Raw genomic sequence first — 137,926 nt, forward strand, 5'->3', positions numbered from 1 at the left:
CTTCTTTTCGCCTTAACCAAGCCACAAGCTGATTTATGGCGACCCCACAGGTTTTCAAAGCAAGAACAGTGGTGGGATCCAAAAATTTTAGTAACAGGTTCCCATGGTGGTGGGATGCAAACAGTGGCATAGCGCCAAAGGGGCTGGGCGGGGCACGACGGGGGCGTGGCTGGGCATTCCGGGGGCGGGGCATTCATAATTTCTCTGTTACTGTAAAAAACTCTTACTGCAAAAAAAAAGTTCCTAATTTCCAGCTGGTATCTTTCTGTCCCTAATTTAAACTCATTATAGCAAGTCCTATCGTCTACTGCCAACAGAAACAACTACTTCTCCTCTAATTGACTGCCTGTCAAATACTTAATGCTTTCAAATGCTTACTTTTGTTTCTAGAAATCAAAAGAAGGATACTTTTCTTAAACCAGGAACTTTACCATATTTCTAAAACATGTTTTTAAAACAGCCCAACAGGGAGAATTATCCCGTTTTCTACCTTCGCTAACCAGCCACGTAGGAAACAACAGGACTTTATGATTTTTGGACCTAGTGGAATTTCTAACGGAAAAGCAGACCCAATTAGTAACCCCCTCTCGGTACACACAAATAATTAGTAACCTACTCTCCGGAACCTCTGGATCCCACCTCTGGGCAAGCAGTTGTTAGGTGGTTTGCCGTAGCCTGCCTCCATGTCACCCTGGTATTCCTTGGAGGTTTCCCATCCAAATACTAGCCAGGGTCAAGGTTGAGAGAGTGACTGGTCTACCCCCAACCTGCCCCCTTCCCACGTCATGCAAGAAAAGTGGGGGAAAGCAAAAGTAATCCCCTAGGCCCGGGGGTGGAAGATAGCCAGCCATCTGGCCGAGAGACCAGAGATGCCTCTGTTATCTAAGTACCAAGCAGACAGGAAGGAAAGGAAAATAGCATAGAGCTCAGAGGCCCCTGGCAGGTAACCAGCCCCCAGCACTGAGCACTCACAACCAACCTAACATTTCCCCCTCTTTTTTTTAATCATCCAACGCACAGGTGTCAAATTCGCGGCCCTCCAGATGTTATGGACTACAGTTCCCATCATCCCCTGCCAGCATGATGCTGGCAGGGGATGATGGGAACTGTAGTCCATAACATCTGGAGGGCCGCGAATTTGACACCTATGATCCAACGGGACAGAGAACTCTGAGAGCTTGCGTGACGCCGTGGGTTCTTTGAGGAAAAGGGATCGTGTGGCTTTGGGATTGACACTGGACCCCTGGGGTCCTTATTGCCCCTTCCCCACCAATCCTGCTCCCTGAAGTCACGGGCTCCCGTCTTCTCTCTTTCTCTTTGGAGAGAGAGTGAGCCAGAGAAAGCGAGACAGGAAGAAGGGAGGGGAGGGGGAGCTGCTATATAGGGGAAGGCTGTGGCCAGAGGCATCACTGAGAGCCTCACCCCAGCCAAAGATGCTACTGCCGGCGCTGCTCACATTTTTTCTCTTTCTCCGGAGCATCCCTCGGGCCAGAGCAGGACCATCCAATGCACACCAGATCACCAAGGGGGTGGTGAGTTCAGGATGCAACAGAAGTGTGGGGGTTTTTTGGGGGGGGGGTGAGCAATTGTGAATCCACTGTGGGTTAAAGGGATTTGGGAGGCAGGACCCCTGAGTTTTCTAGGAAGAGGAAAAGATCCAATTTTAGAAAAGGGGGGAGAGGAGGAGCTAGGTTAGCTGGATTCTTTGGGGGAGCCCCTAAGGGGGAAATGGGGCGCAAAGAGCTAGAATGGAGGAGCAGGGAAACTAAAGCAGCCAAAGGCTCATAAGAAGTCTTGAGGATGTAATAAGAGGGGTACAGAACTCCCGGGTTCTCCGGTGGTAGGGAGTTTGTAGCTATTGCCTTTTGTTTCTTGCCCCAAAAGAGAGGATGCCAGAGTGGGAAATTGATCTGTCTCCTTAGGGTTTCATGTTACAGACCGCCTGCAGCTGGGAAAGAATTGATCCCTTTAACACCCCTTTTCTTCCCCCCCTCCCCATCCTTCGCCTAGAGACAAATTGCCTCTTCCCACTTGTTTCTGCGATCAGATCCCGATTCATTCCTGGTTGCGATCCGTTCCTGCTTTTCCCTGCCCACAGGAGGAGAGTAAAGAGATCCGCTCCCTGTCGTTTATAATTGGATGGCTACTTTTTAGCCACCTTTTTAACCATCACGAGAGAAATCTGATTATTTGTGGACAGAAAAAGAGGAGAGCTTTCCGACTATGCAAAACAGGTTTCTGGTGAGGACGGAAATCCTTTTGCTTTGAGGTATATGCAAATCTGTGCTCTCTGCCTCTAAGAAACTTGGTTGGTCACTAAAACTTGGTTAGTTGGTTAGTCACTAAAAAACTTTTTTTTAATGTAGCATTAATAATCTCAGACCCTTGATTCTATAGAAATCCAATTAATAAAGGCAAGGAGGATCCATGGCTGCAATAGAGCATCATTTTTCTTTGCAACAGTTCCGCAGAGGCATAACTAGGGGAAATGAAGCTTGGTGCAAAATCTGAGTTTTGCTGCCCCCCCCCCCCATGTTAGTTGGTGTTTTTGTATTTTTTTGTGTTTTTCAGTTTTTGGGCTGCAGGGGGCGCAGTTTTTAGGTTAACAGCATCAAAATTTCAGGGTATCTTTAGGAGACTATCCTGATGATACCAGCCAGGCTTGGTGAAGTTTGGCTCAGGGGGTCCAAAGTTATTGACTCTCAAAGGTGTAGCCCCCATTGGAAAAAATGGGGGATGGGGCACCCCCTTTGGGAGTCCATAATTTTGGACTCCCTGAACCAAACCTCACTTAACTTGGGTGGCATTATCAGGAGAGTCCCCTGAAAACTTCCTGAAATTTTGGTGCTGCTAGCCTAAAACCTGCACCCCCTGCGGGCCAAAAACTGAAAAACACTACAAAATACAAAAAACACCTGAAATTTTTGCTGCCCCCCAGGTGCGCGCCCGGTGCAACGCACCACCACCACCCAGCCCCCTTGTAGCTTTGCCTCTGAGTTCCCGCTCCCAAAGGTTGGACAGTCTGGGGTCCATCTAGCCCAGGGGTCTGCAACCTGCGGCTCTTCAGGTGTTCATGGACTACAAATCTAGCCCAGCATCCTGTTTCACACAGTGAGCAAGTAGGTGCCCTACAAGGCCAACAGATGGGGCCCAGAACCTGAGAGTTTCCCCAGATGTCACACACACACACCCCATCTCACATTTGTATTCAGAGGTCTACCCTTTTAATGCCTGTTAGGTTCACTTGCTTACATCTGTTACTGTTCAGTAAAGAACTCGATTTTGCCACTCACCTGCTTGACTCTTGCGGTCAGGATTAATGGATGGGAATAAATGGCGTCGTGTTGGGCAGCGGCCCGAACTAGATGGCCTCGGCCTCCTCCGGCTTCATGGCTCCCTTTCTCCTCCCGCATCAATTCCCCCTCTCCAGAAACAGACCCGACCCGCTCCTTCAAAGTTATTTTCAGTGAGACAAAACGCAATGAATATTTCAGGATGGTTTTTGGCATGTTTCAAAAGTGCTTTATTATAAATGATTGATAAAGTACTGGCAGGAAACTACACCTTCCTCCCAACATCTGGTTTCCTGTGCTCACCTAGCTATTCTTGAGCGGAAAAGAGGGTTCCACTCATCAATTAGATATCAGGATCTAGCCTGGCAAATCTTTCAGAGTAATGTTCCATTTACAACTTTTTTCCCGACGTTTCCCCTGGAAAATAATTTCCACCAGCATCTTTTGGCCTTTCTAAAATAGATCGGCACCCACCCTGTCCATCTGGAAACTGCAGGGGTGTGTGAGCATGCATAATATATACAGATAGATAGATATATATAGGACTGAGAGAGAATGGCCAGCCCGGAAATGGAGGCAAAAAGGGTTGTTGTGGGGAGGTCATGGGGGTCCAGAGAAACCAGGGGGCGGCTCTTGGATTCCTCTGATGCCTCCATGGGCTGAAACAAAGGAGTCTTTGAACAGAGTTAGGGGCTGTGATGAATTGGGAATTCCTGAACCTCGGAGAAGTAAACCCTCCACTAGAGAGGATGTTGTTGAGAAGTTCCCTCTTCTAACCAACACTCCTGCTATGGCCTATATCCGTGGTGGCGAACCTTTGGCACTCCAGATGTTATGGACTACAATTCCCATCACCCAATTGGCCATGCTGGCAGGGGCTGATGGGAATTGTAGTCCATAACATCTGGAGTGCCAAAGGTTCGCCAACACTGGCCTATATTGTAGACTCACCAGGACATACCCGGTATGAGGTGGAATAACGAATACTGAGAGTCAGACCACCTGATCCAATATTGCCTGTTCTGACTGGCCGCAGTTCAAACAGAAGTCTTCCTCACCATCTCTAATTCCATTTTTTTTTTACCTCATGAACTTCTGCCTGTCATGAAGCTGCTCAGGGTAGAAGGAGTTGGAAAAGGGGGGGGAACCCTTTCATTTCAGTGGCAAGGGTGAGGATGCCTGAGGCTACGACCCGGTTGCCACTCCTTGTTGCCCAGTACAATAAGAAGAGTTTGGATTTATACCCCACCTTTCTCTCCTGTGAGAAGACTCAAGGTGGCTTACAAGCTCCTTTTCCCTTCCTCTCCCCACAACAGAGTTCTGAGAGAACTGTGACTCACCCAGCAGTAATGTAGGCGTGCGGAAACACATCTGGTTCACCAGATAAGCCTTTGCCACTCAGGTGGAGGAGTGGGGAATCAAACCCGGTTCTCCAGGTTAGAGTGCACCTGCTCTTAACCACTACACCCCGCTGGCTCTCCACCACTAATCCTACTGGCTCTCATCCTCGCTGTGCAGAGGCAGCCAATGGCAGACCGCCTCTGTTAGTCTCTTGCTTTGAAAACGTACCGGGTTGCCATAAACCAAGCTGTGACTTGACAGCTCTTCATCTCCTATTGATAGGCCCTCTCAGAAATTACTAACAAAGAGCCTAAGAGGCAAATGTTATAGATAAATAAATGTTATGAGAATTTGTATTATCGAAGGCTTTCGTGCCTGCAATCAATGGGCTGTTGTGAGCAGTGGTGGGATCCAACAATTTCAGTAACAGGTTCCCATGATGGTGGGATTCAAACTGTGGCGTAGCGCCAATGGGGCTGGGCGGGGCACGACGGGGGTGTGGCCAGGCATTCCAGGGCAGGGCATTCCTGGGCAGGGCTGTGGCAAGGACGCAGCTGCTGTGCCAGTCCTTGGGCGGGAAACGAATGCACGCAGGCGCAGGCTGCCACGCACGCCGGTGCACCTCCTGCTAGACTGCTTCAAGTTCTGCACGCTACTGCTAAAAGGAGGGGCGTAACGAAGGCAAAAATCACGTGGCAAAATCACCAATTAGTAACCCCCCCTCGGCACACACAAATAATTAGTAACCTACTCTCGGGAACCTGTGAGAACCTGCTGGATCCCACCTCTGGTTGTGGGTCTTCCAGACAGCATGGCCAAGGTCTGATTGCTTTTGCTCCTAATGTTTCGCCCACATCTATGACTGGAATCTTCAAAAACACATCTCACTGTGACATACCTCTGAAGATGCCAGCCATAGATGTGGGCAAAACATTGGGAGCAAAAACTATGGCCACAAAAAAATCCACAACAGCCAGTTCTAAGAAGAGCTGTGGCTTCGCCTCCCAGTGGCTTCTTGATGGTGATTCTTGCAATATGGCGTTTCCTGTATAATTTTTCGCCTTCCTCTCAGAAAGGCAGATGATTTTGAGCTCCCTATCTTTGTGGCTTTGGCATTTGTTAGGCTTTGCCAGCCCCGGTGGTTCACACTTCTTCTCTTTTGTGGTTTCTTTTTGGGGAAAACATTCTTGTAAATATGGTGTCCTACCACGGAAGCCAACTCTCAGAGTCCTGCTTTAGGCCTAGATTTTTCAGCCTTTGCAAAGGGCCCTCTTAGTTATACTTTCATGATCCTTTTCCCCCCCATGCATCACTGGGAAATAGTTGAACAATTCACAGAAGCTGAAAGGGAAGTTGGCAATCCCCTCTTTACGAGTCCAACAAATAAATTCGGAGCACCCCATCTGCACCGCCTCCCCCATATTTTCGGTTCTCTTTGGTGGTGATTATGAAAGTAATATATATGGCATATATGAAAGTAATATATGTGCATTTTTACAGCTGACTCGACAAGGATAATGAGTTGGGGCCATCAAGTGATAGACAGGAGGGTCTGATCATATGCCCCTTCTCAGAGGTGGGATCCAGCAGGTTCTCACCAGTTCCCGAGAGGGGATTACTCATTATTTGTGTGTGCCGAGAGGGGGTTACTAATTGGGTCTGCTTTTCCGTTAGAAATTCCATTAGGTCCAAAAATCATAAAGTTCTGTTGTTTCCTATGTGGCTGGTTAGCGAAGGTAGAAAACGGGATAATTCTCCCTGTTGGGCTGTTTTAAAAACATGTTTTAGAAATATGGTAAAGTTCCTGGTTTAAGGAAAGTATCCTTCTTTTGATTTCTAGAAACAAAATTAAGTATTTGAAAGTATTACGTATTTGACAGGCAGTCAATTAGAGGAGAAGTCGTTGTTTCTGTTGGCAGTGGACGATAGGACTTGCTATAATGAGTTTAAATTATGGACAGAAAGATACCAGCTAGAAATTAGGAACTTTTTTTTACAGTAACAGAGAAATTATTAATGCCCCGCCCCCGTCATGACTGGCCACACACCCCGTCATGCCCCGCCCAGCCCCATTGGCGCTACGCCACTGTTTGAATCCCACCACCATGGGAACCTGTTACTAAATTTTTTGGATCCCACCACTGCCCCTTCTGCTGTCTCCTCTATCAGTCCACCTTGCACTCAGAAACTGCAGCATTTAAAGCGTCTTTCTTTTCCGTGGTATCTTCAAACACAGTATGGCAAGCCACAGGTGTTAGGAAGCAGGATTGCACCTTTTTGAGTCTGTGGAGACATTTGGAATTCTGACACTGGGTGGTGGCGGATTAAGGCACAACCACAAAATGGCCGCTGCAGGAGATGGAGGCTCACATACTGAGGAAGCCCAAGCACAGGGAAGAAGAGAGGCAGTTCAAAACTTCCTTCTGCCCTGAGCAGTTTCATGACAGGCAGAAGTTTGTGAGGTTAAATTATCCCCGTTTTCATACTGAGGAAAATGCCACCTCCTGATTTTCTCCTTATTTTCTCCTTGAAGGTATAGATTTTCTCCTTATTTTCTCCTTGAAGGTATAGATGTTTGAGCCCATCGTCTCACCCCTAAATTCGCCCTTGGTTATGTTTTGACAGGAATGGTTGACCCGTTACGGCTATCTTCCTCCGCCAGACCCCATGGCTGCCCGCCTTCAGACCCCAGAAGAACTGGCAAACGCAATCAGGACCATGCAAAGATTTGCAGGAGTGCCTATGACTGGAAAACTGGGTATGCTTGGCGTTAGGGGTATCTGGATATCTGTGTTCTCTGAGGGAAATGATGGCAGGGTTGAGGCATTTGGGTGTGGGAAGGCATATACTAAAATCACAATTTTTCTGGAAGTTTCCTGGGTCAGACCCAGATGTGGGATCCAGCAGGTTCTCACAGGTTCCCGAGAGTAGGTTACTAATTATTTGTATGTGCCGAGAGGGGGTGACTAATTGGTGATTTTGCCACGTGATTTTTGCCTTAGTTACGCCCCTCCTCTCAGCAGTAGCGCGCAGAACTAGAAGCAGTCTAGCAGGAGGTGCACCGGCATGTGTGGCAGCCTGCGCCTGCGTGCATTCGTTTCCCGCTCAAGGACCGGCGCAGCGGCTGCGTCCTTGCCACAGCCCTGCCCAGGAATGCCCCGCCCACGGAATACCCAGCCATGCCCCCGTCGTGCCCCGCCCAGCCCCATTGGTGCTACGCCACAGTTTGAATCCCACCACCATGGGGACCTGTTACTAAAATTTTTGGATCCCACCACTGGTCAGACCTCATCTTGGATACTTGTGAAACAGTAATAATGAAGTAGTTTCAAATTGCTGATCCTCAGAAACGAGTTGGGTCAGCCCTGGTTAGCACTTGAATGGGAGACCCCCAAAGAAATTTATTTTATTTTATTAAATTTCTAGACTGCCCCTCTCCTCTCAGACTTGAGGCGGTTTCCAACATCAGACACCAATGCAACAATAACCTCTAAAACAGTTAAAACTATTAAATCTATTAAAACTATAAATTTGTTTACAAATCAAGATGGCAGATTATCCCTATTATTGAGACCCCCTGGATCTCAAAGGAGGTCAAATTAAACAAACAATTTGCCTGGATAAAAGGGGATGAAAAGATAGAGGAATGGTGGGGGAGGCCAAGATAGTAATGGTTGCTATGCAGAGACAGGCAATGGCATAAGAACATAAGAACAAGCCAGCTGGATCAGACCAGAGTCCATCTAGTCCAGCTCTCTGCTACTCGCAGTGGCCCACCAGGTGCCTTTGGGAGCTCACATGCAGGATGTGAGAGCAATAGCCTTCTGCGGCTGTTGCTCCCGAGTACCTGGGCTGTTAAGGCATTTGCAATCTCAGATCAAAGAGGATCAAGATGGGTAGCCATAAATCGACTTCTCCTCCATAAATCTGTCCAAGCCCCTTTTAAAGCTATCCAGGTGAGTGGCCATCACCACCTCCTGTGGCAGCATATTCCAAACACCAATCACACTGATGCGTGAAGAAGCGTTTCCTTTTATTAGTCCTAATTCTTCCCCCCAGCATTTTTCAACGAATGCCCCCTGGTTCTAGTATTAACCACTCAATAGCGATTCCCACCAGAAAAAGGTCAAAGTAGGGAACGGTTTGGGAACTCAGCTGTCCAGAACCGTCTCTGAGATTATCTCCTTTGTAGACGCCCAGACAGTGGAGATGATGAACCGGCCCCGTTGTTCCCTTCCGGACATTATTGGCACTTCTGAGCTGATGCGTCGCCGGCGCAGGAGGAGACGTTACGCTCTCAGCGACACCGGCTGGAAAAAGAAGGACTTAACATGGCAGTAAGTCTGCCCCACCCACCTCTCTCATCCAGCGAGTAAGGTTCCGGGTGTAAAGCAGTAAGCTGTCTTGTTTTTCTGTGCATTTCCCAATCTACGCAGCTTTCCTAACATCTGCTTTTTTCTCTCAACATACGTTTAATTTGCTGTCACCCGTCCTCCTGTGGTTTATATTCACCTAATTGCATTTGAGTTACCTCAGCCTTCTCTTTTTTATTATCTGCTTCACTTGAATGCCTGTATGCTCCCATTCTACCACATTTCTGTTTTTCCCAGGTCCCGTGTTTTCCCTTGCTCTGTCCAAAATGTCCGTTTACAAGGCTGCCACTAATACGCTTCATTCCCCTTATTTCCATTTTCCCGCTGCAGCGTTCGCTCCTTCCCGCTCGACTCCACCCTGCCGCACGATCACATCCGAAACCTTTTTTTCTACGCTTTGAAGGCGTGGAGCAAGAGCTCGGCCTTGACCTTTCGCGAGGTCCACTCTGGAGATGCTGACATTCTGGTGGATTTCAGCCGTTCCTACCACGAAGACGGATACCCCTTCGATGGGCCCGGAGGCACCCTGGCCCACGCCTTTTTCCCCGGTGAATACCCAATTGCTGGCGATACCCATTTTGATGATGAAGAGACGTGGATCTATGACCCAGAGAACAAAGCACCAGGTTTGTTCAGAACTACGACGTTCTTTGGGGGAAGCCCTGGATTTGGACCCTAAGAACATAAGAACATAAGAACAAGCCAGCTGGATCAGACCAGAGTCCATCTAGTCCAGCTCTCTGCTACTCGCAGTGGCCCACCAGGTGCCTTTGGGAGCTCACGTGCAGGGTGTGAAAGCAATGGCCTTCTGCTGCTTCTGCTCCCGAGCACCTGGTCTGCTAAGGCATTTGCAATCTCAGATCAAGGAGGATCAAGATTGGTAGCCATAAATCGACTTCTCCTCCATAAATCTGCCCAAGCCCCTTTTAAAGCTATCCAGGTGAGTGGCCATCACCACCTCCTGTGGCAGCATATTCCAAACACCAATCACACGTTGTGTGAAGAAGTGTTTCCTTTTATTAGTCCTAATTCTTCCCCCCAGCATTTTCAATGAATGCCCCCTGGTTCTAGTATTGTGAGAAAGAGAGAAAAATTTCTCTCTGTCAACATTTTCTTTCCCATGCATAATTTTATAGACTTCAATCATATCCCCACTCAGACGTCTCCTCTCCAAACTAAAGAGTCCCAAACGCTGCAGCCTCTCCTCATAAGGAAGGTGCTCCAGTCCCTCAATCATCCTCGTTGCCCTTCTCTGCACTTTTTCTATCTCTTCAATATCCTTTTTGAGATGTGGCGACCAGAATTGAACACAGTACTCCAAGTGCGGTCGCACCACTGCTTTATACAAGGGCATGACAATCTTTGCAGTTTTATTATCAATTCCTCTCCTAATGATCCCCAGCATAGAGTTTGCCTTTTTCACAGCTGCCATGCATTGAGTTGACATTCCCATGGAACTATCAACTAAGACGCCCAAATCCCTTTCCTGGTCTGTGACTGATAGCACTGACCCCTCGATGATTGTGATCAGAAATCTTTATTGGCAGACAGCAGCATAGCCTAGAGAAGAAGCCAGTTCTAAACCCTGGCTCTTCTAACTCCCTTTTAATGCCCAAAAGGTGCCCCCCTCCCTTCTGTCCCCAGGGACATAAAAGCAATGCATTACAATGCAAGAAGGTGACAATCAGTCAACGACAGAGAGGGTTCTCAGCCCAACTGGCACTTGGGCACAATCTGCATACTACAGGTTACAAAGTGCAAAGGCGGCAGGAAGCCGCAAGTCCGGAAAGCACAGTATTATTGCAGAAGCCCTGTTTGATGTCAGGGGCGCTTTGATGCCAGGGGCGCTACCTGACAATGCAGTGGGCCTTTGAGAAGAAAGCTGCCACAGGTTAAAAAAAATTCTCTCTCTCTCTCTCTCCTCTTAGATCACGGCACAGATCTCTTTGCTGTCGCAGTGCATGAGTTTGGTCACGCTCTGGGGCTGGCTCACTCTTCGGCCAAGGAGTCCATCATGATCCCCTATTATCAAGGCCCCGTAGGACTGCCCCACGACTATCGGCTCCCTTTGGATGATGCCATGGGGATTGAACAAATCTACGGTGAGGGGCTCACGTGCTCTCAAAAAAAAAAATAGACCCTGCAGTAGCTTTCTTTCTGACTTAGCCTTTTATCTCACATTTGCTGCCTTGTTTTCTTTCTCTCTTTAATCAAATGAAGCGACCCAGACAGGTGACAAGTGGGGAACTCTATACAATGACAGTTGTCAACTTTGGGTTGGGAAATCCTTGGAGATTTAAGGGATGAAGGCTGAGAAAGGCAGAGTTTGGGGCACCCAGGATAATGCCCATCCTCCAAAGCAACCATTTTCTCAAGGGGCACTGTTCTTTGTCACCTATAGATCAGTTATAATTCCAGGAGATCTCTAGGCCCCACCAAGAGGCCGGCAAACTATAGAAATACAGTACAATGCAGTCAGTTAAAAGATGAAATGACCGCTTCAAGAACAGCAACAAGAAAAAAGAAGCGGCTCTTGGTGCATTTCAAAGGAGAGGGGAAATTGGCTCACTAACTCACCTGTCGTTTTAAAGCACACCAGAACATAGCGTCCTCTGGATGATTTAGTGGGGTATAAATATAACAAATAAAAGCTAATATGCCTGAGCAACAGGTCAGCTCCTTTACGGACTTCCCCTTTTTGCCCATCTGTCTTCCACTTTCCCTTTTAACTACTTAATTTGTTTATTATTTTTCTCTTCAGCTTTCAAAGCATTTCCTGTCGCTTCCAATCATAGAATCGGAAATGACAAAACACATTGCCCCACAAATGAGAAAGGCTCTTAATCTAAACTTCTTGGTTCTTTCAGTCTTCTATACAGACACATATTATTTCTCTTACTTATTTGTTTACTTTGGGCTTGGGTAGGAGTGGGCTCTTCTCTGCCTTTTGACATGTTCCTGAGAGCCAGCGTGGTATAGTGATTAAGAGCAGGTGGATTCTAATCTAGAGAACCAGGTTTGATTCCCCACTCTCCACCTGAGTGGCAGAGGCTTATCTGGTGAACCAGATGTGTTTCCGCACTTCTACATCCCTGCTGGGTGACCTTGGGCTAGTCACAGTTCTCTCAGAACTCTCTCAGCCCCACCTACCTCACAGGGTGTTTGTTGTGAGGGGGGAAGGGAAAGGAGCTTGTAAGCCACCTTGAGTCTCCTTACAGGAGAGAGAGGTGGGTATAAATCCAAACTCTTCTTCTTCTTCCTTGTAGGTAAACCCCACCCTGGTTCCCGTCCAGACGACGACACCCCAATGTTACCGGTCCCTACAGCACCCCCCATGCCTGACCTACCACCATTCAGACCTACACAACAGTAAGTGTGACTTTTCCTTCTGGCCCTGAGGAATCTGCTTTCTCTAACCTTCATTTTCCCATCTTGCTCCTCAGAGTATATTAGTGACTTAGCCAGAACTGACATCAGCATGCCCTCAGGTGGGGCCATTGCGAGGGTAACTGGTGGGGGCCACTGCCACTCACCTGTTGCCCAGGTCCCTGCCCTGCCACCTGCTTGTGTGACTTTCTCCCTGTTTTCAACTGGGTCTCCATTACCCAGGCTCCCTTCCGTATGGACAATCCAGGATTACTGGAGAGGAGCATGCAGGTGGTTCAAGAATGGGTGGTGTTTGGGCTGAGGCAGTACTGACTCAGCCCAACCCTGTGCTACCCAGTACAGTTGGAAAAGGGGCATGTAGGAAGACAGCAGAAAAAGGACTCTAGGGCAGGTGGGTGGGAGGGAAAGGAGATGTCAGTGGAATCTTGTAGAAGAAGAAGAAGAGTTTGGACTTATACCTCACCTTTCTCTGCCATAAGGAGACTCAAGATGGCTCACAAGCTCCTTTCCCTTCCTCTCCCCACAACAGACACCTGGTGAGGTAGGTGGTGCTTGCGAGAGTCCTGAGAGAACTGTGACTAGCCCAAGGTCACCCAGCAGGAATGTAGGAGTGCAGAAACACATCTGGTTCAACAGATAAGTCTCTGCCACTCAGGTGGAGGAGTGGGGAATCAAACCCGGTTCTCCAGATTAGAATCCACCTGCTCTTCACCACTACACCATGCTGTTGGGAAGAGGAGAGGGGGCCCAGGTACTGTCTGGCCAGGGCCCTCCAAACCCTTGAACTGGCTTCGGCTCTAGCTGTCGTTCTTCTGCTGACGAGCACTAGCCTTCTCCTGTTGTTGAGCCTCAAGAGTAGCTGCCAGCCCTACTGCGGCTAGAGGGACCCACAGGTAAGTCCACGGCTTCCAAGTGAGCAGAAACAAGCCCTCAAAGTTTCTCTCTTTCCCTTCCAGCACGCGCCCGCTATCACCTGAACGCTGCAAGGCCCATTTCGACGCCATCGCCAACATCCGTGGGGAAATGTTCTTCTTTAAACGTAAGGATGCTTTTCCCAAACCGTCAGGCATGGCGGAGGGGACAGGCTGAGCTTCGTGGCCTGCTGTTCACCCTACCGAGCAAACTAGCCTTCCATAGCATGAGAAGCAGGGACTCCACTACCTGTTTCTTCTCAAATATGTTGGCCACTTTGTGCCCTTGTTTACACATTTTTTACTGGTGCCTCAGCTGCGTACAAAGATGCTTTACGTGGAATCGGATCATGGGTCCGCCTGACTCAGAGCTGTCTGCTTAAAGAGCCAGCATGGTGTAGTGGTTAAGAGCAGGTGCACTCTGATCTGGAGAACCGGGTTTGATTCCCAGCTCTGCACTCCAACACGTGCCAGCTGAGTGACCTTGAGGTAGTCACAGTTTTTCGGAGCTCTCTTAGCCCCACCCACCTCACAGGTCTGGCTGGCTTCTATGGTGTAGTGGTTAAGAGCAGGTGCACTCTAATCTAGGGAACCAGGTTTGATTCCCCGCTTTGCCACTTGAGCTGTGGAGGCTGATCTGGTGAACCAGATTAGCTTGTGCACTCCAACACGTGCCAGCTGGGTGACCTTGAGCTAGTCACAGTTCTTTGGAGCTCTCTCAGCCCCACCCACCTCACAGGGTGTTTGTTGTGAGGGGGGAAAGGAAAAGAGTTTGTAAGCCCCTTTGAGTCTCCTAGCAGGAGAGAAAGGAAGAATATAAATCCAAACTCTTCTTCTTTTCTTCTTCTTTGACTGTGGCTCTTGAGCCCTTCAGGCAGCGAAGGGTCTTTCTCAGTATTATCTGCCCAAGATCCTTTAAACTGAAAATGCCAGGGATTGAAACCTGTAACCTTTTGTATGCCAATCAGATACTCTGTGAGTAAGCTACAGCCTGTCAACAGGGTGGCGAAACTCTTTGGTATCAGTTCTTCTCAACTACTTAGCACAACGATATTCCCGCTGAGGTGGGGAGCAAGAGGAATCCTCATCCAACTCCTTTCTAATTTGTACAATACATTTCCTAGAGCAGGGGTGTCGAACTCAATCGCACAGGGGGCCAAAACTCAAAGCACACTTTAGGTTGCGGGCCAAACAGGGAACCAGCAATTTCAGTAAACATACACTCATTTTCCCACTGGTTTGAAAAGCTCTATTTTCAGAATCAACTTTTATCTCGGCCATTCTTAGGGGCTAGCTTTGATTTGAAATTAGGGTTGTATACTTCAACAGGCCCTTGATCTGACGTAGGTAGCCTATAAGGCAGCTGCTGCGATGCATTATGGGATTTGAAGTGTGTGTTATTGGTTCTTCATATCACTGGGCCATTAAAAAAAGATATATAAAATGATCTTGCGGGCCGGATATAATCGTATGCTGGGCCGGATGTGGCCCACGGGCCTTGAGTTTGACACATGTGTCCTAGAGCAACATGACAACTCTCTGATCGGTGATGGTCCATCATCTTTGGCACGGCGCTCTTTCTGTTCAGAGTCTGTCTCTTTTGAAAGGCTTGAAAGTTGTGGGTTTAGAAGGGGTGGGGCAGATGTTTCGTTTCTGACCTCATTAACGGCAACGTCTGATCTTTCACAGAAAAACACTTCTGGAGGATGCAGCCCAGCCGTAACCTGGTTTCTCTGGAGCCGGCACAGACTCTAACACGGTGGTTCTGGGAACGGGTCTCCCCAAACGATTCTCAAAGTCTATATCGATCACGGTGTAATGTAACGCATGAACGAGCAGCTTCCAATCTGTATCTCTCTTTAATTGGTGGAGGTGAAGCAGTGGAGTGTTGAGTGGTAAAACTTGAGGCCTCTTCAAAAAAGCAAAACAGCTTAATGTTAAAAAAGAGTGAGGTGGGGGAGAATGAAGTACTACCATTCCAGAGAAAAGGGATTGGGGTGGGGGTGGAGGGAGCCATATTTTTCTGGCTTTTAATGCAACCATGAGCATCCAGGTGCGCTTAAAATCTTTAAAAACCCATCTGCAAAAGGCTGGTTGTACAATATGATTCAACTAGAGGAGGAGGAGGAGGAGGAGGAGGAGGAGGAGGAGGAGGAGGAGGAGGAGGAGGTGGTGGAGGAGGTGGAGGTGGAGGTGGTGGAGGAGGAGGTGGAGGTGGAGGTGGAGGTGGAGGAGGAGGAGGAGAAGGAGAAGGAGAAGGAGAAGGAGAAGGAGAAGAAGAAGAAGAAGAAGAAGAAGAAGAAGAAGAAGAAGAAGAAGAAGAAGAAGAAGAAGAAGAAGAAGAAGAAGAGTTGGGTTTATATCCTCCCCTTTCTCTCTCCTATAGGGGAGACTCATGTGGAGGGAGGAGGAGGAGGAGGGGAAGGAGGAGGAGGGAGGAGGAGGAGGAGGAGGGGGGGGGGGAGGAGGTGGTGGAGGAGGTGAGAGGAGAAGAGGAGAATGGGAGAAGGAGAAGGAGAAGGAGGAGAAGGAGAAGGGAGGAGAAGGAGAAGGAGAAGGAGAAGAGGAGAAGGAGAAGGAGAAGAAGAAGAAGAAGAAGAAGAAGAAGAAGAAGAAGAAGAAGAAGAAGAAGAAGAAGAAGAAGAAGAAGAAGAAGAAGAAGAAGAAGAAGAAGAAGAAGAGTTGGATTTATATCCTCCCCTTTCTCTCCTATAGGAGACTCATGGAGGAGGAGGAGGAGGAGGAGGAGGAGGAGGAGGTGGAGGTGGAGGTGGAGGAGAAGAAGAAGAAGAAGAAGAAGAAGAAGAAGAAGAGTTGGATTTATATCCTCCCCTTTCTCTCCTATAGGAGACTCAAAGGGGCTTACAAGCTCCTTTCCCTTCCTTTCCCCACAACAGACACATCATGAGGTAGGTGGGGCTCAGAGAGTTCAGAGAGAACCGTGACTAGCCCAAGGTCACCCAGCAGGGATGTAGGAGTGCGGAAACACATCTGATTCACCGGATAAGTCTCCGCCACTCAGGTGGAGGAGTGGGGAATCAAACCCGGTTCTCCAGATTAGAATCCACCTGCTCTTAACCACTACACCATGCTGGCTGTCCAACCTCAACATAGTGCAACCAACTGCATGCTCATGCTCACCAGAGCAATTGATGCATGTGTTAGCCAGTTTGGAAGTTACCGCACCATGTGAAGAACGTTTTATTTTTTTCAAATTATCTCTCATTGTACCTAATTAGAATAAATTAACTTGAATATTTAGAAGCATTAACTAACGCATTAGCTGTGCATCATTGATAGGTCATGATTTTAGTTGTTTTGTTGGTTGGGAGGGTGGCGTTGTTTAGTGTTTTACATATGAGCTTGCCGTATAGTAAACTAGAACAGGGGTCTGCAACCCGTGGCTCTGGAGCCGCATGCGGCTCTTTCAGCCTTATATTGTGGCTCCGTGTGGCCTGGAGGTCAGAGGTTAGCGTGGGCGTGTCCCTCCAGGAAAGGTGAGTGGAGGGGCCAAACTGGAGGCGGCTCCGTGTGGAGCTGCCTCTCTGGCTCAGTAGATCTTCGGGGCTGTGGAAAACAGGTCCAAATGGCTCTTTGGGTGGTAAAGGTTGCTGACCCCTGAACTAGACCAATGGTCCATCTGGGCCAGTACTATCTAATCAGATCGATGGTAGCTCTCCAAGGTGCTAGAAAGAGGTCTTTCACAACACATACCACCCAATCATTTTAACTGCCAATGCCAGGACTTGAACCCTTGACCTTATGTATGCCAAACAGATGTTCTACCGCTGAGCCACCTATTTACCTTCTATTATTTTAAGATTGATTTTTTATAATTCATACAATATCTCAGAAGCATCTAGATATAGAAGCCAATTTATTAAAAAATTACCCACTTTGGGGAAATCTGTAGTAGAGGGAAATGGGATGATTAAAAGAGTTTTTCAAAATTTTGAACACCAGCATGGGGTAGTGGTGAAGAGCAGGTGGATTCTAATCTGGAGAACCAGGTTTGATTCCCCACTCCTCCGCCTGAATGGCAGAGGCTTCTCTGGTGAACCAGATGTGTTTCCACACTCCTACATTCCTGCTGGGTGTCCTTGGGGCTAGTCACAGTTCTCTCAGGACTCTCTCAAGCCCCACCTGCCTCACCAGGTGTCTGTTGTGGGGAGAGGAAGGGAAAGGAGCTTGTAAGCCACCTTGAGTCTCCTTACAGGAGAGAAAGGTGGGGTATAAATCAAAACGCTTCTTCTTCATAGTAGTTGTTGTTTCTGCAACTCTGCTAACATTTTTTTCCAGCTCACCATACTTTCTTTCCCTGCCTTTTCAGGATCATACTACTGGGTCTTCCATGAGACGCGGGTCACTCCAGGCTACCCCCGGCCAATATCGGATCTCGGCCTTCCTGACAACACGGTTGTGGGAGCTGCATTTGTCTGGCCTCACAATGGCAAGACATACCTCTTAGAAAAGAATCAGTACTGGCGCTATGACGATCAGTTGGGACGCGTGGAATCGGGGTACCCGAAGTCTGTCAGTCTCTGGGAAGGGGTACCCACAGATCTGGATGACGTCACTCGCTGGAATGACGGTAGGTTTCGGGAGAAACGTACTCCCTACAGAGAAAGTGGAACTAGTTAGTTAGTTAGTTAGTTAGTTAGTTAGTTAGACAGACAGACAGACAGACAGACAGACAGACAGACAGACAGACAGACAGACAGACAGACAGACAGACAGACAATACATTGTTGTTTCACTTTTCAAATGAATTCATAAAAGATATGAGGCCACAAGATTCTCTTGTTGGCTTGTCTGACTCTAGCATTTACAGAATTTTTTAAAAAACCCTCAGAGCTCTCTCAGCCCCACCCACCTCACAGGGTGTTTGTTGTGAGGGGGGAAGGGCAAGGAGACTGTAAGCCCCTTTGAGTGTCCTGCAGGAGAGAAAGGGGGGATAAACATCCAAACTCCTCCTCCTCCTCCTCCTCTCCCTCTCCCTCTTCTTCTTCTTCTTCTCCTCCTCCTCCTCCTCCTCAAACATTTCAACTTCAGTTAATTCTGACTCACCACAGGTAAGTAGGAAAGTGACAACAGGCCTGCCGCTCAGTTTAAAAGCCCACCCAAGCAAAAAATCATGCATCGATGACTGAAACAACGGCAGCAGAAGGGGAATTTGACAACTAATGAGCAGACACATTAAAATTGATGCTGCTCAGGGAGATCTGCTTTGAAGGCCTTTGTTGGGGGAAAACTGCTTATTGTAAAGCAGGATGTCTTGACCTGGACAGCCCCGGCTAGCCCAATTTCATCCGATCTTGGAAACTAAGTGTAGTGTAGTGGTTAAGAGCGGGTAGACTCAAATTTGGAGAGCCGGGTTTGATTCCCCGCTCAGCCACTTGAGCTGTGGAGGCTTATCTGGTGAACCAGATAAGCTTGATCACTCCAACACACGCCAGCTGGGTGACCTTGGGCTAGTCACAGTTCTTCGGAGCTCTCTCAGCCCCACCCACCTCACAGGGTGTTTGTTGTGGAGGCGGGGGAAGGGAAAGGAGATCGTCAGCCCCTTTGAGTCTCCTTACAGGAGAGAAAGGAGGGATATAAATACTACTACTACTACTACTACTACTACTACTACTACTACTACTACTACTACTACTACTACTACTCCGTAGGATCAGCCTTTGTTAGTTCTTGGGTGGGAGACCACAAAGGAAGCCCATGGTTGCTATGTAGAGGCAGGAAATGGCAAACCACCTCTGACTGTCTCTTGCCTGCACGCCCTATGGAGTCTCCATAAATCAGCTTCCCACCCCAAGCAAGGAAGATCCTAAGTTCCCTGCAGCTGGTAGTTTCCCAGTTCGTGCAAAATGGATGCCCATAATAGATGGTTGAACGGGAGACATCCGCCAATGGCACTGCTGGCCACAGGCGACGTGACGTTTTCTCTCAAATCTTGCAGCAACACATTCCAACCCGAGTCCTCTCTGTCCTCCTTTGCAGGCAAGACGTATTTCTTCAAGGGGACCCAGTACTGGGGTTTTTCTGGAGGCAACGTGCAGTCGGACGCTGGCTACCCCCGCTCCGCCTCCCAAGACTGGATGTACTGCCAGGGGGCTCCTACTTTGTCCCCACCAGCCCCCAGGCACGGAACAGGCCAAGACAAGGGGATGTGCATCTGTCACGGGTCTGCAGGGAAGTTGGCACCCCTCTCGGCTTGGATCCTGGCCCTGATCTGGGTCTTATGCTGACTCTTCATCAGCCGCCAAAACAATGCACTTTGCACACTCACGGAGGAGATCAAACGGGGTGTGTGTGTGTGTGAAGGGGGCGCATCTCCTGAGAACATCTTCTCTCCCCTTTTGATGGTGCTCTCTTGAATCTCATCTTTGGTCTACCTGGATCCTGTGGACATTTTCTCCCTTAGCTCCACGGCTAGTTTCCTAAAGGGGAAGATGCGGGAGCATCAGCCTCCATGGCGGGCAAATATGGGCCATTGTTTTCCAAGGGTAAAAGAAGGGTTCTTTGCAGATGCTCAGAGGTGCTTTCATTTTTGTATTATTTTATGCATCACAAGCCTCCGTCCAAAGCCTGCTCGACCCAACTCGCCCACCTAATTCCAGTCCTTCTGCCAACTGTCCTTCCCCAGTGGCATAGTGGTTAAGAGCAGGTGCCCTCTAATCTGGAGAACCGGGTTTAATTCCCCACTCTGCCACTTGAGCTGTACAGGCTTATCTGGTGAACCAAATTCGCTTGTGCACTCCAGCACATTCCTGCTGGGTGACCTTGGGCTAGTCACAGTTCTTTGGAGCTCTCTCAGCCCCACCTACCTCACAGGGTGTTTGTTGTGCGGGGGAGGGAAAGGGAAAGGAGATTGTAAACCCCTTTGAGTCTCCTTACAGGACAGGAAGGGGAGATATAAATCCAACTTCTTCCAAACTCTTCTTCGTACTGTCATTTCAAGGCAGGGATGAAACTCAGAAGTCACTTTAGCCTGTTCACATCACCAACTGAGAGATTGTTTGTCAGACCCCACCCGCACCCCCGCCTGACACACAATTCTTCCTCATAAACAGATGAAGATTTCAGGAAGTTATTCTGCCCCAAAAGGACTCTGGCTAAGGAGGGACTTGCGTATCTCCCAGATACTAGGGATGTGCCCCTAAAAAATGTATGGTATGTTTAAAATTCAGATTTTGGGAAGAGCATAAATACTGGTATTCGGTGTTGTAATTGCAGGAGATCTCCAGCCGCCAACTGGAGGAAACAGAGGCCCTGGAAAAAGGCCCCACCCCCCTGGGTGGGAAGAAAAGAAAAGAAGAAGAGTTTGGATTTATATCCCCCCTTTCTCTCCTGTAAGGAGGCTGACAATCTCCTTTCCCTTCCCCCCCCCCCTCCACAACAAACACCCTAGCCAGGAGGTATGAACTGCAGAAGAGCTCAAAGAATTGTGAACAAACCGGAGGTCACCTAGGCTGGCATGTAACCAAGATGCACCAGGCTTATATCTGGTCTCACTCAGACTCCAGCCTCCACAGCTCAAGTGGCAGAGCGGAGAATCAAACCCGGTTCTCTAGATTAGAGTGCACCTGCTCTTAACCACGACACCAGGGGTCTTCAAACCATGGCCCTCCAGATGTTCATGGCCAAGTGGCAGGGCTGATGGGAATTGTAGTTCATGAACATCTGGGGGGGGGCATAGTTTGAAGACCCCTGGTGTAGTGGTTAAGAGCAGGTGCCCTCTAATCTAGAGAACCATAGAAGCCAGCCAGACCTGCAGCTCTGTTGGGCCAGGCAGAAGAAGAAGAAGAAGAAGAAGAGTTTGGATTTATATCCCCCCTTTCTCTCCTGCAGGAGACCCAAAGGGGCTGACAATCTCCTTGCCCTTCCCCCCTCACAACAAACACCCTGTGAGGTAGAAGAAGAAGAAGAGTTTGGATTTATATCCCCCCTTTCTCTCCAGGGAGACCAAGGGTGGCCCGACAACCTCCTTGCAGTTCCCCCCTCACAACAAACACCCTGTGAGGTAGAAGAAGAAGAAGAGTTTGGATTTATATCCCCCCTTTCTCTCCTGCAGGAGACCCAAAGGGGCTTACAATCTCCTTGCAGTTCCCCCCTCACTACACAAACACCCTGTTTGTTTTAGATTATTAAGATTATTAGCAGCTGTGAGCCTCCTTCTCTGGACTGGCCCAGGTTTTTGCAGCCATGAACTACCTTCCTGTTGCCCAGGAAATCTGTGAAGGGTAGGGGAAGCCCTGGCATCCTTAAAATGTTTGCCCTGGATATTTGAGACTGCAAATAAAATGTTTTTGGGGGAGGGAAACAATGCAGAAAACACCTCAGGGAAAATGTTTTATTTCCCGCCCAAAAACGTTTTAAAGTGTCTGTGTGGATAAGAGCCGGCGTCTGCTCAGATCGATAACGGCTCTCCAAGGTCTTAGGAGAGATCTTTCTCAATCACCCCATCACCTGACCTTTTTCTCTGGAGATGTCGGGGCTTGAGCTTGGGACCGTCCGGGTGCTAAGCAGATGCTCTGCCACTGAGCCACAGGCAACACAGACCGTTTGCCAGAAATGTCTGCCTGTTCAGGTCAAGGCCCGTGGCCAGAAATATTGGGGTGAGGGTGTACTAAGGACGGCAGGGGGAATCTCCATGCAGAACCTAAACCGGAGACCCTGTTATTTATTTGAATTAAATATGAATAAAATAGAATTGAATTTTATAACATTTGAATGTATCTGTCCATCCCACTGCCTTTGTATTTGTCAGACAGAAACCTGGGAGGCGGGAACAGATGTGCTTCATACTGATCAGATTGGATAGAATATAGGTGTCAAACTCGCGGCCCTCCAGATGTTATGGACTACAATTCCCATCATCCCCTGCCAGCATGATGCTGACAGGGGATGATGGGAACTGTAGTCCATAACATCTGGAGGGCCGCGAGTTTGACACCTGTGGGATAGAATACCACTTGTACCAGGTTCTGTATGTTCAGTACCAAAAATGTTACCTTTTTAATGAAAGCCAAAAATTAAAGGAATATTCCGGAGCGGGGGGCTCTATTTCCTCCTGTCCCCAAGGCTCACAGCCAAACAATAACCACACAGGAGGAGCTGCAGGCATGTTTGTGACTTTCTCTGTTTAAAGGTGCTGACAGAGCCAGCGTGGTGTCGTGGTTAAGAGCAGGTGGATTCTAATCTGGAGAACCAGGTTTGAGTCCCCACTCCTCCACCTGAGTGGCGGAGGCTTGTCCGGTGAACCAGATGTGTTTCTGCACTCCTACATTCCTCCTGGGTGACCTTGGGCTAGTCACAGTCCTCTCAGGACTCTCTCAGCCCCACCTGCCTCACAAGGTGTCTGTTGTGGGGAGAGGAAGGGAAAGGAGCTTGTCAGCCACCTTGAGTCTCCTCACAGGAGAGAAAGATGGGGTATAAATCCAAATTCCCCTTCTTCTTCTTAAAGAGGAGAACTGAGCAGTGGGCAAAAAACCTTCTGCAGCGTACTGGGCTCTGAGTCCCGGGGGGAAAATCCGTTCAGGGGAGAATCCTTTCAGGAAAAGGATGCTGGTCCTCTTGAACTTCTAAGTCAAAGAAGAAGAAGAAGAAGAAGACGAAGAAGAAGAAGAAGAAGAACAAGAAGAACAAGAAGAAGAAGAAGAAGAAGAACAAGAACAAGAAGAAGAAGAAGAAGAAGAAGAAGAACAAGAAGAAGAAGAACAAGAAGAAGAAGAAGAACAAGAACAAGAACAAGAACAAGAAGAGGAGGAGGAGGAGGAGGAGGAGGAGGAGGAGTTTGGATTTATATCCCCCCTTTCTCTCCTATAGGAGACTCAAAGGGGCTGACAATCTCCTTGCCCTTCCCCCCTCACAACAAACACTCTGTGAGGTAGGTGGGGCTGAGAGAGCTCCGAAAAGCTGTGACTAGCCCAAGGTCACCCAGCTGGTGTGTGTGGGAGTGCACAGGCTAATCTGAATTCCCCAGATAAGCCTCCACAGCTCAGATGGCAGAGCAGGGAATCAAACCCGGTTCCTTCAGATCAGAGTGCACCTGCTCTTAACCTCCTACGCCACTGCTGCTCCTGGATAGTGGTGGCGAACCTATGGCACAGGTGCCAGAGGTGGCACTCAGAGCCCTCTCTGTGGGCACGCGTGCACAGAGTTCGTCATGTGATAATAGTGTAATTATTTCAGGGAGATTATTAGCATTAAACCTAAGACCTGGTTTTGGGGAAGCAGTTTAGGTAACCCTGTTAAGCGCTGTTAAACCCCACTGATTTTCATGGGAAGAACAAAAGCATGTAAGCTTGGTTGCTGGCAGTGGGGTTTGCTTCTGAGTAAACCCTCCTAGGGTCATGATTCACCCGTTCGAAGCATTGCACAGTTGCTTCAAAGCAAAGCCACCGATTGCCACCAAACTTACTCCCGAGTGACGTGTGCCTTGGAGCCAACCGTTTTTTCTATACTAAAACCTCAGTATTCAGGTTAAATTGCCGGGTTGGCACTTTGTGATAAATAAGTGGGTATTGGGTTGCAGTTTGGGCACTCGGTCTCGAAAAGGTTCGCCATCACTGTTCTAAGTAAACCAAAGCTTGCAAAACCAAAGCTTGTGAAACAAGAGTCTTAAAAATGGCACTAAGAGAGCAACCGTGTTTTCAATTTACGGGAGACGGCTGCCGGATTCACTGTGGCACAACTTCCTCTGTTTTGAAACTGCATTGGCATAAAGAGATCGAACGGCTTCCAGACACTCGTGACTAATCAATTGTCTCCACCCCCTCCTTTTCCATTCTTGAGACAGAAAAGGCAGCTGGCCTGCCAGAAATCAATCAGCCTGATGTCTCTGGTCCTGCATGCATTCAGATAATCCATCCGCTAAAAGGCTATTAAAAAGGCTGACATTCTGCCTTCAATGGCTCAGGGCAAGATCGCTCTGCCTATTGTGAGGAATGAGCACCAAACACTGCTGTGATTTATCTTTTGCATTCAGCAAGGAATTCCACCGTGGCGCTTTATGGCATCGGGATGTGAAACTAGGTTTGGGTCAGGGCCCTGCAAATTGCTGACAAAAAGACAAAACAAAAAAACCCTGCAAGGATCCTCCAATCAATGCAGGCCTTACGAATTTAGCAAGCTGTAGCAAAATCCTACCAGCAAGGAGGGATTACAGCTAGTGAAACAGAACGGTAAAAGGTCTGGAATCCATGCCCTACGAAGAGAGGCTTAGGGAGCTGGGGATGTTTAGTCTGGAGAAGCAAAGGTTAAGGGGGGACACGATGGCTATGTTTAGATATTTGAAGGGATGCCATGTTGAAGAGGGAGCAAGCTTGTTTTCTGCTGCCTCAGAGACTAGGACACAGAGTAATGGATTCAAGATGCAGGAAAAGAGATTCCACCTAAACATCAGGAAGAACTTTCTGACTTGGGTGCTGTGTGGTTTCCGGGCTGTATGGCCGTGTTCCAGCAGCATTCTCTCCTGACGTTTCGCCTGCATCTGTGGCTGGCATCTTCAGAGGATCAACTTTCTGACTGTCAGGGCTGTCCGACAGTGGAATTCACTGCCTCAGAGAGTGGTGGAGTCTCCTTCTTTGGAGGTTTTTAAAGAGAGGCTGGATGAACATATGTTGGGAGTGCTTTGACTACGCATAGCAGAGGGTGAACTTGATGGCCCCTGTGGTCTCTTCCAACTCTATGATTCCATGGCTGTTTCTGTACGGGCGGAATACAGTGACCCAGAGACGCTAAAAACAGCATCCCTGAGGAGGGGTTCGCACGGCGCGGCGGCGGCGGCCTCGCAACCCCCGAGCGGCGTGAAGCCACTGTTTCCAAAGCCACTGGAAGGCGCCATTCCCCCCCTTTCCTGAATGCCTTACAGTCCCTCCAACCTTCCGGCGCGTCACCCCAGCCCGGGGACATGCCCCCCCCCCGTGACTCTAGAGCTGTCGCGCAAGGCAGGGGGGCGTGTCTCCTGTCCTGGGTGACGCGCCTGAAGGTCGGAGGGACAGTAAGGCGTTCGAGTGACGGCGCAGCCTCCGTGCAGGGCGACGGCACAGCCTACTGGGACCATTCGGACGGGGTGCCCACCGAGCGTGGCCATGCGGAAACGGCCCATGATAGAAAGGAGAAATTTGATTTTCAACCCAAGAATCGCTCTTTATTCAATTATTCTGTTGGCCTCTGGCCTCTTCCCCTCTTCTATTAACCCCTCCCCATCCTAGTCCTTTTGCACAAGTCTTTCTTCCCAGTCTGCCTGGCTCTTATCCAGTTTCTCCATCCTCGTCTCAAGAAACCCAACAGTCCTGGCTCTCGGGCCGCTCCCAACTCCATTGTCTCCTTCCCCACTCAGGAGTCAGCCGGTGCCTGGGGGGCTGGTGGGTCCGCTTGTTCCACAGGGGCAGCTGGTCCTGCTGCAGGGTTATCCTCTTGGGACATGCGCTTGCGCTTAAAGAATCCAAACTGGAGAGAGGAGGAGAAAAAGAAGAGTTTGGATTTATATCCCCCCTTTCTCTCCTGCAGGAGACTCAAAGGGGATCACAATCTCCTTGCCCTTCCCCCCTCACAACAAACACCCTGTGAGGTAGGTGGGGCTGAGAGAGCTCCGAGAAGCTGTGACTAGCCCAAGGTCACCCAGCTGGTGTGTGTGGGAGTGCACAGGCTAATCTGAATTCCCCAGATAAGCCTCCACAGCTCAGGCGGCAGAGCGAGGAATCAAACACGGTTCCTCCAGATCAGATACATGAGCTCTTAACCTCCTACGCCACTGCTGCTGAGAGAGGCAGCAGGCAGGGTTAAGGCAGAAAGGAATCCACAGGAGTCTGCCTGAGGGCAAAACTAAGAGGCCTGTACCTTAAACAAGATGACCACTAGAATGGCTAAGAGAACGAGGCCTCCAATGGTGCTGCCGACGATGACAGGAATGGGGTTGAACGGCGAGATTATCTCAACTTCTGTGGTGATCTGTAAGAAGAGAAGCGGGGGAAAAAGAAGTCATCTTTACCTCTCGGTTGCCACCTTCCCTAAACCCCATTCAGGATAAACCAGAATGTTAGGTTGTCCGTTGCATAAGAAGTAGATTACCACAGGATTCTATTTTTAACAATGGAGATGCTGGACCACAAGCTGGGCTGGATTTTCTACCATCAGTGACCCAGAAACTCATCTCCCTAATCCCAGATTTGGGGAAACTGATAACAGTAAGGAAATAGTACTCTGCATATACTCAGAGATACTCTTTAATACTATTTCAGGACATTAAAGTGGCCCTGATGAGGACAGAAAGGCAGAGGATAAATTTTGTAAATGAACTTTAAATTAAAATAGAAGAAGAGTTTGGATTTATACCCCACCTTTCTCTCCTGTAAGGAGACTCAAGGTGGCTCACAAGCTCCTTTCCCTTCCTCTCCCCACAACAGACACCGTGTGAGGTAGGTGGGGCAAGAACTGTGACTAGCCCAAGGTCACCCAGCAGGAATGTAGGAGTGTGGTTCACCAGATAAGCCTCTACCATTCAGGTGGGTGAGTGAGGAATCAAACCCGGTTCTCCAGATTAGAACCCACCTGCTCTTAACCACTACACCACAGGAAGACCAAATTCTGTGCTTGACTGCAATTTCTGTATTTCCCTGATGAGATTGGCACCATATTCCCTGGAGAAATTCTTCCCTTCAAGTTACCTGGCTGTAATGAAATTCCTCTGGCTGATTCTGGAAAAATCTAGACTCATCTATCATCACTGAGGCCTCACTGCGAAGAAGGAGAGTCTGGGACCAGAGCTGTAGGATTGACAAGAAAATTCAATAGATCGATACATTAGAGAACAAAAGGGATATCTACTGTTCAAATGTCTTCAGTGTGTCCTCAGGACAATTCAAAGGCAGGAAATGTTAAGGAAATGTGCCGAATCCAACGTACAACCCAACATTTACAAGATACTGATAGAAAAGGAAAGTGTTACAGGTTGTTTCCGCATGGCAAAATTATACTTATGTACCACCGGATTGTTTTTTTTAACCTAGTCTATTTTATCCCGTTTCTCCCTCCATGTGGCAGAGAAATAGAAGTCAGACTTCTGGAGAGGAGGATTTCTTTTGTTTGTTTATTTTTACTAAACATGAAGTCTGGTTAAGTGCTCACTCACTATTTTGTGGTATTTCAACTCAGCCTGTTGAAAGGTTAACCCCAACTATTGGTCAAGAATTTCACCACTTGTTTGCTGCACTATCTCTTGGTCACCTGAAGGGGGCGCCACCTACCTTGGAATCATTTTGAGGTCTGTAAAACTCCCCTGAAAAATTGAACCGGATGGACTCTTGAGAGAGATTGGCTATCAGGCACCGGATCCTGGCGCACACAGAAGATCCCAGGCACCCTTTCTGTCGAAAGGAAGTACAGTGGCATTTGTAGTTGTCTTTGCTGCCTCAGAGAAACAGCCACATCACTGTCCTTAGCATAAGAGAATCTACCCTGTTTCCCCGAATATAAGACATCCCCGGAAAATAAGACATAGTAGAGGTTTTGCTGAAGTGCGAAATATAAGGCATCCCCCAAAAGTAAGACGTAGCAAAGTTTTTGTTTGGAAGCATGTCCGACAAACAGAACACAGAATAATAAGACATCCCCTGAAAATAAGACATAGCGCATCTTTGGGAACAAAAATTAATATAAGACACTGTCTTATTTTCGGGGAAACACGGTAGTAGAAATGGGAACCTCTTGCCAGAAAGGTGGCTGTATTTTCTTACCGTAGTTGGTGCTTTGGAGTCCGCAGTGTTTGCCATTTGGAGGATGACCGGATGCCTGCACACGAACTGGTTCCTCTACAAGACAATATTTATTTTTTTTTATTTTTTTTCCAATTTATATACCGCCCGATCATTCTGCTTACCTGCAGAGCACGGGAATTCGGTCCTCCATCACACAAGGCCCCACCACCATCCACAATCTTTCTTTCTATTCACCCACAGAGCAAACAGAGAGAGAAGGTGGCATAGTCTAGATCAGTGGTTCCCAAACTTATTTGGCCTACCGCCCCCTTTCCAGAAAAAAATATTACTTAGCGCCCCCTGGAAATTAATTTTTTTTTAAATTTTAATAGCAATTAAACAGAAAGATATATGTATTAATGTTTCTACCTGTGGCCATCACCGCCCCCCTGGATCGCTGCAGCACCCACTAGGGGGCAGTGGCGCCCACTTTGGGAATCACTGGTCTAGATGGATCTCATCAGATCTTAGATGCTAGGCAGGGTCAATACGTGGATGGAAGGCCAGCCCCCCCACCCCTACTGGTGGCCACGGGGGGGGGGGGGCATGCAACCCTAGAACAGAGGTGTATCTAGGAAAAATGTAGCCTGATGCAAAATCTGAGTCCCTCCCCCCCACGGGCGGCTGCCCTCCCTCACCATGACCAAAACACGTTTTTTTTGCACCAGGTAATCTCAAAGTGTATGGACCTGGAAGGAAGGAGGATGGGTGTGGGGTGATTTTCCGCCCCCCACATGACTAAATGGCCACAGCCTGGGGACATTTGACCCCCCATATGTCCCCCTGGGCAGTACGTCCCTGCCCTAGAGACCACCAAGAAAGGCTCTGCAGAGGAAGGCTCCGCTTCCCACTTTCCTTGAATAGCTCTTTGCTGAAGTCACCGCTAAGTGGGTGACCTTGGGCTGAATCACATGCTTCAAATGGAGCTCTCAGCCCACCTACCTCACAGGGTCCAGTTTATTGTGGGGGGAAGAATTAGGACTAATAAAAGGAAACACTTCTTCACGCAACGTGTGATTGGTGTTTGGAATATGCTGCCACAGGAAGGGGGGAGGGCAGAGAAGATTGTCAGCCCTTTAAAAGAGTCTCCTGGACAGATTTATGGAGGGGATATAAATCATGGCTACCAAACTTGATCCTTCTTGACTTCTGATTGCAAAGGCCTTTACAAGTCAGCTGCTCGGGCACAATTGCCGCAGACGGCCATTGCTTTTACATCCTGTATATGCAGATCCAAATGGCACCTCTAAACCACTGCGAGTAGCAGAGAGCTGGACTAGATGGATTCTGGTCTGATCCAGCTGGCTTGTTCTTATGTTCTTGTAGGGCCTTCCAGCTACAGACTCCCCACCCCTCCTCTTCTACTCACCTACGGTTGCCAGCCTCCAGGTGGTGACTGGAGATCTCCCGCTATTACGACAGATCTCCAGGTGACAGAGATCAACCCCCCCTGGAGAAAATGGCTGCTCTGGAAAGCGATCTCTATGGTATTATACCATGCTGAGGTCCTTCCCCTCCCCAAATCCCATCCTCCCCAGACTCCACTCCCCCCAAAATCTCCTGGAATTTCCTAACCCAGAGATGGCGTGCAAATTTCAAGTGGGGATTTGACCTTGGTTTGCAAATAAGGTGTGTAGTAACAAGCCTTTATTGGCATAAAATAAACATACAAAATAAGCATACAAAAATTTGCCCATTATTGCTCACAGTTATAGACACTGGTACTAAAATATATACATGGTCATTCTGTAACTATAGGACATTCCTTCAGCTAGTTGACTCATGGCGTCGTGGGATACTAACAAGGAAGCTAGAAAATTACTGCTGTGTATATTATGTGGTCATAATACATAGACATTGATTGGTATTCATCTAGACTTACGTCTATTATCTTTAGCAGAAGTACATTACCATACACTGGCGGATCCATGTTGTTCAAAGCATGGGTATCTTAGAGCATCGGTTAGATTGTTATACAGAAATAGGATAAGTGCAGATTGCACGACATTCTGATTTTTACCAAACCTTACACAATGAAAGAGGGTATGATCGAGTGTCTCCACCTGACCCATATTGCATGGACATAGCCTCCTCTGTTTATCAATTTGTGGATCAACCCAGAGATGGCAACCCTCTACTTACCACTCCACTGTGGATCAAGGTTACATTCCACAAAAATCCCACTGTAGTTTGCATGGGAAAATGGAAGGTCACGTTGACCGGGGTGGAACGCTTGCCGAAATTCGTGACCTAGCGGAACAAAGGTGGATGGAGAGGAAGTGAGAGGTAGAGATTATGCTTGTGTCAGAGGTGGGATCCAGCAGGTTCTCACAGGTTCCCGAGAGTAGGTTACTAATTATTTGTGTGTGCCGAGAGGGGATTACTAATTGGTGATTTTGCCACGTGGTTTGTGCCTTAGTTACGCCGCCCCTCCTCTCAGCAGTAGCGCGCAGAACTTGAAGCAGTCTAGAAGGAGGTGCACCGGCGTGCGTGGCAGCCTGCACCTGCGTGCATTCGTTTCCTGCCCAAGGATCGGCGCAGTGGCTGCGTCCTTGCCACAGCCCCGCCCAGGAATGCCCGGCCACGCCCCCGTCATGCCCCGCCCAGCCCCACTGCCGCCCCCCCACAGTTTGCATCCCCCCCCCATGGGAACCTGTTACTAAATTTTTTGGATCCCACCACTGGCTTGTGCGTGTGGATATGGGCCAAAGGAGCCAATACGTTACCTCATGGATGTGTGTGACAATCTTTGTCTCTGGCATCTCAGCAGAGAGATTGAGGTATCTTGTAGATTCAAGTCTGGTGGAGAAGGTACAGGAAAGAAATTTATGTAGGTACAAGTGCCCGTTCCAGGTTACTTTCACACTGAGGTTTTCCCCCAAGTGCTCACGCCAATTGCGGTATTTATGATTTTAACTTGCACACCACTTTTTTCAACTATAAGGAGTCTCAAAGCGGCTTACAATCACCTTGTCCTCTGCACAACAGACACCTTGTGAGGTAGGTGGGGCTCTGAGAGAGTCCTGAGAAAACTGCAGGCTTTATATGTAGGAGAGAGGAAACAACTTGGTTTACCAGATTAGAGTCTGCTGCTCATGTGGAAGAGAAGGGAATCAAACCCAGTTCTCCAGGTTAGAGTTCACCGCTCCTAACCACTACACCACGCTGGGTCTCTGTAGATACCATGTTTCTCCAAAAATAAGACAGCGTCTTATAATAATTTTTGCTCCCAAAGATGCTCTATGTCTTATTATCAGGGGATGTCTTATTTTTCCGCTCCACAGCTGCATGCTCTGGTCAACGGGCATGCTTCCAAACAAAAACTTTGCTACATCTTACTTTTGGGGGATGTTTTATATTTAGCACTTCAGCAAAACCTCTACTACGTCTTATTCTCAGGGGATGTATTATTTTCGAAGAAACAGGGTAGCTCTAGGCCAGTGATGGTGAACCTATGGCATGGGTGCCAGAGGTGGCATTCAGAGCCCTCTCTGTGGGCACGCGCACACAGAGTTCGTCATGTGGAGGGCGAAAAATCACATACACCCTCCCCCCCCCCCCCCCACACACACACACATCTAGGCTGGCCTGGGCCACTGAGCACGACGTGCGCGCACCACAGTGAGAAAGGAGGACTCGGCTGGCGGGCCTGGTGCCTGTGCTCCGGGTGGCTGCTGCCTGGGGTGGGGGGGAAAGGAGGCAGAAATGCTAGAGAGGCACAGAGTGGTGCGCACGGGACTCGCTGGAGGCTAGAGCAGGCTGGCCCCTGCTCGAGCGGGTGGGGCAGAGGGAACCAACTGGTTTTTTCTAAACTAAAACCTCAGCATTCAGGTTAAATTGCCGGGTCGGCACTTAGCGATAAATAAGTGGGGTTTGGGTTGCAATTTGGGCACTCGGTCTCAAAAAGGTTTGCCATCACTGCTCTAGGCTATGGCACCTCTCCCAGAAAGGGATATACTCCACTGAGGCCTTCCATGACCACGCTGGGGAAACAGGCAGGGGAAAGTTAAGATTGCAGAAAAGAAAAGAAAAAAGAAACAGACCCCTTCACGATGACGTTGACTGGGTGAAGCACAGGTAGCCATTCTGTGGCCTCATTATCGTCCAGAGTGTCATTTTCATTCTTACTGGAAGGCAGAGGTAAACCAGAATTAGGGCTATGGAATCAGAAGACAGACAGACAGACAGACAGACAAACAGGAGAAAGGCCTTACCTCTGGGCACGGACAGTGAAGGAAACAAGCTTTCTGTCCCAGGAGTCATCTCCAGAAGAACGGAATGAAAGCCGGAGAAGGGCCTGGAGGGAGCATTTTATTGGGTTGTTCTTTTAATATATTGTATTTTACCGTATTTTACCGTCACCCCTTATGTCCCGCATAGACCGCTGCGTTCGGCAGTGGCAGAACTGCTGGAAACCCCTATCCCTGCAACGATGCGGCTGGCCTCGACCCGGGCCAGGGCCTTTACAGCTCTGGCCCCTGCCTGGTGGAACGCTCTCCCTCCAGCTGTCCGGGCCCTGCGGGACCTTGGTGAGTTCCGCAGGGCCTGTAAGACCGAGCTGTTCCACCGGGCCTTTGGTGAGGCTGGCCGCAGATCTACCGCCCCCCACTGAGGCTGCCAGTTTTCCATCTTGGCAGGGCCTTGATTCCATCTTGGGCCCTGCCTCTCCCCTCCCAGCCTTTTTGATCGGGCGCCTGTCTTTAATTTTGCTTGCTCTTAACTTTGTTATTTAAATTTTAAGAAATTGCTGCTGTGGAAATTTGTTTTAATGTGGTTAGTTTAGTTATGTATTTTATGTGCTGTTATTGGAACAGCTGTATTGTGAGCCGCCTCGAGCCCTTCGGGGGTGAGGCGGCCTATGAATCTAAATAATAATCATAATCATAATCATAATCATAATAATCATAATCATAATCATAATCATAATAATAGATAAATACTAATATTAATACTACTACTACTACTACTAATAATAATAATAATAATAATTGATAAATACTAATATTAATACTACTACTACTACTACTACTACTAATAATAATAATAATAATAATAATAATAATAATAATAATTGATAAATACTAATATTAATACTACTACTACTACAAATAATAATAATAATTGATAATTGATAATCGATAAATACTAATATTACTACTACTACTACTACTACTACTACTACTACTAATAATAATAATAATAATAATAATAATAATAATAATAATAATAATATTTATTGAATTTGCAGAGTGGACTCTATGCACCCCATTCAGTCCCCTGCCCTCCCCACACACAGTCCCCAAATCTCCACAGTTTCCAAATCTTGATCTGGCAATCCAATCCCCCCATCCTCAGCCAGTGGCTAAGAGGGACCTAGAAAATGGCAGATCACACCCCCCCATGGGGGGGTAGCAGGGAAAGGGTAGACTTGGTCCCAGAATCACCAAGACTGCTCCCCTGTATTCATTCTTTCATTCACAACCAAACTATTTAATTTCACTGACACGCTTGCTTTCCTGCCCCCTTGCTTCCGTTTGTTACCTGCGTGCCCTCCTTGAGATCCCGTGGGCTGAAACGGCAGGAGCTGTGGCGGACGACAGATGTGTTTCTTTGGGATCCGGATGCGTGCATTTTACAGGCAGGGGAGAGGCGCCAGTGAGACTGTACGAGGGAGAAGGGGATATGGAAGAATTGAAATAGATCAAACCAGCAAGTGGATTGCAGAGGATGAATGGAGATGTTTGTTTATCCTAAAGCAGCTAAAAGAGCACAGTAAAATCACCAGGCTGCAGGCTTAAAATAGATAATTCCTGCATCCCCTGGTAGAGAATCCCCTGGTAGAGAATGGTTGGTTGGTAAAGGAGCAGCAGTGGCGTAGGAGGTTAAGAGCTCATGTATCTAATCTGGAGGAACCGGGTTTGATTCCCCGCTCTGCTGCCTGAGCTGTGGAGGCTTATCTGGGGAATTCAGATTAGCCTGTACACTCCCACACACGCCAGCTGGGTGACCTTGGGCTAGTCACAGCTTCTCGGAGCTCTCTCAGCCCCACCCACCTCACAGGGTGTTTGTTGTGAGGGGGGAAGGGCGAGGAGATTGTAAGCCCCTTTGAGTCTCCTGCAGGAGAGAAAGGGGGGATATAAATCCAAACTCTTCTTCTTCTTCTTCTGGTTCCTCCAGATTAGATACATGAGCTCTTAACCTCCTACGCCACTGCTGCTCCCCATTGAGTTTCCTTGCAGGACAGAAAGGAGGTATAAATCCAAACTCCTCCTCCTCTCCATGCCCCTTCCACAGTGTCCCAAAGCCCCCTCCCAACTCACCTGAAGAACTGAAGCTCCTTGAAAAGACAAGATAGGAGGATAGTAGAAGGAAAGGTCTGCCTCGTAGGCCGTCTCGCCCACATTTTCTAGCTTCACGGTTAAGTTCAGAATGAAACGGGGAGTCAGTTTGAGACCGCTTGACCTGAAATTCAGCAACAGAAATATCTGCTCAGACCCAAGAAACAAATGTTAGGGGACTCGGGCAGTCCTTTTCTCTTCACTGCACTCCCCCGCTTTGTGAAATCAGGGATAGCCCCTATAAGTATTCCAGGAGTTGTGATAAATGGGTGCCAACACACCTGTCCTCCTTATGGACGTTATTTGGGCCAGGTTGTCCTTCCAACTAGTCCAACCAGGCCCGTGGAGAGCTGCCTGAGAGAAATGGATCGCATGACTTCCACACTTGTGAACAAACTGGGCTCAGGTTGACAGACCGCCCAGCCACAGACAAGAGATGGAGGAACGGGACTTCCAGACCCAGGTTGGCAAACTCCTAGAGATTATGGAGCTTGGGAATGACAGGGACCTCTGTGGGACACAATGCCATACAGTATGCTTCAAAAGCAGCCGTTCTCCCCAGGGAACTGATCTCTGTAGTCTGAGGATGAACTATAATTCCAGGGAATCTCCAGGTTTCCCCTGAAGGCTGGCATCCCTAAGGTGGGCCGAAGGAAGTGGTGGGAACCAAAGAGGTTGAACAATCTAATAGGTATTTATTAAAACTTATTAAATATACATTTTATTGCACTGTGATTTATTCTTAACAATCAAAAGTTATGTATAAATACATAAATGACTGTTCTATATCAGTGGTGGCGAACCTATGGCACGGGTGCCAGAGTTGGCACTCAGAGCCCTCTCTATGGGCACGCGCAGAGTGCCCCCCCCCCCCACACACATCTAGGTTAACTTGGGTTGCTGGGCTCTATTATTAGCATTAAACCTAAGACCTAGCTTTGTGGAAGCAGTGTAGGTAACCCTGTTAAGCGCTGTTAAACCCCACTGATTTTCATTTTGAAGAATTAAGCACGATCCTTTACCTGGGAGTAAGCTCGGATGCTGGAAATGGGGCTTGCTTCTGAGTAAACCCTCCTAGGGTTGTGATTCACCCGTTGGAAGAGCTGCATGGTTGCTTCAAAGCAAAGCCACTGACTACTACCAAGTTTACTCCTGAGTAACGCACGCCTTGGAGCCACCCGTTTTTCTAAACTAAAACCTCAGTATTCAGGTTAAATTGCCATGTTGGCACTTTGCTATAAATAAGTGGGTTTCGGGTTGCAATTTGGGCACTCGGTCTCGAAAAGGTTCGCCATCACTGTTCTATATTCTACAGCAGAAACACACAGTGGCTGCACCTCAACTGACTGAACTATCATCTTTTTGTCGGACAGAGTATAATTAGGGGGTTGTGGGTTTTCTGGGTTGTATGACCGTGTTTGTTTAATTGTCTGGAAGTATAATTGTCTGGAAAGGGGGGAAATCTCTTCCCTTTAATAGAGGTCTAATGCGATTGATGTCATTAACCAGGTGATATTATTTACCTCCATACCATCAAAAGCTCCAACTGAGCCTTTCTTTTTTCAAAGGGACAGGACATCTTTCTCCAAGTTTGCTGGCAACTCTACCCAGAGGGTTGCTGGGAAGATTAAAAAACGGAGGAAGGAAGATCAGCAAGATGCGTAGAAGATTGTTCTTACCCGGAAAAGTTAAAAGAGATCCGAAGATCAGACGTACAAATGTCATCCGAGCCACAGTTCCGACGGAAAGGAACCTGAAAGTAGGGGAGAGAAAAGACAGCATGGGACAAGAAATCTCTGGCACCGGTTCTTTTGCTAGCAATTAAAGAACAATTGATCTGATCGAAATCTGCATGATTGACACACGGAGAAAAACATGACATTTTAAGGAAATTTTAAATGTATTGTATAAGTTTAACATAAACAATTAATTAATTGATTGATTGATTGATTGATTGATTGATTGATTGATTGATTGATTGATTGATTGATTAATTGATTATTTGGATTTGTAGACCGCCCCATCCCCAAGGGGCTCTGGGCGGTGCACAACGACGTCAGCATATATACAATGTATAACAAAGGATCACAATAGTGACCACATAAACAATTGTTACATTTACTAAAATCCATTAAAATCCATTAAAACAGCGGTCAAAACAATAATAACCGGCGCCCCATAACCCAATTTATTAAAAATCCTCCCCAAAAAGAGGGAACGGACGGACTCCTCCCTAGGAGGGTAACGTAGATGTAAACAAAGATAGAATAGTAAAAATAAGTGAGTAGAGGGGCGCGCCCTACTCAGCGACTGGACACTCCAAAGGCCCGGCGGAACAACTCAGTCTTGCAGGCCCTGCGGAATTCACCAAGGTCCCGCAGGGCCCGGACAGCTGGAGGAAGAGTGTTCCACCAGGCCGGTGGAATTTATTTATTCGGTTAGCTGATTAACTGATGTTCACTTTATTAAGTTGTATTGGATCACATACTTATATTGTTGGGGACTGTTGTTATATTTGTTTCAACCGTTAATACATGTTCATTTTAAATTTCCTTAAAATTTCATGTTTTTCTCCGTGTGTCAATCATGCAGATTTCAACCAGATAGACTGTTCTTTTGTTGCTAGTGTTTTGTTCTGATCTTTTTCTTTTTGGTACTGGTTATTTTGCCCCAGAAATCACCCAAGGGAAGCAATTCTCAAGAGCCAATGTAGTGCTGTGGTTTGAGCTAGGATTCTGGAGAGACCAGTTTAAATCTCCACTAGTTGTGATCAGAGGTGGAGCTAGGGAAAATGTAGCCTGGTGATGAATCTATTTTCCACCCAACCCCCACCCCTGTATGGGCAGCCGCCCTCCCCCACCACAACCAAACAACAAGGAAGGAGGAGGGGTGTGGGGGGGTGATTTTCCGCCCCCCCCCCCACATGACTAAATGGCCACAGCCTGGGAATATTTGACCCCATAGGTCCTCCTGGGAGGTATGCCCCTGGTTGTGATAAACACTAGGTCTGTGGTGGTGAACCTTTGGCACTCCAGATGTTATGGACTACAATTCCCATCATCCCTTGCCAGCAATGTGCCAATTGGCCATGCTGGCAGGGGCTGATGGGAATTGTAGTCCATGTATCTGGAGAATATAGAGTTCGCCACTCCTACACTAAATTGACAACAGGAGTCAGTGTGAAGATAAAAGAGAGGCAGAAGAGAACCAGGAATATTGCCTTAAGCTCCTTGAAGAAAATGTGGAGTAAACATCAGATAGATACCTCAACAGTGATGGACAAGTTGGTCCCAGGTTCAAGAATGGGCTTTAGGTTCCTGGCAGAGGGATCTGGTTTTGCTGCAACTGAGAAATCTGTTTTCAGCACTAGTGGAGAGACGGTATCATCCAAGCAGAGCTGGCGGGACAGTAAAAAGCATTTTACGGAGCGCAGGTTTTTTGCCCAAATCCACATTTTCTCTCAACAGTCTGCTCCAGGGCCGGGAGCGACCACTTAGCGATGCTTCGAAATATTGTGAGCTTCCACAAAGCATCGGTTTATCTGACAGGTAAATTATTTTATCTACACTGCCAAATTACATTCATTTTGTATCACTTTAACTGTCACATATTTCCCCTAAGAAATGGGGAAATCTGAGGTTGCTGAAATGCTGATAATTCTCCGTTAAGGATTCCTAAAATTTCTTCCCACATAGAACTACAATTTCCAGAATTCCTCAGATGCAGGGATTCCTGCCTACCTGGGCCAGGAGTGTCTTGTTGACACAGATCGGCGTCATCCCCACGTGGATGGTTTCTGAGACATTGCGCTCCTCTTTCTCGAGAGTCAGGCGTGGTATAGACTGGTTGGCATCAACACGGAGGTCAAAGGAGATGGCAGCTCTGAGAGCACCTCCTTTTGAAAAAAGAAAAGATGGCTGACTCAAAAGGGGTAGACCAGTGATGGCGAACCTTTCTAGACCGAGTGCCCAAATTGCAACCCAAAACCCACTTATTTATCGCAAAGTGCCAACGTGGCAATGTAACCGGAATACTGAGCTTTTAGTTTAGAAAAAACAGTTGGCTCCGAGGCGTGCGTTCCTCGGGAGTAAGCTTGGCGGTAGTCGTTGGCTTTGCTTTGAAGCAACCGTGCAACTCTCCCAACTGGTGAATCACGACCCTAGGAGGGTTTACTCAGAAGCAAGCCCCATTTCCAGCATCCGAGCTTACTCCCAGGTAAAGGATCACACTTTAGTTATTTGCATGAAAGTCAGTGGGGTTTAACAGCGCTTAACAGAGTTACCTACACTACTTCCTCAAAACTAGGTCTCACGTTTAATGCTAATAATCAAGCCCAGCAGCCCAGGCCAGCCTAGATGTGTGTTGGGGGGGTGGGGGTGGACTCTGTTTGCACGTGCCCACAGAGAGGGCTCTGAGTGCCACCTCTGGCACCCGTGCCATAGGTTCGCCACCACTGGGGTAGACTATATTTGAATGCATTAAAACAAGAAGGGAATGAACAATCAAGGGCCAAAGTAGATATGAGAACATCCATGGGTTTGACCCATAAACTGCATTTCAAGGAATTTAAAAGTTTCAAGAGGGCCTGAGGATTGAGATCAGAGGTGGGATCCAGCAGGTTCTCACAGGTTCCCGAGAGTAGGTTACTAATTATTTGTGTGTGCCGAGAGGGGGTTACTAATTGGTGATTTTGCCACGTGATTTTTGCCTTCGTTACGCCCCTTTTCCGCTCCTCAGCAGTAGCATGCAGAACTTGAAGCAGTCTAGCAGGAGGTGCACCGGCGTGCGTGGCAGCCTGCGCCTGTGTGCATTCGTTTCCCGGGAAGCCCAAGGACCGGCGCAATGGCTGCGTCCTTGCCACAGCCCCGTCCAGGAATGCCCCGCCCCCGGAATGCCTGGTCACGCCCCCGTCGTGCCCCGCCCAGCCCCATTGGCACTACGCCACTGTTTGAATCCCACCACCATGGGAACCTGTTACTAAAATTTTTGGATCCCACCACTAATTGAGATACTCTTGTTTACTCTCTCCCTGTTGGGATGGATGGCACGACAAATGTAGTGGTTTAAAACGGGTGTCTCTACAGCTAATAATAGTTTACAGGCTGAGTTTGGACCTTTACCAGAACTCCATTTTGTGCTGATGAGTCTCAGGGTGAAACAAAGACTGAGGGTCCCACGTGGGCCGACTCCTGCCACTTTCCTGCTTGCACAGTTTGGATCATCTGGGGGTATCGAGTGAGGTGAGAAATTCAGCGAAGAAACGACAGTGAAAACAGGCTGGGATCTGAGAGGGACAGAAGACGCGATCCTGATTTTGTGGAGCGAAGTGCAGAGACCGCCCCACGCTTAACAACCCGCTCTTTTTTGCCCTCTTTCCACAATTGTCAACTGCCCCCAACCCACTTTTTATTTATTTAGGGGACTTCTACCCCACCTCTCCAGAATCTGCTCAAGAAAGATAGTGAAAGAGGAAAGACGAAACAATAATGCAGATTGGGTTAAAATAAAAAAATTCTTACCGAAGAAGCACAGCCTTTCCCAGCGCCCCAACGGCTAAGTCACCCAATCCATCTCTGGTCAGGTCTAATCCTCCCTGGATGGACTGCCCAAAGAACTTCAGCCCACGAGATTGAGAAGCTGCGGTGATCCTCTGTACAAGTCGAGAAGAAGGTAGAAAGAAGGTAGAATATTCCCAGTTCACTGGCAAGCAGTGCCAGTATCCAAAGCCTACTCAACTTACTGGACTAAACCGCCTCTCTCAAGCTTAAACAGAAAGCAAATCAGTGATGGGATCCAAAAATTTTAGTAACAGGTTCTCATGGTGGTGGGATTCAAACTGTGGCGTAGCGCCAATGGGGCTGGGCAGGGCATGACGGGGGCGTGGCCGGGCATTCTGGAGGCGGGGCATTCCTGGGCGGGGCTGTGGCAAGGATGCAGCCGGTGCGCCGGTCCTTAGGCAGGAAACGAATGCACGCAGGTGCAGGCTGCCATGCACGCTGGTGCACCTCCTGCTAGACTGCTTCAAGTTCTGCGTGCTATTGCTGAGAGGAGGGGCGTAACTAAGGCAAAAATCATGTGGCAAAATAACCAATTAGTAACCCCTTCTCAGCACACACAAATAATTAGTAGCCTACTCTCGGGAACCTGTGAGAACCTGCTGGATCCCACCTCCGAAGCAAATCCTCTTATGAATTAAATAAGTCCATATATTTGCTACTTGAACTTGAGTTAATTTGGCCTGCAGACCCACCTGACTGTACTGTTCCCTCAGCTTGTCTCTTTCTCCGAGGAAGATGTAAATGGCCCCACGGTTTTCATCTTCCATGGGGGCTCCAACAGCCACGTCTGTGAGGCCATCCCCACTCACATCTCCCAGGGGGGAGAGGGCAGACCCGAAACGGCCCAGACTGCTGCCAGAGATCCCACGAAGTGTCTGAAGGTAATTAGAGATACCCTGAAAAGGAGAAACATTCATTCATTCAATGTATTGTCGAAGGCTTTCACGGTTGGATTCGACTGGTTGTGGTGGGTTTTCCGGGCTGTGTGGCCGTGGTCTGGGGGATCTTGTCCCTAACGTTTCGCCTGCATCTGTGGTTGGCATCTTCAGAGGTGTATCACAGAGGGAAGTCTGTTACACACTGTGTCCAGTGAGAAGGGGATGTTTAGGGTATATATGTTTGGGGAGGTTAAGAGCTCGTGTATCTAATCTGGAGGAACCGGGTTTGATTCCCAGCTCTGCCGCCTGAGCTGTGGAGGCTTATCTGGGGAATTCAGATTAGCCTGTACACTCCCACACACGCCAGCTGGGTGACCTTGGGCTAGTCACAGTTCTTCGGAGCTCTCTCAGCCCCACCTACCTCACAGGGTGTTTGTTGTGAGGGGGGAAGGGCAAGGAGATTGTAAGCCCCTTTGAGTCTCCTGCAGGAGAGAAAGGGGAGATATAAATCCAAAACTCTTCTTCTTCTCTATATTGTCCATGTCCCAGAGTGGGGAACCAATCAGTAAGTGTTTGGGTAGAACTTGTTATGCAAAGATGTGGTTGATAGTATTGTATTGCGGGCGGGGCTCATTCATTCATTCATTCATTCATTCATTCATTCATTCATTCATTCATTCATTCATTCTACCTTTATTGGCATATTAGAAGAACAACAGAAGAGTGTAAACATGTAAAAAACAATAAAAGAAAAGGTAAAAGGTTCAAATGCAAAGTTTAAGAAATTAAATTTTTTCCTAAATAAGGTGGCTACCGCTGAGGTAATTTGTGAATTGCAATCACTTAGTAAAAAGCGGGTATCCTGGAAATTTGATTGGGTGGTCCTTGCTGCCAGCAAAGATTGAATCAGGGATACTACCTTGTAGTAAAGGCTGCATTTCAAGAGTATGTGAGATATAGTATCTGGAGATTTGCATCCGCAGCGGCATAATCTTTGTTGTTTGGGTAAACAAAGATAACTTCCAGAGGTGACGGCTGATGGAAAGCTATTAAAACGTGCTAGCATAAAAACTTGACGTTGTTTAATAGTTAAAAGGGTAGAAAAATATTTTACTCTGGATCTATAGTTTGGCTGTATTCCCAGAAAGCGAGGAGAACATATAGCTGTCTTTAATGGATAAAAGAAATTATGTTCATGAGGAACATATAGGCTCATTCCGCACATGAAGAATAATGCACTTTCAAACTGCTTTCAGTGCTCTTTGAAGCTGTGCAGAATGGCAAAATCCACTTGCAAACAGTTGTGAAAGTGGTTTGAAAACGCATTATTTTGCGTGTGCGGAAGGGGCCAAAGAGTCAGTCTAGGGAGCTGGCATAGCATTCTCTTATCTCCTCTGGCCGATGCCAGTTTTATGAAGGGAATGTACGTAGTTCCAGGGGTAAGTGCATTGCAGAAAGATACTCGCTGTGTAGAGGACAGATGTACTACTTCTTGCCCAGACTGAATGCAGGGAGAACCTGCTCTTCCAGTGTGGAGCAGAAGCTAGATTTGGGCAGTTTTGACTGGCTAGTTTTTGTGTCAGTCATAAAGCATTTCTCCTTTCTCACATGTACACAGACCATTCAAATCCCTTTGCTAAAAGTCTGGGTGGAAAGAAATGTTTTGGCCTGCAGCTTAAAGGGAAGGAACACAGGCACTGCCTCCCCATGGCTTCCCTACATCCTACCGTAGTTGATTGGCTGACCGTGACATTGATGGAGTGGACCTCGACAAGCCCTCCTCGTATCCCGTCGTAGAAAAGGGGAGCCCCGATCAGGAGGAGGTCCGTGTTCCCATCTGCATTCAGATCCACAGTGCCAAGTTCGGCACCAAAATAGGAACCCACCTGAACGAAAGAGGAAAACATGACTGTGGGTGCCTATGTTTAGGAGAAACGGGGATAAATTGAATTAGATTGTGGGAGTGTTATTCTGGCACCTGGCTATCTGGTTTAAAGGGAAATGTAGTCAACGGGGGCCCACAGTGAGCGATTTTTCTAACACCGAGAAAACTCCCTACCCCTTCCCTTATCACCACCTCTGGCTTTCCTGTGGGGGACAAAAACAAGTCTTTGCCACCTCCCCCCAGTCTCACATAAAGTCTGTTCCTAAACATCTGCTGATCTTCTGGCGGGAGATCCCACAGTAACCTCACTGTTGAGGTGACTGGCAGCTTGGTCGGGGAATTACGCCCCTCCCTCCCACCTGGCAAAGGTACGGCGTCCCAGTCAGTCAGCGTGATGTAGTGATTAAGAGCAAGCGGATTCTAATCTGGAGAACCGGGTTTGATTCCCCACTCCTCCACCTGAGTGGCAGAGGCTTATCTGGTGAACCAGATGTGTTTCCGCACTCCTACATTCCTGCTGGGTGATCTTGGGCTAGTCACAGTTCTCTCAGGACTCTTTCAACCCCACCTACCTCTCATAAGAACATAAGAACAAGCCAGCTGGATCAGACCAGAGTCCATCTAGTCCAGCTCTCTGCTACTCACAGTGGCCCACCAGGTGCCTTTGGGAGCTCACATGCAGGAGGTGAAAGCAAGGGCCTTCTGCTGCTGCTGCTCCTGAGCACCTGGACTGTTAAGGCATTTGCAATCTCAGATCAAAGAGGATCAAGATTGGTAGCCATAGATCGACTTCTCCTCCATAAATCTGTCCAAGCCCCTTTTAAAGCTATCCAGGTTAGTGGCCATCACCACCTCCTGTGGCAGCATATTCCAAACACCAATCACACGTTGCGTGAAGAAGTGTTTCCTTTTATTAGTCCTAATTCTTCCCCCCAGCATTTTCAATGTATGCCCCCTGGTTCTAGTATTGTGAGAAAGAGAGAAAAATTTCTCTCTGTCAACATTTTCTACCCCATGCATAATTTTATAGACTTCAATCATATCCTCCCTCAGACGTCTCCTCTCCAAACTAAAGAGTCCCAAACGCTGCAGCCTCTCCTCATAAGGAAGGTGCTCCAGTTCCTCAATCATCCTCATTGCCCTTCTCTGCACTTTTTCTATCTCCTCAATATCCTTTTTGAGATGTGGCTGTTGTGTCTCAAAGTGTCTGTTGTAGGGAGAGGAAGGGAAAGGAGCTTGTAAGCCACCTTGTCTACTTACAGGAGAAAAAGGTGGGATATAAACCCAAATTCCTCCTTCTCCTCCATCCTCTTCATCTTCTTTATCTTCTTCTTCAGCCCAATTCACCATACCCAAGGGATAATGCTGTCACCAGCTTTTTTCCATTACTGGTAGTGGTACAGGAAAGTGGTTTTATATTTGCCGGAAGGGCCAACCAAGTAGTGCCCCACACTGTTGGCCTGGAATAGAAAGAACCTCCGGCTTTTGGTCTCAACTCGGGTTGGATCTCTGTCTGCCCCAGAAGGGGTGAGTACAGGTTGACCAGGGACTTGTCATGCAAGCTTTGTTGTTCTGTCTTTGCTCCTAACATAACCTGCTTGCTCAGCATTAAAAGGACAGTGGGTTGACGCCAGTGGTGGGATCCAAAAATTTTAGTAACAGGTTCCAATGGTGGTGGGATTCAAACAGTGGCGTAGCACCAATGGGGCTGGACGGGGCATGGCCGGGCGTGGCCGGGCATTCCGGGGGCGGGGCATTAATAATTTCTCTGTTACTGTAAAAAACTCTTACTGTAAAAAAAAAGTTCCTCATTTCCAGCTGGTATCTTTCTGTCCATAATTTAAACTCATTATAGCAAGTCCTATCGTCTACTGCCAACAGAAACAACTACTTCTCCTCTAATTGACTGCCTGTCAAATACTTAATACTTTCAAATACTTGATTTTGTTTCTAGAAATCAAAAGAAGGGAGACTTTCCATAAACAGGGAACTTTACCATATTTCACAAACGTGTTTTTTAAAACAGCCCAACAGGGAGAATCATCCCGTTTTCTACCTTCGCTAACCAGCCACATAGGAAACAACAGGACTTCATGATTTTTGGACCTAGTAAGATTTCCTATTGGAAGAAACAGGGCCAATTAGTAACCCCCTCTCGGCACACACAAATAATTAGTAACCCACTCTCGGGAACTGGTGAGAACCTGCTGGATCCCACCTCTGGTTGACGCACATGACAGTTCTTCCTTCTTACCTGTCTGCCCTCAATGGAAGCCACTGGCTCTTTGTTCTGTCTTTCAAAAAGGATGACCATCCCAACATGTTGGTACCGCGGAGCCCCGGCTATGTAGAACTTCCTTGGGCCAAAATGAGCAAGTGCCATGGCGTAGCCTGTTGTTCACAGAAAGAAAAGTGGCTTTGACCATTGGGAATGGAACATCGTAGCCAGAGGGACAGAAAGGGGCAAAGAGAAAGGGGCATCTGCCTCACCTACCCAGATATGAGTCGTTGAAGTCCACCCTGGGAAGAGGCATGTTTATGAAATGGATTTCAGGAAGGTCTCCCAAGGACTGTTCTTCCAAACCCCCGGTCCAACCATAGGCACCAACAGCTCCTGACACCACGTGCTCCTATGCAGGAGGAGAGCACATAAATATTAGAGACAGAGGTGTACAAACACAGGACAGCCTGAATGCCTTCTCTTCCTGAACCCATGCGTGAAACAGGTAAAGGTGTCTAAATGAATGGACGGACATGCATATGTAACCCATGCCATTTTAGTATTTTTTGGTTTTGTTGGATCTTAGGGCCCAGGGGATCAGAGCTCACTGAGCATGTGCTTGCTTACTTATTACCAACTGCAAGAGCCCCACCCTCCTCAATTGGTCTGGCCTGCAGTAGGAGAAGGAAGGCCAAAGCTTAATTGAGGGAATGACTTATTGTTTTACAGGCCCAAATTGAGGAAAGACCTGCAGCAGCTACATCAGATGCAGAAGGCCTGTTGGAAGAAAGAAGCCCTGCTTGATTAATAGTTTGGACTTTATTGATATTCTTTCATTACTGGACACTGTTAGTGGTGGTAACTGTTCTGAGTGCTTTTTTCTTTAAAAGCACTGAAGATTTTGTTCAATTGAGTTGTGCTGCATATATATACATATATGTTCACTATATGTTCACTATTATTTATCCTTAAATGATAGAAAGTTGTGTTAAAGATTAAAGGTTTGTTGATTTGTTCCAGCAATTTCATATTTGTTTGTTAAGCCACAGGGTGCTGTCATATATTATTTCCTAGGTCTCCAATGGAGATTGATGTGGCCAAGGATAAGTAGGTTACACATACTCACTGGGGTAAGGAGTGTGCTGAATCCACCTTGTGAGAATTCTTGCTGAAATGAACTGCCAGAGGTCCCTTTTCAGGATAAAACACCAAAATAAAGAAAGGGAAGACCTCAAATAAGCCTTTCCAAATATAGAAGAAGAAGAGTTTGGATTTATATTCCCCCCCTCCTTTCTGTCCTGTAAGGAGACTCAAAGGGCCTTACAATCTTCTTTCCCTCCCTCCCCCTCCCCCAACAACAAACACCCTGTGAGGTGGGTGGGGTGCTCCAAAGAACTGTGACTAGCCCAAGGTCACCCAGCTGACATGGGTTGGAGTGCACAAGCTAATCTGGTTCATCAGATAAGCCTCCACAGTTCAAGTGGCAGAGCGAGAAATAAAACCCAGTTCTCCAGATTAGAGTGAACCTGCTCTTAACCACGACAGTACGCTGGTTCTCTGGGGAACAATGCTAGGGAACATCAATCCGAAGTGAAAATGAAGAAAACTTGTACCAACAGGCTACAATAATGACTTCAAAAAATTAGTTCTCCCACTGGAGTAGCAATTGACTTGTAAGTGTACTAACGTGGCTGTAGACTGGTTGGGGGTTAGTCTTAGGTCATTGGGTTTCCTGTAGTCTTAAGCTACAGAAGACTTATTCTGTCTATGTTGATCATGTATGCTGCTATGATTATTGTCGCCTTATAGCTTATGATGTTATGATTATTGATGTTCTTGTTGTTTATAATGCTATGTTTACAATGTGATGTTTATTGATGTTTTGTTGCTTGATATTATGATTACTGATGTTTGCCATTATGCTATTGTTGTTCACCGCCCTGAGCCCTTCGGGAGAGGGCGGTATACAAATCGAATATTACAATACAATACAATACAATAACTTTACAAACAGTAACAAGAGGCATAAGAATAAACTAATGTCGAGAGGCATAAGAATAAACCAATTGCAGAGCGTTGTCCTCCCTGATTGTAACCATTATTGTACTTCGAAAAACCCTGACCTGCCTTTAACAGCCGTAAAGATTAACGAGGCCAGTTAGTTAATTATCTAGAATCTGGCTAGCTGTTATGTTTAGATTTAGATTACGTTGCCGTGCCGTTCTGACTTGTGTTTATATATATTACTCCAATGGGAGAATGTAAACAATTTTTCCAAAACATTTTGTTACTGTTTGTCATGCCCTTATATAAGTTTGTCATGCCCTTATATAAAGCCGTGGTGCGACCGCACTTGGAGTACTGTGTTCAGTTCTGGTCGCCACATCTCAAAAAGGATATTGAAGAAGAAGAAGAAGAAGAAGAAGAAGAAGAAGAAGAAGAAGAAGAAGAAGAAGAAGAAGAAGAAGAAGAAGAAGAAGAAGAAGAAGAAGAGGAGGAGGAGGAGGAGGAGGAGGAGGAGGAGGAGGAGGAGGAGGAGGTTGGATTTATATCCCCCCTTTCTCTCCTGCAGGAGACTCAAAGGGGCTGACAATCTCCTTGCCCTTCCCCTTCACAACAAACACCACCCTGTAGTAAGTAGGTGGGGCTGAGAGGCTCCGGCTGTGACCTTGCCAAGGTCACCCAGCTGGCGTGTGTGGGAGTGTACAGGCTAATCTGAATTCCCCAAATAAGCCTCCACAGCTCAGGTGGCAGAGCTGGGAATCAAACCCGGTTCCCCCAGATTAGATACACGAGCTCTTAACCTCCTACGCCACTAGAAAAAGTGCAGAGAAGGGCAACGAGGATGATTGAGGGACTGGAGCACCTTCCTTATGAGGAGAGGCTGCAGCGTTTGGGACTCTTTAGTTTGGAGAGGAGACGTCTGAGGGGGGATATGATTGAAGTCTATAAAATTATGCATGGGGTAGAAAATATTTCTCACAATAGTAGAACCAGCGGGCATTCATTGAAAATGCTGGGGGGAAGAATTAGGACTAATAAAAGGAAACACTTCTTCACGCAACGTGTGATTGGTGTTTGGAATATGCTGCCACAGGAGGTGGTGATGGCCACTAACCTGGATAGCTTTAAAAGGGGCTTGGACAGATTTATGGAGGAGAAGTCGGTTATAGCTGCAATCTTGATCCTCCTTGATCTGAGATTGCAAATGCCTTAACAGTCCAGGTTAACAGGCGCAACCTTAGCCTTGAAAGGCCATTGCTTTCACATCCTGCATGTGAGCTCCCAAAGGCACCTGGTGGGCCACTGCAAGTAGCAGAGAGCTGGACTAGATGGACTCTGGTCTGATCCAGCTGGCTCTTCCTTATGTTCTTATGTTCTTATGTTTGTAAAAATATAAAATTATTTCGGTGACTTACAAGTAAATTGCTACTCCAGTGGGAGAACTAATTTTTTGAAGTCATTATTGTAGCCTGTTGGTACAAGTTTTCTTCATTTTCACTTTGGTGTGTACCTTCCCCTTTTGCATAGCATGAGGGAACATCAACCTGACATATTTTCTCTGGGCAACTTTAATGTCATGACGATATCAAAGCACTCAATCATACCAGGAGGAGCACACAGTTGCCTCCTTCCCCCCAGCTATTTTTCTTACTGCCATTTTTATTTCTTGGTAGAATATGGGTTGAGATTGAGACCGGGAAGGGAAGCCAAGAAGGAGCTAGAAAATATCCTTAAGTGTAGGGATGCGACGCTGGAAACAAAGATCAAGTTAATTCATACTATAGCACTCCCCATTACTATGTCCGGCCATGACAATTGGACAACGAAAACAACTGACAGGAAGAGAGTGGATTCGTTTGAAATGTGTTATTGGAACAGACTTGTACCGATTCTGTGGCCCTCCAAAAATACAAATAAGTGGATTCAAGATCGAATCAAGCCTGGACTGTCCCTAGAAGTTAAAATTGCTAAACTGAGGCTATCTTACGTTGGTCACATTATGAGAAGAGTCATTGGAAAAGCTAATAATGGCCCTTTCTCCACTTACCCTTGTCGGAGGGTTGCTGCGCGCAATTCCCAGCGCACGCAATTCCTGGCGTGCGCCCCGGCTTTCCCACGACCCTGCGCTCTGCGCGGGGTCATCAAAAGCACCATTTGAAAAAAGTAGCCAGGAATTATCTTCGCGGCGCTGAGAGAGTGCGAGAGAGGTAGCGTCGAGCGGCTCGCGTTCGCCATACGCCCTGAAATTAGGGGAGTGCAGCTGGACCCCGCGCTACTTTAGGAGAGTAGCGCGGGGCTTAAGGTAAGTGGGGAAAGGGCCAATGTTAGGAAAAACTGAAGGCAGCAGGAAAAGGGGAACACCCAACCTGAGATGGACTGATTCAAGCCTCAGTTTGCAAGACCTGAACAAGGCCATTAACAGTAGAAATTTTGGGAGGTAATTAACTCACAAGGTTGTCGTAAGTCAAAAATGACTCGATGGTACTTAATACACACACACAGAATGTGACTGAATAGATGTTCTAAGCCTCAGCAGCATGGCGTTAGTGATGTTACCAGTAGCGAGTACACAAAGTTCTTCAACACGAAGCAGCAAGTGTTATGTTCAACCATATCCTTACAGCAGTGCAACTTCTACTATCCTTTTCGCACAAGGCTCACACAGTGGATTAAAGTCAGCCCGACTGTACGGTTAAGGGATGCCCCTTGATTACTTTTAATATCTGAAAAAACATAAAGGACAGAGTCACTAGGAAAAGATTTTAGAGCTATTTGAAACCTTCAATAGCAAAGATCTTCTCCTTCAAATGCTTCTGAAGACTATCGAGTGCCTCAAAACTGCTCACGGAGAAGACATTCTCAGAGGACGAAGCAATCTTGCGCAGCTCATTTTGAGCATTTGATTTGTTAAACACTTCACCAACCTGGAATATACAGAACAGATGTTCAGTTTCCCCCAGTGGTGGGATCCAAACATTTTAGTAACAGGTTCCCATGGTGGTGGGATTCAAACTGTGGCGTAGTGCCAATGGGGCTGGGCGGGGCACGACGGGGGTGTGGCCGGGCATTCTGGAAATTTGAGGCATTAATAATTTCTCTGTTACTGTAAAAACAAGTTCTTTCAAATTTTCCTGGCTGGTATCTTTCTGTATCCATAATTTTAAAAGCTCATTATAGCAAGTCCTACATAAATTACCGCACCACCTTAGAAACAAACTACTTCTCCTCTAATTGACTGCTTACCCGTAAAATGCCCAATACTTTCAAATACTTAATTTGTTTCTAGAAATCAAAGAAGGATACTTTCCTTAAACAGGAACACCATATTACTAAAACATGTTTTAAAACAACAACAGAATCCCGTTTTCCTACCTTAAGCCCTGAAAAAGCAGCCACATATAGGAAACAACAGGACTTTATGATTTTTGGACCTAATGGAATTTCTGACGGAAAAGCAGACCCAATTAGTAACCCCCTCTCGGCACACACAAATAATTAGTAACCCACTCTCGGGAACTGGTGAGAACCTGCTGGATCCCACCTCTGGTTTCCCCCCAAGTGCAGGGAAATAAACCCCACTGCTCCTTTTGGAACCACCCACGCAGTTCTAGAATCTTCCATTTTCCTACTTTCTGTTGGTGTTCATTTTCCCTCAGGCTGGCCTTTTTCCTCACAATCTTCACCAGGAGTACCTTCATGTGGCTTAGCGTTGACCGAACAAGCTGCTCTCGCGAGGAGGGGCGTAACCATTGAGCACTTATGAAACACACGTGAGCAAAAGCTATGCCTGACAGGCCTGAATGGGGTCCTACACACAGCTGAGAATGTCCTTTAGCATATTAGTAACCCCCTCTCGGCACACACAAATAATTAGTAACCTACTCTCGGGAACCTGTGAGAACCTGCTGGATCCCACCTCTGGATTTGGTAGGCCATAACAGGCTGCATCAAAGAGGAAGCAGCTGAGAAGTTCCCTTCTGTGAGCACATCTACTCTGACGTAAACGGAACCAAGCCACCATCTCCACATACACCTTTGCCTCTTTTCACCATACCCCAATAGCATGGCGGACGATTCCTTTTTTGTCTGTGGCCATTATGGCTTCATCAAGTGAGACTGTATCACTGTATAACCCATCTGTCAGGACGATCAGCGATTTCTTTGAGTGTTGTCGCATCCCCTGCTCAAGAGTGAAGACCTCATTCCTGTAGAAGAGAAGAAGAGTTTGGATTTATATCCCCCCTTTCTCTCCTGCAGGAGACTCAAAGGGGCTGACAATCTCCTTGCCCTTCCCCCTTCACAACAAACACCCTGTGAGGTAGGTGGGGCTGAGAGAGCTCCGAGAAGCTGTGACTAGCCCAAGGTCACCCAGCTGGCGTGTGTGGGAGTGCACAGGCTAATCTGAATTCCCCAGATAAGCCTCCACTGCTCAGGCGGCAGAGCGGGGAATCAAACCCGGTTCCTCCAGATTAGATACACGAGCTCTTAACCTCCTACGCCACTGCTGCTGTAGAGATGAGAGTGGGTTTGAAGGAAGGGTGGTGAGTGAAGGAGAATAGCATCTTGACCCCACACTTGCATCCCTAATACTTACGCTACAAAGCGAATAGCAGCTGGGGTGTGGGTATTTCCTTTCCTGTGTTTGGCACGGCTGATCAGGTCTTCCACTCGGCCTTTAAGATGGGCGTACGAAGCAAAACTAACCACAATGTTGAAATCAGTAGAGAACTGGACAACAGCAAACTGAGGGGACGAAGGGGGGAGAAATGCCAATCAGAAGCTAAGGTCCCTCCCGCACAAGCAGAATAACGCCCTTTCAATCCACTTTGCAGCTGTACGGAATAGCAAAATCCACTTGCAAACAAGTGCGAAAGTGGATTGAAAGCGCATTACTCCGCATGTGCGGAAGGGGCCTAAAACGTTTCTGTGCAGTGCAATCAAGTGTGCTTTTGTCAACTCAACCTCCTGTGGAACAGAGAACATCGGAGCCTTATTGATTCCTTTGGATTCCAGGCCTCTAGTTCTTCTAGAACTACAACTGATCTCCACACTACAGAGATCTCTTCCCCTGTTAATATAGCAACTTTGGAGGGTAGATTATGGCAACACATCTTTGCTGAGACCTTCCATTCCCCAGGCTGCACCCCGAAATCCTCAAGAATTTCTTAACCCAGATTTGTCTACCCTACAACCAGCCTGTATACTTCTGGTGCCCTAGGAAATTGCCCTTGTGTGCCTAGTGGACAGGCCACCCCTGGATATGGGTGCGGCTTTAGCAGTTTGAACCAGCACAAACTGGCAAAGAATGTTTTGCATTCTCCAAAACAGAGGTAATTTCTCAATTTGCTAGTGGGAGTTCCGTAGAAAGCAAACAGGAAGTGCTGAATCCTGCTTTATTCAAAATGCACACAGATTTGAAAAACCAGTCTACTGGAAACGCACACACACACACACACAGAGTCCCTTTTCAACTTTTCTCACCTGGACATTTGGCCCAGCCACAGAAGATATAAGCTTCAGGATAAACTGCAACATGATGGGGAAATCAGAATCAACAATGCTGTGGGAGTCATCAAACAAGATTGCAGCATCCACACCAGAGAAGCATTCTGGGTAAACAAGAGACACGGGTTGTAAGCAGACACATAATAAATATTCCCCAACCCCACTCTCCGAAATCCTGGAGCGGAACAATATAGCAAGATTGTTCTTTATCCCCTGCATAATATTTTAGTGCTAAAATAATAGTTATACATGGACACACATGAGGAGTAGTAGTAGTAGTAGTAGTTTGGATTTATATCCCCCCTTTCTCTCCTGTAGGAGACTCAAAGGGGCTTAGAATCTCCTTTCCCTTCCCCCCTCACAACAAACACCCTGTGAGGTAGGTGGGGCTGAGAGAGCTCCGGAAAGCTGTGACTAGCCCAAGGTCACCCAGCTGGCATGTGTGGGAGTGCATCGGCTAATCTGAATTCCCCAGATAAGCCTCCACAGCTCAGGCAGCAGAGCTGTGAATCAAACTCGGTTCCTCCAGATTAGAATGCACCTGCTCTTAACCACTACGCCACTGCCGCTCCCTTGAAGCAGCCTTATATACTGATCCTTGGTCCATCGGGTGTCAGCATCTTTCACGTCATCTAGTACCTGATCTTTTTAACTGGAGATGCCGGGAACAGAACATGGGACCAAGCAGATGCGCTGTCACTGAGCTGCAGTCTCTCCCTCCTTGGTTGGGCAGAATATTGGGGAGATGGGCTGTGTCTCCTGACTCTCAGAGGCCCTGCCCCTGGAAGCCAGCCCTCCCTTAATAAAACCCCTCCCCTTTCCAACAGGAGAACACCAATCATGTAGAACCAGAGGCGTATCTAGGGAAAATGCAGCCTGGTGCAAAATCTGAGCCGCCACCCCTCCGGTATGGGCAACTGCCCTCCCCAACCACGACCGAACAACTTTTTTAGCACCAGGTCATCTCAAAGTCACCATCACATTAAGACAAGTCACTTGTTTTGAAGTCAGTGTATGGACTCAGGGGGAAGGAGGATGGGTGTGGGGGGGGCAATTTTCCATGCCCACGTGACCAAATGGCCGCAGCCCAGGGACATTTGACCCCATATGTCCCCCTGGGTGGTACACCCCTGCGTAGAACCGTCACCCCACCTAAATCACTAATTTCAACCATAAATGTATAGATGGGCAGGTGTTGATATTTTGTCAATTTGGGATTCCCACCCAACCTCCAATTCAGACATGGACAAGATTGCAACTTTTGCATGGAGAGGTACCAGAGGTGGGATCCAGCAGGTTCTCACAGGTTCCCGAGAGTAGGTTACTAATTATTTGGGTGTGCCGAGAAGGGGTTACTAATGGGTGATTTTGCCCCGTGATTTTTGCCTTAGTTACGCCCCTCCTCTCAGCAGTAGCGCGAAGAACTTGAAGCAGTCTAGCAGGAGGTGCACCGGCGTGCGTGGCAGCCTGCGCCTGCGTGCATTCGTTTCCCGCCCAAGGACTGGCGCAGCGGCTGCATCCTTGCCACAGCCCCGCCCAGGAACGCCCCGCCCCCGGAATGCCCAGCCATGCCCCCGTCGTGCTCCGTAGCCCCGGTGGCACTACATACAATTTTAGATCCCACCACCACTTAGGAGACCTGTTGCCAAATTTTTTGGATCCCACCACTTAGAGAGTACTCCATTAGCACATGTTGTGGCTAACGAGACAGAACCCATGGACTCTCAGATTATAAATTCTCTCTACAGAATTGCCAATCTCTGTTCCTTCATGTGTAGATTATTAGACAACTGTACTAGGAGGTACACAAAGGTGCTCTCCAAACCTGACCTTGGAAAGCTGGCCGGATCTCTTTCACGCTTTGATCAAAGTTGTTCAGAATATAACAAACGCCATTCAGGTAATCATTTTTCCCACACCGGCGCTTCCAAGTCGGACCACAAGCCTGTAACGAAAAGGGGACTCAATATACCTGAGTTTCAACTCACCCCAGTTTCATCCACACTTTGAGAAACTTCTCCTTTTTGAGCTACAGGCTCGGGGCTCACTGCAAACGCAGTTAGAGCTAAGGTTGCCAGCTCCCCCTTGGAAAATACTTGAAGATTTTGGGGGGTGGGACCAGAGGAGGCCAGGGTTTGGAGAGAGAAGGCTACAACGCCATAGAGTCCACTTTCTAATTACCAAACCTTCATTTTCTGTGCCTGTTTTCTTTTTTATTCTTTTTTAAAATTTTTAATTGATATGTTGGATCATTATTTTTACAAACATTTTGCATCCTTTTATTACATCCTTAATATCATTTTGCCCCTTTTATCCCCCCCTCTATCTGTGCCTGTTTTCTGACTTATGTAACCTTGCAGCGTTTGTTTAAATATGCACTATGTATGGTTGTTGTTTGTGATACACTATGTATTTTTGTAAATTGTTGTTATTGCAATGAAGCTATAGTAACTTGTCACATAGTGCACTGCTAATTTTTGCTTGCATGCGCCGGTACACACAATACACGCTGTATCACTTTGTTGTCGTAATTTGTACTGTGCACCTTTTTGTTTAGTGCTATCTGTGTTAGAGGCAATAACATTCTTGACTTACTATTAGTTTAGAATTGGATGCTTCGTCAACAGCCAGAGAGAGGCCCAGGGATATTTCAGAGGTGACTTTGTTGCAGAAAAAGATGGGAGAGAGAAAGAAAGATTCATCAGAGAATATTTACCTCAGAAGGTTCGTTCCTCCCAGGTAACACCGGCAGAGGTGGGATCCAGCAGGTTCTCACAGGTTCCCGAGAGTAGGTTACTAATTATTTGTGTGTGTGTGTGCGAGGGGGCTACTGAAGACAGGTGATTTGCCCGCGTGATTTTTGCCTTAGTTACGCCCCTCCTCTCAGCAGTAGCGCGCAGAACTTGAAGCAGTCTAGCAGGAGGTGCGCCGGCGTGCGTGGCAGCCTGTGCCTGCGTGCATTCGTTTCCCGCCCAAGGACTGGCGCAGCAGCTGTGTCCTTGCCACAGCCCTGCCCAGGAATGCCCCGCCCCCATCGTGCCCCGCCCAGCCCCATGGGCGCTACGCCACAGTTTGAATCCCACCACCATGGGAACCTGTTACTAAAATGTTTGGATCCCACCACTGATTTACACCGGGAATTTCTGTGAGAAAGACTGGACTGGAATTCCACCAGAAAATTCTTATTACTGTCATGAATTACTCCCAGGATTCTTTAGGGCAACTAGGACAGTGGTTACCAAAACAAGAATAAGTCGTAATAAAGTCCTGCCTTCTTCCCCACGGGAATTCTGAGATTAAACGATCAAACATACTGTTTTCTTCCCGCAGCAAAGGTACTTGCAGTGGCTGGCATCGCTCCGTATCACAGGAGCAGCGGAAAAGGGTCTCCGTCTGGTTGCGCGACAGGGGGGCACTCACTATTATCCTGTGTGGGGGGGGAAAAGGGAGTATTTAACTAATATTCATATGCAAGAGAAAAGGGATAGAAAGAGTTAGTATTGCCATAGGCATTTGGTTCTCACCAGGGTGTGCCGTTCACTCTCATCTGGGCTACACGATAGCCAAACTGGGCAACTGCATCACCTCCAAAAATCACCTGTGATTCTGTATCGATGCTGAAGGTCGAGGAGAGCGGGAAACCTAGAACTGGGGGGTTAGATTAGGGAAGAGGCATGAATAATGGGATAATGTTGTAACGAAACATCCACCTCACTGAGGCTCCATGAAGTACAGTTTTTTTTTAAGAGTTTGTAAGTTCGACCAGAACAGGAGCAGAGGGAAAGCTGTTTTAGAAAATGAGGTTAAAAGGAACACTTCCTAAAAGCAGAGACAAGGGGACGACTGCTGGGACGGTGATAGAGCCTTTTTTTGAGGACCAAGTGCCCAGGCACAGCCCAAAACCCCACTTATTTGCTCGCAAAGTGCCAACACGGCAATTTAATCTGAATACTGAGGTTTTAGTTTTGAAAAAATGGTTGGCTCCGAGGCGTGTGTTACTCGGGAGTAAGCTTGGTGGTAGTCAGTGGCTTTGCTTTGAAGCAACCGTGCATCTCTTCCAACGGGTGAATCACGACCCTAGGAGGGTTTACTCAGAAGCAAGCCCTATTGCCAGCAACCGAGCTTACTCCCAGGCAAAGGATTGCGCTTTTGTTCTTAGCATGAAAATCAGTGGGGCTTAACAGCGCTTAACAGGGTTACCTACGCTGCTTCCCCAAAACTTGGACTTAGGTTTAATGCTAATAATGGCCAGACCCAATGACCCAGGCCAGCCGAGATGTGGGGCGGGGGGGCACTCTGTTTGCGCGTGCCCACAGAGAGGGCTCTGAGTGCCACCTCTGGCACCCGTGCCATAGGTTTGCCACCACTGGCATAGGAAGTGTCTAAAATGCTCCAAAAGAAGACACAAGTCTGAAGTCCAGTGGATCAGGGCTGCAGGGTCAGATGAAATTGTAGTTCATTGCCTTGCTCCATTACATATTTCGTTGCCTGTGTGGGTTTACTTTTAACCCTCATTTCCGGCCGAGAGGAAATAAGCCATTTTCTTTTCCTCAGAAGAAGTTAACTGAGGTCCTCCGTGGCTTCTTTTCCACTCCCAGGGCAGGCAACAGCACCCACCGTGGAATTTGGCATGACTTAAAAGCAAGACCAAGGGGTTTTCCAGAATTATTTCCCTCACGGTATTGTGCGCATCATCAAAAAACGCCCAAGTGTGAACCAACGAAGAGGGCAAAGGGTCCATTCCTCTGAGGTGAACTTTCATTTCCTGGTCTGTTTCGTAGGGATTTCTGATAAATGCTGAGCAGAGACCGTGATCCACCCCAAAGACTCAGGTCATATTGGGTAACTCACATCCTTTTGTGAAATAAGACACTTTCCCCCCCATTAAGTGAAACATGGGTTTAAAGATTTTTTTAAAAAACTGTTCACTTCTTCTGGTTCTATGTTCTTTGTACAAGATACCGGGCTCATTGGCTCTAGGAACCTGAAGGGACTAAGCAGCACCACTATTATACCCCAGATTTGGAGAGCTCTTGGAAGATGGTTGGGGATTGGTGGGGCCTAGAGCTCTCCTGCTATTATAATTGATCTCCACAGATCTATTGCCCTGGAGAAAGTGGCTGACAGAACTTATGTCGAGGGCTTTGATCACAGGAGTGGATTAAAAGCAGTGGTGGGATCCAAACATTTTAGTAACAGGTTCCCATGGTGGTGGGATTCAAACTGTGGCGTAGCGCCAATGGGGCTGGGCGGGGCACAACGGGGGCGTGGCCGGGCATTCCGGGGCAGGGCATTCCTGGGCGGGGCTGTGGCAAGGATGCAGCCGCTGCGCCGGTCCTTGGGCAGGAATCAAATGCACGCAGGCGCAGGCTGCCACGCACGCCGGTGCACCTCCTGCTAGACTGCTTCTAGTTCTGCGCGCTACTGCTGAGAGGAGGGGCGTAACTAAGGCAAAAATCAAGTGGCAAAATCACCAATTAGTAACCCCCTCTCGGCACACACAAATAATTAGTAACCTACTCTCGGGAACCTGTGAGAACCTGCTGGATCCCACCTCTGATTAAAAGGGTTCTTCATGAATTTGAGATAACCATTGGCAAGCTGCAGGTTAAAGATATTTCCTTTTTTTAATTTTACCACCATTGTAATTTTTGTTTTCTCGGTGCTTTCTGCAGCTTTATAACAATTAGATACGAGAATCGTTATTGAACATAAATTACTAAAGCGAAGAAATGCAGTCTCTTGATAGTTACTGGGGAAGTCAACTCTGTTGGTATAAGACTGCATTTGTTTTAGGAATTTTGTTTGATGTTATTTTAAGTTCTCGTTTCTTATTTTGCAAACTGTTTTATAAGTCAAAAAACTTTTATTTTAAAAAAGTTCTCGTTCAGAAAGCATAAGTCACGCGCCACCATACAAAAGTATTTAAGAGTCTGATGTCAAAACAAATATAAACACACCCTCAATGGGTTGGGTCCCTCTGCAAAACTCCTTCCTTCATGTCTCTTCCCGTATTTTTCTGTCACGTCAAAATCCTGCCGTCTACCTCGTTAACCTAGATCCAGGTTACCTGAATCTAGTCTGCTTATCTTTATCCTTGACTACAGGCGATACATTTCTCAGCCCATCACTGCTCACACATGTTCAAAACTAGCTTGGTTTGGTTCTCTCCACGCTGTTACAGTTTTGATCTCTGCTAACTCAGCTACTGTATTAAGCAGAGGAGCGGAGCAATTCCTCTCATCACCACCCCCAAGCAGTTGGAAACTGTTCTCCTGTCCTTCCCAAAAGACCAAGTAGAGTTTTACCTACACCAGGCACTGTAGAGCAGGAACGCAGCTTTGCAAACCAGCTTCATGCTATGGGTGGGCTCCATTCGGCCGCTTCAACTCTCTAGGGATGTCTGCGGTCGGTTGCAAGGATTGGTGTCTCTACAAGTCATTTCCTATGATTGCCACATTCATGCCATTCTCCTCCTATCTTCTTTCACCCCTTTCAGTGCTTCTGCTTTCTTTGGTCAGTGGCCTCTTCAAATGAAATACACGCAACGCTAGAGAATGTTACGCTAGCAGCACTGGCAAAGTCGTAGGTCGCCGTCCCAATGCTTGCAAAAACAATCAGAGGCGTTAACAGTGAAGGAGTTTTGTTAACAGTGAAGGAGTTTCAGCTACTCCCCTCGATATTGACTGGCGCAGGCAAAAAGGAGAAGTCGGTCAGTGAAGTCTCACTTGTCATTGTACGTTTACGCTGGAAACATTTCTCGTGTTATGTACAAGACTAGCTGGGGGAAGATCTGTCCGTGGTGGATGGCCACAAAAACGAAATGGAACCTCCATGTTCAGAAATAGAATGTATCTGAATACTGAAAATGGGAAGGGGGCGGGGACAATAGATGCTCCCCCCCACACACACACGTTTGCACGAGACTGGCTTACAAACAGAGGTGGGATCCAACCAGTTCTCACCACTTCTCTAGAAGTGGTTACTAATTTTTTCTGAGTGCCGAGAAGGGGTTACTAAAGCAACCTCCCTGCCCAATAGGGACTGGAGGCGCGTGTGTGCGGCGTCGTCACTGTTTGAATCCCACCACCAACGGAACCTGTTATTAAAATTTTTGGATCCCACCACTGCTTACAAACTTCCCAGAGGCATCTGCCGGTTTAGTGTCACAGACGGAAAATTGAAACTGATTGAACTTTGGACTGATCCTGAAACCCCACAGGGGTGTACCTGTCGGAGGGACAGGAGGTATCCCGTCCCTGGGCGCCCCCCATCAGGTCACGTGGTGGGTGCAAAATCACCCCACTCACTGAAGCCTGCTGCGGGCCCGCTGGGCACCCCCCAACTCGGGGGGCACTTTGGCGGGCTCATAAGAACATAAGAACTAGCCTGCTGGATCAGACCAGAGTCCATCTAGTCCAGCACTCTGCTACTCGCAGTGGACCACCAGGTGCCTTTGGGAGCTCACATGCAGGAGGTGAAAGCAATGGCCTTCTGCTGCTGCTGCTCCTGAGCACCTGTTCTGCTAAGGCATTTGCAATCTGAGATCAAGGAGGATCAAGATGGGCAGATATAGATCGACTTCTCCTCCATAAATCTGTCCAAGCCCTTTTTAAAGGCTCATGACAAACTGCTGCCCCTCGGCCAGATTCTGCCGGCCTCCCCACCTCTATCGTAGGCCGGACTGTCAGCAGGGAGGCTGGGGAGTGCAGGAGCCAGAGTCAGGTGCCCACTGAGCCGCAAGACACCTCCCAAGGCCATGCCCCCCCCCCCACTTCCCTTGGTACCCACTGAGCTTATCAGAAAATGGGCAGGTCCAGTGTAGATTATTATTGGCTGCCCTCATTCAAATGAAAAAAAAAACACCCTGCAATAATAGACAGCCACTGGAGGACCAGGAGGTCTGATAAATACCTAGCTTTTCCTTAGCCGGTGTGTGGTTCCATTTCTTCTTCTGGATTTGCTTCTTCCCAAGAGATGTAAGGAGGGAGGGGGTTTTTTTGGCAGCCATTTTGGAGTGGCACTCACCACCCCCTTATAAGATTCCCAAGTTGCCCACGAATCAGAGGTGGGATCCAGCAGGTTCTCACCACTTCCCGAGAGTGGGTTACTAATTATTTGTGTGTGCCGAGAGGGGGTTACTAAATTAATTGGGTCTGCTTTTCCGTTAGAAATTCCATTAGGTCCAAAAATCATAAAGTCCTGTTGTTTCCTATGTGGCTGGTTAGCAAAGGTAGAAAACGGGATAATTCTCCCTGTTGGGCTGTTTTAAAAACTTGTTTAAGGAAAGTATCCTTCTTTTGATTTCTGGAAACAAAATTAAGTATTTGAAAGTATTAAGCATTTGACAGGCAGTCAATTAGAGGAGAAGTAGTTGCTTCTGTTGGCAGTAGACGATAGGACTTGCTATAATGAGTTTAAATTATGGACAGAAAGATACCAGCTGGAAATTAGGAACTTTTTTTTACGGTAAGAGTTTTCTTACAGTAACAGAGAAATTATTAATGCCTCGCCCCCGGAATGCCTGGCCACACCCCCGTCGTGCCCCGCCCAGCCCCATTGGCGCTACGCCACTGTTTGAATCCCACCACCATGGGAACCTGTTACTAAAATTTTTGGATCCCACCACTGCCACGAATTCCAAAAAACTAGAGACCTCTGGTAAACATGTTAGGGATTTTATTTTGTATGAGGACCACTATCTGGAGTCAGGGGTTTGGATAAAGCAGTGATTTCCAATAGCTGCATGGGTCTAACCTCCCATATCCTAGTGAAATGCTGCTCCAATGACAAATTAATTGGAGCTGTCCAACAGAAGACGGGAATTCGCAAAAATCAGTCCGTTCGTATTAATCTACCACTGGATCCAACTCTGAAATCATACAGACCTGGAATAGTTCAGCTCTTCCTTTGCTGCTAGATCTGTACCTTAGACACCAACAAGGTTTTGGGGGTATAAGCTTTGGGGGACAAAGCTCTCTTGCTTGCTGTTTTCCAAGCCTCGGTTTTCACTTCTACAGGAAGTACAAATCTTAGCAGCTGGATTTCCAGATTCTGTTCCTCTGTCCAGCGTGAGACTGCGGTTGCTTCCATACGGAACTGTCATTTCCAGTTCCTCTCCAAACAGCAGTGGTCTTGAAAGGGGCGTCCGCACACTGCTTTGTGGTCTTCCACTTTTTGGGTTTTCGTCGACTCTTTTCCTCTTTCCCAAACCGGCTTTGTTATGATTTCAGAAGCATGTTTGGGGAATAGTGCGTGGACTTGTGAACTACTCCATGTTTTTCTCATCTAGAGAAATGCCTGCCCATCTGTCATCTGAAGTTGCAGACAAAATCCTGTCAGCTGTAGAGCTAGCTTGTGATTTAGGCCAGCAGGTTTCAGGGGGACACAGAAGTAGTCCAGACAGGATGCAGTTTTCATGACAACAACAAAGAGTTTGCTCTCCCTCACGTCTACCAGCAAGTGATGAGCCATATCCTGACATCCTGTTACTAATCATCCATCAATGTTTGTTTTGTAACATGTATTTGAATATTAGAATTCATTCGAGACTTTACAGAATATCACGAATAGGCTAGTTGTCTAGTGTTCAGGACTGTGTGTTAGAAAAAGATCCCTTTTCTATTTTATTGTTTTACTTTTATTGTGTCGCCTTATTTTTTGTTATTATTGGGGGGGGAAATGCATAAAGTAGGTTTTCTAATGTCACGACATCAGACAGTGGGTGGCTACCAGATCATTACAGTGAGACAGATTAGCGGGTAGAGGGTTACAAATGCTTGGACTTGGCTTGGGACCCTGTCCACACGTGCTTCCCGCATCTGGGACCAGCATTTTATAGTGAAAAGGAACAGAATAGGACTCTTTTGGGGTACAGCCTATAGGAAAATGCACTGGAGAAACTGTATCTGTGCAAATGGGGGTGACGACAGCCACCCCCCAATAAGCTTTTTTGCCCATGCGCAAAAGAAAGTCTACAAAAGGACCTGAAAAGGTAGCCCTGATCTGAAGTCGCAATTCCTCCCTGCAGCACTGCAGAAGAATCGCTTTCTTGTGCTGTCATGAATTCCATTTTCTTGCAATGTTCTCAGTGGCAAGAGTGTTCCAAGATACCCAATCTCCTGAACAGCTCTGATGCGCCCTTTTGTGAGACTGTTCCAAATTTTACACTGGAAATTAGTAATTTTAACTGTGTTTTTAAATCTTGTTTTACTTTGAAATTTTGTCCTGTTTTGTATGCCAATAAAGGCTTGTAGTAGTAGTCGTAGTAGTAGTTGTTGTTAAACTGCTTCTGCCACTTGGCCAGTGACTCTGTAACAGGTAATGCACCCGGTCATTACTGACCCATGGGACGGCATGACATCACAACGCTTACTAGAAACATTAAGTTTACAGGATGGTTTGCCATTGCCTTCCCCAGAGGGGCCAGACCTATACTCTCCTCCCACCACCAAGCAAACAGTCACCCTCCACTTATTTCCCTCTTGCTCTGTCCTCCTTGTGCCAAAAGAAGATTACGTCTGAAGCACGACAGTGAAGAGGAGAACTGGCAATTGAACATCAGACAATGCAGCCCAGGAACGGCAAGCGGCCTTGAGAGTGTGGCGTAGTGGTTAAGAGCAGGTCCACTCTAATCTGGGGAACCGGGTTTGATTCTCCACTCTGAAGCCTGAGCTGTGGAGGCTTATCTGGGGAACTAGATTAGCCTGTGCACTCCCACACACGCCAGTTGGACAACCTTGGGCTAGTCACAGTTCTTCGGAGCACTCTCAGCCCCACCCACCTCACAGGGTGTTTGTTGTGGAGGGGGGGAGGGAAAGGAGATTGTAAGCCCATTTACAGGGGAGGGAAAGGAGATTGTAAGCCCATTTACAGAAGCGGAAGGGGAGGGTATAAATTCAAACTCTTCTTCTTCATCATCTTCTTCTTCCTACTCCACACTCAGTTCAGTTCACAGGAGAGGAACAACTGGATATGCCCACCGGTGGGTGTGGATGACCAATCGAGCACAATTTAAGGTGGTTGTTTTTTAATTTCTCACAAAACCAGAGTCAGATGAGAAGTCAAACCCCTTCCCCTCCGGAAACATACCAGCACACACACAGACACACCCCCTTCCCCACCCCCTAAAGTTCAGCAAGTTGTTTCCGGCTGCGGCCATGCTGAGTTACTCCCCTCATGCTTCTCGGGGCAGGACTCGGATTCCAATCACGTGTAGAGATCAAAATCAATGCGTTTGGAGTTGTAGAACTGACCTTCGGAATTCTCTGTCTTCCGGCAGTAGACGCCGTCAGGGAAATAACCCTGGGACACCCAGTCCTGAAGAGATACGTAAGAGAAGAAGGTTGAATGGAAATGCTGATGGGGAGGGGAGAAATGTTAAAGAGAACTGGGGGGAGGGGGAGGGAGAATCAGAAAAGTGTCAAAGCCAGAAGTTAACACAACCGGTAGTGGGAGCCAAATCCCCTGGTTTGTAAAACAAAAGTGCCAACCAAACACACTCAAATAAACAAAGTGAAAAGCTGAAGTCAGTAACAGGCATCCAACGTACATAGAAACTAACCAAACAGTAAATAGTAAAACCAAACAATTGCTTGAAATCGACAGTTTTCCAAGGGTTAGAAACTTTTCTCTCTTCTCCAAAAATTAAAGCAGAGTTTCCCAAGAAGCGAAACTCTGTCCCTATTAATGAATTCTGTGCTCATGATGTTAAGGTCATGCAGGTCAGCCTCATACTACCCCAAAAATGCGCTCTTGCAAATCTCCAAAGGAAGTTACTTCCACAAAAAATATAATGGAATTATCAATACTATCTCAGCTGCAACCTTGATGTTATAGCTACTGATGTTTGTTGTTTATAATGCTATGTTTATTGTTGCTTATAATGTTATGTTTTATAATACTGTGCTTATTGCTGTTTATAATGCGATATTTATGATGCTATGTTTAGGACGTCATGCCTATGATGTTTATGATGCTATGTTTACTGATCCTTTGCTTATTGATATTATGCTTTTTTATGTCTGTTGTATGATGTTATGATCACTGATACTGTTCTTATACTGATGTGCGCCGCCCTGAGCCTTTTGGGGAAGGGTGGTATATAAATTAAATATACAATACGATGTTCCAGCCAGAGAGACAGAAAAAATTCTGGAAAGACGTAAGACTGAACGTGCATTAAAACCAAAAGCCACTACTGGGCGCAATTGTCAGTTGCCCAGAGTGGCGTCCATTCTACTTTGTCATCCCTATGATGAAAGTTGGAGTGGAAAACCAGTTCCATCTTAGACCCACAAGGACCTCATTTCTGTGTGACACTCTAGTCCAGTGATGGCGAACCTTTTTGAGACCGAGTGCCCAAATTGCAATCCAAAACCCACTTATTTATCTCAAAGTGCCAACCCAGCAATTTAACCTGAATGCTGAGGTTTTAGTTTAGAAAAAACCGGTTGACTCCCTCTTCCTCTGCCCCACCCGCTCAAGCAGAGGCCAGCCTGCTCTAGCCTCCCGCACGCACTGCTCTGTGCCTCTCTAGCATCTCTGCCTCCTCTGCGCCCCCTACCCTCGGGCAGCAGCCACCTGGAGCACAGGCACCAGGCCCATCGTCCTCAGCGGCCCAGGTCAGCCTAGATGTGTGTGTGGGGGGGGGGTGATTACTTCCACCACATTACGATCTAGAACTCTTGTGTGCACGTGCCCACAGAGAGGGCTCCGAGTGCCACCTCTGGCACCCGTGCCATAGGTTCGCCATCACTGCTCTAGTCTTTTCCCCCATCTCTGTGGTTCAAACTGAAGTCATGATTAATCTTGTCAAATACTGTCACACTGTCCTTTGTAACTGCACTGGGATGCAATGAAAGCACAAACAGCAACAAACAGATAAAAAGACACTCAGAGAGCGAAATGCTTGAATGGCCGTCAAAGCAACAAATTAGATGGAGAGGAGGCGACTGTCAAAATGGAGAATGGCAGGGTGGGAAGAAAGCATAACCACACATCAGAAGACAGAAGCAGAAACTGGAGGCATGAATGTAACATGAGAAAGAGGAAGACAATTCAGCACGGTTTATCGGCCCCTTTCCACCTCTTACCTGCATCTGGGAACTGCTAAAGGGGCCATAGAGTTCAGACGTGTTTGTGTTCTCCCACTTATATTCCCACATCACCTCGGAGAGAACGTCGTCGTCGTCCGGCTGCCGCTCCTTGCCTCCCGCTGCTGGAGAACATAAGTCAGGTTGCCCACTGCAGCCAAAACCCAACCATGAAGGGCTGGAACATACCATTGGGAGAATCACAATTTCTGGGCCAAACTGCTTCAAACACAAGGAGGGCAGTGGCGGAAACTGCCGGTCCAGGTGATTCCCTACAAACTCTTTGCATAGAGAAATGCAGTGTGTGGCACTGAGCCCTTCGGGGGAGGGCTGAGCCTTTCAGGGGAGGGTGGCATACAAATCGAATGAATGAATGAATGAATGAATGAATGAATGAATGAATGAATGAATGAATGAATGAATGAATGAATGAATGAATGAATGAATGAATGAATGAATGTGTCGGGGAGAGTGCCACAATCAAGCCCTCCTCCCCAACGTGCTGCTTTTCTAGGTAGAAGAGTTTGGATTCATATCTCCCCTTTCTCTCCAGTAAGGAGACTCAAAGAGGCTTCCAAGCTCCTTTCCTTTCCCCCTCCCCCCGCCCAACAAACACCCTGTGAGGTAGGTGGGGCTGAGAAAGCTCCGAAGAACTGTGACTCGCTCAAGGTCACCCAGCTGTGTTGGAGTGCACAAGCTCATCTAGTTCCCCAGATAACCCTCCACAGCTCAAGTGACAGAGTGGGGAATCAAACCTGGTTCTCCAGATTAGAGTGCACCTGCCCTTCAACACAACGCCACGCTGGCTCGTGAAAAGCGCGACTCCTCCCCCCCACCAGCAGTCTCACCGAGGAGATTCTCCATGACATCCTCCCAACCATGCATTTCAGTTCTAAGCCTCCCTCATTCCACTCCTTCCGCATCGACAGACGAGCCCTCCCCCCCTTCCGTCCTCTCACCCACTGACGTCTTCTCCCCCAGCTTTGCTTCGTCAATATCCTCCGCAAACATGTCTAGTTCGGGTTCGGGGGCAGAAGGGGCGGCAGGAGGCTGGTCAAGCGCCCGGAGCCGCAACGCCAGCTTCTCCCGGGTCTCCTGGTAGATCTCGTAGACGCCTCGTGCCACCATCTGGTCGGCCAGCCCTGACAAGCGCTCCAGCTGCTCCTTCCGCTCAGGGGACCCCGGCTTTTGGGAGTTGCCTTCCTCTGCCGGTTCTCCCTCCCCTGCCTTCAGGCGGCTCCAGGGCCTCCGCTGGCGCCCGGTGCTCTTGCTTCCGCCCTTGTCTCCGAGCCTTTGGATGGCTCTAGCCACCGTCTCTCCGGGCTGCACTAAAGCCACCATTCCTTCCAGCAGTGCCTTCTTGTCCAAAGGCGTTCGGCCAGCCTTCAAGCCATCGTCATCATCCTCGTCATCATCCTCTTCCTCGTCATCATCTGCAGAATCTAGAGGTGCTTTTTTCCGACCGGGAGGCTGCTCCTTTATCTTGACCTGACGGGAACAAAAGAGGGACGACTGCTACACAGAGGCAAAAGCAGTATACCTTCCAGAATGCAGATCTGGATGGAGAATTCTAAAGGGCACCCTAAGAAATGAGGGCTATTAGAACTTGGAAAGATGACAGATAACATAAAACATACACAATGGCCCATTATGCACGGAACACTTCTCTTAGGGCTCTTCACTGCGCAATGGACTTGTAGTGGGGTCTCTTTGTGTTTCTGTTTACACATGAAGAGATACTCATTCCTAGCCATTTCTGCAGCTTTTCTGCAGAGAACTCTCCCCTGCCTGGTTCCCTTAACTCCATCCATCAACTCATCCTTAAAGGCACAGATCTCATTACACCTGGTAATCAAGATGGCTGATTTAGCCCTTTAAATTGCACTTATGTTAATACTGCTGTCATTGCAGTTATACTGATATTCTAGCTCTTTCCAAAAATAATCCCCCCATATGAAAGAGGCAAGGCAGTTCCCTGGACCACATGCTACTGAAGAATGGGACCATGTCTGATAGTCTCTCCCTGCCACACACACATACTTCCTGCTGCTGCTGCCTCCATGGGGAAAAAAGAGAGGCTTGTTATTTGCAAGCACTCTCTATTAGTATCGATATATCAGTGTGAAAATGTAGAGGTTGGTGTGGTTTGGCTAGGCCCATGTGAGTGAGCTTCCTTTCTGTGACTCAAAGGAACCAGCAACATGGAAGAGGGTAGGGAGTGGGGGGTGGGGAGTACAGTTATGAGGGACAATCAGAGAATCCACACAGCCGCTCTTACAGCATCCTCTCTATCTGGTCAACTCGGGGATCTCAAGGCCCTTGAAGTAACAGAGATTCTTCTTTCCGCAGTCCTCCGCAGAGGCTAGATGGGAGGTCTTACCCAATCTATATTATCCAACCAGTTGTCTCGAATCATGGCCTCCTTCTTCAAAAAATAGTTGCCCTCCGAGTCAAAATGGCCTTCCTCCATCTCCTCCTGCAAATTGAATGGGGTGATCCGGATGCCATCTTCGTAATCAATGGTAGCTGATTCCTGGCCTGCAAGGGCAAGCGAGAAGAAAAATTTCCACGCCCCATTCCTGTTAACTCAACAGTTTAGCATTTTAATCACTAAGCTAGGAAGAATGCATGACCTTTCACACAGCAAATGTCACACCGAGGCACCTCCTTACTTAAAAAATGCGTTGTAGACTACTGGTCAAGAATTACTGAGACATTTGGAGAAAGGATTTGCCCACAGTTGTCTTATGAGAATTAGAATAGCCTTTAATCATCTCCAAAATCCCCCATCAAGCAACCATATGTCAAGCCCAAGATCTGCAACCAATATCAGAGCAAGTGATTTCAATCAGAAGCCTTTATTGACAGATGCCTGCATGGCCATGAAGAAAGCCAGTTCTAAGAACCGCCTTTCCCCAACACCTTTTTTATGACCACCGCTTTTCCCCGCCCCCTCTTCCCTCCATCCCGAGATATCAAAGTGAAGCAATACAGAACAGGAATGTGAGAGATGTCGCTTCTCAAGGCTGTGTGAAGAGATAGCAGGAAGAGCCGGCACTTGGGTGCATTCTAAATCACTACACGTTACAAAGAATGGACACAGCGGGAAACGGAAAGCAAAGTAAGACCCATTACCATGACAGAAAACAGAGCCTCATATCCACACTACAGGCATCCCAAACACCTTACTTATCTTTGCAGCCAGAAGAGGCTATACACTTGCTTTATAGTTTAAACAAGGAAAAAAGGCAAGGATATCAGAATCCTGAATTCTGTCACCAAAATCCACAATTCTAGCTCTCCGTCCTTATGTGAGCTCCCAAAGGCACCTGGTGGGCCACTGCGAGTAGCAGAGAGCTGGACTAGATGGACTTTGGTCTGATCCAGCTGGCTTGTTCTTATGTTCTTACCCTCCACATCGTCTGACGCAAGGATATCATATTTACTGCCTCGCCCTTCATCGTCACCCTCATCATCGTCATCTTCCTCATCGCTGTCCAACGAATGCTTGCCTTTAAAGCGGCTGCCGGGCCCCCCAATTGCAGGTTCCACTAGCTGCATGGGAGACAAAAGGTGCAGAAATTCTGTATTTAGGAACTGAAGTCTTTGCCTCTTTGTGTTGACATCAACAGTTTCTGGCTTCATTACATGAGCAATTATCCTTGTTCAAAACCACCTAAGTATTTTTTTTAGCTAAGAATACTTATCTACTGCCTCTCCAAAGGGCCAGAGGTGGCTTATAAAGTAAGATATGATAAAACAGCATCAAGATTATTTTTTTTAAATGCCACTGGAACCCAGCCAGAGCATAAAGGTAGAATAAAGCATCCGCAGCTTAAAATGATTCCTCTCTATAAACAGCGCATTAGCCAGCATGGCCAATTGACCATGCTGGCAGGGGCTGATGGGAATTGTAGTCCATAACATCTGGAGTGCCAAAGGTTCGCCACCACGGAGCTAGAAGGAGACTGTAAAACCAATTATAAGAAACATCTTCTAATCTCCTGATTAGAAGCCGGAGTGAAATGTTTCGGCCTGGGTCCTAAAAAAGAGCAGGGTGAGTGTCAGTAAAATCTTATGGGGGAAATGCATTCCACAGGGGAGGGGCCACTACTGAAGAAGCCCTGTCTCTGGTCGCCACCAACCCGACCTCTTGTAATAAGGCAGACTGAACAATATGGGGGAAGCATTCCTTCAAATGTATACCAAAATAACGTACATAAATAACATAAATAAAATAACGTCTTCCAGCTCTTGTATAATAAAAATGGTACCCATTGTTCCATATTAGCTTTGTCTTCTGCAGATCAAATTGGAAAAAAAGAGGTGTCTTCTCTCTTACACATACAGTTTCCAAAACTCATCTCTCACCTTCTTCTTCGGCAAACTCACTTCCTCTTCATCCTCGCTGCCTTGATCCTCAAAGGTCACCTTGCGTTTGGACATTCTGGCCCTGGGAGAAATAACGCAGATTAACAGGAGGATAGAAGGACAGCCTACAGACTCGTCCACGGAATGCACAACGTTCAGGACCCGGCTCTTGTGACGGCTTCTTGCTGTGTGCCGGCATCAACAGAAGCGTGGCTTGGCAAATGATAAGGCCCTTATCTCTTCTCCACACATGCCAAGGGAATATTTGTAAACACGTAGCTGCTGACTACATCTTTACAGCCCACGCTAGTACACAGGAGAGCTGTGTGGGCATCATTTAACTCTTAAATCCCATCACAACTCCACTGGTTATGGACTACTTAAAAAATTATATTCCCTCTTTCTACCAAAGAAGGAAGGAAGCAGTTTAAATCGACTTTGCACCAACTGCAGCTAGTGTTTGTCATGTTCTAGTTCAGTTGTTCCTGCACTAAAGCTGACTCGTTTGATGCTTCCTAGGACCTCTGCCCTTCCCACCTTACAGAAGGGGCTCCCCGAGGAGCTGAACTGGGAATGCTGTCTGTTTGCAAGGGCCATTAATGGGGCTGAAGCTGCAGCCATTCTCCCGGGAAGGACTATAAATGGGGCTTTACTGCATTTTGTACGTTTCACTATTTGGAATTGTAAATTATCTGCATAGATTATTTTACTAAGACAACAAGAGACACTTGATCAGGCTGCTACAACTTTTGATATCTGTTTGGCAGGCAGAAATTAATCAGCTACAGGTTTAAGTGTCTCCTGTTGAAATTCTGCCTGACAAATGGCTACTAAGGAACAGGTACCTCTGTAAAAAAGGGGGAAATGGCATTTTTTAATTTTAATTTTATTATATTTTTACCCCGCCCATCTCTGACAATAGCCTGCTCAGGACAGCTTACAAACAATTAAAACATGATATAAAATTTGGGAATCAAAATCTAAAATTACATTTACAGGTGGTGATAAATAACATCCCATTCAGATTATAAATATCTCTTTTTTTGTGGGGGAGCAAGATATAGCCATAGGGAGGGAGGTTACACAATTTAAATATAACCGAGGTGCTTAATGATGCTGGAAGTCAATAGTTGGTGGATAGGAATAATCAAGTGGCGAAGGTGGTTGGGAGGCCGGCAAGATGATACAGGAACAACGAATGGATGTGACTGTTTGATGTGCAAGATTTTTTGCTCCTTGTGCAGGTGAAGGAAAGCTGGGAAACTTGCCCAGATTTTGAGAAGGCTGAAGGAAGGAAATGACTGCTTGATTTATACACGAGATCACATTATATATATAAACTCTATTACATTATATAAACTCTAAAACAAACCCAAGTTTTTCAGCTTTCCTTCACATGCTAAGAACCAAAAACTCTTGCACATCAGGCAATCTCTCTCTTATACACACAAATACATATAAGAATGCTTACACACACACACACACACACACACACACACACACACTCAAATCTACATGAGACTGTTCGAAGGCTTTCACAGCCAGACTCAACTGGTTGTCGTGGGCTTTCCAGGCTGTGTGGCTGTGGTCAGCCACAGATGCAGGTGAAACGTTAGGAATGACACCTACCTGCGGCTCTCCAGATGTTCATGGACTACAATTCTCACCAGTCTCTGCCACATGGTCAATTGGCCATGGTGGCAGGGGCTGATGGGAATTGTAGTCCATGAACATCTGGAGAGCCGCAGGTTGCAGACCCCTGTACCAGACCATAGTCACACAGCCCAGAAGGCCCAGATTGCTTTATTTTACACACAAATATATACGAGACTGCTTTATTTCACTCACTCACTCACTCACACACACACACACACACCCACCCCTCTAAAGCAAACCGACCCACCGCTACCCAACCCGTTTCTCCTCCTGGAAAGCACCCCAAAGTTGCAGCCTCTCTAGCAGGGGAAGAAATCTCAGAGCACAACTCAGCAGTTTCAAGAAAGCCTAAAACCTCCCCTCTCCTCCTCCTCCTCCCCCCACCCCCCACCCCCCAGCGGGCTCCCCAAAACTCCCAAGAGGCCAAGCGCAAAAATCAATGACAGTATGCAAATAACATCCCCCGCCCCCCCCCCGGTAAAAACGGCCCCCACCCCCAACTGAAGCCTCTTGCGACGCCTCCTGCAGCGACTTCAGCTCCCGAAGCGCCACCGCGAAGGCATCAACATCCGGGGTCTCCTGCGTTCTAACCGGATCCGACGGGATCCGACAGGAGGCATTTCTCCCAGTAGCGGAAATGACGTTCTTCCTGGCGGCCGGTGGCTTCACTGCCGCTGGTTGGCGCAGAGGGAAAAAGTGCGGGCAAGCTTTAAAGGCGCAGCTTTGCCCTCCCCCCAGGGATTAAAGAGTTTCCCCGCTAAAAAGGAGGATGATAAAACAACACACAAGAAGATAGAGGCTCTACTCAGAAGTAAACCCCGTGTTATTCACTGAACCAACTCCCAGGATTGCAGAGTGTCCCTATGCGGTTTGGCAGCCCAAAACCCAGTGCTTAAAGCTTTTTCAGAGCCCTTCCGCCACTATGCAGAATAATGTAATCACTCTTCAAATGCACTTTGCAGCTGGATTTAACTGTGCGGAATAGCAAAATCCACTTGCAAAGAATTGTGAAAGTGAATTGAAAGTGCATTATTCTGCATGTGCGGAAGGGGCCAAAGTGAGCCCTAAAAACAGAATATCCAGTTCTTGGAGATGGATTTCTTTGATCCCCGGATAGGGAACTGTCACAAGCGCATCCTCCTTAGCTGCCTTTTTCAAAAATCGCGCTAGAATAAGGCAGCAATGGGAATACAGTCTCCACAACAGGTACAGGGAAGATTTCTTTATTTACTTTATTTTCTCAGACTTGGTATGCCGCCCCTCACTTTTCAGTCTAGGGCAGCGATGGCGAACCTATGGCACGGGTGTCAGAGGTGGCACTCTGAGTCCTCTCTGTGGGCACGTGCTCACAGAGAGGCTCACCGGCTCATGTGGGAGGCTGAGAAAATCACCCCTACACACACATCATCTAGGCTGGCCCTAGGGCCACTATGGGAGAACGACTTTATCACGCGCATCTGTGGGTGGGAGCAGAGGTGAGGACTTCGGCTGGCAGGCCTGGTGCCTGTGCTCCTGGTGGCTGCTGCCCCAAGGGGGCAGAGGAGGCAGAGATGCTAGAGTGGCACAGAGCGGTGTGCGCGGGACTTGCTGGAGGCTAGAGCAGGCTGGCCCCTGCTCGAGCGGGTGGGGCGGAGGAAGAGGGAGCCAACCAGTTTTTTCTAAACTAAAACCTCAGCATTCAGGTTAAATTGCCATGTTGGCACTTTGCGATAAATAAGTGGGGTTTGGATTGCAATTTGGGCACTCGGACTCTCAAAAAAAAAAAAGGTCTCACACGTCACTGTGAATCTAGGTGCAGAGCTGTACTCGGCTCACAATGTTCAACACCACAATTGAAGTATTTAACACACGCTGAAAACAATTCAATAAACTACATTTCAGTACTTTGTATTATTTCCAGATGGCGATAAACAATAGCAAATCCCTTGAGGGTCGGCAATGGGCTTGCAGCGAAAAGGATGGACTAAGATGCTCTACCAAGAGGCAAAGGCAGAGGAAATTGTGCCTGCCTGTCCAGATCCTCTCTCTTCCTGGAAGTTTGCATTCCCTTTTCAGATGCCCATCAGGTTGAGAACTGCTGCCCCAGCCTTAGTTTATAAAGACTGCACTGTTGTGGCAGCCTGCAATCCAACAGGTGGCACTGCATCGGCCTGTAAGGAAACCGTAAAGCCCCTCTGGTTCTCCATGAACTCTGGTTCTGGAGGTGCTATGAGTTATGCTCGAGAATTGTTATCTATTGGTGTCTCCTTTTAAATTATTTTTTTAATGTTCCAACAAAATTTGTCTATTGATATATCGATATGGTCAAATTCTATGAAGGCGAAGCAAGCTCAGAAAAAAAATAAGATATTTTATAGGGGGTTGCAACAAATTAGAAATATTTTAAATACATTTGATCCGGCCCACCCCTAGAAAAAAAAACCCACCCCTCTAATTTCTGCAGTTTCTTCCCCTAATCAATACAGCCTCCCTTAAAACAGATCCCTTTCAGATAAGAAATAATTTTTTAGCTTGTGGTTAACACATCCTGGACTCATTGCAGCTCTGCTAGTTCCTCTTTGCAGCTTGGCTGGTCTTTTTGCTCTCGGAGAAGCGAAGGAAGCGAATAACGGCCCCTCCAAGTGGATGCGAGTCTCTTCTCCCACCAGGAAGGTGGAAACAGTAACTTTCCAGGCACCTGAATGGAAAAAGCCAGGTGAGCGCAAGCCCCGCCCCGCTCCTCACCTGGGAAGCCACTGCTCTTGCAACAAGGGGTGGGAGAGAGAAAGGGAGGCAAGGCAAGGCAAGGCTGGACAGCTCGGCCCAAGAAACCGTCATCCTAAAGAGACAACCTGATGATTTGGCACCCAGGTGAGAAAATCCAGGGGGAGGATGGAAAGTCTATCCCCTGCTCTGAATATCCTTAGGCTGGCCTGTGGGGAAATGGCCTCCAGGAAGATCCTGGGCCTGTCCACCAGGCCACAGCCCGAGGGAGAACTTGGCTCTCTGCGCTGCTGTTTTCCCATTCCCTCCTTTTTCTGACTTCCATGAGTCATTTCTCCTCCTCTTGGGATTTCCCTTTTCTGAGGCTTTTCATTCTCCACCGCCCATTTCTTAAAATTTAACCCTTTGGGAAAATGTCTCCTTGCTTATCTTTCCATTCGTGTTTGACCTTGTTCAGAGCTTCCCTCGGCCTGCCCCCTTGGCTTAGTCATCCTCTTCTCCCTTGCTTGCCATATGTCCACTCCCTTCTTGACCCTATTTCCCATTCTCCCCCCTTACTCTCTGTGCTTGCTGCTGGAATTTTATTGCCAGCTGATTCCCCTTCTGGAATATTTTATTTCCAGCTGAGTGGCGTAGTGGTTAAGAGCAATGGCTAAGAGCAGGTGCACTCTGATCTGGAGGAACCGGGTTTGATTCCCAGCTCTGCCGCTTGAGTTGTGGAGGCTTATCTGGGGAATTCAGATTAGCCTGTGCACTCCCACACACGCCAGCTGGGTGACCTTGGGCTAGTCACAGCTTCTCGGAGCTCTCTCAGCCCCACCCACCTCGCAGGGTGTTTGTTGTGAGGGGGGAAGGGCAAGGAGATTGTAAGCCCCTTTGAGTCTCCTTACAGGAGAGAAAGGGGGGATATCAATCCAAACTCTTCTTCTCTTCTTGAATCCCTCTCTCTCCACTTCCTTGGATTTTTTTTCATCACCTTCCGAATTTCCTTCCCTCGGTCCCTCCATTAGTTTTGCTCCTTGTTTCCACTTTCCATTTCACCAGGTTGGCATTATTTTATTCCTTCCTACCTTTTCCCTCAGCCTCATGCACCTATTTACAACCCCGAGCCGTTCGCTTTACCGTTTTAGTCTGTTGTTTCCTTGGATTTTGATGCTTTCCCCCCCACATCCTCTTTCATTGCCGTGTACAGTTTCAGGGGCTGACCACCATGAAACTCCACTTCTCCAACACCTTGGTTTCTTTCCATCTGGAACACACCCCAGACCGTCAGGGGTTACTGTATAAAAAGAGCAGTCGCACTTCCTCCTACCACCCGTGCTGGTGCATGCTCTTGGGTAATCTTCTCTTCTACCGTGAGCGAGGCGGAGACCGGGACCCACCTAAACTGATCATCTTGGAATGCTGCATTGTGGAGCTGCGAGAATCCTCGTCGGAACCATTCGCCTTTGAAATCTCTTACCCCTACGGTAGCCGTGCGTACCAGATGGCAGCCGAGAACCAAGAAACCCTGGAGGGCTGGGTGCGAGCACTCAGCACCGCAGGGTTTGGATACCTCAAAGCCTTAGCCGCTGAATTGGAAGGGCAGCTTCAAACGCTGAAGCGACAGGAACCCCTCAAATCGGAGGGAGCCCCAGTAGCCTCAAAAAAGGACTGTGAGCTATCCCTGGGGGCTGAAATGGGATCCAAAGAGACAAATTTCTCACAGCTCCACCAGGCGTTTGGCGAGGACATTGAGCGGTTGAGGCATACGTGGCAGGAACGGAAAGATGCCAAGAAGCAACCTGCAGGAAACAATTTGATTGACTTGGGGTAGAAAAATCAGCAATACCAGACATTGGACTAATGGGCAAATCTAGAGAACTGGAATTTGGATAAAATTTGGGGAAGGGAACGATTCTGCTAGGTATAACTTCCTGAATCAACTATTTGAAGTGCATCTGCAACACGTTTGAGGGTGTGTGTTTTTTAAAAAAAGAGAGGATTTTCCTAAATTAAAGAAAAACATCGAGCAATGCATTATTTACTTAAAATTTTCCTAAGGAAGGATTGCTGGGCATAACGAAGGAAAGGTACATATGTCAATCTGTGGGCGTAGCACAAGAATACCTCGGGGAGTCTTTGCGGAGGGGGGGGGGGGGAAGCATTCGGCCGTGCAAATACTTGATGAGAAAGTACAATCTGTCATACCACCACCACGACCAAAAGTCAAGGTTAAGGTCCCTGTTATAATTGGTTTCAATAATCTACTACTTGTGATCACAGAGTCCTAACCCGGTGTCAGCGAGGCCATCAGCCTTTTAAACCTGTGGGCACCTTAGAAAAACACTGAATGGGCACCACCAAATCTCTGTCGTGGCATGGCACGGCCAGCCGCAAAAGGGCTACGACGGGCCAATCGCAAAAGTCAAACGTATTCCTGTGGCTGGGGCAACCATTTTTGAATGGGCGTTTCCAAGAAGGTTCTTTGTTTCCAGGAACCAGACCCATATCTCAGACTTCGATTCTTCCAGTCATTTGAAATTAAATACTGATCCTGTGAGTCTACGTTCCTCTCCATAGTTGCCTTCTGGCCACCCAAAGTTCCCAATGGACCCATCAGATAAATGTATTGATATTGTATGGTCGAAGGCTTTCACGGCCGGAATCACTTGGGTGCTGTGCGGTTTTCGGGCTGTGTGGCCGTGTTCTAGCAGCATTCTCTCCTGACGTTTCGCCTGCATCTGTGGCTGGCATCTTCAGATCCTCAGAAGATGCCAGCCACATCCCCCCCCCCCCCACCCCCCCCCCCCCCCACCCCCCCCCCCCCCCACCCCCCCCCCCCCCCCCCCCCCCCCCCCCCCACCCCCCCCCCCCCCCACCCCCCCCCCCCCCCACCCCCCCCCCCCCCCACCCCCCCCCCCCCCCACCCCCCCCCCCCCCCACCCCCCCCCCCCCCCACCCCCCCCCCCCCCCACCCCCCCCCCCCCCCACCCCCCCCCCCCCCCACCCCCCCCCCCCCCCACCCCCCCCCCCCCCCACCCCCCCCCCCCCCCACCCCCCCCCCCCCCCACCCCCCCCCCCCCCCACCCCCCCCCCCCCCCACCCCCCCCCCCCCCCACCCCCCCCCCCCCCCACCCCCCCCCCCCCCCACCCCCCCCCCCCCCCACCCCCCCCCCCCCCCACCCCCCCCCCCCCCCACCCCCCCCCCCCCCCACCCCCCCCCCCCCCCACCCCCCCCCCCCCCCACCCCCCCCCCCCCCCACCCCCCCCCCCCCCCACCCCCCCCCCCCCCCACCCCCCCCCCCCCCCACCCCCCCCCCCCCCCACCCCCCCCCCCCCCCACCCCCCCCCCCCCCCACCCCCCCCCCCCCCCACCCCCCCCCCCCCCCACCCCCCCCCCCCCCCACCCCCCCCCCCCCCCACCCCCCCCCCCCCCCACCCCCCCCCCCCCCCACCCCCCCCCCCCCCCACCCCCCCCCCCCCCCACCCCCCCCCCCCCCCACCCCCCCCCCCCCCCACCCCCCCCCCCCCCCACCCCCCCCCCCCCCCACCCCCCCCCCCCCCCACCCCCCCCCCCCCCCACCCCCCCCCCCCCCCACCCCCCCCCCCCCCCACCCCCCCCCCCCCCCACCCCCCCCCCCCCCCACCCCCCCCCCCCCCCACCCCCCCCCCCCCCCACCCCCCCCCCCCCCCACCCCCCCCCCCCCCCACCCCCCCCCCCCCCCACCCCCCCCCCCCCCCACCCCCCCCCCCCCCCACCCCCCCCCCCCCCCACCCCCCCCCCCCCCCACCCCCCCCCCCCCCCACCCCCCCCCCCCCCCACCCCCCCCCCCCCCCACCCCCCCCCCCCCCCACCCCCCCCCCCCCCCACCCCCCCCCCCCCCCACCCCCCCCCCCCCCCACCCCCCCCCCCCCCCACCCCCCCCCCCCCCCACCCCCCCCCCCCCCCACCCCCCCCCCCCCCCACCCCCCCCCCCCCCCACCCCCCCCCCCCCCCACCCCCCCCCCCCCCCACCCCCCCCCCCCCCCACCCCCCCCCCCCCCCACCCCCCCCCCCCCCCACCCCCCCCCCCCCCCACCCCCCCCCCCCCCCACCCCCCCCCCCCCCCACCCCCCCCCCCCCCCACCCCCCCCCCCCCCCACCCCCCCCCCCCCCCACCCCCCCCCCCCCCCACCCCCCCCCCCCCCCACCCCCCCCCCCCCCCACCCCCCCCCCCCCCCACCCCCCCCCCCCCCCACCCCCCCCCCCCCCCACCCCCCCCCCCCCCCACCCCCCCCCCCCCCCACCCCCCCCCCCCCCCACCCCCCCCCCCCCCCACCCCCCCCCCCCCCCACCCCCCCCCCCCCCCACCCCCCCCCCCCCCCACCCCCCCCCCCCCCCACCCCCCCCCCCCCCCACCCCCCCCCCCCCCCACCCCCCCCCCCCCCCACCCCCCCCCCCCCCCACCCCCCCCCCCCCCCACCCCCCCCCCCCCCCACCCCCCCCCCCCCCCACCCCCCCCCCCCCCCACCCCCCCCCCCCCCCACCCCCCCCCCCCCCCACCCCCCCCCCCCCCCACCCCCCCCCCCCCCCACCCCCCCCCCCCCCCACCCCCCCCCCCCCCCACCCCCCCCCCCCCCCACCCCCCCCCCCCCCCACCCCCCCCCCCCCCCACCCCCCCCCCCCCCCACCCCCCCCCCCCCCCACCCCCCCCCCCCCCCACCCCCCCCCCCCCCCACCCCCCCCCCCCCCCACCCCCCCCCCCCCCCACCCCCCCCCCCCCCCACCCCCCCCCCCCCCCACCCCCCCCCCCCCCCACCCCCCCCCCCCCCCACCCCCCCCCCCCCCCACCCCCCCCCCCCCCCACCCCCCCCCCCCCCCACCCCCCCCCCCCCCCACCCCCCCCCCCCCCCACCCCCCCCCCCCCCCACCCCCCCCCCCCCCCACCCCCCCCCCCCCCCACCCCCCCCCCCCCCCACCCCCCCCCCCCCCCACCCCCCCCCCCCCCCACCCCCCCCCCCCCCCACCCCCCCCCCCCCCCACCCCCCCCCCCCCCCACCCCCCCCCCCCCCCACCCCCCCCCCCCCCCACCCCCCCCCCCCCCCACCCCCCCCCCCCCCCACCCCCCCCCCCCCCCACCCCCCCCCCCCCCCACCCCCCCCCCCCCCCACCCCCCCCCCCCCCCACCCCCCCCCCCCCCCACCCCCCCCCCCCCCCACCCCCCCCCCCCCCCACCCCCCCCCCCCCCCACCCCCCCCCCCCCCCACCCCCCCCCCCCCCCACCCCCCCCCCCCCCCACCCCCCCCCCCCCCCACCCCCCCCCCCCCCCACCCCCCCCCCCCCCCACCCCCCCCCCCCCCCACCCCCCCCCCCCCCCACCCCCCCCCCCCCCCACCCCCCCCCCCCCCCACCCCCCCCCCCCCCCACCCCCCCCCCCCCCCACCCCCCCCCCCCCCCACCCCCCCCCCCCCCCACCCCCCCCCCCCCCCACCCCCCCCCCCCCCCACCCCCCCCCCCCCCCACCCCCCCCCCCCCCCACCCCCCCCCCCCCCCACCCCCCCCCCCCCCCACCCCCCCCCCCCCCCACCCCCCCCCCCCCCCACCCCCCCCCCCCCCCACCCCCCCCCCCCCCCACCCCCCCCCCCCCCCACCCCCCCCCCCCCCCACCCCCCCCCCCCCCCACCCCCCCCCCCCCCCACCCCCCCCCCCCCCCACCCCCCCCCCCCCCCACCCCCCCCCCCCCCCACCCCCCCCCCCCCCCACCCCCCCCCCCCCCCACCCCCCCCCCCCCCCACCCCCCCCCCCCCCCACCCCCCCCCCCCCCCACCCCCCCCCCCCCCCACCCCCCCCCCCCCCCACCCCCCCCCCCCCCCACCCCCCCCCCCCCCCACCCCCCCCCCCCCCCACCCCCCCCCCCCCCCACCCCCCCCCCCCCCCACCCCCCCCCCCCCCCACCCCCCCCCCCCCCCACCCCCCCCCCCCCCCACCCCCCCCCCCCCCCACCCCCCCCCCCCCCCACCCCCCCCCCCCCCCACCCCCCCCCCCCCCCACCCCCCCCCCCCCCCACCCCCCCCCCCCCCCACCCCCCCCCCCCCCCACCCCCCCCCCCCCCCACCCCCCCCCCCCCCCACCCCCCCCCCCCCCCACCCCCCCCCCCCCCCACCCCCCCCCCCCCCCACCCCCCCCCCCCCCCACCCCCCCCCCCCCCCACCCCCCCCCCCCCCCACCCCCCCCCCCCCCCACCCCCCCCCCCCCCCACCCCCCCCCCCCCCCACCCCCCCCCCCCCCCACCCCCCCCCCCCCCCACCCCCCCCCCCCCCCACCCCCCCCCCCCCCCACCCCCCCCCCCCCCCACCCCCCCCCCCCCCCACCCCCCCCCCCCCCCACCCCCCCCCCCCCCCACCCCCCCCCCCCCCCACCCCCCCCCCCCCCCACCCCCCCCCCCCCCCACCCCCCCCCCCCCCCACCCCCCCCCCCCCCCACCCCCCCCCCCCCCCACCCCCCCCCCCCCCCACCCCCCCCCCCCCCCACCCCCCCCCCCCCCCACCCCCCCCCCCCCCCACCCCCCCCCCCCCCCACCCCCCCCCCCCCCCACCCCCCCCCCCCCCCACCCCCCCCCCCCCCCACCCCCCCCCCCCCCCACCCCCCCCCCCCCCCACCCCCCCCCCCCCCCACCCCCCCCCCCCCCCACCCCCCCCCCCCCCCACCCCCCCCCCCCCCCACCCCCCCCCCCCCCCACCCCCCCCCCCCCCCACCCCCCCCCCCCCCCACCCCCCCCCCCCCCCACCCCCCCCCCCCCCCACCCCCCCCCCCCCCCACCCCCCCCCCCCCCCACCCCCCCCCCCCCCCACCCCCCCCCCCCCCCACCCCCCCCCCCCCCCACCCCCCCCCCCCCCCACCCCCCCCCCCCCCCACCCCCCCCCCCCCCCACCCCCCCCCCCCCCCACCCCCCCCCCCCCCCACCCCCCCCCCCCCCCACCCCCCCCCCCCCCCACCCCCCCCCCCCCCCACCCCCCCCCCCCCCCACCCCCCCCCCCCCCCACCCCCCCCCCCCCCCACCCCCCCCCCCCCCCACCCCCCCCCCCCCCCACCCCCCCCCCCCCCCACCCCCCCCCCCCCCCACCCCCCCCCCCCCCCACCCCCCCCCCCCCCCACCCCCCCCCCCCCCCACCCCCCCCCCCCCCCACCCCCCCCCCCCCCCACCCCCCCCCCCCCCCACCCCCCCCCCCCCCCACCCCCCCCCCCCCCCACCCCCCCCCCCCCCCACCCCCCCCCCCCCCCACCCCCCCCCCCCCCCACCCCCCCCCCCCCCCACCCCCCCCCCCCCCCACCCCCCCCCCCCCCCACCCCCCCCCCCCCCCACCCCCCCCCCCCCCCACCCCCCCCCCCCCCCACCCCCCCCCCCCCCCACCCCCCCCCCCCCCCACCCCCCCCCCCCCCCACCCCCCCCCCCCCCCACCCCCCCCCCCCCCCACCCCCCCCCCCCCCCACCCCCCCCCCCCCCCACCCCCCCCCCCCCCCACCCCCCCCCCCCCCCACCCCCCCCCCCCCCCACCCCCCCCCCCCCCCACCCCCCCCCCCCCCCACCCCCCCCCCCCCCCACCCCCCCCCCCCCCCACCCCCCCCCCCCCCCACCCCCCCCCCCCCCCACCCCCCCCCCCCCCCACCCCCCCCCCCCCCCACCCCCCCCCCCCCCCACCCCCCCCCCCCCCCACCCCCCCCCCCCCCCACCCCCCCCCCCCCCCACCCCCCCCCCCCCCCACCCCCCCCCCCCCCCACCCCCCCCCCCCCCCACCCCCCCCCCCCCCCACCCCCCCCCCCCCCCACCCCCCCCCCCCCCCACCCCCCCCCCCCCCCACCCCCCCCCCCCCCCACCCCCCCCCCCCCCCACCCCCCCCCCCCCCCACCCCCCCCCCCCCCCACCCCCCCCCCCCCCCACCCCCCCCCCCCCCCACCCCCCCCCCCCCCCACCCCCCCCCCCCCCCACCCCCCCCCCCCCCCACCCCCCCCCCCCCCCACCCCCCCCCCCCCCCACCCCCCCCCCCCCCCACCCCCCCCCCCCCCCACCCCCCCCCCCCCCCACCCCCCCCCCCCCCCACCCCCCCCCCCCCCCACCCCCCCCCCCCCCCACCCCCCCCCCCCCCCACCCCCCCCCCCCCCCACCCCCCCCCCCCCCCACCCCCCCCCCCCCCCACCCCCCCCCCCCCCCACCCCCCCCCCCCCCCACCCCCCCCCCCCCCCACCCCCCCCCCCCCCCACCCCCCCCCCCCCCCACCCCCCCCCCCCCCCACCCCCCCCCCCCCCCACCCCCCCCCCCCCCCACCCCCCCCCCCCCCCACCCCCCCCCCCCCCCACCCCCCCCCCCCCCCACCCCCCCCCCCCCCCACCCCCCCCCCCCCCCACCCCCCCCCCCCCCCACCCCCCCCCCCCCCCACCCCCCCCCCCCCCCACCCCCCCCCCCCCCCACCCCCCCCCCCCCCCACCCCCCCCCCCCCCCACCCCCCCCCCCCCCCACCCCCCCCCCCCCCCACCCCCCCCCCCCCCCACCCCCCCCCCCCCCCACCCCCCCCCCCCCCCACCCCCCCCCCCCCCCACCCCCCCCCCCCCCCACCCCCCCCCCCCCCCACCCCCCCCCCCCCCCACCCCCCCCCCCCCCCACCCCCCCCCCCCCCCACCCCCCCCCCCCCCCACCCCCCCCCCCCCCCACCCCCCCCCCCCCCCACCCCCCCCCCCCCCCACCCCCCCCCCCCCCCACCCCCCCCCCCCCCCACCCCCCCCCCCCCCCACCCCCCCCCCCCCCCACCCCCCCCCCCCCCCACCCCCCCCCCCCCCCACCCCCCCCCCCCCCCACCCCCCCCCCCCCCCACCCCCCCCCCCCCCCACCCCCCCCCCCCCCCACCCCCCCCCCCCCCCACCCCCCCCCCCCCCCACCCCCCCCCCCCCCCACCCCCCCCCCCCCCCACCCCCCCCCCCCCCCACCCCCCCCCCCCCCCACCCCCCCCCCCCCCCACCCCCCCCCCCCCCCACCCCCCCCCCCCCCCACCCCCCCCCCCCCCCACCCCCCCCCCCCCCCACCCCCCCCCCCCCCCACCCCCCCCCCCCCCCACCCCCCCCCCCCCCCACCCCCCCCCCCCCCCACCCCCCCCCCCCCCCACCCCCCCCCCCCCCCACCCCCCCCCCCCCCCACCCCCCCCCCCCCCCACCCCCCCCCCCCCCCACCCCCCCCCCCCCCCACCCCCCCCCCCCCCCACCCCCCCCCCCCCCCACCCCCCCCCCCCCCCACCCCCCCCCCCCCCCACCCCCCCCCCCCCCCACCCCCCCCCCCCCCCACCCCCCCCCCCCCCCACCCCCCCCCCCCCCCACCCCCCCCCCCCCCCACCCCCCCCCCCCCCCACCCCCCCCCCCCCCCACCCCCCCCCCCCCCCACCCCCCCCCCCCCCCACCCCCCCCCCCCCCCACCCCCCCCCCCCCCCACCCCCCCCCCCCCCCACCCCCCCCCCCCCCCACCCCCCCCCCCCCCCACCCCCCCCCCCCCCCACCCCCCCCCCCCCCCACCCCCCCCCCCCCCCACCCCCCCCCCCCCCCACCCCCCCCCCCCCCCACCCCCCCCCCCCCCCACCCCCCCCCCCCCCCACCCCCCCCCCCCCCCACCCCCCCCCCCCCCCACCCCCCCCCCCCCCCACCCCCCCCCCCCCCCACCCCCCCCCCCCCCCACCCCCCCCCCCCCCCACCCCCCCCCCCCCCCACCCCCCCCCCCCCCCACCCCCCCCCCCCCCCACCCCCCCCCCCCCCCACCCCCCCCCCCCCCCACCCCCCCCCCCCCCCACCCCCCCCCCCCCCCACCCCCCCCCCCCCCCACCCCCCCCCCCCCCCACCCCCCCCCCCCCCCACCCCCCCCCCCCCCCACCCCCCCCCCCCCCCACCCCCCCCCCCCCCCACCCCCCCCCCCCCCCACCCCCCCCCCCCCCCACCCCCCCCCCCCCCCACCCCCCCCCCCCCCCACCCCCCCCCCCCCCCACCCCCCCCCCCCCCCACCCCCCCCCCCCCCCACCCCCCCCCCCCCCCACCCCCCCCCCCCCCCACCCCCCCCCCCCCCCACCCCCCCCCCCCCCCACCCCCCCCCCCCCCCACCCCCCCCCCCCCCCACCCCCCCCCCCCCCCACCCCCCCCCCCCCCCACCCCCCCCCCCCCCCACCCCCCCCCCCCCCCACCCCCCCCCCCCCCCACCCCCCCCCCCCCCCACCCCCCCCCCCCCCCACCCCCCCCCCCCCCCACCCCCCCCCCCCCCCACCCCCCCCCCCCCCCACCCCCCCCCCCCCCCACCCCCCCCCCCCCCCACCCCCCCCCCCCCCCACCCCCCCCCCCCCCCACCCCCCCCCCCCCCCACCCCCCCCCCCCCCCACCCCCCCCCCCCCCCACCCCCCCCCCCCCCCACCCCCCCCCCCCCCCACCCCCCCCCCCCCCCACCCCCCCCCCCCCCCACCCCCCCCCCCCCCCACCCCCCCCCCCCCCCACCCCCCCCCCCCCCCACCCCCCCCCCCCCCCACCCCCCCCCCCCCCCACCCCCCCCCCCCCCCACCCCCCCCCCCCCCCACCCCCCCCCCCCCCCACCCCCCCCCCCCCCCACCCCCCCCCCCCCCCACCCCCCCCCCCCCCCACCCCCCCCCCCCCCCACCCCCCCCCCCCCCCACCCCCCCCCCCCCCCACCCCCCCCCCCCCCCACCCCCCCCCCCCCCCACCCCCCCCCCCCCCCACCCCCCCCCCCCCCCACCCCCCCCCCCCCCCACCCCCCCCCCCCCCCACCCCCCCCCCCCCCCACCCCCCCCCCCCCCCACCCCCCCCCCCCCCCACCCCCCCCCCCCCCCACCCCCCCCCCCCCCCACCCCCCCCCCCCCCCACCCCCCCCCCCCCCCACCCCCCCCCCCCCCCACCCCCCCCCCCCCCCACCCCCCCCCCCCCCCACCCCCCCCCCCCCCCACCCCCCCCCCCCCCCACCCCCCCCCCCCCCCACCCCCCCCCCCCCCCACCCCCCCCCCCCCCCACCCCCCCCCCCCCCCACCCCCCCCCCCCCCCACCCCCCCCCCCCCCCACCCCCCCCCCCCCCCACCCCCCCCCCCCCCCACCCCCCCCCCCCCCCACCCCCCCCCCCCCCCACCCCCCCCCCCCCCCACCCCCCCCCCCCCCCACCCCCCCCCCCCCCCACCCCCCCCCCCCCCCACCCCCCCCCCCCCCCACCCCCCCCCCCCCCCACCCCCCCCCCCCCCCACCCCCCCCCCCCCCCACCCCCCCCCCCCCCCACCCCCCCCCCCCCCCACCCCCCCCCCCCCCCACCCCCCCCCCCCCCCACCCCCCCCCCCCCCCACCCCCCCCCCCCCCCACCCCCCCCCCCCCCCACCCCCCCCCCCCCCCACCCCCCCCCCCCCCCACCCCCCCCCCCCCCCACCCCCCCCCCCCCCCACCCCCCCCCCCCCCCACCCCCCCCCCCCCCCACCCCCCCCCCCCCCCACCCCCCCCCCCCCCCACCCCCCCCCCCCCCCACCCCCCCCCCCCCCCACCCCCCCCCCCCCCCACCCCCCCCCCCCCCCACCCCCCCCCCCCCCCACCCCCCCCCCCCCCCACCCCCCCCCCCCCCCACCCCCCCCCCCCCCCACCCCCCCCCCCCCCCACCCCCCCCCCCCCCCACCCCCCCCCCCCCCCACCCCCCCCCCCCCCCACCCCCCCCCCCCCCCACCCCCCCCCCCCCCCACCCCCCCCCCCCCCCACCCCCCCCCCCCCCCACCCCCCCCCCCCCCCACCCCCCCCCCCCCCCACCCCCCCCCCCCCCCACCCCCCCCCCCCCCCACCCCCCCCCCCCCCCACCCCCCCCCCCCCCCACCCCCCCCCCCCCCCACCCCCCCCCCCCCCCACCCCCCCCCCCCCCCACCCCCCCCCCCCCCCACCCCCCCCCCCCCCCACCCCCCCCCCCCCCCACCCCCCCCCCCCCCCACCCCCCCCCCCCCCCACCCCCCCCCCCCCCCACCCCCCCCCCCCCCCACCCCCCCCCCCCCCCACCCCCCCCCCCCCCCACCCCCCCCCCCCCCCACCCCCCCCCCCCCCCACCCCCCCCCCCCCCCACCCCCCCCCCCCCCCACCCCCCCCCCCCCCCACCCCCCCCCCCCCCCACCCCCCCCCCCCCCCACCCCCCCCCCCCCCCACCCCCCCCCCCCCCCACCCCCCCCCCCCCCCACCCCCCCCCCCCCCCACCCCCCCCCCCCCCCACCCCCCCCCCCCCCCACCCCCCCCCCCCCCCACCCCCCCCCCCCCCCACCCCCCCCCCCCCCCACCCCCCCCCCCCCCCACCCCCCCCCCCCCCCACCCCCCCCCCCCCCCACCCCCCCCCCCCCCCACCCCCCCCCCCCCCCACCCCCCCCCCCCCCCACCCCCCCCCCCCCCCACCCCCCCCCCCCCCCACCCCCCCCCCCCCCCACCCCCCCCCCCCCCCACCCCCCCCCCCCCCCACCCCCCCCCCCCCCCACCCCCCCCCCCCCCCACCCCCCCCCCCCCCCACCCCCCCCCCCCCCCACCCCCCCCCCCCCCCACCCCCCCCCCCCCCCACCCCCCCCCCCCCCCACCCCCCCCCCCCCCCACCCCCCCCCCCCCCCACCCCCCCCCCCCCCCACCCCCCCCCCCCCCCACCCCCCCCCCCCCCCACCCCCCCCCCCCCCCACCCCCCCCCCCCCCCACCCCCCCCCCCCCCCACCCCCCCCCCCCCCCACCCCCCCCCCCCCCCACCCCCCCCCCCCCCCACCCCCCCCCCCCCCCACCCCCCCCCCCCCCCACCCCCCCCCCCCCCCACCCCCCCCCCCCCCCACCCCCCCCCCCCCCCACCCCCCCCCCCCCCCACCCCCCCCCCCCCCCACCCCCCCCCCCCCCCACCCCCCCCCCCCCCCACCCCCCCCCCCCCCCACCCCCCCCCCCCCCCACCCCCCCCCCCCCCCACCCCCCCCCCCCCCCACCCCCCCCCCCCCCCACCCCCCCCCCCCCCCACCCCCCCCCCCCCCCACCCCCCCCCCCCCCCACCCCCCCCCCCCCCCACCCCCCCCCCCCCCCACCCCCCCCCCCCCCCACCCCCCCCCCCCCCCACCCCCCCCCCCCCCCACCCCCCCCCCCCCCCACCCCCCCCCCCCCCCACCCCCCCCCCCCCCCACCCCCCCCCCCCCCCACCCCCCCCCCCCCCCACCCCCCCCCCCCCCCACCCCCCCCCCCCCCCACCCCCCCCCCCCCCCACCCCCCCCCCCCCCCACCCCCCCCCCCCCCCACCCCCCCCCCCCCCCACCCCCCCCCCCCCCCACCCCCCCCCCCCCCCACCCCCCCCCCCCCCCACCCCCCCCCCCCCCCACCCCCCCCCCCCCCCACCCCCCCCCCCCCCCACCCCCCCCCCCCCCCACCCCCCCCCCCCCCCACCCCCCCCCCCCCCCACCCCCCCCCCCCCCCACCCCCCCCCCCCCCCACCCCCCCCCCCCCCCACCCCCCCCCCCCCCCACCCCCCCCCCCCCCCACCCCCCCCCCCCCCCACCCCCCCCCCCCCCCACCCCCCCCCCCCCCCACCCCCCCCCCCCCCCACCCCCCCCCCCCCCCACCCCCCCCCCCCCCCACCCCCCCCCCCCCCCACCCCCCCCCCCCCCCACCCCCCCCCCCCCCCACCCCCCCCCCCCCCCACCCCCCCCCCCCCCCACCCCCCCCCCCCCCCACCCCCCCCCCCCCCCACCCCCCCCCCCCCCCACCCCCCCCCCCCCCCACCCCCCCCCCCCCCCACCCCCCCCCCCCCCCACCCCCCCCCCCCCCCACCCCCCCCCCCCCCCACCCCCCCCCCCCCCCACCCCCCCCCCCCCCCACCCCCCCCCCCCCCCACCCCCCCCCCCCCCCACCCCCCCCCCCCCCCACCCCCCCCCCCCCCCACCCCCCCCCCCCCCCACCCCCCCCCCCCCCCACCCCCCCCCCCCCCCACCCCCCCCCCCCCCCACCCCCCCCCCCCCCCACCCCCCCCCCCCCCCACCCCCCCCCCCCCCCACCCCCCCCCCCCCCCACCCCCCCCCCCCCCCACCCCCCCCCCCCCCCACCCCCCCCCCCCCCCACCCCCCCCCCCCCCCACCCCCCCCCCCCCCCACCCCCCCCCCCCCCCACCCCCCCCCCCCCCCACCCCCCCCCCCCCCCACCCCCCCCCCCCCCCACCCCCCCCCCCCCCCACCCCCCCCCCCCCCCACCCCCCCCCCCCCCCACCCCCCCCCCCCCCCACCCCCCCCCCCCCCCACCCCCCCCCCCCCCCACCCCCCCCCCCCCCCACCCCCCCCCCCCCCCACCCCCCCCCCCCCCCACCCCCCCCCCCCCCCACCCCCCCCCCCCCCCACCCCCCCCCCCCCCCACCCCCCCCCCCCCCCACCCCCCCCCCCCCCCACCCCCCCCCCCCCCCACCCCCCCCCCCCCCCACCCCCCCCCCCCCCCACCCCCCCCCCCCCCCACCCCCCCCCCCCCCCACCCCCCCCCCCCCCCACCCCCCCCCCCCCCCACCCCCCCCCCCCCCCACCCCCCCCCCCCCCCACCCCCCCCCCCCCCCACCCCCCCCCCCCCCCACCCCCCCCCCCCCCCACCCCCCCCCCCCCCCACCCCCCCCCCCCCCCACCCCCCCCCCCCCCCACCCCCCCCCCCCCCCACCCCCCCCCCCCCCCACCCCCCCCCCCCCCCACCCCCCCCCCCCCCCACCCCCCCCCCCCCCCACCCCCCCCCCCCCCCACCCCCCCCCCCCCCCACCCCCCCCCCCCCCCACCCCCCCCCCCCCCCACCCCCCCCCCCCCCCACCCCCCCCCCCCCCCACCCCCCCCCCCCCCCACCCCCCCCCCCCCCCACCCCCCCCCCCCCCCACCCCCCCCCCCCCCCACCCCCCCCCCCCCCCACCCCCCCCCCCCCCCACCCCCCCCCCCCCCCACCCCCCCCCCCCCCCACCCCCCCCCCCCCCCACCCCCCCCCCCCCCCACCCCCCCCCCCCCCCACCCCCCCCCCCCCCCACCCCCCCCCCCCCCCACCCCCCCCCCCCCCCACCCCCCCCCCCCCCCACCCCCCCCCCCCCCCACCCCCCCCCCCCCCCACCCCCCCCCCCCCCCACCCCCCCCCCCCCCCACCCCCCCCCCCCCCCACCCCCCCCCCCCCCCACCCCCCCCCCCCCCCACCCCCCCCCCCCCCCACCCCCCCCCCCCCCCACCCCCCCCCCCCCCCACCCCCCCCCCCCCCCACCCCCCCCCCCCCCCACCCCCCCCCCCCCCCACCCCCCCCCCCCCCCACCCCCCCCCCCCCCCACCCCCCCCCCCCCCCACCCCCCCCCCCCCCCACCCCCCCCCCCCCCCACCCCCCCCCCCCCCCACCCCCCCCCCCCCCCACCCCCCCCCCCCCCCACCCCCCCCCCCCCCCACCCCCCCCCCCCCCCACCCCCCCCCCCCCCCACCCCCCCCCCCCCCCACCCCCCCCCCCCCCCACCCCCCCCCCCCCCCACCCCCCCCCCCCCCCACCCCCCCCCCCCCCCACCCCCCCCCCCCCCCACCCCCCCCCCCCCCCACCCCCCCCCCCCCCCACCCCCCCCCCCCCCCACCCCCCCCCCCCCCCACCCCCCCCCCCCCCCACCCCCCCCCCCCCCCACCCCCCCCCCCCCCCACCCCCCCCCCCCCCCACCCCCCCCCCCCCCCACCCCCCCCCCCCCCCACCCCCCCCCCCCCCCACCCCCCCCCCCCCCCACCCCCCCCCCCCCCCACCCCCCCCCCCCCCCACCCCCCCCCCCCCCCACCCCCCCCCCCCCCCACCCCCCCCCCCCCCCACCCCCCCCCCCCCCCACCCCCCCCCCCCCCCACCCCCCCCCCCCCCCACCCCCCCCCCCCCCCACCCCCCCCCCCCCCCACCCCCCCCCCCCCCCACCCCCCCCCCCCCCCACCCCCCCCCCCCCCCACCCCCCCCCCCCCCCACCCCCCCCCCCCCCCACCCCCCCCCCCCCCCACCCCCCCCCCCCCCCACCCCCCCCCCCCCCCACCCCCCCCCCCCCCCACCCCCCCCCCCCCCCACCCCCCCCCCCCCCCACCCCCCCCCCCCCCCACCCCCCCCCCCCCCCACCCCCCCCCCCCCCCACCCCCCCCCCCCCCCACCCCCCCCCCCCCCCACCCCCCCCCCCCCCCACCCCCCCCCCCCCCCACCCCCCCCCCCCCCCACCCCCCCCCCCCCCCACCCCCCCCCCCCCCCACCCCCCCCCCCCCCCACCCCCCCCCCCCCCCACCCCCCCCCCCCCCCACCCCCCCCCCCCCCCACCCCCCCCCCCCCCCACCCCCCCCCCCCCCCACCCCCCCCCCCCCCCACCCCCCCCCCCCCCCACCCCCCCCCCCCCCCACCCCCCCCCCCCCCCACCCCCCCCCCCCCCCACCCCCCCCCCCCCCCACCCCCCCCCCCCCCCACCCCCCCCCCCCCCCACCCCCCCCCCCCCCCACCCCCCCCCCCCCCCACCCCCCCCCCCCCCCACCCCCCCCCCCCCCCACCCCCCCCCCCCCCCACCCCCCCCCCCCCCCACCCCCCCCCCCCCCCACCCCCCCCCCCCCCCACCCCCCCCCCCCCCCACCCCCCCCCCCCCCCACCCCCCCCCCCCCCCACCCCCCCCCCCCCCCACCCCCCCCCCCCCCCACCCCCCCCCCCCCCCACCCCCCCCCCCCCCCACCCCCCCCCCCCCCCACCCCCCCCCCCCCCCACCCCCCCCCCCCCCCACCCCCCCCCCCCCCCACCCCCCCCCCCCCCCACCCCCCCCCCCCCCCACCCCCCCCCCCCCCCACCCCCCCCCCCCCCCACCCCCCCCCCCCCCCACCCCCCCCCCCCCCCACCCCCCCCCCCCCCCACCCCCCCCCCCCCCCACCCCCCCCCCCCCCCACCCCCCCCCCCCCCCACCCCCCCCCCCCCCCACCCCCCCCCCCCCCCACCCCCCCCCCCCCCCACCCCCCCCCCCCCCCACCCCCCCCCCCCCCCACCCCCCCCCCCCCCCACCCCCCCCCCCCCCCACCCCCCCCCCCCCCCACCCCCCCCCCCCCCCACCCCCCCCCCCCCCCACCCCCCCCCCCCCCCACCCCCCCCCCCCCCCACCCCCCCCCCCCCCCACCCCCCCCCCCCCCCACCCCCCCCCCCCCCCACCCCCCCCCCCCCCCACCCCCCCCCCCCCCCACCCCCCCCCCCCCCCACCCCCCCCCCCCCCCACCCCCCCCCCCCCCCACCCCCCCCCCCCCCCACCCCCCCCCCCCCCCACCCCCCCCCCCCCCCACCCCCCCCCCCCCCCACCCCCCCCCCCCCCCACCCCCCCCCCCCCCCACCCCCCCCCCCCCCCACCCCCCCCCCCCCCCACCCCCCCCCCCCCCCACCCCCCCCCCCCCCCACCCCCCCCCCCCCCCACCCCCCCCCCCCCCCACCCCCCCCCCCCCCCACCCCCCCCCCCCCCCACCCCCCCCCCCCCCCACCCCCCCCCCCCCCCACCCCCCCCCCCCCCCACCCCCCCCCCCCCCCACCCCCCCCCCCCCCCACCCCCCCCCCCCCCCACCCCCCCCCCCCCCCACCCCCCCCCCCCCCCACCCCCCCCCCCCCCCACCCCCCCCCCCCCCCACCCCCCCCCCCCCCCACCCCCCCCCCCCCCCACCCCCCCCCCCCCCCACCCCCCCCCCCCCCCACCCCCCCCCCCCCCCACCCCCCCCCCCCCCCACCCCCCCCCCCCCCCACCCCCCCCCCCCCCCACCCCCCCCCCCCCCCACCCCCCCCCCCCCCCACCCCCCCCCCCCCCCACCCCCCCCCCCCCCCACCCCCCCCCCCCCCCACCCCCCCCCCCCCCCACCCCCCCCCCCCCCCACCCCCCCCCCCCCCCACCCCCCCCCCCCCCCACCCCCCCCCCCCCCCACCCCCCCCCCCCCCCACCCCCCCCCCCCCCCACCCCCCCCCCCCCCCACCCCCCCCCCCCCCCACCCCCCCCCCCCCCCACCCCCCCCCCCCCCCACCCCCCCCCCCCCCCACCCCCCCCCCCCCCCACCCCCCCCCCCCCCCACCCCCCCCCCCCCCCACCCCCCCCCCCCCCCACCCCCCCCCCCCCCCACCCCCCCCCCCCCCCACCCCCCCCCCCCCCCACCCCCCCCCCCCCCCACCCCCCCCCCCCCCCACCCCCCCCCCCCCCCACCCCCCCCCCCCCCCACCCCCCCCCCCCCCCACCCCCCCCCCCCCCCACCCCCCCCCCCCCCCACCCCCCCCCCCCCCCACCCCCCCCCCCCCCCACCCCCCCCCCCCCCCACCCCCCCCCCCCCCCACCCCCCCCCCCCCCCACCCCCCCCCCCCCCCACCCCCCCCCCCCCCCACCCCCCCCCCCCCCCACCCCCCCCCCCCCCCACCCCCCCCCCCCCCCACCCCCCCCCCCCCCCACCCCCCCCCCCCCCCACCCCCCCCCCCCCCCACCCCCCCCCCCCCCCACCCCCCCCCCCCCCCACCCCCCCCCCCCCCCACCCCCCCCCCCCCCCACCCCCCCCCCCCCCCACCCCCCCCCCCCCCCACCCCCCCCCCCCCCCACCCCCCCCCCCCCCCACCCCCCCCCCCCCCCACCCCCCCCCCCCCCCACCCCCCCCCCCCCCCACCCCCCCCCCCCCCCACCCCCCCCCCCCCCCACCCCCCCCCCCCCCCACCCCCCCCCCCCCCCACCCCCCCCCCCCCCCACCCCCCCCCCCCCCCACCCCCCCCCCCCCCCACCCCCCCCCCCCCCCACCCCCCCCCCCCCCCACCCCCCCCCCCCCCCACCCCCCCCCCCCCCCACCCCCCCCCCCCCCCACCCCCCCCCCCCCCCACCCCCCCCCCCCCCCACCCCCCCCCCCCCCCACCCCCCCCCCCCCCCACCCCCCCCCCCCCCCACCCCCCCCCCCCCCCACCCCCCCCCCCCCCCACCCCCCCCCCCCCCCACCCCCCCCCCCCCCCACCCCCCCCCCCCCCCACCCCCCCCCCCCCCCACCCCCCCCCCCCCCCACCCCCCCCCCCCCCCACCCCCCCCCCCCCCCACCCCCCCCCCCCCCCACCCCCCCCCCCCCCCACCCCCCCCCCCCCCCACCCCCCCCCCCCCCCACCCCCCCCCCCCCCCACCCCCCCCCCCCCCCACCCCCCCCCCCCCCCACCCCCCCCCCCCCCCACCCCCCCCCCCCCCCACCCCCCCCCCCCCCCACCCCCCCCCCCCCCCACCCCCCCCCCCCCCCACCCCCCCCCCCCCCCACCCCCCCCCCCCCCCACCCCCCCCCCCCCCCACCCCCCCCCCCCCCCACCCCCCCCCCCCCCCACCCCCCCCCCCCCCCACCCCCCCCCCCCCCCACCCCCCCCCCCCCCCACCCCCCCCCCCCCCCACCCCCCCCCCCCCCCACCCCCCCCCCCCCCCACCCCCCCCCCCCCCCACCCCCCCCCCCCCCCACCCCCCCCCCCCCCCACCCCCCCCCCCCCCCACCCCCCCCCCCCCCCACCCCCCCCCCCCCCCACCCCCCCCCCCCCCCACCCCCCCCCCCCCCCACCCCCCCCCCCCCCCACCCCCCCCCCCCCCCACCCCCCCCCCCCCCCACCCCCCCCCCCCCCCACCCCCCCCCCCCCCCACCCCCCCCCCCCCCCACCCCCCCCCCCCCCCACCCCCCCCCCCCCCCACCCCCCCCCCCCCCCACCCCCCCCCCCCCCCACCCCCCCCCCCCCCCACCCCCCCCCCCCCCCACCCCCCCCCCCCCCCACCCCCCCCCCCCCCCACCCCCCCCCCCCCCCACCCCCCCCCCCCCCCACCCCCCCCCCCCCCCACCCCCCCCCCCCCCCACCCCCCCCCCCCCCCACCCCCCCCCCCCCCCACCCCCCCCCCCCCCCACCCCCCCCCCCCCCCACCCCCCCCCCCCCCCACCCCCCCCCCCCCCCACCCCCCCCCCCCCCCACCCCCCCCCCCCCCCACCCCCCCCCCCCCCCACCCCCCCCCCCCCCCACCCCCCCCCCCCCCCACCCCCCCCCCCCCCCACCCCCCCCCCCCCCCACCCCCCCCCCCCCCCACCCCCCCCCCCCCCCACCCCCCCCCCCCCCCACCCCCCCCCCCCCCCACCCCCCCCCCCCCCCACCCCCCCCCCCCCCCACCCCCCCCCCCCCCCACCCCCCCCCCCCCCCACCCCCCCCCCCCCCCACCCCCCCCCCCCCCCACCCCCCCCCCCCCCCACCCCCCCCCCCCCCCACCCCCCCCCCCCCCCACCCCCCCCCCCCCCCACCCCCCCCCCCCCCCACCCCCCCCCCCCCCCACCCCCCCCCCCCCCCACCCCCCCCCCCCCCCACCCCCCCCCCCCCCCACCCCCCCCCCCCCCCACCCCCCCCCCCCCCCACCCCCCCCCCCCCCCACCCCCCCCCCCCCCCACCCCCCCCCCCCCCCACCCCCCCCCCCCCCCACCCCCCCCCCCCCCCACCCCCCCCCCCCCCCACCCCCCCCCCCCCCCACCCCCCCCCCCCCCCACCCCCCCCCCCCCCCACCCCCCCCCCCCCCCACCCCCCCCCCCCCCCACCCCCCCCCCCCCCCACCCCCCCCCCCCCCCACCCCCCCCCCCCCCCACCCCCCCCCCCCCCCACCCCCCCCCCCCCCCACCCCCCCCCCCCCCCACCCCCCCCCCCCCCCACCCCCCCCCCCCCCCACCCCCCCCCCCCCCCACCCCCCCCCCCCCCCACCCCCCCCCCCCCCCACCCCCCCCCCCCCCCACCCCCCCCCCCCCCCACCCCCCCCCCCCCCCACCCCCCCCCCCCCCCACCCCCCCCCCCCCCCACCCCCCCCCCCCCCCACCCCCCCCCCCCCCCACCCCCCCCCCCCCCCACCCCCCCCCCCCCCCACCCCCCCCCCCCCCCACCCCCCCCCCCCCCCACCCCCCCCCCCCCCCACCCCCCCCCCCCCCCACCCCCCCCCCCCCCCACCCCCCCCCCCCCCCACCCCCCCCCCCCCCCACCCCCCCCCCCCCCCACCCCCCCCCCCCCCCACCCCCCCCCCCCCCCACCCCCCCCCCCCCCCACCCCCCCCCCCCCCCACCCCCCCCCCCCCCCACCCCCCCCCCCCCCCACCCCCCCCCCCCCCCACCCCCCCCCCCCCCCACCCCCCCCCCCCCCCACCCCCCCCCCCCCCCACCCCCCCCCCCCCCCACCCCCCCCCCCCCCCACCCCCCCCCCCCCCCACCCCCCCCCCCCCCCACCCCCCCCCCCCCCCACCCCCCCCCCCCCCCACCCCCCCCCCCCCCCACCCCCCCCCCCCCCCACCCCCCCCCCCCCCCACCCCCCCCCCCCCCCACCCCCCCCCCCCCCCACCCCCCCCCCCCCCCACCCCCCCCCCCCCCCACCCCCCCCCCCCCCCACCCCCCCCCCCCCCCACCCCCCCCCCCCCCCACCCCCCCCCCCCCCCACCCCCCCCCCCCCCCACCCCCCCCCCCCCCCACCCCCCCCCCCCCCCACCCCCCCCCCCCCCCACCCCCCCCCCCCCCCACCCCCCCCCCCCCCCACCCCCCCCCCCCCCCACCCCCCCCCCCCCCCACCCCCCCCCCCCCCCACCCCCCCCCCCCCCCACCCCCCCCCCCCCCCACCCCCCCCCCCCCCCACCCCCCCCCCCCCCCACCCCCCCCCCCCCCCACCCCCCCCCCCCCCCACCCCCCCCCCCCCCCACCCCCCCCCCCCCCCACCCCCCCCCCCCCCCACCCCCCCCCCCCCCCACCCCCCCCCCCCCCCACCCCCCCCCCCCCCCACCCCCCCCCCCCCCCACCCCCCCCCCCCCCCACCCCCCCCCCCCCCCACCCCCCCCCCCCCCCACCCCCCCCCCCCCCCACCCCCCCCCCCCCCCACCCCCCCCCCCCCCCACCCCCCCCCCCCCCCACCCCCCCCCCCCCCCACCCCCCCCCCCCCCCACCCCCCCCCCCCCCCACCCCCCCCCCCCCCCACCCCCCCCCCCCCCCACCCCCCCCCCCCCCCACCCCCCCCCCCCCCCACCCCCCCCCCCCCCCACCCCCCCCCCCCCCCACCCCCCCCCCCCCCCACCCCCCCCCCCCCCCACCCCCCCCCCCCCCCACCCCCCCCCCCCCCCACCCCCCCCCCCCCCCACCCCCCCCCCCCCCCACCCCCCCCCCCCCCCACCCCCCCCCCCCCCCACCCCCCCCCCCCCCCACCCCCCCCCCCCCCCACCCCCCCCCCCCCCCACCCCCCCCCCCCCCCACCCCCCCCCCCCCCCACCCCCCCCCCCCCCCACCCCCCCCCCCCCCCACCCCCCCCCCCCCCCACCCCCCCCCCCCCCCACCCCCCCCCCCCCCCACCCCCCCCCCCCCCCACCCCCCCCCCCCCCCACCCCCCCCCCCCCCCACCCCCCCCCCCCCCCACCCCCCCCCCCCCCCACCCCCCCCCCCCCCCACCCCCCCCCCCCCCCACCCCCCCCCCCCCCCACCCCCCCCCCCCCCCACCCCCCCCCCCCCCCACCCCCCCCCCCCCCCACCCCCCCCCCCCCCCACCCCCCCCCCCCCCCACCCCCCCCCCCCCCCACCCCCCCCCCCCCCCACCCCCCCCCCCCCCCACCCCCCCCCCCCCCCCCCCCCCCCCCCCCCCCCCCCCCCCCCCCCCCACCCCCCCCCACCCCCTTCCCCACCCCCCCCCACCCCCCCCCCCCCCCTTGCCCCCCCCCCCCCCCCCCCCACCCCCCCCCCCCCCCCCCCTTTCCCCCCCCCCCCCCCTCCCCCCCCCCCCCCCCCCCCCCCCCCCCCCCACAGGGACTGATGGGAACTGTAGTCCATGAACATCTGGAGCGCCATAGGTTGGCCACCCCTGCCCTATGGGGTTACCATAGATCACAGGTGTCAAGCTCGCGGCCCTCCAGATGTTCATGAACTAAATTCCCATCACCCCTTGCCAGTATAGCCAATGCTCATGTTGGGAGGGACTGATGGGAATTGTAGTTTATGAACATCTGGGGGACCACGAGCATGACACCCCTGCCATAATCTGCGACTTGATGGCACTCGCCATTACGCCATTTTGTCCACAGTTAGTAAGCAATGATGTATAAGTTGACTATAACACTGAACTACTTAATACTGTATTAAGTTTAAGTCAGCATCCAAAAGTGCTGACAGCCCTTACAGTAACTACAAGAGTCTCCTGTCCAATGGGCACCTTGTTTATTGCAAAACCTGTGTTCTCTATTTCGAACTTTTATTTTTTCCAGCCTCTCAGATGCCAAAAGCGAAGGTGCATGTGCTAAAGCAGCAAACAGTGCTGCCTTATGAAGCTCTCTCTCTCGCTGGTGTTGAAAGGAACTCATATTTTTTGCTTATAGAAAACAACAGCATTTATGGTTCTAATTTTAATAAATGTGCGAAACAGTACGATTTCCTTGGTTCGCCAAATGATGAATTCTAAAACAGTAAAATGAGTCTAAGCTTAACAAGTAACTGAGCATCGCACCTATTTCAATTTTTCCCAAAATTTATTTCCCCCCAAAAAAGTTTTATCATGATGTTAACATTTCATTCATTCATTCATTCATTCATTCATTCATTCATTCATTCATTCATTCATTCATTCATTCATTCATTCATTCATTCATTCATTCATTCATTCAAATTTATATGCTGCTCTCCCACATAGGCTCAGAGCGGCTCACAACAGAAACCAAACATCAAAATTGCACAGTACATACAACAAATCTAAAATTACGCTAAAACACACATTAGCTACACAATAAACCACTACCTTTTCCGAAATATAGCATCTCTTGTATGATAGTTCAAAAAAACCAAACAAAAAACCAAAAAGACGTTCCAAAATACCTCATATTTTCCCGGATTTTGATCCAGGAGTTCCTTGCTGTTTGAGAGAAGCTGCCAGGCTTTGCCGCGGAGGGAAGAAGGAATCCCCTTCCGGCAACGCAATTTCACCTACAAAGAGACGGAAAAGTGATTCAATAAACGCAACAAGCCAATTTAGTAGGCCAGATGATCAGAAAACCAGCTGGGATCTTTCCTCCCAGCCTCCAGGAATGCAAGTAGAGAACTCTGCTCACCTTCTGGAATCTGCGCGACAGCCATTTGTCCCAGCGGGAAAGCATGTCCACCCACTTCATTTCCCGTTGTCTGCCCACATCCAGAGGGATGGTGCTCTGACTGCAGAGAGAAAGGGAGCGAAGGAGGACATACTGAGCTAGGAAGAGGAGGATTATGAGCTCTAGAATCCCAGAATCACAGAGTTGGAAGAGACCCCAAGGGCCATCAAGTCCAACCCTCTACAATGCAGGAACACACGATCAAAGCACTCCTGACAGATGGCCACCCAGCCTCTCTTTCGAAACCTCCAAAGAAGGAGACTCCGCCACACTCCGAGGTTGTGCATTCCCCTGTCAAACAGCCCTTACTGTTAAGAGTTTTTTTTCCTGATGTCTAGGTGGAGTCTCTTTTCCTTCACCATGAACCCATTACTCCTGGTCCTAGACTGTGGAGCAGAAGAAAACAAGCTTGCTCCATCTTCGACACGACATCCCTTCAGATATCTAAACATGGCTATCATGTCACCTCTTAACCTTCTCTTCGCCAAACTGAACATCCCCAGCTCCCTCTCTTCGTAGGGCATGGGTTCAAGACCTTTTGGTTGCCCTCCTCTGGACCCGTTCCAGCTTGTCAATATCCTTCTTGATCTCTGCTTTATCCCAAGCTGAACATCCATATGAGGAATGTACGAAATCAGAGGTGGGATCCAGCAGGTTCTCACAGGTTCCCGAGAGTAGGTTACTAATTATTTGTGTGTGCCGAGAAGGGGTTACCAATTGGTGATTTTGCCACATGATTTTTGCCTTAGTTGCGCCCCTCCTCTCAGCAGTAGCGCACAGAACTTGAAGCAGTCTAGCAGGAGGTGCACCGGCATGCGTGGCAGCCTGCGCCTGCGTGCATTCGTTTCCCGCCCAAGGACCGGCGCAGCGGCTGCATCCTTGCCATAGCCCCGCCCAGGAATGCCCCGCCCCCGGAATGCCCAGCCCAGCCCCATTGGCGCTACGCCACAGTTTGAATCCCACCACCATGGGAACCTGTTACTAAAATTTTTGGATCCCACCACTGTACGAAATGTATATACACTAGTTTACTTGGCTTCATTTATGCTGTGTCTGCTATTCACGGCAAGAGAATATGCAGTGCCCTGAACTTCTGCTTCCCTGGGACCTTTTCAGCCTGCCTTCTAAGATGTCACTGGGGTGTGGGCACAAGAATTATTCAGCCCTGCTCTGCAGGGTGGGTGTGTGGAGCAAAGGAGCTGTGGGCCATGGGACAGTCTTGCTTTAAGAGACGTCCTCTTACAGCAAAGTTTCTCCCCGTATTTATCAGAGGTGCAAGAGATTCTAGCAAAGGAGCCACTGTCCCTCCCGGAGCCAGCTGCCCAAGATATAATTGCTTTAAACATCCATTTTCCTCAACGAGATGTATACACTTACTTTGCAGTATATGGAATATTGGCAAAACTCTGCTCTTGCCTTGCAGCAGGGGCGTACCGCCCAGGGTCATGGTGGCGAACCTTTGGCACTCCAGATGTTGTGGACTACAATTCCCATCAGCCCCTGCCAGCATGGCCAATTGGCCATGCTGGCAGGGGTTGATGGGAATTGCAGTCCATAACATCTGGAGTGCCAAAGGTTCGCCACCACTGGCCCAGGGGGATATATGGGGTCAAATGTCCCCGGGCTGCGGACATTTAATCACGCCCTCCTTCTTTTCCCTGGGTCCATTCACTGACTTCAAGACCTGGTGCAAAAAAAGTTGTTTGGTTGTGGTAGGGGAGGGCGGCCACCCAAAGGAGGGGTGTGTGCGGAAAACTCAGTTTTTGCACCGGGCTACATTGTCCCTAGATATGCCTCTGCCTTGCGGCCTCAAACAGAAAGGAGGAACGAATACCACGTGGAACAAATATCACACTGGTCTCCTGTGATCTTCTTCAGACAGTGTTCCCGAAAAGGTCCTTGCATCAGAAGGTTTGTGACTTCTCGCCACCCATTCTGACCGCTACGCTCGCTGGCTTTTGCGACTGGGGTCATAGGCACAAACGCCGCAATTTCAAGACACCCAGCTTCCAAAACCCACCAAGGTGAGCCAACAGGATGACCGAACTAAAGAGAAGGGGGCCGAATTTAACTGAAGCACTGCTCACTTAGCTTCGACTCAGGAGTAGCTGAGTCACAAGTAGTATGTGGGAACAAGCAAAGGAAATTCAGCCAGCCGTTCTCGTGGGGGGGAATGTGAAAGATGTACAGCTTCACACGTCCCACATCAGCTTCAGTCAAGAAGCCCGGAGGAACGTGATTGCACAGAGAGCGTTGGGCGAGGCTTTTAACAGAAATGTGACAAGAAACAGGAAGTGGGGCTTGCCAAACAGGAAGTTGTGGGGCAGCTTTATTGGGGGGAGAAAAGCGCCAAGGAAGGAAGAAAAATCAGGGAAGAAGGAGGCTGCTGTTTATGGGCTGTGGGAGTATTTCTTTTCCACAGCTAGGCCTAGGAGAGGAAGTATGCGGTTGGCTCTCCCAAGAGCACCATGCCCTTCTTCCAAAGAACACTACTAGGCCCCATCTTGCTCAAAGAGAAGAAATGGCTTTGCCATTTCCTGGAAAAGACAGCCAGAGCCCTTCATTTGAGCAATGCTTTTGCGTCACGTTTATTTACTTGGAAAGGTTTACGTGCTGAGGTGGTTCAAAAAGCCCGACATGATGAAATCATAACATATGAGAAACATTATTAAAATCAAGAAAAAGAGGAAGAGTTTGGATTGATACTCTCCTCTTTCCCTCCTGTAAGGAGAATTAAAGGGGCTAACAAGCTTCTTTCCCTCCCCCCCCCCAAACAAACACCCTGTGAGGTGGGTGGGGCTGAGAGAGCTCCGAAGAACTGTGGCTAGCCCAAGGTCACTCAGCTGGCATGTGTGGGAGTGCACGGGCTAATCTGGTTCCCCAGATAAGTCTCCGCAGCTCAAGTGGCAGAGCGGGGGATCAAACCCGGTTCTCCAGGTTAGACTGCACCTGCTCTTAACCACTACACCACGCTGGCTGAGGATTCACACCTGGATCTCCCAGATCTGCATCCAACATTTCAGCCACTACACTGTGCCGGCTCTTTAACCACTTCCCCATCCAATAGAGGAGCAAGGCTTGAACTGAACCTTGGCCTTCCCTTGCCAAAACCCACCAGTCCAGCAGTGGATCAAAGTCTACAGCCATGAGGATCACTGTGTAGACACCCCCCTCGTAATAAACATTCCATAGCCTAAAGCAGTGGTTCTCAACTTGTGGGTCGCAACCCCTTTGGGGGTCGAATGACCCTTTCACAGGGGTCACCTAAGACTCTCTGTATCAGTGTTCTCTATCTGTAAAATGGATAAATGTTAGGGTTGGGGGCCAGCACAACATGAGGAACTGTATTAAAAGGTCCTGGCATTAGGAAGGTTGAGAACCACTGGTCTAAAGCAAACTAGGTCTGGCACATTTTAACCACTGCTGAGATACTGGGAGAAAGTGGGGGAGAAAGAGAAATGCAAAGTGCTGTGGGGCTTGACCTCTGATCAGTAGATCGGCCTGTCTTCCATGATAAATAGAACAGGAATGTTTCTTAAGGGTTGTAGGCATCTCCTTGATCCTGAATGTCAAGGAATGGGGTTTGGTCAAGGGCACAGCAGGGCCTGGCCGAGCCAGCGATCTCCTTAGCAGCAGGGAGGAGAGATACCGTGTTTTCCCAAAAATAAGACAGGGTCTTATATTAATTTTTGCTCCAAAAGATGCGTTAGGACTTATTTTCAGGGGATGTCTTCTTTTTCCCCCATGATTTTGCCCCCCACCCCGTGACCAGATCAGCTGTGCCGGGGAATCTGTAACGAGGGCTTATTTTTGCAGTAGGGCTTATATTTCAAGCATCCTTCAAAAATCCCCAAAAATCACGCTAGGGCTTATTTTCGGGGACACAGGGTACGTGTGTCGGAGTGAAAAGAAACAAGAAGTTGGATATGCTGGAGAGGCAGAAAGAGGAGCAGACAAGTATCACAGGAACTGTGCCAAAGCATCTGGGAATTTGAGGTTCTCTCTCTCTCTTGGGACCAGATATGGGGCAAAGGCAGTGGTGGGATCCAAAAATTTTAGTAACAGGTTCCCATGGTGGTGGGATTCAAACAGTGGTGTAGCGCCAATGGAGCTGGGTGGGGCACGACGGGGGCATGGCCGGGCATTCCGGGAGCGGGGCATTCCTGGGCGGGGCTGTGGCAAGGACACAGTCGCTGCGCTGGCCCTTGGGCAGGAAACGAATGCACGCAGGCGCAGGCTGCCACGCACGCCGATGCACCTCCTGCTAGACTGCTTCAAGTTCTGCGCGCTACTGCTGAAAGGAGGGGCGCAACTAAGGCAAAAATCATGTGGCAAAATCACCCATTAGTAACCCCCTCTTGGCACACACAAATAATTAGTAACCTACTCTCGGGAACCTGTGAGAACCTGCTGGATTCCACCTCTGGGCAAAGGATCAACTGCCTGGTAGGACTGTATTCACCTGGGTCCTCCCTGACCAGCACACACAACTCCGTTTCCTCCTGAATACCATCTTTTTTGGCAATCATCTGTTCTCAACAACTGGTTTTCTTCATGGGTTCCGGCTCCATAAGCAGCGGACAGATGACAGAAGGCAGGCCGAACGGAACGGCAATAAATCCCTTTCAGGCAAAGAATGTTCAAACAGTTGGTTCTACCACGCCCCGCTGCCCAGTCAGCAGTAAAGGGGGGTGGGGAATTCCTAATCCCCAACACAAACACACTTTATTACCCTCAGCTATTCTGTGGATGAACAAATACAGCAGACTGTGCAAAACCACCAAGAATTTGTTCTTGCCGTATTAGCTACTGAAAGCAAATTCCATTCATGAAATGGACGACACAGATTAGGGCTGTCGGCACCAACGCAGTGGTATCGAAAAGCGTTTTGCTGGCAGAAGTGGGAATGATTCATTCCAAACTTACGAAGAGCCATCTCGCTAACCACCGTCAATAGACCTCTCCTGAGTGAATGTGCCTACCTTACTTCTAAAATTATTACAGGAATGGCCATTACCCCGTCCTGCGGTGGCAAGATCCATTAATTAATGATGTGCTGCATGAAGAAGATATTTAGAATCATAGAGTTGGAAGAGACCCTAAGGGCCATCAAGTCCAACTCCCCTGCAATGCAGGAACATACAATCAAAGCATTCCTGACAGATGGGCATCCAGCCTCTGTTTAAAAACCTCCGAAGGAGGAGATTCCACAACTCTTCAAGGCAATGAATTCCACCGTTGAGCAGTCAGAAAGTTCTTCCTAATGTTTAGGTGGAATCTCTTTTCCTGCTCTTTGAATCCATTACTCCGTGTCCTAGTCTCTGAAGCCGCAGAAAACAAGCTTGCTCCCTCTCCAACATGACATCCCTTCAAATATTTAAACATACCCTGTTTCCCCAAATATAAGACATCCCCTGAAAACAAGACGTAGTAGAGGTTTTGCTGAAGTGTGAAATATAAGGCATCCCCCGAAAGTAAGACGTAGCAAAGTTTTTGTTTGGAAGCATGCCCAACTAACAGAACACAGAAAAATAAGACATCCCCTGAAAATAAGACATAGCGCATCTTTGGGAGCAAAAATTAATATAAGACACTGTCTTATTTTCGGGGAAACACGGTAGCTATCATGTCCCCCCTTAACCTTCGCTTCTCCAGACTAAACATCCCCAGCTCCCTAAGTCTCTCCTCGTAGGGCATGGATTCCAGACCTTTGACCATTTCGGTTGCCCTCCTCTGGACCCGTTCCAGCTTGTCAATATCCTTCTTAATGCACTGGAAGTGATTTAAAGAATGGACCAGACACATGCATGGGGGATTGGCCTACCCACAGTCAATTGCCACAAATACTTCCCAAGTTCAGAACAGGAATTAATTACTGGCTGTGGAGGGTGAACAATGGGAGTTGCCTATTGTGCTTCGGCCGGGCTTTGAGACTCCCTGAGGTATCCGACTGGCCGCTGCGGGAAACAGAGTTCTGGTGTCTACAGATTTCAGATCTGAGCCAGCAAAGCCTCTCTGACATTCTTAATTATTACATCACTTACAGGGCGGGACGGGGGAAGAGTCAGGATCAAACAAGGTTAACGAATTCCCAGCAGTCCAGAGATTTAAGGAGGCTTGAGCACGTGGGTATTTGGCTGGGGGTGGAGGGAAGGAGCAAGATCATCCGTTGGAATAAAGATGTCTGCCAATTCCTGAGCATCGCAAGTGCAGTCGTGCCGCTTGCTGGACAGGCACGCTGGCTTCAATGGCACTCAAGTCCCCAACAATGAAGGGGTCAAGTGCAGAGGTCCCCCTTTAGCTCATTAAAAGTTGAGGCTCTTAAGCAACCATGCAAGTTAAAAGACGACGCTGAGCTTCCAGCGACTAGCAAGGGACAGTGGTTCCACACACAGATATCCACGGAGGCAGGACAAGACAGAACACCATGTTTGAATGTCACAGGCGCTTGCAAGCCAGGAAGTTTCTGACACTACTTGCCATTTCCTGGAAAACTAGGAAAATTTAGCAGAATGCACTACCTCGGAGTGTGGTAGAGTCTGGAGGCTTTTAAACAGAGGCTGGGTGGCCATCTGACAGGAGTGTTTTGATTGTGTGTTTCTGCATCGCAGGGGGTTGGATTTGATGGCCCTTGGGGTTCTCTTCCAACTCTATGATTCTAAGACTCTGTGACTGGGAGTGGAAGAATAGGGGTACTTTGCCCCCTGACAGAGGTAAAAAACTTATTCCTAGCAAAGACCCATTCTCATCTGCTGCCACACAATCGTCACTCCAAAGAGCAGATCAGTCTCAGTGCACTGGATCTCACAGCACGCTGGATCTCTAGGCTAGTCGTCCTTAATCCTCAGCCAGTTCCATCTTGCAAGAGAGAAAGTTCCGTGATCATGTTTTTCTCTGCTTGCCAACTTCACTGACTATATGATGTTAATAAGGGATATGGGCAGAGGAGAGCAACAAGGATGAACAGCGGCTGGATGGCCAAACCCTGTGAGGAAAGGCTCTATTTAAGTATTTGAAGGACTGTTACTTAGAAGACAGGAGCCGCGTGGCGTAGTGGTTAAGTGCTTGCACTGCCACTCACACAGTCAGGAGTTCAAGCCCGCTGTGGGTCAGATATCCTGGCAGCTGGCTCATGGACAACTCAGCCATCCATCCATTTCTTGGTTGGTAAATGAGTACCTAGCTCATAGCTAGGGGGTAAAGAATAGCCGGGGAAAGCAATGGCAAAGTACCCCACAAAAACGGCTTGCCTATACAATCACTGCTTGCAGTGGTACCCCAGGGTCGGACATGACTGAAGGGGAAACTTTACTTTTTTACTTAGAAGACGGCAGGGAGCTGATCCTGTGGAAGAAGAAGAGAAGAGTTTGGATTTATACCCCACCTTTCTCTCCTGTAAGGAGTCTCAAGGTGGCTTACAAGCGCCTTTCCCTTCCTCTCCCCACAACAGACACCTTGTGAGGTAGGTGAGTCACCCAGCAGGAATGTAGGAGCGTGGAAACACATCTGTTTCACCAGATAAGCCTCTGCCACTCAGGTGGAGGAGAGGGGAATCAAGCCCGGTTCTACAGATTAGACTCCACCTGCTCGTAACCACAACACCACGCTGGCTCAGGTTGGCAGCAGAGGATAGGACTTGCAATACTGAGTTTAAATCATGGGCAGAAAGATGCCATCTGAACAGTAGGGGAAAAATACAGTAAGTTGTGCAACAGTGGAACCAGCTACCTAGGGAAGTGAGGAGCTCTCCCTCACTGGCAGGCTTTAAGCAGCGGCTGGACAAACACTAGTCTGGGATGCTCAAGGCCATAGGTGTCAAACTCAGGCCCTCCAGGTGTTCATGGACTACAATTCCCATCATCCCATTCCAGCAGGGCCAATTGGTAATGCTAGCAGGGGCTGCTGGGAACTGTAGCCCATGAACATCTGGAGGGCCTGAGTTTGACACCTATGCTCTAGAGGTGTCCTACATTAAGCAGGGGGTTGGACTAGATCAGTGATGGTGAACCTTTTTGAGACCGAGTGCCCAAACTGCAACCCATACTCCACTTATTTATCGCAAAGTGCCAACACAGCAATTTAACCTGAATACTGAGGTTATAGTTTAGGAAAAAACAGTTGGCTCCGAGGTGCGCGTTACTCAGGAGTAAGCTTGGTGGTAGTCGGTAGCTTTGCTTTGAAGCAACCATGCATCTCTTCCAACAGATGAATCACGACCCTAGGAGGGTTTACTCAGAAGCAAGCCCCATTGCCAGCAACCGAGCTTACTCCCAGTTTTAGTTCTTCGCATGAAAATCAATGGGGTTTAACAGTGCTTAACAGGATTACCTACACTGCTTCCCCAAAACTAGGTCTTCGGTTTAATGCTAATAATCGAGCCCAGCGGCCCAGGCCAGCCTAGATGTGTGTGTGGGAGTGGGGGCGACTCTGTTTGCACATGCCCAAAGAGAGGGCTCTGAGTGCCACCTCTGGCACCCGTGCCATAGGTTCGCCACCACTGGACTAGATGGTCTGTATGGCCCCTCCCAACTCTATGATTCTACGCAGGAGGTAAAGCAACAGATACAGAGACATTCTACTCTAATCTACCCACTTGAAGAGTCACAAAAATAACAGTCTGGATTTACAAAACTGCAGGGAATGCCAATTGTCTCACCCATCCCCAAACCTCAAAGGAGTTTGGGGCCAGGATTAGTTTGCAAGAAACCTAAGAGCTCTTGGTCGCAGTGAGCAATACAAAAGAACAGTCAGCACCCTTCCAGTGAAGTCATACATTCAAATAAACGATTCTGATTTCAGGCCAATGAGGACAGCCTCCAAGCCAAAATGAAGAGGGGAAAAAAGAGCTGGGGGGGGAGGGGGGGACCAGACAGCAATGAGATCCCAGACGTATTCGGATGATGAAATGAGTCACTCGGCCATGCAGGGGGATTCTACCAAAGTGTCACAGTTAAGGCCGGGAAGACCCAAGCCATGTGGGGATGTCGCCCAAACAGCCAAGAGGTCAGCGATTCCTACTTCTTGAATCATGCTTTCCAGAACTTGAGGAAGTTCCGTGACTTTACAGAAAGACATTTCCATCTTTGGAAGCTTGGGAGGAAACTGAGGGGGGTCCAATTTGTTAGCGATAACTTTACAAACTTCTGGTATGCGAAGTACAAGATGCCCAAACGGGGTCCAAAGGGAAGAAGTCACGTTGCCTAGCAAAAAATGATCTCACAATCAATAGCTATAATCAATTTAAATCAAAAAGTCCAACACACACACACACACACCAACTAGAGTGACATCTTACAAAAAATAAAAGTATGTAGCCCCTGGGGATGATACCCTAGGCTTCCTGGCAGGGTAATAATTTGGCCACGGGGGTTTCCCAGCTTTGTGGTCCTTTGAGAAATGGATCCCCCATGCTACCTCTACAGACTGACAAGTCATGCAACCACTACCACCACCCCAGAAAAGAAAGCTCAAATATTTCATTCCCATTTCCCTGGTAGGAGCAAACATCTAGCCAGCTCATCTGCCCCCAGATAAAGGACCCTCACACCCCGTACAGAGGGGAGCAGCTATCATTTTCATGCCAATACTTACACTGCCTCAGAATACTGGCTGCCCCCAAGGAAGCCGTATCTGTCGGTCTTACGGCACGCCAAGCCGTTGATTTCGGAATCTGAACCCAGAGAGCTAGCGTCATCAGCAAATCCAGGGCCAGTCAAAGACTCCATGGTGCCTGACATGAGACTGACAGACTCCAAGTAGCTCATGGTGTCAGAAGCCGGTGGAGCCTTGGGTGCCGGAGTGCCCTGGTTGGGTTGGGAGTCCAGGTCTGGTTGGGTTGGGAATCCAGGTGGTTGCGAAGAGGGCTGATCCTGAGGTTCTGAGCTTCCCGGGCCAGTGGGCGAAATCTTTTCCGGCGGCGAGCCCGGGCTAGGCGCCACCACGACCACCACTGGTGACGTCGGTGGGACCGGCAGGGGTTTCATCTTGGTCCCTGTGAACAAAGTCACAGGTAATTCCTCTATCCTGTCCTGAGGTGATGATGTCGCTGACATTCCATTGGTGGTCGCCACAGTGGGCACGGGCGCCACAGATTTCACCCCAGGTAGAGTCGCCGCAGAAGACGCATCTGCTGCCGGGATCCCGTCCACGGCTACCTCTCCAGCACCAGCACCCTGGTCAAGAGACGCCGCATCGCCGTTGTCCCTGGCCACGAGAGACATCTCTATGGTCATCACGGTGGAGGATGTTTCTGTGGAGACGCATGATGCTTCGGTCTTGGTGGCCTCCACGGGGTCCACGGTGACCAAGTTAGCTGCGGCCAGGGGCGAACCAGACCTGCTGTCGTCAGTCTCTACTGAAGCCATAGGAGCTGAGCCCATCCCCTTCATAGCATGGAGCATGGAGCGGGGAGAGTTGTACCGAGGAGGGGGTGATGGGGGGTCCCCAGAGCTGGTCTCCATGACTACTGGGGGGCCCTCCCCCCCACAGGGGGGGACGTAGCCTAGCTCCCCAGCCAAGGCCTCAGCTTGGGGGGAAGGGAGGGATCCAGCAACCCCGCGCCTCCCCCCCTTGCCCGGGTAGAAGGACCTGCCGTATGAGAGGCAACCACCCCAGCCTGCGCGCGCATCTCCAGCCTCTGCGGCCCCACATTCAGCCAATGCGCGCCAAGGAGGAAAGGAAGCCGGGCCAATTGCAGAAGAGAAAGGGAAAAGTGAGACAAGAGCCTCGGGGGTGGGGGCGGGGACTCATGGAGAGGGCTCCAATCGGAACAGAGTAGGACACGGTGCCCAACCAATCGATAACGCAACATGGGAAACGGCGGTGGAAAAGAGGAAGGGCGGCGAGAAGGAACCCGGAAAAAAGGGAGGGACCAGCGAGGAGCGTTGGCCAATCACGGATAGCGGACCAAAACTGAAAAATCCGGTTTCTTCACCTGAGGAGAGCTTAGCCAATCGGAACGGACTTGCCTACAGTGGTCGCAGGGAAGAATCGAAGGGGCGGGTTTATAGATTTGTTTAACCTATAGGAGAAAGAACCTGTAAGAATTCTCCAATTACCGGCAAAGATGGGAAATTAACCCTTCCGTGTTACGGACGCACGTGATGCTTGCGGGCGGGACAACGGGGAGTAAACGTCAGCCGAGATGACACCGTTGTGAGCGTCTCTGAGTGGCGTGCTCTTGAACTAATGAAACGCATAGGTGGAGGCGTTTTTGGTGAGTTGGGTAGGAACCAGATGGGCCAATACCGATGGAGCTGAGTCCCTGGTTGACATCCTGTTTTGCCAATCAAATTCAAGCATTTCCGGCGGTCCTCTTGAGTGCCACAAGTTCAGACCAATAAACCTAGGAGGAGGGGGAGAGGGGGTGGGGAAATCTCAGTTAGCTGTTTTGGCCAATGGAAAGGGAAGGGTGGGCGCCCAATGAGGGATGAGTTGGGTTGCGTCTCAACCGTCGCTGCGAAGATATTGGCCAAAGTCCCATCATCCTTTGCGCTCTTGTCATGCCTTTGGCTCAGGTTGGCACAGGTTGCAATGGGCGAAGGATGGCAGAAGCTGCTCCTCCACTGAGGGAAAAGGCAGTTTGGAATGGGAGGAAATGTCGGCCTCTCCCCTCCATTCCGTTTGAATCTGTTTTGTGCAATTCTCATTGCAGGAGGGGCTCCATCTGCACAGATCAGTGGTTCCCAACCTGTGCCCCCAGGATATTAGTAAGTAGAAGAAGAAAGGAGACTCAAGGTGGCTTACAAGCTCCTTTCCTCTCCCCACAACAGACACCTGGTGGGGCTGAGAGAGTTCTGAGAGAACTGTGACTAGCCCAAGGTCACTCAGCAGGAATGTAAGAGTGTGAAAGTACATCTGGTTCACCAGATAAGCCTCCACCACTCTGGTGGAGGAGTGGGGAAGCAAACCCAGTTCTCCAGATTAGAATCCACCTGCTCTTAACCACTGCACCATGCTGGCTCTTTGGGAATATGCAAAAAAATAATAATAATGTAATGGGTTTCCTAATACAATTTTAGGGAAGTAGGTTGCAAAAGGGTACGTGAATGAAAAAAGGTTGGGAATCACAGATGAACATGAGCCAGCGTGGTGTAGTGGTTAGGAGTGGTGGACTCTAATCTGGAGAATTGGGCTTGGTTCCCCATTCCTTCACATGAGTGGCAGACTTCTCTGGTGATCTGGATTTGTTTCTCCACTCCTCCACATGAAGCCTGCTGGGTGACCTTGGGCCAGTCACAGTTCTCTCAGAACTCTCTTAGCTTCACAAGGTGTCTCTTGTGGGGCGAGGAAGGGAAAGGAGTTTGTAAGCCCCTCTGCGTCTCCTTATAGGAGAGAAAGGCAGGGTATATATCCAAACTCTTCTTCTCCGACATGACACAAATTATGTGGCAAGCTTGCTGTGCCTTGAATGACTTTGGGGTTGGAAGTCATTCAACAGGTGCAGCTTTCCCTCAGCAGTATGAGTAGGCAAAGATGCACCACTGGAATCCCTCCTGTGAAGCCGAGGAGTTTTGGGTATTGTTTGCAGAACCAGTTTCCTTCCCGCCCTGGAGGCGCATCTGGAGGCCAACAGGGAGTATCGCCTTCCATCTTGGGCCTGTGCCCAGGAGGAGGATGTGTTAGCTCAGCACCAGTCGTTGTAAAAGAACCAGAAGGTCAAAGCACCCTGAGCTGAACTGGCAGTTTTATTTGTGCGCTTTTCTCTGGCTTAGCCATTTCTCTCCAGTTTGGGGGAAATATCCAAGTTCTTTTCCTTTCGTCCTTTTTCAAACAGCCGCCATTTTTCCCCCAGTTGCGATTTGCTTTCCCTTTTTCGTTTCCTCTGTTCTCTCTTCATGTCTCTCCTTGTTCTTAATGCATTTTTATGTTTCACACTCTTCCGTTCAGTCGGACACCGTTGCGATTGACAGCACACCTGGAGAAATTTTTTTTTTTAAATAGAGGCTTAATGTTTGGAAATCGGTATTTGAAGGTTTTCGTGACCCGAAGGTAAATGCCATCACCTGGTAAACGATATTTAACTATTTATTATTTTATTTTATTATTTGGATTTCTATCCCACTTTCCTTGACGAAGCAAGCTCAGAGCAGCTTCCAACATTATGCAGTAAAAACTATTCAAATATACACTACATGGTGCCTTAAAACCCCAAACCGATTCCAGGCCTATTGTTTTCCTTGAATCTAGTCATTCTCTGGTTTGATGCTAAGCAATGAAGTGTCTTTCCTGAAATGGTTGCTGAAGGAAATTTATGAGCCCTCTAATGGGTAAGCATGAACAGTGATACTGATGGATAGAAGAAGAAGAGGAAGAGGAGGAGGAGGAGTTTGGATTTATATCCCCCTTTCTCTCCTATAGGAGACTCAAAGGGACGTACAATCTCCTTTCCCTTCCCCCCCTCACAACAAACACCCTGTGAGGTGGGTGGGGCTGAGAGAGCTCCAAGAAGCTGTGACTAGCCCAAGGTCACCCATCTGGCGTGGGAGTGTGTGGCAGTGCACAAGCTAATCTGAATTCCCCAGATAAGCCTCCACAACTCAAGTGGCAGAGCTGGGAATCAAACCCGGTTCCTCCAGATCAGAGTCACCATGAAATGGGCATTTACCGGGGAACCCATCTCTGATGCTATATGGATGATAGTTAAACATGCCTGGAATGTGTAGTCCGGCATATGTTGTTGTCGTCTTTGGTATTATATGGTATGGTCCTACTTGAGATATGGATTCTTGTATCTGTTATTATCCTTTGGAAGTGATTTTTGGTTCTGATTACACACAAGATGTATTAAATTAGCATGTTGTGTAATAGTGTATAGCTTTGTTTGTTAGTTTTGTTAGCTAGCTTTGTTTATTAGTTTGTAGCTGAGGTTTGGGAGGTCCTCTGTGATTGTTTTTTGCCTTGAAGCTCCAGCCAAGGGTGGAATAAGTGAAAAACTGACATTAAAACATTCCCCCCCAACCCCCCCCAGTGTTATCAGTTCAGACCAAAACAAAGTGAAGGGAAAGGGATAGAGGTCAGCCAAGATTAAGTCCCATTTCTGCCCTCAAACTATAGGCCTGGCAGAATAGTTCCATCTTACAATCCTCATGGAATTTGAACAGCTCCTACCAGCACTGGTCTCATTAAGTTGGGCCTTGATCTGATACTCCACCAGGAGCCAATGCAGCTGATAGAGCACAGGTTGAATATGAATCCTCCACACCAGGGGTCTTCAAACTATGGCCCTCCAGATGTTCATGGACTACAATTCCCATCAGCCCCTGCCAGCATGGCCAAGTGGCAAGGCTGATGAGAATTGTAGTCCATGAACATCTGGAGGGCCATAGTTTGAAGCCCCCTGCTCCACACCAACCCCATGAGGACCTATGCAGCTGCATTTTGTACCAACTGGAGTTTCCAGCTCAAGACCTAGGGAAGCCCTAAGTAGGGCAAGTTTACGGTAGTCCAGTCTGGACGTGACCATTGCATGGATCACTGTGGTGAGGTCAGAGCGAGACAGGTAGGGCACCAATTCTCTTAACCTGGAGCAGCTGGAAAAATGCCGGTCTGGCCATATTTGTGACCTGGGCCTCCCACGTCCTATTAAGTCTCTGTTAAAGGGACAGGGCATGATTCATCCAGGCAGTTTGCCACTGTAATCGCCACTACTCCTTTCTGTGGAATTAGGAAGCCCTTTAAATACAGATACATCCGGCTCCCCCCCCTTTTTTTCTCTCTGGTTTCCATCACATTTCAGCTTTTGTTGAAATAAAATGTAGCCAGTCTTTGGCGCTCCGAGTCTTCTTTTTTTTTAATGCTCTTGTCGCATTCTCTCAGCTCAATTCCACCGCTGCTGAATGCCCCAGTGTTCCTTTTCCTCTTTTAATACCATCTCCAGACATTGCACCGGCGGGAAATTAGATGACAGATTCCCCTCCATATCTGTGTGTTCCCCATGAACCCTGCTGGCCTTATTGACCTGACCCATCATCCCGTCAATTTGAAAGCAGAAACTCCTTCGGACTAGGCTGGATGCCGATCATAAGAACATAAGAACTAGCCTGCTGGATCAGACCAGAGTCCACAGTCAGCACTCACCGCTGCCATGGCCCACCAGGTGCCTTTAAGGAGCTCGCGTGCGGAGGTGAAAACAATGGCGCCAGAACATGAACTAGCCTGCTGGATCAGACCAGAGTCCATCTAGTCCAGCACTCTGCTACTCACAGTGGCCCACCAGGTGCCTTGGGGAGCTCACGTGCAGGACGTGAAAGCAATGGCCTTAAGAACATAAGAACTAGCCTGCTGGATCAGACCAGAGTCCATCTAGTCCAGCACTCTGCTACTCGCAGTGGCCCACCAGTTACGCCCAGAGACTCCACGTGCAGGATGTGAAAGCAATGGCCTTAAGAACATAAGAACTAGCCTGCTGGATCAGACCAGAGTCCATCTAGTCCAGCACTCTGCTACTCGCAGTGGCCCACCAGGTGCCTTGGGGAGCTCACGTGCAGGATGTGAAAGCAATGGCCTTAAGAACATAAGAACTAGCCTGCTGGATCAGACCAGAGTCCATCTAGTCCAGCACTGTGCTACTCGCAGTGGCCCACCAGGTGCCTTTGGGATCCCTGCATGGGGACCATAAGGATGAAGTTTCCTTGCTTCCGCATTCTCTCAGGCCCCTCCTGCACGTGCAGAATGATGCGTGTCCACTTTCACAGTGGTTTGCAAGTGGATTTTGCTGTTCCGCACAGTGAAATCCAGCTTCAAAGTGCATTGGGAGTGGATCGAAAGTGCGTTATTCTGCCTGTGCGGAAGGGGCCTCGCTGCCATTAAAAACCTCTGGCTGCAATTGGGGCTGTTTAGAAGGGAAACTATTGGGAGCAGGGTGACAAAGAAGGAGGGGAATGAACTGGGCGTCCCGTAGCTATCTTCAGTGGGATGGGAGGACAGCTTAGATTGCTATCTTTAGGAGCCTCTTGCCTCCAATGACAGCTGGGGCCAACAATCCCAAAAAGGACATTTTCTCAGGGACACTGGATACCCTTGGCTGGGAGAGAGGAGGGGGGGGGGAGAGAGTGAAAGAAAGGACTGTGTTCACGTTGCATCTTGGGCTGTGAACTGTGATGCGTGAGGCCTTTGAACCTGTTTCAGCGAATGGGGCTGCGTCCTCTCACCTAGCCCCAGCCAAAAATGATGAGAATGCCAACATTGTGGCCAGCCACCTGCTGTACATCTGCAGCAGGGCTTCTGAGCCAAACATCCCATAATTCCAATCGGTGGCCCAGGCCTGAGCTGACATTAGCCCTTAATTTTCCTGCGTGGATGCCATAGAGTCGCAGGCGTAGAAACACCCACCTGACAGCGGCAGACAAAATGTTTGCCCTTGGCAGAGGTTAGCGTGTGGGATCACTGAAATAAATCCAAGATCCCGAATTTGTCTGCAGGACGATTGGTGTATAGATTGGTAGTATTTCAGGGGAGAGGGAAACCCTGTAAGTGAAATTTAAATAGAAACAGGTTCCCCAAATGTGTGGGAGAAAGGTAGAAACCCGGGGTACCCTGGACCTGTGGGATAAAAATCATAAGAAAAATCAAACCCAATATACCTCTCCCGTCTCCAAGAAAGGAGCTGCCCGTTTGCGTTCCTCTGGTGTCTATTTTTGGACTCTGGTTAACCCCCCACCCCACCCCTGGAGCCAAACTGGAAGACGGGGCTATAGTTAGCTGCCCCGCCTCCAACAGGGGGTGTCTATATAACCCCAAGGGAATTGGCAGCCTGCGTCTAGGCTACTCGCCCTTCTGGGACATCCCCATCGCGCCCACAGCTGCTGCTCACTGGCCCACTGAGAAAAAATGGTAAGTGGAATACACAGGGGCAGCACCGTAGGGTCCCTGAGGAAATGGACAGAGAAAACTGGCAATTGTTTCCCCCGCCTCAGTCCCGTGGAAATTTACAACCTCAAAGTCGAGAGAAAGTGAAAGAAAAAAAAAGGAATAGCGGTCTCTCGAGCGGTTTTCTTCCTTTCTTTCTGAGGATATAGGATTTGTAGTTTTTTATCTGGCTTAAAGATGTGATCTGGCAAAAGATGGGGGGGGGGGCACCATTCTGTTTTTACTCTGTGAAAGGAATACCAGTGGCCTGCGAGCCTCTTACCTGTTTTTTCTCTTGTGTCCATTTGGTTTCCCCCTCCCCTCCTCCTCCGCCCAGGAATGCCCCTCCCCTCTCACGCATACACCTGGCCTCTTGAATTTCTTTGCCCTTGCATATTTCCCCTAGCCAAACAGAAGGAATATTATGTTCAGAGGATACCTTGGAGTTGCTAAAGAGAGACTGAGGGAATGATACATAAGCAGGGAGGCCACGAAAAGCAGCTTAGCGGGGTTGCAGCAAGGAGAATTGGGGAGGGGGCAAAATGGGATGCTGAATACCAAGGTATGGAGGATTATAAAATAATCTTATGTTTATTACCTGGAGCCATTTCTCCCCATCAGTATCTCACCCTGATTCCCATTTCTCCACTGAGTGCTCTGTTGCTTACTGGTGAATTCTTTCCAGTCCTTGAATAACCACACAGTGCCATTAACTCTTGAAAAATGCATCAAAATCCTTCACGCAACTGGGGGTCCTTTGGACTTCTTCTGAAATCCATTGACAGTCCCCGGCACTACAAACTCTGGATTCTTAGGAATCTTTTTAAGGGGGTTGGATCAAAAAAAGGAGCAACAGGCAACTAGCAGTTGCCGAACAGACGGGGATCAGGTTCCCGAAAGGGCTGCGGAATTCAGACAAAGGGAGCTGGAATACAAAAGGGCCGAAGAGGCAGCCAGGATCAGGGGTTCTGGGGTTTCCCTTCTCTTTGGTAATAGGAAACAAGGAACAGACGTTTTTCCCTTTGCTCCTTGATGCTCCTGGAGGGCCCTGAAACATGACCGGAAAGGCACACCTCATTTTATGCAATCCAGAGCACAGCCTGCGTTTCAAACGTCCTGCAAGAGGTGCTGACGGAGCAAGAACTCAGGCGTACTTGTGAAAATAAGCCAAGCCCCGCCGCTCTGCGAGCGATGACCCCTTTGCCAGCAACGCCCTGGGCTACTGACGGCACAACCCTTCCCAGATTTACTCAGATGGGCTTACACGTAGAGTTGCCAACTCCAGGTTGGGGAACCCCTAGAGATTTGGGGGTGGAGTCTAGGGAGTGTGGTGTTTGAGGAGGGGAGAGATCTCGGCGGGGTACGATGCTGTGGAGTTCACCCTCCAAAGGAGCCGTCCTTTTCTGGGGAGCTGATCTAGGTGTTCTGGAGACCAGTCGTAATTCAGGAAGATCTCCAGGTCCCACCTGGTGGATGGCAACTCTACGTGAGCGTAACTTTGTCAAGGAGGGCACTGTGCTTCTAATAATGAGATTTTATATTCTGACTCGTGAGAATTTACATCCTGGCACGTCGTGTTGGTCTAAGGTGTTGCTTTTTGGCGTAGGTGTACCTAAACCTTCAGACTATGCTTAGATCCTCATTCCTCCACTCCAAGCATATTTCTACCTGGGGAGGGAATCCGCTTCTACACCCTGCAGTGATCTTGCTTCGCATACCCAGGATCTTCAAATTCAGGCCTCCGTTATGGCTTTCCAACTTTATGTGCCTGTAGCTTACCAGTGGTGGCGAACCTTTGGCACTCCAGATGTTATGGACTACAATTCCCATCAGCCCCTGCCAGCATGGTCAATTGGCCTTGCTGGCAGGGGCTGATGGGAATTGTAGTCCATAACATCTGGAGTGCCAAAGGTTCGCCAGCACGGGCTTAGGCCATTCCTATATTCCCAAAAAATATCCCCAAGAGAGGCTAAGAATCAGTCCTTTCCCCCTTCCAGCACCTTGTAGGCCCTGTTTTTTGTTTCTCCAAACCACTTTCCCAAGCCTCGTGGGCTCTGGCGTGCCTGGAATTTGGAATTTATATACAGGCCTTACAAAACTTCATGCACCTTAGGCCTTCAGGGCCAATTTACAAAATATTCTGTACAAATTGAACAGGCTGTGATTGTGTATCATACTGACACACACACCCAGTTAATTTCTGCGCATCAAAGAAATTTTTTAAAAAAACTTCTAAACCAGAGTTACGACGTGCCACGTTCTATGTGCTTGTAAAGCTACACCGAGGAAGGGGGGAAAAGGTTCCCCTCGACCGTACTCAATCTCAGGCCTCATCATGTGAGAGACCGAGTTCAAAATCAGAAGATTTCCAGACCAAAGCTGGAGGGAGATCTGGGCGAAAAGAGAAAGAACAAATTGCTGCTCAGTATTGTTTTTCACACAAGGCAGAATTTTACAAGCCAGCTGGAGACATTTGTTCTGCCGTTGCGGGAGCCATGCCCTTTGGTACTGGAAACATCAGTTTAGGACAAAGAATGTATTTGAATTCCCTTTTTAAATCGTCTCCACATTTTTGTTCCCTCAGAACGTGCTTTTACAACAAGCGCCAGGCTATATGTTCTTAATATTCAAATATTTATGTCAGAAACTTGTTTTTGGAAGTGAAAACTTGCATTGACTTCGGGGGATGTAATAGTAGTCAGAATAATTTTGGGGTACCTTTTGCACATCCTCAATGAAGCAAAACTGGTGGTTTCAAAATATATTTGGTCGTACTCAGGTGTTCTTTTACTTCTGTCATCTGAAGCAGCGATTGCTTGAAGCCTCCGGGTCTCCCAGTTTTAAAGCAATTTTCACAACCATAAAACATTTTGTGGAGTCTTCTGAAATTTCCTCACATTCCGGAGACGATACAGAACTTGGAACCAGCATTCTATTCTGGAGGCAGATTAACCTTTTTTTAAAAAAGGGGATGCTTATTTAAAAGGGGAAAAGATACTTCCGGGCTCCTTGTTCATTCCCACCTTGACCTGTTCCAGGCACCCAAGAAGGCAAAGAGAAGGGCAGCGACCGAAGGAGGAAGCTCCAATGTTTTCTCCATGTTTGACCAAACGCAGATCCAGGAGTTCAAAGAGGTAAGATCCAAGGGAGGAGGGAGGGAATCGATGCTTTTTGCTGGAAGCAGGACTAGAAGGGAATGCTCAGAACTGCTGGCTCATTGTAAAAACCCACTCATTCAAAGAAGATCCAAAGATGGTCACTAGTGTGCTTTCATTTATGACCCCATCAGGTATGCAGCAGCCGAAGCATAATGTACTGGACTGACCGTGCGGTCCTCTGCAGAGTCTCTCCAGTCTAAGGCCCCTTCCGCACACGCAAAATAATGCGTTTTCACACCACTTTCACAACTGTTTGCAAGTGGATTTTTGCTATTCCGCACAGCTTCAAAGAGCACCGAAAGCAGTTTGAAAGTGCATTATTCTGCATGTGCGGAATGAGCCCAAGTCAATTGATTTCAATAGGCTTAGGGCGGAGTAACTTTTGTCGAATTTGGTATTGCTAATTCTGTTGTCATCTGTTCAGGGCAGAATTTGGCTCTCAATGTCTGGGAACGATGCTGACAAACTTGTCTTTAAGGGTGAGAAGCAAAGATTTCAGCATTCGGGAGAAAGCCTGAGTTGCGTGGGCCCAAGAGAGCAGAAAGCATAAGAAGAAATATGACAAGAATTTCCCAATTACATAGATTACTGCCTTGAAATGGATAGCCAACATCCCCCCCACCCCACCCCCAGCCCCAACCTTGGAAGATCTAGGTGTACTCTATCAGTAAACATGGGCCCCAAACATGGCAGATAGCACCTCCCAGGGCGGTTTCAGGTTGGGGAAACATTGTGGGCGTTGGATGCTGAGCGTCGTCTTTACCAACGTTCCACTCCTAATGGTTCCCAACATGATCTTGCAAGACACATCTGATTGGGTGGCCCTAGTTAGGGCCTAGGGACCTTTTAAAAAATTTATTTATTTATTCATTCATTTATTAAATTTTTAAACCACCCACCCCCAAAGGGCCTTCAAGCATCTTGTCTTATACTTTGCTTTATCGCTTACAGACAAGATCCTGTCAGATGCTGAGTAGTGCTTGTGTAGTAGACGGGAGACCATGTCGTAGTTCAGAGTTTCAGAGTGAGTTTGAGGAGTCCCCACTCAGCAATAATAGTCACCTCGGGCCTTTTCTCTGGCCCCTTCCGCACACGCAAAATAATGCATTTTCAAACCACTTTCACAACTGTTTACAAGTGGATTTTGCCATTCCGCACAGCTTCAAAGAACACCGAAAGCAGTTTGAAAGTGCATTATTCTGCATGTGCGGAATGAGCCTCTGTTTCTCAGCTTAACTTATTTCAAAGGGCTGCAAGCTGTACTGAGTTTCTTAGGGCAAGGATGAGATTTTAGAAAACAAGGAACGTTCCTTGGTCTAAACAGGACAAGGATCTGTGGCAAATGTGATTTTAAGACAGTTGCGTTGGTAGAACTTACAGGGCTTAGAACTCATATTGCCATGTAGTCTTGTGCGTTGCTGACTCCTTCCACACATTCATTTTATTTGTTTAAAATATTTTTAATTGGAGATTTAAAAGGAGTGTCATACAGAGTTGTAGCAAACAACTTAGAATGCCATTCACATAGTCTTTTCTATATTGGTCCAAAGGTCTCGAGGCTCTGTTATTTGGGAAAAGGAAGCTAAGGAAAGGGGAAGAAAGGGATAAGAGTGAGAGAGTTTACATAAAAGCGTAACATCTCACAAAAGCCTAAATAAAGAAGAGAGGCTCATTCCGCACATGCAGAATAATGCACTTTCAAACTGCTTTCAATGCTCTTTGAAGCTGTGCGGAATGGCAAAATCCAGTTGCAAACAGTTGTGAAAGTGGTTTGAAAACGCATTATTTTACGTGTGTGGAAGGGGCCAGAGATAGGGAAGACAAGGAAGTAATAAGTGAAAGAAGAAAAAGAGAGTTTAATACAAATTAATATTAATAACTAAAATCCAAGAAAAAGAAAAAAAAAGTTAAGCTAAGCTTCACTGTTAAAAACATAAAATTCACGCATTGCGTTTTAACCATTTTATGACAGATTCCACCACCCCATTTATTCCATTGCACACTTCAGAACCCTCACTTCTTTAGCAATAACCCCAATAAATAGCCAAATGCCATCATGGAGGAAGCCAGCAAAGGAGTCATCTCAGCTTCTGGGTCTCCATTTCCTTGCCCTTATGTGGGTATCGCTGCCGCCCCTCAACGTCCCCCCCCCCCCAAGAATGACAGATGTTCCTTCCCAGGACCCTTGAGACACAGCAGTATCTATTTTGGGTGAGGGATGACTGACAGAGTAGGTGGCACCTGTGCTTGGACAGAACGAGCGGCCGCTCCTTACAAGGAGATCTTGGGAGACGTATTCTGGACCGATGCGGCCTGGAGAAAGATGGGTCAGGAGAGTGTAGAGGCTTCAAGTCGGTGAAAGAGACAGGGCCCACTTCTGAAAAAAGCTTTCAAAAACTGCTTTTCATCTTTACGCCTCATTTTGGAGAAAAGGAGGGAAAGTTCACATTTGAACAGTGGGGCAAGGGTGAAGAGAGTCTCCTTTTCAAATTGCGCTTCGTTCCAGCTCTGTTGGGTTTTTTTGGTGACAACCTGTTTTAAAACCGTTGGGGCCAAGGGCAGATCTCTCTAGTGGGACGTTGGAAGAAGAGGTTCAGTTTTTCTTCCACTGTCAAGGCCCCTTCCGCACACGCAAAATAATGCGTTTTCAAACCACTTTCACAACTGTTTGCAAGCGGATTTTGCTATTCCGCACAGCTTCAAAGAGCACGGAAAGCAGTTTGAAAGTGCATGATTCTGCACGTGCGGAGTGAGCCTCAGATTCATCACTTTTGGGGCATTCTCTTAGTTTCTTCCTGACATCCATGTTTGGAGAGTGTCTGTTTGGAAAGCCGTTGCCAGTCACAGCTGGGCTCGGTGGCCCGATAGTCTTGACTCGGTATATTGTACCGTGTTTCCCCGAAAATAAGACAGTGTCTTATATTAATTTTTGCTCCCAAAGATGTGCTATGTCTTATTTTCAGGGGATGTCTTATTTTTCTGTGTTCTGTTCGTCGGGCATGCTTCCAAACAAAAACTTTGCTATGTCTTACTTTCGGGGGATGCCTTATATTTAGCCCTTCAGCAAAACCTCTACTACGTCTTATTTTCCAGGGATGTCTTATATTCAGGGAAACAGGGTAGCTTCATATATTCAGTGTTGCTTCGTATTCCATGGAGATTAGTGTCCTCTGGAAGGCACCTTTTGGGACAAGGTTCCACAACTGCTCAGTTTTGGGACGGCAGGGATGAAAATTCCAGCAGCGAATACTCTATTTAAATGTTGCTATGTGTAAACTGTAAGTTGCTCAGGGCACAGGTTCATCATTTGCCACGGACACGAAAGGATGGACCTAATTAATAATAATAATGGTTGCTAGCAGCACAACTGTTCTCTCCACCTGCCCAATGACAACGAATGAAGGGGTTATCCAGTTAGGGTTGTTTCTGTGCATTAGATTTTAACCGTATGGATTGGAAAAGATTCCGATGGGGCTTCTCTAGTTGGCACCTCCATTACAACACTTCACCCACAATGGTAGGTGTTGGGAAGATGCCATTCTCTCCCCCCCCCCTCTCCGCCGCCATTCCCAGTGATGGTGATTTACAGTTTTTCAAGCAAAAAGAGAGAATCGACAGTTCCCCGAAGGACAGTGAACTTTAGCAAGAAGGAGATACGTGAACGAGAAAGAACGAGACTGAGTGAAGCATGGTGGCGGCAGCTTCTCCCTCTTTCCCCACACACAGGCCGTCTCTGGAGATCTCATCAACAGCTCCTTCGGAATGTACCACCTGTTCCCCAGGGGAGGGGGGCCAAGGCTTAATATGAGACAGAAGAAAATTGTTTCCATTCCTGGTCGAAGCAAAGAGGGCTATCGGGTGACAAGTGTCTCCAGGGCACAGCTGCAGAGAAGCAGGGAGGGGGCAGAGAGGCCAAAACAGGATCATCTCTCCAGTCCCGGGATGCGTTGCCAGATGAAAGACAAAAAACTGGGAGACATCAAGAGATGTTCGTTCCAGCCCTGGGCATTAGATCTTTAACCTAAAACAATCCGGCCAACTGGCTAAAATTCTGCAAAAAACGTTTGGCAACTTTGCTGGAAAAAAATTACGCCGTTTTTAGATTCTCTTCTCCTGTGCCACCATCCTAAGAGATACAGTCTTCTTAATTACAATCCATCCCTGCTGTATCTTGGCCATTCCTTATTTGCCCAAGTTTGTTTTCTTCCTCGATACCAGGGCTTTCCAGATAGCTAGAAGCTGCTACTGTAATCTTCTCCCTGAGATTTTTCACCTGAATGTGCCCCATTCTTCGGAAACAATTAGGCAAGTAGAGACGAAGCAATAAGCAAAACACGGACCGGGTCAGCCAATCCCCCAAAAAACTTGCCACAATTCAAGGAAGCTGATATAATAATAATACTATATTGACTATACTTGTAATAACACATTCAATGAACATACATCAAGAATTATAACGGAAAGGTTCTTATCACACAGTCCAAGCAGGATCCATAATTGTTCATGGAAGAATAATATCACTATGAATCCGAGAGGTTACATCCAGTGAAGGATTCTTAGCATAGAGTGATGACTATTAATGAACATATATAATTGCTTGGTAAGCAATCACATCGTTACAAAGTGGCACTGAGGAAGATCCGAAAACGCGACTTAGCGCTTAGCGTTTTGCTGAAATTGCGGTTGCCGAAATTGCGGTACATGCTGTAAGGGAAGACCGCAAGTCCTGCTGACACTGCAGCTCTTACTGCTAGTGAAGACCGCGAGTTTATTATGTTACACTTTGGGATTACTTACTTTAGTTGTCGGTTGATACGCTTCGAGCTTGATTAATCCATTACGGGACTTCGGACATCCGGCTTTCCATGTTCGGGTCATGCGGTGAGTGGCCTGAGGTCCCACCGCGTATGATATTATTCTTCCATGAACAATTACGGATCCTACTGTGTGATAAGAACCTTTCTGTTATAATTCTTGATGTATGTTCATTGAATGTGTTATTACAAGTACAGTCAATATAGTATTATTATTATTATATTAGCTTCCTTGAATTGCGGCAAGTTTTTTTGGGATTGGTGACCCTGTCCGTGTTTTGCTTATTGTGCCCCGTTCTTCTCAATGCTGAGCTGCAGAACCTGTGTTGGCTCAGTTGTTGGAATGTATTGTTAAATCACAAAGTTGAAAGTAGGGGATGATTCAGAACAGGGGCGTAACGAGGCAAACTGTAGCCCTGGGCAAAACCTGAATTGGATGCCCCCCCCCCCCCACAATGGGCGGCCACTCCACCAACGCACTCATTTTTTTTTTGCACCAGGAGACGAATTGGTGCCTTGCCTGCAGGGGGTGCATTTAGGTTAGAAAACTATCAGCACTGTAAAATTCTCATGCGTATTATCAGGAGACTGTCCTTATACTACCCCCCAGGTTTGGTTAGGTTTGGTTCAAGGAGTCCAAAGTTATGGACCCTCAAAACTGTAGTCCCCATCTCCTATTAACTCCCATTGGAAACAATGGGGGATGGGGGCACCCCCTTTGGGAGTCCATAACTTTGGACTCCCTGAACCAAACCTCACCAAACTTGGGGGGGAGCATAAGGACAGTCTCCTGAAGATACGCTGAAATTCTGGTGCTGCTAGCCTAAACATTGCACCCCCTGCAGGCCAAAAATGGAAAACCACTAAAAATACCCAAAAACGAACCCTGCATTTTGATGCCCCCCACAAGGTGGTGCCCTGGGCAGCTGCCCACCTTGCCCAATGAGCATTATGCCCCTGATTCAGAAGCCACCTGTCGGAGCCTCGATGTGTCCTTCCTGTCCACTAGCCAATTGACTCTGAGGTCAGAATAGTTTGCCTGAGACGCGCCGCAGAGCCAAAATTGACAGATTATGACACACCCAGACCAATGTTTATACGCTGAAAGAAATGTGCCAAAAGAAACCCACCAAAATGCAAATAGATTATGCAGACCCTGTGTGCAAATAACAGGTGGCTGAATTCTTCTTCTTCCAGTTCCCTGCAGAGGTGAGGAATCAGATGAAAGAACAAATAGCAGTTGGGAGATGTCAGCCATTATAGTTGAGGTTGGACCTGGAGATGAGTGTGCTACAATCCTGCTAGTTTCTTCCCTCTCTTTCCTTAGGCCTTCACTGTCATTGACCAGAACAGAGATGGCATCATTGACAAGGATGACCTGAGAGACACATTCGGTGCTATGGGTAAGACAAAAGAGTGTCCCAGAACAGCAGGACCACTCAAAGAGAGAGCCAGCGTTGGCGTGGTGGTTAAGAGCAGGTGCACTCTAATTGGGAGAACCAGGTTTGATCCCCCACTCGGCCACTTGAGCTGTGGAAGCTTATTTATTTATTTATTTATTTATTTTATTTCTTCGATTTATATACCGCCCGATCCCCGGAGGGCTCCGGGCGGTGAACAACATTATCTAAACATCAAACAGGAACGGTCATACAAAATATAAATATATAGGCTCCATCCCATAAAATAACTTAAAACTCATAAAACAGCGAATAACAGTAATACATAAATAAACAAGCAAGAGGCGTCCAACCCCAATTTAAAACCTACCCCCAAGGGGGGGAGGACGGTGGGGCCCCTCAATATGAAGGGACCCTGATGTAACTGCACTAAGGCACGGAGCAGTAATCTGGTGAACTAGATTAGCTTGTGCACTCCAACACATGCCAGCTGGGTGACCTTGGGCTAGTCACAGTTCTTTCTGAACTCTCTCACCCCCCACCTACCTCACAGGGTGTTTGTTGTGAGGGGGGGAAGGGCAAGGAGATTGTAAGTCCCTTTGAGTCTCCTTTCAGGAGAGAAAGGGGGGGATATAAATGCAACTCTTCTTCTGCTGCTTCTTAACTCTCTCACCCCTACCTACCTTACAGGGTGTTTGTTGTGAGAGGGGAAGGGCAAGGAGATTGTAAGCCCCTTTGAGTCTCCTACAGGAGAGAAAGGGGAGATATAAATCCAAACTCCTCCTCCTCCTCCTTCAGAAGAGGTGCTTTGCCCATAGACCCTTTGAACTCAATCCTCAGTTGCTCTTCCTTATCTCCGTAGGGCGCCTAAACGTGAAGAATGAGGAGCTGGATGCCATGATCAAGGAGGCCAGTGGCCCAATCAACTTCACCGTCTTCCTCACCATGTTTGGGGAGAAGCTGAAGGGTGAGTGATTCCCTCAGTCCTTCCCTTTCATCTCTCCCCAGTTGACGGCGTCTTCACCCTTTGGGTTGTTAACTCCTCTCCTTTGCCCTTTTTGCCTCCGCCAGGTGCCGATCCCGAGGACGTAATCATGTCTGCCTTCAAAGTCCTGGACCCCGACGGCAAAGGCACCATCAAGAAGCAATTGTGAGTACCTACGTTTTGGAAGTCACTAATTCATACGTTCGCCGTAGGTCAGGAGTGACTTGACGGCATTTCACACACACACACACACACTCCTCCTCTCCTGCATGCCCAGAGGCACTATTGCCAAGACCCCATCTGGAGAGCAGCAGTGGCGTAGGAGGTTAAGAGCTCGTATATCTAATCTGGAGGAACCGGGTTTGATTCCCTGCTCTGCCGCCTGAGCTGTGGAGGCTTATCTGGGGAATTCGGATTAGCCTGTGCACTCCCACACACGCCAGCTGGGTGACCTTGGGCTAGTCACAGCTTCTCGGAGCTCTCTCAGCCCCACCTACCTCACAGGGTGTTTGTTGTGAGGGGGGAAGGGCAAGGAGATTGTCAGCCCCTTGGAGTCTCCTGCAGGAGAGAAAGGAAGGATATAAATCCAAACTCTTCTTCTCTTCTTCTTCCTTCATTACAAGCATACGTCTGTTTAAGGCTCATTCAGTGGCCGGTTTCATTCAGTGGTAGCAGGTCCCCAGTATTGGGCAAAACCCTCTCACACATCCTGTTTTCTTTGGCTTCCCACAGCTTGGAAGAACTCCTGTCCACCCAATGTGACCGGTTCACCCCAGAAGAGGTAAGGCGGACACACTTCTCCTCTCTTCCATTTCTTCCTCCTTCTGTCCCATCCTACCCTGTTTCCCCTAATATAAGACATCCCTGAAAAATAAGACGTAGTAGAGGTTTTGCTGAAGTGCGAAATATAAGGCATCCCCCGAAAGTAAGACATAGCAAAGTTCTTGTTTGGAAGCATGCCCGACGAACAGAACACAGAAAAATAAGACATCTCCTGAAAATAAGACATAGCGCATCTTTGGGAGCAAAAATTAATATAAGACACTGTCTTATATTCAGGGAAACACGGTATTCATATTTCTTCTGCCACTCGTTATCCTTGGTCAGTTTCCTCCCCCCCCCCCCAATCCAAATTTGACAAGGTCTTGGAATACAATATCGGCCTTATTCAAAATTACAAACAAACTGAGGTTTGTTTGTGACGAATGCAAAACGGGCTTGTCGCTAGGTTCCCACGGTCTTTTTTTCCTGTTCTTCCCTCTCTTGTTTGGCCTTCTGGTTTCAACAAGTATCAGTTAACAGCGAGGTCCAAATCTGGATACCCGAGCTAATTGGTGTTTAATGTGTTGTCAAAGGCTTTCACGGCCGGGTTCAACCGGTATGCAATATACCCCACTAAACTTTCCCTTCTCATTAGACACAGTGTGAAACAGACTTTTCTCTGTGATACACCTCTGAAGATGCCAGCCACAGATGCAGGCGAAACGTTAGGAACAAGATCCACCAGACCGTGGCCACACAGCCCGGAAAACCCACCACAACCAACTAATTCAGACCTGGGCATTATAATGCCCATACACATCCGGCCTGGTTGGATGACCCTGACTGTCTCTTCAGTGCTGGGGAGCGAGCCGCTTTTGAAAGCCCCGCGAGAAGCCGGCTGTCTTGGCTGTCGGCTTCTGCGGGCTTTCAAAAGCGCCACTTCTGCCTTTGGCCTGGCCTCCACAATATTTTCTGTTTCTATGCGCCCCATGGAAAAATAATTGCCTACCCTGAATCCATTAATTGGCGTTTGCTTCTTCCCCACAACCTGGACAGTCTGTTGCAGAAGCAAAATTCGAAGTTCATTAGCAGTTACTTTAAAAACCGATGACATTTCACAGTTTATAGGGTTTTGAGAGTCAAAGCTCTTTTAATCAAATATTTCACCCTACACATGCTGATCCATCGATGTTTTTAAAATGCCAATAAAAGTTCTGAAGGAGAAACGTGTTCACACTTTCATTCCCCTTGCAGGTCAAGAACATGTGGCACGCCTTCCCTCCAGATGTTGCCGGCAACGTGGACTACAAGAACATTTGCTACGTCATCACACACGGAGAGGACAAGGAAGGGGAATAAACCCCAAACGCCCCACCCATGCTTTGTGGGGGAATCCACCCAGAAACCCCCCAGGCTGGGGAGTTTCCTTTATGCTGGTCCCGGGTGATCCACACATTTTTGTAAACCAGCAATATACATGTCCATCTGTTATTTATTATGATTGGAAGGGAGGAAAATTACACCCCCACCAAACCAAACCCTGTGCATCTCTACCAGTCTTAACTTGACCGGGACCTTTCTCTGTGAAATGTCTTAATAAAGATGAGGACATCTCTGTTTCTAACGCTCCTGTTGTTACAGTCTGTTTGTCTTCTCCACTTGAAATGCAACTACCCTGCAATGAACATACATCTAATAGTAAAACATATATCCAAACAGTAAACTGAGTGACTCATGACTGACAATAACAGCTAAATTGGCCCATCCAAGGGCAGAGGAAGGATTTTTGCATATTCTTTCATCACACCAAGCATCAGAAAAAAAGACAGCTTCACAAATGAACCAAAAGCAAAACAAACACACCTGCCAAACTTTCTACCAAAAAGAAATGGTCTTGTTGAGTCTCGAGTATGCTTTATGAGACAGACCTAAGCATTGAGACGTGTTCAAGGAGCACACATCTCGCCCGTCGGATGGTCCCTTGACTGGCCTGGGTATGAGTCAATAAATAGTAAAAAAATGTTAACATTTTGTCTACCATTGTTTTGAGAAATTTGTGTGGAATAAATTACAATTTTTGGAAGGTGTTCTCACTTTTTTCATTGCATAACTTTTAACATATACTAGTCTTGCCCGCTTGTCAAAACAATGCTATTTACTGCTTTTTTAATCTAAAGAAATACAATAAATATTATGCAGAATTGAGTTCAGCCTTTTGGCCCGGCCCTCCACAATATTTTCTGTTTCTTATGCGGCCCCATGGAAAAAATAATTGCCCACCCCTGCTTTATGAGATACAAAATACTGAGGACAGCTGAGAAACCATTCCAGGGGAAATGTGGGAAGAGGAGGTTGGATTTATACCCCGCTTTTCTCTCCTGTAAGGAGACTCAAGGTGGCTTACAAGCTCCTTTCCCTTCCTCTCCCCGCAACAGACACCTGGTGAGGTCGGTGGGGCTGAGAGAGTTCTGAGAGGTCTGTGACTAGCCCAAGGTCACCCAGCAGGAATGTAGGAGTGCGGAAACACATCTGGTTCCCCAGATAACCCTCCGCCACTCTGGTGGAGGAGTGGGGGATCAAACCCAGTTCTCCAGATTAGAATAAGGGAAACTAAGCCAGCTCAAAACAATCAAAGAGTAGTGAATCCTGGAGAAAGAGACATCGGGGTGGGATGGAATTTCCAAATGGTTTCCCCATCCCATGATTCTTCACACATCTTCCCCCCACACCCACCCCAATTTGTAAAGGCTGAATTCCCTAGATATTTGCTTTCATCCATTTTTAATCCAGTTCTTTGGTTGGACAGTTAAAAATAGACCCGAGATGGGACACAAATAATTCCTTAAGCAGCTTTTAAAAAGATGGTTGTTTTATTTTTTTAGCCAACAGACCTTCCTGCAGCAGGAGGGAAGGAGGCACAAAAAGAAAATGTTACACGCATTTCTCTTTTTTGCCATGTGATAATCTGGAGGCCTGGTCTACTTCTTTAGAAGGGCTGAAACCGTGAAAGAAAATACAGCCACTGAGCCTTCTGTGTTACCAACTTCATTGGTTCTTTCTCCAGCACTTCTCCCATGCGCTACTGAAATTATCAGCTGGCCAGAAGTAAATTACTGGTCTTCCACTTCATTCCTTGTGCCTTTTAAAGGTGGAGGCACGATCATCACGTCTGAACCTAGCAAGCGCTGTACGAAATGAATGCCACTCATCTCCTGTTGAACCTACAGGTTTTCATGTCGTAGATGAACTCCTAGTCCAATTCCCCTCTCAAAAGACAAAATTCTGCACAGGCAGCTTGGAAGCAGGGTCCCGGCAGACCTTGAGGGAGAAATCTACAGCCACGGCAGACTGGGTGAGGCAACCAAGGGAGACCACGTCAACGTTGGGCCCCACAAACTTGGCCAGGTTATCCTCGGTGATTCCTCCACTGGCTTCTATCATCACATGAGGAAAAGAGGCTTTTAAGGTGCTTGCTGTGGGGTGCAGATCCTACAAGACGAATGAGAGAGATTTAACAGGAAGAGAGGCAGGGTCAAATCAGACATTTCCTGTTCCCCAAATTAGGCCAGACTGTTTTGCTACCATTGTGGCATGTTTGCTGTGAGATGTTAACCTACTGCATCTGTGTATGGTTCTCCAGTTGCACAGTGGCAGATAGGAAGGCGCTCCAAAGGGTGATCACTACTGCACAGAGGATTATCGGCTGCCCTCTCCCTCCCCTTGGAAGAACACTATAATTCCTCGGTGCTTCCAAAGAAAGCCCAAAATATTCTTGAGAGACCCGTCTCATCCAGCACACTCTCTTTGAATCATACCATCCCGCAGACGATACAGGTCTCACCAAAACCAGACAAGACGTTTAGAGACAGCTTCTCACTCTAGAGCCAGATGTATGGCGCTGAACTCCGGGCTTCGTGGTTGATGTGTGTTTGGGGCTGTGTAGGGATGGTGGAGGAAGGGGAAAGTGAGGAAGGGGTATGAGTCTGAAATTGTGTGCATCGAGGAATGCTGCTGTAAATTTCATTGTGCGTGCACAATGACAATAAATGCTTATGCTTAAATAGTGCAGTGCCCAATACAAGCAACTCTTACATGGAGCAAGGTAGTTTTTTAACTAAATTAGGTTTGTGGTTTTTTTTTTACAAGAGGTAGCACTACTGATGCCATTAAAGTTCTCCAAAACAATGTTACAACGGTGTAATAGTTTCCCATTACTGTTTCAATAACCAGTTTTTGGTTTTAAAAGGGTAATAATTTTTTATTTCAAAAGCTGTCCCTATCTTTCTCTAGCCCAGTACCTCAGGAGTAAAATTGTCCAACATGACAATATCAGCCCCACACTCTGCTGCTTCAACAGCCTCTTCCAGCGAGCGACACTCAACTTCTATCTTCAGGGTAAAGCCTCCAACGCGCCGGGCCTTCTGGACAGCCTGTGAGATTATACCCATTAGAAGGCAGAATGGTGTTAGAGAAAGAACCAGGGTTGCCAAAACTGGCTTGGGAAATTCCTGACATTTGAGGTCAGTGCTTGGCAAAGGTGGGGTTCTGTGGGGATGTGTTATCGCTCTAGGACTTTGATTTCTTAAACTCTATGGTATACCAAAGGTATGGTATATACCAGTGATGGCGAACCTTTTCGACACCAAGTGCCCAAATTGCAACCCAAAACCCACTTATTTATTGCAAAGTGCCAACATGGCAATTTAACCTGAGTACTGAGGCTTTAGTTTAGAAAAAACCGGTTATTCCATGCAGGTAATACTCAGGAGTAAGCTTGGTGGTAGTCAGTGGCTTTGCTTTGAAGCAACCGTGCAACTCTTCCAACGGGTGAATCACGACCCTAGGAGGGTTTACTCAGAAGCAAGCCCACTGCCAGCAACTGAGCTTGCTCCCAGGTAAAGGATCGCTTTTAGCTCTTCGCGCGGAAAATCAGTGCGGGGCTTAACAGCGCTTAACAGGGTTAGCCTACACTGCTTCTCAAAACCAGGTCTTCAGGGTTTAATCGCTAATAGTTGAGCCCTGCAGCCCAGGCCAGTTTAGATGGGAGTGGGGGTGGGGGTGAGGACTACTCTGTTTGCATGTGCCCACAGAGAGGGCTCTTGAGTGCCATCTCTGACACCCGCGGCTGTAGTAGTGCAACCACGGACCAGCAGCACCAGAGTAGAACGCTGGGACGCCTAACGGACTCCGCGGTCTTGCCGGTCGTATCGCGACTCCCTACCTCTCATCCCCATGAGTCACTGGTCATGAACTGTTCTGCCTGGGGTCACCGCCAGGGACAATGGTCTTGCCCTCCCAGGTGAGATTAGCTGCAGACGCCAGATGCTCCTTCTCCCAAGACGTAGCCAGATGAGATCATACATCACATGATGATCTCCCCGACCTCCCCGGCCTCTCCCGCTCTCCCGAACTCCCCTTGAAGTCCTCCCTTCTACACCGCTCGAGAGTAACAATAAGGTGCAGCAGGAACCGGGCAGACGGGAGACTCGCTAGGAACACGGGACTGGGTCTCCGTCTCCGCTGGCGATCCTCCCCACCAGATGTTATTCTGCGTCTCGTCTCGCTTCCGCTTTACGCTTGACCGCGTGGGTTTCCATCTACAAGCTGGTGCGCCGAAACCCTGGAATCCTCGAACCTCCACCCTGCTCTACCGCCGCCTGGGGAAGGGCCACGCGATACCGGTGTCCGCTTTGATCGGGCGCGACATCTTAGGGACCACCGCTTCGGTATCGCTTTCGTCCTAACTGGATCGGCGCGATCCAGAGACACGCTGGCCCCTATTACACTCTCTCGTCCGGACGGAACACCGTGAGTATGGGGAGCTGGGTAAAAGCAGGGCTTATGACAAGCACGTGCTGACGAATCTGAAAGCTGCTTAACGAAATGCGGCAGGGTCCCCAGTGAAGAGAAGGGAGCTGCGCAAATCTGGTTGAGGAGGATTGGAAGCTCAAAGTGTCCATGGTACCCAGAGGGGGACATTGAATCTTAAGCGACTGGGAAAACATCGGGCGACTTCTTCAAGCGATACAGAGCCTCGCTACCGCCGATGTCGCTTGCTAACAATGGAGTACAATGTTTTGTCGCCATCAGCCTGCAGACCTACGGCTCCCTTGCTGTAGGTCACCTCCTTTCGATCTTTCACCTTCAATCTCCAACTCCCCGAATTTTCTCTATCCACTCAAATTGGACGCTCTGTCCTCCTTCTGCCCCCCTCGGGCCCTTTTCCACCCACTCCAAACTTCCTCCCACGCTCAGCCGCCTCTCCCCTTGTTCGCTTCTTCATTTTCTCGGGCCACTGCAGACTCCGGCTACGCCATCGCAATGGCATGCTGGTTTCAAGCACTCTATAGCGCAGAAGTATTAGCACTCGATCTTGCAGAAGCAAAGAAACCCTGACGGAAGACGATGCTGAGATTCTTGCATTGTGCCCCGGCCCACTTCACAGATACTGAGGGGGGGGGGTGGCGCTTATCCCGGGCGGTTGTCGAGTGCACCGCCCCCTAAACTATAAACATCCTTACCGAGTCTTCGCAGAAGCAAATGCGGGACGTAGGAGTCACTTTCAGCCCCTACGTGAGAGGCATGCTGGAGGCCATCGCGAAGGGAACCACCTAATGGTTCCAGACGACTGGAAGACCACCTTTCGCATGCTCCTGGAGCCCTGCACAATTTGTAGGTCTGGGGAAAGTGAGTTCCGCCAGCAGTGCTTCAACAGAGCAGCCACTACGGCGGCGCCTACACCGCCAAGACAGCTTTATGGCTTCATGCTTTCGCCAACCCTAACGATCAGATTGTCCTGCCTGAGGCCACCCTTACGTCGCTTCTCTTGAGTGCCTCTATAAGGCATTTGTTAAGGTCCCCAACGCCGCCAGCGCTAACTCCAGAGTTTCTTCCTCCATCCTGCAAAAGCCCCAAGAGCTCCTATGCCGATTTTGTGAACAGGCTCCAGGAAGCGCTCAAGAGGCAGGTAGATAGCGGTGGAAGCCTAAAACGAAGCTCCTCATGCGCTCTCGCAAAGCGAGAACGCCTTCCATCGGAGTGCCGCAGGGCAATCACGGGCCTGGGCAAAAAATCCTGAACTGGGCCGACTATGCTTAAGCGCTTGCCAGGACATCGGATCCTCCGCCCCACCTGCTGGCCTCCCTCGCCGCAGAAAGCACTCTCTCTCCGGCGGGAGGCAGCCCCAGGATGACTGCTTTAACTGGCGGCAGGACCCGGACACTTCCGAAGGGAGTGTAGGCAGCCCGGCGGGGGCCTAAGGCAACCCCGGAGTGGGAGGAGGGTCTCCCCAGTGGAGGAGAAGGCCACCAAAAACCCGGTGCCCACGCTGCCAGAAAGGTTTCCACTGGAGAAACGCAACTGCCCGGTCGCCGGGAACTCCCGCCCGGCCTCCCCCAGCCCAGGGACCAAGGAGTGAGAGTACTATGAGCAGACTTCCAAACGCCTAGGCTCCCCTGCCAAACCACCCCCCTCTCGGGTGGCATCTCGGCCCCGCATGCACTCCAGCTCCATCTCCTTTAAGCTCCCCCCACGAGGTTCTTGTCGCCCCAACTCCAGTATGACGCAGCCTTCCATCCCTACCGGGACAATTGGGCTAGATGCTGCCAAAGGCGCTCCTGCCAGCTGAACAGGGACTGTTCATGCGTCCCTCGGAGTGATCGACTCACACGCACCAAGCGACCCATCCACCTCCCAGGTCTGGACCAACATCCCACAGGAGCTGCTCCGCCGGAGCTCAGCTGCGCTCAAGCTGATTCTTCTTGCCCCATCGCGCTGCCCGCTGCCGCACTGCCAAGTAAAGGCTAATGGAGCCCCAGCAGCCAACATGGGCGCTAGGCTCCTACACCACCGTACTGGCCAGAAAGCGGATTGGAGACGCCCTATCGGGAGCTCCCCGGCCCATATCCTGGAAGCTCGCCATAGAAGGGATGTAAGTTCAAGGGCCTGGTGGACACCGGGCGGCTGATGTTACCGTCATCAGAGCAGCCAGAGTAGCTCCCACCAGTGGCCGGCCGAGGCTTGCCCGCATCATCTGGGGGTGGGGAGACAAACCATGGGGCGAGATCGGAAAGCATCCAGCCCGCGATCACGGTCAACAGCCCAGGACTCGAGCGGCAGCTCGCAGTCCGCTTCTATCATCATTATCGTGGACATCCATGTCAATCTCTGGGAAGGGACCTCATGAGTCAGGTCAAAACGACTCTTGGTCTGGGGACGGGTAAAGCCGGGCCACCGTCATTGATCCCAATCTTGCCCCTCCGAAATTATTTTTCTGATTTCCGCCAGGAAAAACTGTTTCCCTCTCCCCTCCTCTTTTCCTTCTGTTTTTTTTTCTCGACCGAAGTAGTAAGGCGGGAGGGGCCAATTGGCCCTCCTGGATTAAAAAAATCTGGGCCCGGCCCTGATACCGTGAGGCACTGCTTCAGGACAGGCCCCAGTTTAAAAAAGGGGCTGCTGCCATTATGCCCCTAATACCCACAAAGGGGTTAAGCTGCAAACACAAGATCCTTCCTCATGATTTAGGGTGTAAGTGGTGTTTGCCACGCCAATCGGCCGAAGCCGCCTTAAGGAGCGTGGTCTCGGCGAAGGCGGCAACCCCCCGGGATAATTCGGATCACCAAAATTCTAGCACCATCCTCCGCTTCCTGCATTAGCCACCACAAGAGTCCACGGTAAAGATGCCCAACTCCCTTGCAAAGAAACCCCCCCTTCCGCTTTTCCTTGTGTGTAAAAGCGCAGGAATTTGCCTCTAATTGCCGGATTGCTTCACTCCCCGGATGCACCACATCCCCAAAAAGGTGCTCCTCCAAAGCCCCGCTTTGTGTTGCTGATTAAGTCATGCATACCCACAATCCCCCCAGGACCCTCGGGGCTTCTGCTCCCTCCCTCGCAGGGCTGTCGACCCTCGGCCCTGCAGCCTTTGGACGCACCCTGATGACGCTTGAAGCCCGCGAATTCCCACTCAGGGTCGCGCTACCTCCTGCCCTCCCTGTCAAACAACTAAAGAAGAGAGGAGTAGGCGGCCCCCAGGAGGGGATTGCATTAAAAGCAACCTTCACAGGCCTTGCAAAAGGCAAAGCCTTCTTCCTTCTTTATATTAAGGATTCAAAAAAACTTCTCCCGCCATCCGCATTCTGGTGAACTGAGCCTGCGCGGGACTCGGCCCCCCCCGTGAACCTGGGAAAGGGGTGTGTGTTTCAGTCCATTCTTCCTACAGGTCTCCCTGTGGGACTCCATTCGACTACATGACAGGCTAACCCATGGAATGGCGCCAGGAGGAAACTAACCCCATCCCGGAGATGGAGCACATCTCTCTAAAGGATCCCGCCCAGCGGCAGTCTCCTAACAGGAACGCCCGTCGCCAACGCCTCAAGACCAGATATTGACCTTGCAGGGGAGACGCTCAAGGCTGGCACCACCAGCCAAGCTCCTAGGAGCTGCTTTCGTAAGCAGGACCTCACCCCCCCCCGAGACACTCCGAGAACCTCTGTGCCAGCTCTCTTTGCGATCATCACCACTCAACTCGGGCGGCCACTCATCCTTTGCCTGCTCTGCTGCCTCCTGCCGATGGCGCATCGGCCACCCCCTGACGAAGACTTTCACCAGACCAACATCTGGGAGCAGTTTGCTGCCGCTGCCAACGTCTCATCTTTCTGCCTGGGCCAGTACCTGGGAGTCGGGAGCCTGCTAAGCTCCTGCCTGCTCCCTCGGTCTGCAAAGCCGGAGACTTCCCTAGCGGAGTCTGGGCTAAGCCCCTTCATGAATGCTCTTCTATCTATCAGTGTACTCTATGAGCGCCGACTGGAGAATCCCGTCGCTGGCCCAAACCCACTCCGGCTGGCGCTCTCTCCCTTGTCACTCAAGACTGTCGCTAACCACGAATCTAACACCTGGCGCCGCGCATCACCGGGCGCAGCCAAACTGGGAACCGACTCCGGGCCCGATTCGTCGGGCTCGGCCAATGAGTGGAACTACTGCACGCACATGGGAGGACATTCTCCCCGTGTTCTGGAAACATCCTGCTCCCAAGGGCTGGTTCTGGACCTCGCGGGGAGAGAACGCGACTACATTGATCCCGCCTCGACTCTCTGCCGGAATCTCTTTGCTGCCTCCTTAGTCGCCTTCACCATCGATCCACTGCCCCAGGCTCCACCCCGGGAGCCCGGACGCCCGTCAGCCCGCCTTTCGCCTTCGACCCCTCCTGTAGCCGGAGCGACGCGGTGCGCCCTCTCCGAAGCGTGAGTTCGCCTCTCTCGCAATCTTCCTAGTGGGAGTCCCCGGACTCGCTTCCTACAATACGTTAAGAGACTATTGGGTCGGGCTGGCCTGTGCCCTTGCGAAGTCCATCAACTCTACCTCCACCGGGTACCTCTTGGATGTTCTTCTGGCCTCCGAAAGCAGCAGGAACTTCGCCCAGCGACCCTAGACAATCGCGTGTCCGCTTATTGATTACTTGTTGTTGCTGCATCACCAAGGTTGTGAGAATGTACATAATATGTGTTGTTTTAATCTTTCTGATAATCTCCCAGTTGATTCACATGGCGAAAGTGCGTGAGCTGCAAGAAGTTGTATCTAATCCTGAAGTATGATGTTTTACCCCATTGGTGGTCAGCCCTCTGGAGCTGGCTTGCGGGGGGGATGGTTGAGTAAGCTATTGTACAGCTCTGCATCGGCTCTAATTATGTGCCTTGTTATCGTGGATCTTGTTTCTGATTTCAATGCGTGTCTAATATTGCCCTGTAACATGTGTAAAGGAAACCCCTCGAATTTCCCTTACCCCGCGATAATCCAAGTTCTAATGTTACACAAGCAGCTTGGCCAGCGAGCTTGGACTAAGCGGGCGGAGGGAGACAAGCTGGCCCATCCTAAATCAGCCCCTTAGCATTTCGGCCCTCCCTTCTCTAAAATGTAAAAGCGAGGAGATGTAAGTAGTGCACCGCTGACCCAGCAGCACCGTAGTAGAAGCGCTGGGACGCCTAACGGACCTCGCGGCCTTGCCGGTCGCGATCGCGACTCCCCACTCCTCATCCCCCCATGAGTCACGGGTCATGAACTGTCTGGCTCAGTCACCGGGCGCAGGGACAATGGTCTTGCCCCCAGGTGAGGATTAGGCTGCAGGACGCTGTGATGATGCTCCTCTCTCCGCACGTAGAAAGCCAGATGTGAGATCATACATCACATGATGATCTCCCGACCTCCCGCCTCCCGTTCTCCCGGAACTCCCCCCAGTCCTCCCTTCTACACGCCCCCGATAGAGTAACAATAAAAGGTGCCAGGAACCGGGGCAGACGGGAGACTCGCTTAGGGAACCACCCGGACCTCCTCGGTCTCCCGCTGCCTGGCGCATCTCCACTCAGATGTTATCTCCAAGCTGTCTCTGCTCTCGTTTGCTTATACTTGACCAAGTGGGTCGACTACACCGTGCCATAGGTTCGCCACCACTGGTATATACCCTCCAAAGCAGCCATTTCCTCCATGGGATCTATGTATTCTGTATTCTATAATCTATGTATTCTGGAGATCATAATCCCAAGAAAAACCCAGGCCCCACTGGAGGTTTTGCAAACCCTAGTGAAGACATATG

General features: G+C 54.8%; 7 protein-coding genes across 14 annotated transcripts in view; 3 read left to right on the forward strand and 4 right to left on the reverse strand.

Annotated features, from left to right (window-relative positions):
- The first annotated feature begins 1,406 nt into the window (after positions 1-1,406).
- On the forward strand, positions 1,407-20,029 carry MMP25 (matrix metallopeptidase 25). Of its 2 annotated transcripts, XM_048517869.1 has the most exons (10): positions 1,407-1,532; positions 7,260-7,392; positions 8,827-8,971; positions 9,338-9,633; positions 10,936-11,109; positions 12,274-12,376; positions 13,351-13,433; positions 14,995-15,171; positions 17,636-17,896; positions 19,306-20,029. In XM_048517869.1, exons 1-10 carry the CDS (start codon positions 1,434-1,436, stop codon positions 19,551-19,553), a joined length of 1,719 nt encoding a protein of 572 aa, XP_048373826.1. In that variant the 5' UTR covers positions 1,407-1,433; the 3' UTR covers positions 19,554-20,029. The 2 variants fall into 2 exon arrangements, with proteins under 2 accessions (XP_048373826.1, XP_048373827.1); XM_048517870.1 differs by lacking the exons at positions 1,407-1,532; positions 7,260-7,392 and having other exon boundaries at positions 8,898-9,006.
- A 5,413-nt stretch (positions 20,030-25,442) lies between these two features.
- On the reverse strand, positions 25,443-62,613 carry LOC125445317 (integrin alpha-X-like). Of its 2 annotated transcripts, XM_048518329.1 has the most exons (30): positions 62,230-62,613; positions 55,981-56,008; positions 55,771-55,883; positions 55,052-55,116; positions 54,287-54,401; positions 52,433-52,560; positions 51,546-51,694; positions 51,006-51,156; positions 49,731-49,875; positions 46,074-46,138; positions 45,221-45,356; positions 44,981-45,117; positions 42,569-42,727; positions 40,656-40,859; positions 39,925-40,055; positions 39,526-39,689; positions 38,146-38,300; positions 37,671-37,802; positions 36,085-36,158; positions 34,388-34,529; positions 33,609-33,728; positions 32,282-32,364; positions 32,111-32,194; positions 30,794-30,866; positions 30,210-30,317; positions 28,047-28,121; positions 27,558-27,677; positions 26,979-27,077; positions 26,152-26,262; positions 25,443-25,761 (listed from the first exon to the last, which is right to left on the reverse strand). In XM_048518329.1, exons 1-30 carry the CDS (start codon positions 62,414-62,416, stop codon positions 25,648-25,650), a joined length of 3,567 nt encoding a protein of 1,188 aa, XP_048374286.1. In that variant the 5' UTR covers positions 62,417-62,613; the 3' UTR covers positions 25,443-25,647. The 2 variants fall into 2 exon arrangements, with proteins under 2 accessions (XP_048374286.1, XP_048374287.1); XM_048518330.1 differs by lacking the exons at positions 54,287-54,401; positions 55,052-55,116; positions 55,771-55,883; positions 55,981-56,008; positions 62,230-62,613 and adding an exon at positions 53,096-53,181.
- Positions 62,614-63,468: 855 nt separating this feature from the next.
- Positions 63,469-72,221, reverse strand: CD2BP2 (CD2 cytoplasmic tail binding protein 2). 2 transcript variants are annotated; one of them, XM_048518030.1, is made up of 7 exons: positions 72,072-72,221; positions 69,922-70,003; positions 68,961-69,105; positions 67,931-68,088; positions 66,510-67,038; positions 65,551-65,672; positions 63,469-63,775 (listed from the first exon to the last, which is right to left on the reverse strand). In XM_048518030.1, the coding sequence occupies exons 2-7, from the start codon at positions 69,994-69,996 to the stop codon at positions 63,665-63,667; spliced, it is 1,140 nt and encodes a 379-aa protein (XP_048373987.1). In that variant the 5' UTR covers positions 69,997-70,003; positions 72,072-72,221; the 3' UTR covers positions 63,469-63,664. The 2 variants fall into 2 exon arrangements, with proteins under 2 accessions (XP_048373987.1, XP_048373985.1); XM_048518028.1 differs by having other exon boundaries at positions 65,551-65,675.
- Positions 72,222-72,647: 426 nt separating this feature from the next.
- LOC125444950 (sesquipedalian-1-like) lies at positions 72,648-76,295 on the forward strand. 2 transcript variants are annotated; one of them, XM_048517726.1, is made up of 3 exons: positions 72,648-72,783; positions 73,478-74,272; positions 75,473-76,295. In XM_048517726.1, the coding sequence occupies exon 3, from the start codon at positions 75,491-75,493 to the stop codon at positions 76,094-76,096; it is 606 nt and encodes a 201-aa protein (XP_048373683.1). In that variant the 5' UTR covers positions 72,648-72,783; positions 73,478-74,272; positions 75,473-75,490; the 3' UTR covers positions 76,097-76,295. The 2 variants fall into 2 exon arrangements, with proteins under 2 accessions (XP_048373683.1, XP_048373682.1); XM_048517725.1 differs by lacking the exons at positions 72,648-72,783; positions 73,478-74,272 and adding an exon at positions 74,294-74,427.
- Positions 76,296-97,890: 21,595 nt separating this feature from the next.
- On the reverse strand, positions 97,891-109,002 carry TBC1D10B (TBC1 domain family member 10B). Its single transcript, XM_048517754.1, has 3 exons — positions 107,967-109,002; positions 98,337-98,436; positions 97,891-98,211 (listed from the first exon to the last, which is right to left on the reverse strand). The coding sequence occupies exons 1-3, from the start codon at positions 108,833-108,835 to the stop codon at positions 98,023-98,025; spliced, it is 1,158 nt and encodes a 385-aa protein (XP_048373711.1). The 5' UTR covers positions 108,836-109,002; the 3' UTR covers positions 97,891-98,022.
- A 6,076-nt stretch (positions 109,003-115,078) lies between these two features.
- On the forward strand, positions 115,079-127,966 carry MYL11 (myosin light chain 11). Of its 2 annotated transcripts, none has more exons than XM_048517607.1 (7): positions 115,079-115,208; positions 118,262-118,357; positions 124,523-124,598; positions 125,458-125,562; positions 125,667-125,745; positions 126,313-126,415; positions 126,650-126,733. In XM_048517607.1, exons 1-7 carry the CDS (start codon positions 115,206-115,208, stop codon positions 126,716-126,718), a joined length of 531 nt encoding a protein of 176 aa, XP_048373564.1. In that variant the 5' UTR covers positions 115,079-115,205; the 3' UTR covers positions 126,719-126,733. The 2 variants fall into 2 exon arrangements, with proteins under 2 accessions (XP_048373564.1, XP_048373565.1); XM_048517608.1 differs by lacking the exon at positions 126,650-126,733 and adding an exon at positions 127,597-127,966 and having other exon boundaries at positions 115,080-115,208; positions 126,313-126,361.
- Positions 127,967-129,193: 1,227 nt separating this feature from the next.
- QPRT (quinolinate phosphoribosyltransferase) overlaps positions 129,194-137,926 on the reverse strand; it is an 11,943-nt gene continuing 3,210 nt past the window's right edge. For 2 of the 3 annotated variants that reach the window (XM_048517605.1, XM_048517604.1), the window contains exons 4-5: positions 130,641-130,772; positions 129,194-129,831 (exon numbers count right to left, since the gene is read on the reverse strand). In XM_048517605.1, the coding sequence (XP_048373562.1) occupies positions 129,610-129,831; positions 130,641-130,772 (354 nt within the window). In that variant the 3' untranslated portion in view covers positions 129,194-129,609. The remainder of the gene's footprint in view (positions 129,832-130,640; positions 130,773-137,926) is intronic. The other variant, XM_048517606.1, reaches the window with a different exon arrangement.

The sequence above is a fragment of the Sphaerodactylus townsendi genome, linkage group LG15 (genome assembly GCF_021028975.2).
Source record: "Sphaerodactylus townsendi isolate TG3544 linkage group LG15, MPM_Stown_v2.3, whole genome shotgun sequence".
Classification (NCBI taxonomy): Eukaryota; Metazoa; Chordata; class Lepidosauria; order Squamata; family Sphaerodactylidae; genus Sphaerodactylus; species Sphaerodactylus townsendi.

Bases quoted from the DNA above. Each gene is read 5' to 3' on its own strand.
- LOC125445317 (XM_048518329.1), bottom strand. From the start codon at position 62,416: ATGGGCAAAAAAGCTTATTGGGGGGTGGCTGTCGTCACCCCCATTTGC. The intron at 32,365-33,608 runs GTAACAAACGGA...TGCTCCCTCCAG, and splicing joins ATCTCAAGGAGGGCACGCAG to GCCCTTCTCCGGCTTTCATT. The intron at 32,195-32,281 runs GTAAGGCCTTTC...TCTGCCTTCCAG, and splicing joins TTCACTGTCCGTGCCCAGAG to TAAGAATGAAAATGACACTC.
- CD2BP2 (XM_048518028.1), bottom strand. From the start codon at position 69,996: ATGTCCAAACGCAAGGTGACCTTTGAGGATCAAGGCAGCGAGGATGAA. The intron at 68,089-68,960 runs GTAAGAACATAA...TTGCCCTTGCAG, and splicing joins TGCGTCAGACGATGTGGAGG to GCCAGGAATCAGCTACCATT. The intron at 67,039-67,930 runs GTAAGACCTCCC...TGTTCCCGTCAG, and splicing joins GGTTGGATAATATAGATTGG to GTCAAGATAAAGGAGCAGCC.
- TBC1D10B (XM_048517754.1), bottom strand. From the start codon at position 108,835: ATGGAGACCAGCTCTGGGGACCCCCCATCACCCCCTCCTCGGTACAAC. The intron at 98,437-107,966 runs GTAAGTATTGGC...TTCTCTCTGCAG, and splicing joins AGCCAGTATTCTGAGGCAGT to TCAGAGCACCATCCCTCTGG. The intron at 98,212-98,336 runs GTGAGCAGAGTT...GTCTCTTTGTAG, and splicing joins TGTCGCGCAGATTCCAGAAG to GTGAAATTGCGTTGCCGGAA.
- LOC125444950 (XM_048517726.1), top strand. From the start codon at position 75,491: ATGAAACTCCACTTCTCCAACACCTTGGTTTCTTTCCATCTGGAACAC.
- MMP25 (XM_048517869.1), top strand. From the start codon at position 1,434: ATGCTACTGCCGGCGCTGCTCACATTTTTTCTCTTTCTCCGGAGCATC. The intron at 13,434-14,994 runs GTAAGGATGCTT...GATCTTTCACAG, and splicing joins GGAAATGTTCTTCTTTAAAC to AAAAACACTTCTGGAGGATG. The intron at 17,897-19,305 runs GTAGGTTTCGGG...CCTCCTTTGCAG, and splicing joins CGTCACTCGCTGGAATGACG to GCAAGACGTATTTCTTCAAG.
- MYL11 (XM_048517607.1), top strand. The intron at 125,563-125,666 runs GTGAGTGATTCC...TGCCTCCGCCAG, and splicing joins GTTTGGGGAGAAGCTGAAGG to GTGCCGATCCCGAGGACGTA. The intron at 126,416-126,649 runs TACCCTGTTTCC...AGGGAAACACGG, and splicing joins TTCCTCCTTCTGTCCCATCC to TATTCATATTTCTTCTGCCA.